The 121,896-nt window shown below is 42.0% G+C and overlaps 2 protein-coding genes across 3 annotated transcripts; both read right to left on the reverse strand.

Annotated features, from left to right (window-relative positions):
- Positions 1-21,045: 21,045 nt before the first annotated feature.
- SLCO4C1 (solute carrier organic anion transporter family member 4C1) lies at positions 21,046-58,460 on the reverse strand. Its single transcript, XM_069964672.1, has 13 exons — positions 58,062-58,460; positions 46,949-47,212; positions 45,528-45,722; positions 40,179-40,275; positions 37,981-38,102; positions 37,516-37,631; positions 35,466-35,610; positions 32,894-33,089; positions 31,848-32,001; positions 30,172-30,365; positions 22,756-22,820; positions 21,508-21,645; positions 21,046-21,347 (listed from the first exon to the last, which is right to left on the reverse strand). Exons 1-13 carry the CDS (start codon positions 58,303-58,305, stop codon positions 21,223-21,225), a joined length of 2,055 nt encoding a protein of 684 aa, XP_069820773.1. The 5' UTR covers positions 58,306-58,460; the 3' UTR covers positions 21,046-21,222.
- Positions 58,461-71,058: 12,598 nt separating this feature from the next.
- On the reverse strand, positions 71,059-121,484 carry LOC138786172 (solute carrier organic anion transporter family member 4C1-like). 2 transcript variants are annotated; one of them, XM_069962966.1, is made up of 13 exons: positions 120,980-121,410; positions 93,508-93,771; positions 91,262-91,456; positions 91,020-91,116; positions 88,754-88,875; positions 87,675-87,790; positions 86,479-86,623; positions 83,461-83,656; positions 81,421-81,577; positions 79,981-80,177; positions 76,889-76,953; positions 74,821-74,958; positions 71,059-72,805 (listed from the first exon to the last, which is right to left on the reverse strand). In XM_069962966.1, exons 1-13 carry the CDS (start codon positions 121,395-121,397, stop codon positions 72,681-72,683), a joined length of 2,235 nt encoding a protein of 744 aa, XP_069819067.1. In that variant the 5' UTR covers positions 121,398-121,410; the 3' UTR covers positions 71,059-72,680. The 2 variants fall into 2 exon arrangements, 1 of the variants encoding a protein (XP_069819067.1); XR_011362192.1 differs by lacking the exon at positions 79,981-80,177 and having other exon boundaries at positions 72,715-72,805; positions 120,980-121,484.
- Positions 121,485-121,896: the final 412 nt, after the last annotated feature.

Below are 121,896 nucleotides of genomic sequence, written 5' to 3' on the forward strand. Positions count from 1 at the left end.
ACACAGCAATAGAAATGGCCATAATAGGAGTAGTAGTCTGCATGTTCTGGGACACTGCATGTGCCCAACCGGCACTGGCGTCATGACAGAACAACACTGGGCCCAGCTGTATCTCGGCCAATCACCGCCGGAGTGACGTTACACTCTACCATCTAGCAAGTGACCAGCCTTACCTCCGCCATAGCACAGCGGGGACTCACCATAATTGCATGTGATGTTACACAGACATTGGGCCAGGGTTGTGTTATACTGCATAATACTATGATTGATTATTATAGATATGGAATACTAGCTGAAGATAAAAGACAATTGTTCTCAATATACTGCTAAAGAATATATGCAATTCATGAGTTAGGATTTAAACAGAAGAGAAGAGGACGATGACAGGATTGACAAGGAGATGCACATACCTGTGGATGCTTACTGGACAGATGGCAAAAAAGAAAAAGTTACCAGTTGCAACAATGGTATACAGATGACAATGATGACAATCGGACTGACATCTCGGAAACCAAACAGAATAACACCTCTTTCTGAAAAGAAGATAATAATATGGCTTCAGCTTCCACAATGCATACACATAGAGCAATAGGCATGTACCAGGAAACAAGATCGCCTCAGGCTGTGCAGACACATCGACACGTCATGGAGGAATTGTCAAAAAACCATGAAGACTCACTGAACAATGTTAAAATCTAATTTTAGTTTTGTGTTATTAATTCTTTGACTAGTTTCTGATGTGCCCTTTTGTTAATAATATCATTTTAATTGTTTTGTTATAGAGAAGAACAAAGAGGGATATTTATCAAATATGGTGTAAATTGAAACTGGCTCAGTTGCCCCTAGCAATCAGATTTCACTTTTTAATCCTCACAAACTTTTTAGAAAATGAAAGGTGGAATCTGATTGGTTGCTAGGGGCAACTGAGCCAGCTCTACTTTACACCATGTTTGATAAATGTCCCCCAATGTGTTGATAACTGTTAATGTTTAAAAAGCTTATAAATAGGAACAGGACAAGCATATAGGAGAGTCAGCTATCTGACACAACAGGCACTAGTAAAGATTCACTTACCGTGTTTCCCCGAAAATAGGATATACTCCTAAAATAAGACACCCCCAATATCCTACCAACTAGCCTTAAGTAAGACATCCCCCTGAAAATAAGGCACTCCCATCCGAAACTAAGGCACCCCCCGAAAGTAAGGCCACAAGCCTCCTGCTACTCACAAATCCCCTCGTGGACCTTTACATCCGGCGCTGTCCTGTTGCACATCATCTGCTGTATGTCCCGCCGGCCGTATGCTCCGCTGTACGTGCTCCTGGTCCTCTCCTACATGTTTGTGAGTGAGCCAGGGTCTGTGCACCTGGTGGGAGGACCAGGGGCTGATCGCTCACAAGGGGTGGGTGAACGCTGGCCGTACATTGTCGGGGGAGAGCTGGGGGCTGAGCAGTGTGGGGGAGAGACGGGGCTGATCGCTGGGGGGGCACTGGTGGCTGAGCAACATGGAGGGTGAGCCGGGGGAGTGTGTCCGGGGGAGCGCTGGGGGCTGAGCACCATGTGATGTGGGGATAAGAGCCAGAGAGGGGAGAGAAATAACACATCCCCCGAAAGTAAGACATAGTGCTTCTTTGGGAGCAAAAAATAATATAAGTGGTAGTATAACATGGTAGTAGAGGGAGATGCCATATTCAATGAATACATAATTAGAGGGGTATTCGGCTCAAACATAATTTTTCGCATCTGTAGAAGCATGTGAACACTGTCACACTGTTCGGTAACCTGGTTGGTGTCCTCGTAGTCTGCTAGCCCCCCTCCCTTCCTATTCGATGAGGTCTCATGCTGAGCCAGGCAGGGAAGGGACTCGATGCAATGCATTACCAATGGGAGCAGATATCTGTGCACTAGGGGCACTGGGCCCACCTCCAGTGCATTGACCTAGGAAATTTACAGTCATAGAAAGAGATCTCTGGAACTAGGCAGGCCCGCTCAAATGTATCAGGTTGTATTAAAGGCTAATTTATTATATCTATCTATACTTCTACTTTAGCCCTTTGCACGTGGTCACTACTGCACAGCATGTGAAGGATGTGACAGGATCTCCACCTGTCACCATCCCAGCCGGGGCTATGTTTTGTGCTGTGTATGTGTGTGTGGGGGGGATGGGGCCGAGGTTCGCTCATCTCTAGTGTGTGTGTGTGGGGGGCTATACAGTTTTTTATTTGGTCTTGGAGTCCCATGATTCCTAGCTTGTCTGAACACTGCACATGTGCTGGATCGTTAAGGCCCATGTGCAGTGTTTAGACAAGTGGTCATTAGGAGGTTTGGGTTTGGGGAGTGTGTGTGTGTGTGTGGGGGGGGGGGGGGGTCAGATTGTGGGTACAGAGTCTTTGTAAAGGAATCCAGGAATAGTAAGGCATGGCTACTTTCCTCCAGAAACAGCACCATCTTTGTCCTCAGTTTAAGTGTGAGTTATGCTGCTCAGTTTGACTGAAATGAATGGAGTTGAATTGCAATACCACACACAACCCAAGGGCAGGGGAGGTGCTGTTTTTGCAGGAAAGTAGCTGTGCTTTTTCTAATCATGGATAACCCCTTTACCATCCCTCCTTGTGATATGTATTTGATTTGTATAATTACAATGCAATAAATGTCAGGTGGCTTTTTAGTACAACTTTTGTGAGGATGGAAAATCTCATTTATTTTCATCTCATTTATTTCTGAAAACCTTTCTGGTGACATGTATGTCTTATCTTTGCAATGTCTTGGCATTAGTTCTCACTTTCTCACCTTATTACTGTTCTCATCTTTCTTTGAGTTCTATAGTTCGCAGTCAGTAAAAAGCGCAGCAGCTTTCCTTGCTCTATGGGTAAACTTCTGAGAAGTTAATAGCACAATGTAGTGTATTCAGCTGTTACTATGTAATAAATTCTTATTGCTAAAAGATCCTTGTAAAGGAACAAAGAAGGCCCCCTGGTTTGTCTTTCCTTGGTTTGGGGTTCCATAAGAGAATATCCACCGTTCTTGCATAAATTGCAGTTATTCATCTGAATTTGGAATTCAGAAATCCATGTTGAGGCTACAGAATCAACTACATTAAGATAAAGTAGCTGCAAACTTTTGTACAGTGGTGCTTGAGGGGAAAAAGACTGTGTACAATTTCCTTAGAATGAAACCTCTTTGAAAAGACCATTCAAATTGTATTGAAACCTGGTCTTCCATGGTCTTCTTTAAAAAAAAAAAAAAAAATGGACATTTTCCATCACAAGAAATCTGGTCTGGATGAGAGGGTGGTCTTCTAAAAAAAAAGTCGTCTTTTGAAGAGGTTTCCTGTACATACCGTGTTTCCCTGAAAATTAAACACCCTCCTAAAATAAGACACCCCAGCTACTATACCCTGGAGCCTAAAGTAAGGCATTCCCCCGAAAATAAGGCGCCCCCCCCCCCCAAAAGTAAGGCAGTATGTTCAGAGTATGTTCTGAATATGTTCATATGTCCTAATATAAAACAATTAGTAGTGTGACCCAATCTGCACCTAATTCATGGTTCTATTCAAATTCACCGCTACATATTTATTGTAATAATTTTAGTTGCCTCTTCATAAGTCACATAAGTTCCAATGCGATATGCATGTTTACATAGCTTTTCTAATGTTTTACTATTTTTTAACAGTAAAATACTAAATTTTTTGCAAATAGGTATAATTAATGTGTCCCTATTGTTACTCTTATAACCATTTTATTTTTTCACCTACGGGGCCGTATGGGAGGTCAATTTTTGCATCATGATCTCTAGTTTTTATTAGTATCATATTGGTATATACAGTGATGGCCAAAAGTATTGGCACCCCTACAATTCTGTCAGATAATTCTCAATTTCTTCCAGAAAATGATTGCAATCACAAATGCTTTGGTATAAATCTCTTAATTTAATTTGTCTTCAATGGAAAACCACAAAAAGGATGGCCAAAAAGCCAAATTGGATATAATTCCACACTAAACATAAAAAAGGGGGTGGACAAAAGTATTGTCACCCTTAGAAAAATCATGTGATGCTTCTATATTTTGTGTAATTACAGCACCTGTTACTTACCTCTGGCACATAACAGGTGGCGTCAATAACTAAATCACACTTACAGCTGGTTGAAATGGATTAAAGTTGACTCAACCTCTGTCCCATCAGAGCAATCTCAAAGCTACAAGTCCATCTCCGAAGACCTGAATGTTCCTGTGTCTACTGTGTGCAGTGTCATAAAGAAGTTTAAAGCCCTTGACACTGTGGCTAACCTTCCTAGATGTGGACGGAAAAGAAAAATTGACGAGAGATTTCAACAAAAGATTGTGCACATGGTGACTAAAGAACCTTGACTAACATCCAATAAGTTCTATCTGCCCTGCAGTCTGAGGGTGCAACAATGTTAACCCGTACTATCTGTCGGCATCTGAATAAAAAGGGACTCTATGGTAGGATACCCAGGAAGACCCCTGACCCTGAGACATAAAAAAGCCAGGCTGGAGTTTGCCAAAACTTACCTGAGAAAGCCAAAAACTTTTTGGAAGAATGTTCTCTGGTCAGATGAGACAAAAGTAGAGCTTTTTGGGAAAAGGCATCAACATAAGAGTTTACAGGAAAAAATAGAGGCCTTCAAAGAAAAAAACAGAGTCCCTACAGTCAAACATGGCGGAGGTTCCCTGATGTTTTGGGGTTGCTTTGCTGCCTCTGGCACTGGACTGCTTGACCGTGTGCATGGCATTATTAAGTCTGAAGACTACCAACAAATTTTTCAGTGGGAGAAAGTTGGGTCTCCCTCAGAGGTCATGGGTCTTCCAGCAGGACAATGACCCAAAACACACTTCAAAAAGCACTAGAAAATGGTTTGAGAGAAAGCACTGGAGACTTCTAAAGTGGCCAGCAATGAGTCCAGATCTGAATTTTTGAGAAGGCACCCTTTAAATCTCAGGGACCTGGAGCAATTTGCCAAAGAAGATTGGTCTAAAATTCCAGCAGAGCATTGTAAGAAACTCATTGATGGTTACTGGAAGCGGTTGTTCGCAATTATTTTGAAAGGTTGGGCTACCAAGTATTGGGCTGAGGGTGCTAATACTTTTGTCCAGACCATTTCTTAGAGTTTTATGCAAAATGATCAATGATTTGACTTTTTTTCATTCTCTTTTGTGTTTTTTCATTGCAAGCAAAACATATGAAGATATTATTACCAAATCATTTGTGATTGCAATCATTTTCTGGAAGAAATTGAGTATTATTGGACAGAATTTCAGGGGTGCCAATACTTTTGGCCAGCACTGTATGTGGCATATTGATCACTTTTTATAATTTTTTTAAATATAAAATGTAACAAAAAAAAAAAATCAACAATCCTGGCGTGTTTTACCATTTTTTGTTTTCACCATTCATTGTTTGAACAATATTCCTTTATTTTAATAGATTGGACAATTAGGCATGCAACGATATACAGTAACAGTATATGTTTATTTTATTATTTTTATATGTTTTGTTTATGAAGTGGGAAAGGGGGGTGATTTAGACTTTTACTGGAGGGGCTTTGGCTTTTTTTTTTTTTACAGTTTTTAAGTCCCCCTGGGGGACTATTACATGCAATTGTTAGATTGCATACACTGTTCAGTGCTGTGCCATAGCTTAGATTAGTGTGATCTATGATCGTCTCATAGAGCCTGACAGAGTCAGACTCTATGAGAACATTGGGGATCCAACAACATGGAGGTAAGTAGAATACCTCCTCCATTCAGGCAAAACATTTGGTACCCCTGCAATCGCACTGCGGGGGTCCTGAACGGTAAGTGACAAGAGCAGCTCCTGTCACTTACACTTAAATGTGTTTAAGGGGTTAATGATGGGTGGCCACACGATTGCGGAGGCCCATCATTGTTGGTGAGGACCCGACTGCTCATAGGAGCCAGTCTTCACTCGCTATGAAGTGAGCTCAGCTCCTGAGCTCTCTTCATAGTTCAATACCGCGCCAGGATGGACATTTATGCCCTTTTGCGGGATATACCAGCCTGCAGGGGTGTAAATGTACACCTGCAGTCATTAAGGGGTTAAAAGTTCACACTTTGTAAAAACTACATCCGTAGTTTAATAAACACGGCCATTATTATGGAAACAACAGCTGTTATTTTTACAACAACGGCCGTTGTTCGAAAATACGGCCGTTGTTTTTAAGTAGTGTGAACACAGCCTTATGAAGTGCTATTGGACATTCAAATAAAGTGTTCACTTTAAAGAAACTATAACTATGATTTAAATTAGGAAAGTTTTAAAAGCCGTATAATCATGAAACAAAATGGTAAAACCTGCTGAAGTGATTAGAAAAGCTGAACAAATCATTTGTCAGGCGTGAGATTATTATTGCCTTTTTTATTTCTCATGATAAAGATACAAAACATATATCCTTAATGAGAAGTCATTCCCAGTGTATTGTAAAATTTACACGATAGCTATAAAATATCATTTCTACTCGACGATGAAAGTGAATTCTAATTAAATAAAAACACATGGGCATCTTAATGGGAGTTTTGTCATCAGAACTTATGATAGACATGCTGCATTACAATTTTGTCTATGTTGTTACTAATAGTTGTTTGCTTTGCTGTTTACGTTAACATACACAGCTCTCTACCCAAACAGGTAATCTGGCTGGTACTGTTAAGGCCCTCTTACCAGGCTAATAATTGCCTGAATGCACAGTCCTGGGGCGTATGGGTTGTTGTATGCACTGGGAAACATGGTGTTATATGACTATTTCTTTTATCATTAGTATTTATTACTAGTATTTTACCTACACTTCATTACACACAAGTCAAAGTAATGGCCCAATGGTGTGGACCCGCTGTGCTACCCAACTGATTTGGCTTTGACCGTACTCAGGAGTAGAGTATCCTTTAGGTTTTCCTTCTCTATCTGGCTCCCCAGGATTCGGAAACTTGACTTAGCTGTTAGAGGGTAGCAGGTTGCTTACCAAGAACAAGCAAGACTACACGTATTATAGGGCCCTAACCTAATACCATGTCTTTTCCCAGAGCATCTCAGTGAAAGGTACAAACAGATGAGCCATGGTAGGGGGCAAAGGTTTGGGGCTAACGGTCTATGCACAGAAGGGTCAGTGTAGTATGCAAGGTTAAAGGGGTGTTCCCCACCGATTGCATAGAATCATCACATCTCAGTCCAACTCGACACGCTCCCTGCTCCTGGCCCCCACCCTCCGTGTCGGCATCACGTGTCCTCCATCTCTTCAATGAGCTGGCTTCTAACCCAGTCCACTGAAGTGAGGGACGACACTGACAGCTGCTGATCAGTGTCTCCCGACTCCCTCCCCCCAGGTCACCTTTGCACCCCCCCCCCCCACCTCTGAGCTTACCTCTGGCCCCCACAAGCAGTAGCGGTGATCGGTGCAGAGAGCCACCAGCAGGGCGTCAAAGGCCCCCCCCGGGACTCACCAGCAGCGGCTGCGGCGGCGACTCCCCCCGGGACTCACAAGCACTGGTGGCGGCACCCCCTTTGCGACTCACAAGCAGCAGCGGCACCCGCCGGGACCAGCCCCCCCGGACCCCCCGGGACTCAGCGGCAGCCGCGGCAACACCTGCTCCCCCCCAGGACCCACCAACGCGGCGGCACCCACCTCCCCTCCCCCCGCTCATCATCCCTCCCCGGGAATCAGTGGCAGTCCTCTGCCCCCCCGTACTCACCAGCAGTGGCATTACCATTACCAGTCAGTGCATTCAACCCCACTGTACCAGTCTCTGTCTGTGCCATCTGCTTCCAGATATGAAACTTTCTATTTGTTACTGCACTATTCGGTCTGCTTCTAAAAGTAGACAATATTCTCACCAGCACTGGCGGCTCTGCTATATTAATCATTCAGCTCTGCTATATCTTTCATTGGGCTCTGCTATACCGCTCATTCGGCTCTGCTATACCGTTCATTTGGCTCTGCTATATCGCTCATCCGACTCTGCTATATCGCTCATCCGGCTCTGTTATATCACTCATTCGGCTCTGCTACATTGCTCATTCGGCTCTGCTATATCGCTCATCCGGCTCTGCTATATTGCTCATTCGGCTCTGCTATATCGCTCACTCGGCTCTGCTATATCACAAACTCAACCTTGCTTTGTCGTTCACTCAGCTCTGCCATGCCGCTCACTCAACTCTGCCATGCCGCTCACTCAACTCTGCAATGCAAGTTTCTCAACTCTGCTATATCTTGTGCATATCAGCTTTGCTACATCATGTACCAATCACACAAATAAGCATTGCATGATGGGAGATGTAGTTTTCTGGCCGGCGCCATGTTGGATATAGTTCAGCTTTTTTTAAAATTTGTAACTATGGAACGGAAGCAGATAGAAAGACGTGAGATGGCTCAAAATTCTCAGGGAGACTTGGTGAGTAAGACCAGCTAGGTTTGGGAGCATTTGATTTTTTAGCTCTTGGGGGGGGAAGACCCCTTTAAGGACACATCAGGTGCAGGTAAAAGCAGAGCATAGCATAGCACATCAGGAACACTTTTGATGATAATAATAATAATAATAATAATAATTATTATAATAATAATTATTATTATCTATATCATAAAAATCAAAGTCTGTCTGTCTGTCTGTCCTTCTGTCTGTCTGTCTGTCTGTCTGTCCTCTATAGACTTCTAAACTCCTGAACCGTTTGACCCCAAATTTGGCACACAGATACATTGGGTGCCCGGGAAGGTTATTGCGAAGGTCCCGTCGCCGCCAGATGTACAGGAGGGGAGGGGGAGGGGAAAGATACGGCAGTTGGAGCCTTAGCAACCAATAGGATTACTGCTTTCATTTCCACAGGGAGCAATGGTTGCTAGGGAAGCTGCCTCACAACATCCACAGTAATAACTGGTAGACCCCCTACTCCATCTATACAGTACATGTATATACAGGACCCCCTACTCCATCTATACAGGACATGTATATACAGGGCCCCCTACTCCATCTATACAGTACATGTATATACAGGACCCCCTACTCCATCTATACAGTACATGTATATACAGGACCCCCTACTCCATCTATACAGTACATGTATATACAGGACCCCCTACTCCATCTATACAGTACATGTATATACAGGACCCCCTACTCCATCTATACAGTACATGTATATACAGGACCCCCTACTCCATCTATACATTACATGTATATACAGGGCACTACAGGTATACCAAACTGTGACTGGGTAACACTGCCACACCAGACCTGACCAATACCGCCATACTGTGACTGGGTAACACTGTCATACCAGACTGGACCAATACCGCCATACTGTGACTGGATAACACCACCACACCAGACCTGACCAATACCGCTATACTGTGCTGGATAACACTGTCATACCAGACCTGACCAATACCGCCATACTGTGACTGGATAACACTGCCATACCAGACCTGACCAATACCGCCATACTGTGCTGGATAACACTGTCATACCAGACCTGACCAATACCGCCATACTGTGACTGGATAACACTGCCATACCAGACCTGACCAATACTGGCAAACTGTGACTGGGTAACACCGCCACACCAGACCTGACCAATACCGCCATACTGTGACTGGATAACACCATCATATCAGACCTGACCAATACTGCCATACTGTGACTGGATAACACCGCTATACCAGACCTGACCAATACCACCATACCGTGACTGGATAACACCGCCACACCAGACCTGACCAATACCGCCATACTGTGACTGGATAACACCGCCATACCAGACCTGACCAATACCGACACACTGTGACTGAATAACACTGCCATACGGGTAAATACAACCCTGCAGGTATACAGGACACTACAGGTATACAGGACCCCAAAACTATAAACTACAGGTGCACGGGACCTCCACAAAACTATATACTACAGATATACAGGACCCCAAACTTTACACTACAGGTATAAAGGACCCCAAAACTATACACTACAGGTATACAGGACCTTCACCAACTATATACTTCAGGTATAAAGGACCTCCACCAACTATATACTTCAGGTATACAGGACCTCCACCAACTATATACTACAGGTATATAGGACCCCAAACTATACATTACAGGTATACAGGACCTCAAAACTATACACTACAGGTATACAGGACCTACACCAACTCTATAATACAGGTATACAGCACCTTCACCAACTCTATAGTACAAGTAGACAGGACCCCAAATATACTACAGGTATACACAAACTTCAGCTATATACTACAGGTATATAGGACTATACAAACTATACACTACAGGTATACAGGACCTCCACCAACTCTATACTATAGTTATACAGGACCCTCAAACTATTCACTACAGGTATACAGGACCCCCGAACTATATACTACAGGTATACAAGACCTCCACCAATTATACACTACAGGTATCCAGGACCCTCAAACTATAAACTACAGGTATACAAGACCTCCACCAACTATACATTACAGGTATACAGCACCAACTATATACTACAGGTATACAGGACCCCCGAACTATACAGTACAGGTATACAGGACCTTCACCAACTGTACACTGCAGGTATACAGGACCTCCTTCAACTATACACTACAGGTATACAGCACCCCCCCAACTACACACTACAGGTATACAGGACCCCCCCCCCCACTATACACTATAGGTATACAGCCCCCCCAACTATGCACTACAGATATGCGAGACCCCTAAAAACTATACAATGTGGGTATACAGAACCCCTCCAACTATGCACTACAGGTATACACCAATTCCACTGATTAACTCAGATAAAACAATACCTTTAGCTTGGCCTTCTGGGCACCTTAGAACAAATCTAATTTACACACTGACACTTTATACCCGGGCAGCGCCGGGTACATTTTCTAGTTATTATTATAATTTTGCTCAGACACAGGTGATTGGGTGGAGTAGCCTTTAATGCATACCTATCCTTATGCAGCTCTGCTGCAATCTGTGTACAGTTGCTGCTGCAGCAGAAGGATGGGTTACCCAGGAGGGTAAGTTACATGCATGAGCCCTATTCTGACTCAATAGAGCTTGTGTACCTGGTGTGGACAAATCCAAGATAACTTGATCTTCCGGCAGCAGCAGGGTCAGGAATGGGAGGGGGGAGCAAGGCTTGCTGCACTTCAGAAGCTCAGGAAACCCTTTTTGACTGTTTGTACTATAGAATAAAAGCATTGATCTACCCTCTGGAGGTACAGGTGGATAAATGAAAGGTACCATGCGTCTCCTTGTCCTAACAGCATCTAAACAGTGTCTGCAGTTAGGAACGTAAATTACAGCTGACAGATTTCTTTTAAATTGCAGCAAGAGTACATGTGCAAACACAACAGACCACAGAGACTCCAACCATAATGGAAGAAGCAAGGAGAGGATAGGAGGAGGAGAGAACATATTGGTGCGGAGGTAGAGCAGTGACTTAGACCCAGTGGTGGTGATTTCTGGGACTGGTGCCAACTGCTGGTATCATATACATGCCAGTGTGGATCATTCTCCAGGTTGCAATACTGTGTAGGTGCTACAGTATGTGGCCATAGCGTGGGATTTTCTGTGAGCAATTTAGAATAATGTTTGGTTGACATTGGTTCCACTAGGACTGCATACTGGACTGTATAGAGATTATAACACAGTATTCCTTCCTATGGCTTAAAGGGGTAGTGCGGCGGTAAAGAATTATTCACAGAATAACACACATTATAAAGTTATACAACATTGTAATGTATGTTATGTCTGTGAATCGCCCCCTTCCCGTGCCCCACCACCCCCGCCCGTGTACCCGGAAGTGTGTGGTGCATTATACATTACCTGATCCGTGCCGAGGGCCATCCGCCATTTTGTGGCAAACGTCATCTTCGGACGGACAGCCGAATCCCTGCCGCCGTCCCCCCTCCGCCGCGTCACAGCCAATCGTGGCTGAGCATCGGATGACGCTGCAGAGGGCGGTCGGCATTCGGAACAGTCGGAGCTGTTCACCGGTCGGCCAAAGAAGACGTCACTGACTGAAGATCGGAGACGGGTGTCGGCACGTGACAGGTAATGTATAGCGCAGGGAAGGTAATGTATAGGGAAGGGGGCCATTCACAGACATAACATACATTACAAAGTTGTATAACTTTGTAATGTGTGTTATTCTGTGAATAATTCTTTACCGCCGCACTACCCCTTTAACATAAACTTTCAAAATACAAATAAAATTACTATGGTATGCTCAAATAACATGGTCAGAGAGTTTCCTAAATGAGACTGCCTAATCAATAAATTAGGTAACATGGATTGATGCTTTGTACCAAGTGTATACTTAGGGGTAAAAGCATTGATAAGTGTACAAAAGCAAAGGCTGCCCACCCTGAAGGCGAGTCCTGACTGACATACCCCAGCATATGGATAATCCCATTATAAAAGTCTATTCTTTGAGGACTCTGAAAAACATATTTTGGAACTCTATGGGGCATACAGTTCTGAGTCACTATTATACATGTTATGTTTTATTTTATTCGATTTTTGATCTGACTAAACACTAACTACACTGTCTATAGAACAAAATTACCTTGAAGGCTTTGCTTGTTTTCAAGTATTTACCACGATATATACTTGTTTTCAAAAGGAAACACTTCCACCTAGTGGCTAGTTGCAATATTACTATAATATTGTTATAGGAAAATATGTTTTATTTTACAATGTCATTAAAACTTAATGATTACCAGGACTGTCAAGGCATTAATTATATATATATAGTATAGATTATAGATTATCCAGAACCTTCCTGATTCCACCCAGGTCCCCGCTCTTCACAGATTTTTCCTTGTTCCTTGTAACACCTCGTCACCATAAGAAGTGACTATAGGACGCCATGGTTTTTTAAACCACAAACAAAGGATCACAGGCTTAATAGTAATTTAGTAATTGATGATGTTCCATCCTAATTATAATTGTGATTACCAATAGTGCCAGGGATAGTTTTTACAATGGCACTCTCTTTGGGGATCGGGATCAATGATAAAGAATAGTTTTTTTTATCTTTTCCTGCATACTGTGAACACTGATCCCCTAAAATTATCATGATAACTGGTCATGCTCTATATATGAATACAACTGCAGCAGCCCAGAGGGTGGGAATAGGGTGGAATGTCTGGATAGTGAGGGTAGTAGTACTCAGTTGTCATTTTTTGGTCTTGGTACAGTTTACAGTGGTCATGATGGCTGGGGTCTTTCCGCCAGACATACCATACTACTTGGGCTGGCAGTGGGTTGTACTTTGTATAAAAATGATAATATTTTCCTGGGCACTCCTTGTGTAAAATGTCTCCTGGTTAGCTGGTGAGGTGCAAATAAAATGTAGTGAGGAACAAATCATAAGCCAGGGTAACGTCAAAAGAGAAGCACGCGGTTGTGTTTACTAGACAAGCAGATGGACACGTCCACTTTATGATGGAAGAACACTGTCTATACCAAGGTTCCGCCCTACTCCCTCCACACAATAACAAGGCATCTGACATTTTAATGAGGTTTTTCCACAACACACATCAAAGACAGGAAAGATTTGCAAAGATCTTGGCAACAGCAAGAAGATCATGGTAAAACCAAATTCTAATAGCAAAATGCACATACTCATAGCTACATTTCTTGGATGTCCAGATTCTTTGTTGCGTTGTTTTGCAGATGGCAGCTTATTCAGTTAGGAGTACAGAGAAGAGCCTGATTAGCTAACACAGATGTCTGTCATACAGTGATAGTGTCAGCTAGGCTGCCACGGGATGACCAAGAAGAGAACGGGACCGACATAGACAGTGAGTCCTGGACTGGTCCCACCTAGCTGTCCTTACCTGCTGGCCTTAAGATAGCTCTAGACAACTGAAGGCAACTGGGTGACGTTTCCTTACCTGTGTCTGAGGTGTAAACTATGAACTGAATACAAGACAGACAAAACACCAAGAGACAATGCAGTACAGAGTCAGTGAAAAAGAGTAGTGAAAGGTGAAAGAGTTGAGATCAGGGTAACCAGGTAAAGAGATACAGAGATATCCAAATACAGGGTATGGTTAGCACGCTCAGGGAGACTAATAGCTAGCAAAGACTACTGGACACACAAACACTTTATAGGAGGCCAGGGACCCAGTCCAATGTATAATTGGACCAGGCATGCAGAACACAGACTAACAAAGCGAATGATGGTTGGAAAGCAGAATGTCAATCTCCAAGAAAAAAAACAAAGGTTAACAGTTAAATGACCAGAGAGAACTCTACATGGAGGAGAATTAAGCTGTGTTCAGACAGTGTGCAGACTGGTGCAAATAAAACACAGAATTCAAATACTAAATCATGGCTAAGAGCGCAGTCTCAGCTGTATACCACAAGCCAAGGACTGCGCCGAGGTCCAAACAGGCACGGGCATGATGGATAGGCTAAACAGAAACTGCTCTGCAACCAATGAACAACTGTACAGCGAGGGGAAGCGTTGGTGGGAATGAAACTTTTGTAAAAAAAAACTTTTCATTTTGAAGATTAAACAAAAATAAACTCAGAAAACTTTTTTCTAAGGTAAACTTTATTTAAAATACAATTTTAAATTTTAATAGGTATCAGTAATTTAGAGTTGACTAATTCTTTTTTAGGGAGTATTTTTATACTGTGCACATGTTCTTATTTGAACTCCTGAAACAAAGTACAGCAACTATACTTCCCAGATTGCAAGTCACTACAACATGCTATAAAAACATACTGGGAGATTTCAGCTCTGAAGCCTATATCAGGATCTAAACAGCAAGCAAAACATACAGCCATCAGCCAAGTTTAAAGGGTTAATATAACCTTCTCGCAAATCTTCTAATGAAGATATTAAAAAGCACAACAGGTATAGCATTGTTTATAACATATTTTTATTGAAATTTTTCAAGTTTTAACAGGAATAGAAAAATACAGAAGATGTATAGTCAACTTTGACAAAAAGGATTATGGTCAAGCAACAAAGCATTTTCCTGAGAAATATATACTTATACCTATCAAAGCATTAATAAACCTCAATCTCCCATATATAGGAAGTCTAAATTGAAGGAAACGTGTAAACACAAAGAAGGGGAGGGATGGGGAAGGGAGGGGGGAGGGAAGGGTAGGGGTAAGTTGGAGAAGAAGAAGGAAGGGGGAAGAAAGAGAAAGGATAAGGGCCTACAAGGCACAAAATAACAAAGCAAGTTAAAACAAAACACAACAAAACAATTCCCTACTCCAGGTGAAACATATTCCAGAGTAAATATAATCAAGAATGAATGCATAGACGTACAAGAAACGTATACGTGCATAGTATGATGTTAACATATGGGGTTACGGCTTGTTTGTTACAAACATCAAGGGAGGGTGGATATCTGAGTCAATCCACTTGGACCAACGAGTTCCAAATAGTGGTAAATTATGCATTGTACTGGCCACCGAGTATTCTAATACACAGTTAGATGATATTCCCGCCACTATTTCAGAGATAGATGGTACCGCCACACTTTTCCAGTGTTGAGCAATTTTTGTTTTGGTAGTAATGAGAGTATGAATGATAATTGTAATATCAGATATGTTCAAGTCCTCCAAATATAGGTGGAGGAGGGCCACCTCGGGACTCCAGGGCGGAGGGAAGTGTAAAATTTTCTGTAATAGTTTATAAACTTCACACCACAGTGGTTGTATCAATGCACAATCCCACCACACATGTATCAAAGTGCCTGTTTCCCTACCGCATCTCCAACAAAGAGGAGAGCATGACGGATATATCTTGGCTAGACGGTGTGGCGTGAGGTACCACCTGTATAGAAGTTTCCTGGCTGCCTCTAAGTGGTTGACACAGTGTGAAACTTTAGACGTAATCGTGAAAGTGTGGCACCATTGCTGCTGAGAAGGTTTAGTGGCAAGATCCCTTTCCCACCCAGCAATAGCAGGCAAAAAGGAGTCTTCCTCCTTTAGTGCAGTGTAAGCTCTAGATAGACCCTTTACCTTGATAGCAGCATTGCTAAAGTAATTTTCATAAATTGTAGAAGGAGAAGGGTGAGTTTTGGGTAGCGACTGTAGAAAGTGCCTGATTTGTAAGTACTTATAAAAGTCCTTATTAGGGAGGGAGAATTCAGTCACAAGAGAGGCAAAGGGTTTAATGATAGAGTTGTTATAAAATTTATGCATAACATCTAGGCCGCGAGCTATCCACGCATCTAAATTTATATCAGGTATTACTGTGTGCAGACAGCGTAGTGGCATGTTCAGATGCTTGGTAGGTAAGAGCGTGGCTTTAATTATGGGATGATTCCAGACTTTTAGTGTCGCTGTTATAGTAGGCGAGTATGAAGAGGGTCTAATATCAGGTAACCTAGATGTCCAAAGGAGGTCGCTAAGCGTGGGGTATCCACTTATATGGGTTTCCATGGAGACCCATTTCCTGGAGAGATCGCCGTGCCACCATGATTTAAGTTGTTCCAGTATGGCCGCCAAGTAATACTTTTTGAGGTCAGGGCAACCTAGACCGCCCCTGTCTACAGGCAATACTAAGGTTTGAAAAGAAACTCTGGATCTTTGTTGTTTCCAGATAAAATCCATAATCAGTTTCTGTAGGCGAGCAATCTTGTTCATAGGTATAGAGATAGGCAAGTTGCGGAAATAGTATATAATCTTGGGAAGTATCATCATTTTTATTGTGGCTATACGGCCTAACCAGGAAACGGGTAGTTTGGAAAAATGTGTTATATCCTGTTGGACAGTGTTAATAAGAGCACTCCAATTAGATAAAAGCAGATTGGTCAGGGGAAATGTAAGATTTATACCCAAGTAAGGAATACAACCATTAGACCATTGATATGGAAAACTAGTTTGTAATCGTGCCTGGGTGGTGAGAGGTATGCCCATGTTAAGAATTAGGGATTTGGAAGTATTAACTTTGTAATAACTGACAGTGCTAAACTCCGTTAAAATGTCAGTCACTGCTCGTAGAGAATTCTCGGGGCTAGATAGGGAAAGAATAACGTCGTCGGCGAATAGTCCGATCTTATGCTCTTCTAGTCCAATTTTAATTCCAGACACAGAGCTGGAAGTACGAATGCTATGAGCCAATGGCTCCATTATCATGGCAAAAATTAGGGGGGAAAGAGGGCACCCCTGCCTTGTGCCGTTGGTAATTTGGAACTCACTAGAAAGGGCGCCGGAGGTATATACTTTGGCTGACGGTTGCGTATACAAAGCCATTATTGCTTTAAGTATATTACCAGATATACCAAATCGAAGCAATACCTCCCGGAGGTAGCCCCAGTGTACTCTGTCGAATGCCTTCTCCGCGTCCAGGGCTAGGAGCAGAGAAGGCATTCGAAGATGCTGTGTATGTGCTATTATATTGATAAATCGTCGGGTCCCGTCCAGAGTCTGCCGGCCTTGTACAAAGCCTACTTGGTCATTTGCTATAACGGACGGTAATAATCCTGCGAGTCTTTGAGCAATAATTTTAGCATAAAGCTTAAGATCACTGTTCAATAACGAAATGGGCCTAAAATTGCTAGGCTCATTTGGCGCTTTACCATGTTTGGGCAAGGTGACCACCAAGGCCCCCAACATCTCCCGAGGAAAGGTACCAGAACAAAAAGCCTGATTAAAAATTCTAAGGAGATACGGTGCAAGAATAGGCTGATATTTCTTATAAAATTCGTTAGTGTAACCGTCTGGGCCCGGGGACTTGTTCAATTTTAAAGTTTTGATGGCCAGTAACACTTCATTTAATTGCACAGGGGTAGATAATGTATCCGCTATTGAAGGGGGGAGTTGAGGAAGGTTTAGTTTTTGTAAGAATTGTTTAATATTATGCTCTTGTGGTTGAGGAGTATTAGCATCATGTTTTAAATTATACAGAGATGCATAATAATCCGCAAATACATTGGCAATCCCTTTGGGATCCATAATTTTCTCCTTTTTGGAATTGTATATAAATGGAATGCGGGATTTAGCTGCTCGATTTTTGAGTAGCTGCGCTAAAAGTGCGCCGGGTCTATTGCCATGCCAGTAATAAGACATGCGCATTCTTCTCATGGCTAATTCATGTTTGTGCGCTAATAGTTCTGATAATTGAGAGGTAAGTGTGGAAATTTCTTTAGTTCTCTCGCGGTCATAATTTTGTTTGTTTAGCCTGTGAAGTGTCGCTAAACGTTGTCTAACCTCTAATACTTTTTGTGTGGTCGTTCTCTTAAAATGGGATGCCTGTTTTATAAAATGGCCGCGTAGGGTAGCTTTGAAAGCACACCATAAAGTCATGTCTGAGACCTCGGCATTATCATTGCAAGAGAAGAACTCTTCCATGGCTTTCTGGGTGTCATTAGAGTATTGGGGGAGTTGCAATACGTAATTATTCAATCTCCATACGGAATTAGGAGGGCACGTGAAGTGTTCATGTATTTGCAAAGTTATAGGCGCATGGTCAGACCATGTAATTGTGTGTATCTGTGCACCTGCAATTTGATTTAGGAAGGAGGCCTCCACTAGGAAATAATCAATCCTAGTGTAAATATGGTGGGGATTAGAATAAAACGTAAAGTCCTTATCTCCCGGGTGGGTAACCCTCCATGGGTCCTGTAGATTATGATGATGAAGTGTTTTAGCTAGGGGAGTGGGTTCATTATGTTTGGATAAGGACGTAGTGTCCATAGAGGGCCATACCGGTAGGTTGAAGTCGCCCATTAATATCAGTGATCCTTGTTTCACTTTTTGAGCCTTGGCGATCACCCCACGAATAAACCTGTGCTGCTTCTTGTTAGGTGAGTACACTGCAACAATAGTATACATGACACTGTTAAACTGACCGATAATAATAACATATCTGCCCTTATCGTCCAAAATTGTTTGGTTTATAGAAGTAGCTACTGTGTTCCTAATCAGTACAGAGACACCACCTCTCTTTTTTACCGCTGGTGAGGAAATAATATGGGGAAACATTTTGTATTTTAACCTATATATGTCTTCTTCGTTAAGATGCGTTTCCTGCACACTACATATATCGGCTTTATTAATCGTCATTTCCTTCAGCAATAGTGACCTTTTAAAGGGTGAATTAAGACCCTTGACATTTAGGGACATTATGTTAAGAACCATTTTTAAGATGAGGAGGGGTTCTACTCAGCCAGCTAGTTTGTAAAAGAGAGGCAGTGCTCCAACATATCAATATGGGGAGCAGAGTTATCATAATTAAAGTTAGTAATACGTTCCTGTACATACATGATGCAACAAATACCTTGGAGAGGGAAGGTCTTAGCAAATCCCAAACAGGGAACATAATGAAAAGAACAGAAAACAAGCCATTAGGGGTGGCAACCCCTAACAACAAAAGAACAGTAAAAATAAAAAAACGTTGCGGTGCAATACCGCTTTCTGCTTTCAGCAGGAAGTTTCTTCCGGTAGGGGGTTTAGGGTAAATTTCCAGAAAAGAGATGCCTAATCGGCTATAACTAAGAAAGGAAGGAATTAGTATTCCAAATCGCTATTAGCATAAAAGGGAATTCTTAACATATGACTTGATCGAATCAGCCAGGAGAACCTCGGGAGTTTCGAGTAGTGGGAGCTTGGGTGTGGTTATCTTGTTGTTGTCGCCGTTTGCCGTAGTGGACTGTACGCCATCCTGGAGATACGGAACGAGGCATGGGTCTTTTAGAGGTGGAGGGTTCCTGTTCCTTGTCGATCAAGTGCCAATCCAAACATAAGTGATGGAGTTCCTCAGGAGAATTAGCAATCACTTTTGCTCCTTTGTAAGTGACAATAAGCTTTACAGGAAAGCCCCATTTATAAGATATGTTGTTGTCTCTAAGAAGCTTCGTGTCGGACGCATACTCTCTCCTGCGTGCCAGTGTGGCAGCTGATAGATCTGTAAAGATTTTAATATCCTTAAATCTGTCAGGTAAGGTAGGTTGAACTCTCGTTGCATCCATTAACTTTTCTTTCGTATGGAAAAAGTGAATTCGTACGATGACATCTCGGGGTATTGTGTTGGGTAAGGATTTGGGTTTGGGCAGGCGGTGGGCCCTGTCAATTGTGAGGTCCTGGTCAGACGCATCAGGGAGGAGAGTTGTGAAAAAGTCTGTTAGAAACTCTCTTAGTTGTTCTGTCTTAACAGATTCGGCAATACCCCTCAGGCGCAAGTTATTTCGCCGAGATCTATCTTCCATATCCATTATTTTAAGCTTGAGAGTTTCAACTTCTTTTTCTAAGTCATTTGTAGTATCTACCACACTGTTATGGGCAGATGATAACTCGGCCATTTTTTGCTCAATATGAGACGTGCGGTTTCCAATGGCTGAGAGTTCTTTACGGACTGCTGCTACTGCCTGTGTGACATGATCCTGCATGGACATTTTAAGATCATCCAGGAGCTGTTTCATAGCAGGCAACGTTATAGCTCCTGTGTTAGGGTCCTGAGTAGCAGGAGACGGGTATAGCAGGGACAGCTGTTTAACCGGGGTGATGGGAGTCATTTTCCACGATAGTGGAGTTGGAGGGAGGGATGGAGCGTCCAAGTCCAGTAAGTCATCTGTAATATGCGCCGGGGAACATGAGGCTGAACCTCCATCGCCGCCATCTTTGCTACGGCTTGCTTGTGACGCACTGCTCGGGGATATTGGCAAGGTAAGCATGGGGGCCGACATAATCTCCTCACTCACCTCCGGAGACAAGTTTGGTGCCTGCACTGATGATCTGCGTGTAGCAAGCCCCATCTGGTCCTCGTCGTTTTGATCCCTTGAGTGCGCGCTGGTGTGCTTAGGCGCACCGGCGCCATCTTGAGAGGCCTCGGATGCCGAGAAGAAGCTAGTGAGTCGAAGCGGACTCTTCTTTTTCTTCCCTTTCGCCATCTGGGTGAGGTCAGAAGATGTTCTGAACAAAGTTCAGGTTCTCTAGGAAGCGTTTGGAATGCTTTGAGCCGCTGTTAGAGCCGACGCCAGCAGGAGCTCCGGTCTCACACAACCGTCTTCATGCGCGGCTAGACACGCCCCCAGGTATAGCATTGTTTAGACCACAGCTATTCACTTTATAAAAATGTCCATTGGGAAAATATTATTTTCCACAATTTATGGATTCCGTTTAATAATCTGGGGAAGAACAGCGTGTGAACTATACATAAGGCATGTTATTACACAAAATCAATGATGCACATCACTCTGTCCGTTACTGTCCTCTTAAAGTGCCTCTGAGGAGATGATATTCCTATTGTCTTGTGAAGAGTCCGGTTTGCTTGGTGGAGGTTTATATATAAAATTTGCAATAAAAGTGAAGATTATTGTGATGACTTTGCTCGCTGCACCTAAAGGTAAAGGTTATTAAAGAAATGTTATATACATGATCTAGAACCCTGTCAACCATAAATCCTCTGTCAATGAAGTCCAATCTCTTTTGCTTTAAACAAGGTTTAAAATGTATTTCTATAAAAAAAAAACAAAAAAAAACAAACAAACAATACTTACAGATGCCAAATAGTTTGTAAGACATGCCTGCATTATCGTATGTCCAGCATGCTCCCTGTGTCCCACAGTCATTCACATTCCATAAAATACAACTACTGTCTATTGTAGCTCCAAATACTATTGGTCCTGGAATGGAGCCTAGATGCATAATAAAAAAAAGACAATAATAATGCAATGGTTCTTATGGTAATAGAAACAAAGGGGGAGATTTATCAAACATAGTTCAGTTGCCCCTAGCAACCAATCAGATTTCACATTTCATGTTCCAAAGAGTCTGTGAGGAATAAAAGGTGGAATCTAATTGGTTGCTAGGGGCAACTGAGCCAGTTTCACTTTACACTTTTCAATTTACACATGTTTGATAAATCTCCCCCAAAATGTTTAATATCAGAAGGTGTTTTAAATTATCCTGAAATGGACAATAGCACAATCTTCAATTTTAAACCACACCAACACTACATCCACCAACCCACTCCCTCAAACAGCAGGGGCCGTACTGCAATGCAGCAAGCAAGTTCCCGTGATATTCTGCACAGGAGACTAGAGCCAGGCTACCTTCGTCCCACCGACAAAAGACGTATTGCGGTCATTACGGGGTTGTCCAATGCGCAACTGAAATCTCAGAGGACGGCTTTCTATTACAGGACCTCCCACCAATTATATAATTGTACCCACATATGGGGCAGAGTGTATAGACTCCGGCTCTGGGCGTCAGGGCAATATCTGCAAACCTAAAGTTACACCCTTGGATAGAACAAGTTTGTGGTGTGATACAATTATGGTGGTTTATGCCACTATTAAAATCAAGAGGGTAGGGTGTCTGCTATAGTGACATATACATATAAAAACAGTAAAAATGTGCATTCATATATTAATTGTGTTCTTTTTAGTTAATTGAGCATCCACCATGGTAGGGGGATTGAAAGGCGGATATTCCCATTTCATTAGGTAAGCTGAGGTCTGACCACTGGGACCTCCACTCTAGCAGGACTCTTACCACCCCACCCTCCCAGTCACTACCCACATCAGGACCTTGGAAAGGGACTTGGTACTCTTTATCATCTTTCACATCCTGGAGTGGGATAAAGGGTAAAAACCTAGAGGATACTTAGATTACACTCCTCAATTTAACCCAAAATTTAACCAGTTGGGTAGCTTAAAGGGTCCGCACCTGTTCATTGCTACAATTGCTTACAGCCATCCTAGCGATAATGTCAGTATTTCAAATGTAAGGGCAATTAGAATTACCTAATAGGCGAATAAATGTCCACTGCACACCAAGAGCAAATGACCTCTGCTTGTCAGGTACACACCTGAAAGATTGCACAACTTAGATTTTTACAAAAAATTTCAAAGAGCAAAAATTCCACTTTTAAATCTTCATCATATACTGCATTTATTCAAAATAACAGGTCAAAGAAACCAATGTATTCCAGGGTTAGTTTTGGTGTAGGCCATGTTCACACAACGTAAGTAAAGTATTAATTACGGCCGTTGTTGCCGATTTGCAACACGGCAGTGGTTAATACGTTACTTACATTGTGCTGCAGCGGAGAGAATCTGAGACGGAGTGTATACACATAGTATACACTCCAGCCAGGACCGCTAGTGGCACTGCAAAAAACTGACATGTCAGTTCACACAATGGAGCGTGCGGCTCCAGCCACACGCTCTATTGTGTGCAGTGGCGAATTTGGATGCAGGCGCGCACAGGTGCGCCCACACCCCAATTCATCAGAAGTGAAGATCATCCTGATGGGATGATCTTCTCTGACACTGGCCGTTCTGTGACCCAGCCAGGTCACAGAATGGTCGATGTATTACGCCATGTGAACATGGCCATAAACTGTAGAATACAGTAGGTAATAAAAAGTAACTTTCATTCACATGTAGAAGAAGTTACTTGTATGATGACTGACAAACTAGCTATAACATATGAAATAGTTTAATTACACAAATCCCCATTAAAACTGTAAATAACATTTCTGCAAATTAGTTTTTAATTAGCTCTTATAGAGTTGTCAAAAACGTTGTCAGTATTTCTTATATTAAGTGAGCCGAGTCTCCCGAACCGAGATTCATTCAAAACTTTGCACTACCAAACCAAACTTTTTAAAAAGTTCGGAACAAGTTTGGAAAGATTTTTTTTCTTCTTTCCACACTCCCCAGGTGTCCTTCTGTGGCTCTTTGGTGTCTTCAGCCACCTGTAGAGCGACGGCCCACTCGCTGGCTGGCTAGGTCAGGACAGCACCATGACCAGTGATTGTCTAAGCGGGCTGTCACTCTAAAGAAAAGAGTGACAGCCCACTCAGCCAAATACTGGCCATGGTGCTGCACCCTCACAGTCAGCCTGTAATTGGCTGACAGGACCAGAGAAGGAGGACACCAGGGAGCGTTGAAAGGTAAGTACCAAACTTTTTAAAAGTTTGCTCATGTCTACTTTCCAGTGTTTAAACATCCCATGGAGCACCATAACATATAACAAAATGAGAATGGAGAGAGTTACTGCAGTGACACCAAGTATAGTCATATTTAGTCTTTACTGTTTAAATTTACTGTATTTTCCTGCGTTTAAGACTACTTTTGAACCCAGGAAAATCTTTTCAAAAATTAGGGGTTGTCTTACAGTATATGCCAGGTGTCACCTTATAAGGAGGCTGCTTAAAAATATCGGAACTGGGCTGGAGAATATGTGGTTGGCGCATAAGCTGGGGGGAGCTCAAAAACGTCCCCATCCCCACTGTAATCCGCGACTGTATGAAGGGCAGAGCAAGCTGTAATTCAGGCAATGGAAAGAAAAAGAGATAGGCTAGAATGGCGCTGTTCTCAGTAAAAAAAAAAAAACACCTCTTTCACCCTTCTGGCCTACCCTTGTATTACTGTAGCTCCTTTTCTGCCTCTCAGATCTCGCTGTTGTCTGATGTTTTTTAATAATTTTTATTTGGTGTGCGTTGGAAGAGGGGTAGTCTTATATGGTGAGTATTTCTCAAAATACATATTTTAACTGGAAAAGTTGGGGGTCGTCATATACCCCCAGTCATCTTATATGCCGGAAAATACGGTACATAAAAAAACACCACTTGAATGTGGTGCCACATCACACCGGTGATTATCACATTGTCTGGACACCAGACCAAGTTCTCACAAAGCACATCAAGATATCAGACATTATTTTTATTGACTAGATCGTCATTAAGACCCTACACTCTCCTGAACTAGTAGACCTACACTGAGGATTAATGTAGCGGTCAGGCAGGGCATAACAGGATTTATCAGTTCTTGAAATATACCTGCACAACCTGAAGTTATACTTTTGATCACATTGAAGTGGTGTTTTTATGTGTAGTGAAACAAGACTAAGCTTGGCTATATTTGGTGTCCTATTGCAATTACTCTCTCCAGGGTTAAATTGTCAATACTTATACTGCAGACGCAAGAACGGCCACACACCTAGGCATAGACTGTCATATAACAAAATGGAAAGAATATGGCACAACTACAAATCTGACAAAAGAAAGGTCACTGTGCAACGTTTGCAAGAAGGGCATTAATCAGAGATGCAACAAAGATACATTCATACACAATAAAATGTAAAAGGTGGTTCACCATCAAGTATAGCATTGATTGATAAATTCTAAGCATCATAATTTAATTAGCATGTTCCTTCACTGCAGTTGGAATCAAAATTGCAGGAGTGTACAACAGGATTATATGCAGTACTGCAGCATGTGGATCTATTTCCAATTAGAGTAATAAATTAGAGAACTAGCTAACCCAGAATATCATGTCTAGCGCTCTTCCAAGATTGTACCACCGCTTGATCACTTCCACACAGGGTGCAAAAACACACGACGGATCCGCGGTGGATTTCTCGCTGTGAATTCGCTGCGGATCCACCCTGTGTGTTTGCAGCCTTAAGCTATGTTCACACTATGTAAGCTTTACTGTCAGACATTTCAATGTAACAATACACGGTTTTCAGAATAGATAAATCTTTACACAGACTGTAGTGCTTGACCTTTTGTGCTTGAGGAGGAGCTTGAGAAGGAGTAAGAGAGGTAGTTGTAGCAGTGCTTGTAAGGTAGAGTCGGGTAAAGTAGAGAAGAGGAGTTGGCCAGAGGAGCCCCAACCCAGTGTAGCAATGTACTCTGACGGAACCTGAAGATATCTTTGTAGTGAAGACTTACTTGTACTTGCATATAGACTTTGGTCTGACCACCTTCTGCCCCCCGGTATCATCAAACCCGTCCCAGAAGGGTAGTACAAGCCCCAGCTGTGGTTATCTGGGTGTAACGAGGTGTCTGAGAGGTCCCACTTACCTCCACTGCGCGATAGCATACGTAGACCTTCTTTATGGTAACTTTTTTCTATCAAGGCTAGTTCCTCTTTTTTCAGGATACTGCCCTGCCCTGTTCTGACATGTTCCTGGCAATGGTTAGGGTGTTCCTTGGTGACTTCTCCCTCTAAGGTGCTTAGCACTGCATACTGAACGTAGTGGTAGTAGCAAAAGAACTGTTGTCTCTAACTACATCTGTACACTTTTGTGACTAGACTAGACCAGACTCTGTTGTTCCCAACAGGGGTCCTGTGTAACGCCTGGAGTAGTGGATCCACTGGACCGTCACCAGCGATGGCACTAACCTCACCAGGGAGCGGAGTCTAAGGGGCCGCTGGTATTCACCAGAGCCCGCCGCAAGGCGGGACGGACTTGCTGCGGCAGGCGACCCCCAGGTCGCTACCCCTGGCTTGGTTGCTAGTGACGGCAGGCGAGGCGTGGCAGGAGCAGTAGGCAGGAGATAGTGCTGGCAGAGGTCTGTAGGCGTAACCGCAGGTGACAGGCTGAACACAGGAGCAATGGAGTGACAGGGGAGCAGGAACCAGGAACAAGGACTAGGGACCAGGTAGCGGATAGGTATCAGGAACAAGGACTTGGGACCAGGTAGCGGATAGGAATCAGGAACAACAGGGGGCTGGGCCAAACGCTATGGGAAGCATGTAGAGGCTCCAACCCAAGGGACAGGGCATGCTGGGATTTATAGGGAGTGATTGGTGCAACTAACCAATTAAGGACGGACTGGCCCTTTAAATCCGAGACAGCCGGCGCGCGCACGCCCTAGGAGGCGGGGACGCGCGCGCCGGCCGGCACAGACGGAGACAGGAGCGGAGGAGAGGTGAGGCGCCCACAGGGGCCGAACTAGCAGCAGCGCCAAGTCCCTGCACAAGGACCCCGGCGGCTGCATGGGGCAGGGGGAGGTCGCGGCGGCCCGGAACACGGGACGCCGCCGCGGCCGTGACAGTACCCCCCCCCCCTTTGGCCTCCCCCTCTTTCTTGCCTGCAGATGGAGGCATCAGGCAAGTCTTGGTATTCCGCCGGTAGGCCGGACAAAGGCTTGGCGGGCTTCGGGTGACAACATAGAGTACTTGGGCTGAGGTGACCTCAGACACTGGTTGGAGCAGTCCTGACCCCAACTGAGAACCTTCCCGGTTCTCCAGTCCAGCTTAGGGGCATGTAATTGCAGCCAAGGGAGTCCCAGGAGGATGGTGGAAGAAGAATGGGGCAGGACGTAGAGGGAGATCTTTTCCAGATGTGAAGTGCCCACCTGGAGGACTAGAGGTGCGGTCTGGTAGTGAACATGATCGGTAAGAATCTCGCCCGTGACCGAGGAGATAGTCAGGGGTCTGGCTAGTGGGGTCACGGGTAGCCGCCATCTCTGGACCAATGTAGCTGCAATAAAATTGCCTGCTGACCCAGAATCGAGAAAGGCAGTAGTCTGGAGAGTTTGTCCTGAGGGTGTCTGGATGGAAACTGGCACAGACAAACTTGGAGAGGTGGCATTCACACTCAGGGAGACCTCTCCCACCGGACCTAGGTGCTGGAGTTTCCCGGACGCTTGAGGACGTTGGGGACATCTCAGCCGAAAGTGATCCGAACCACCGCAGTAGAGGCAGAGATTCAGCTCCAGACGACAAAGTCTTTCATCAGGCGTCAGGTGAGCCTGTTCCACCTGCATAGGAATCTCAGGAGTCGACTGGGACTCCGGAACGTCAGGATTCTGGAAGACCGGCGCCAGCTGGTGATGGTGACGGGACAGGCCTAGTCGCAGTTCATGCCAGACCTCCTCCTCTCTCTCCGAAAATGAATATCGACCCTGGTGGCCAGTAGGATGAGTTCGTTCAGGGAGGTAGGTAGATCTCGGGCGGAAAACACGTCTCTCACCCGACTGGACAGGCCCCTCTTGAAGGTGGCTATTAGAGCGGCCTCATTCCAGTCTAATTCTGCCGCCAGGGTGCGGAACTGGATGGCGTAGTCACCAACAGAGGAGCTCCCTTGAGAGAGGTTGAGGAGAGCAGTTTCAGCTGAAGAGGCACGGGCAGGTTCCTCAAAGACGGAGCGAAACTCGACTAGGAAAGTTCGGAGATTGGCAGCAACAGGATCATTTCGGTCCCACAGCGGCGTGGCCCAGGCCAGAGCTCTACCCTCCAATAGGCTGATGATGAAAGCCACTTTAGAGCGCTCAGTGGGAAACTGACTACTTAAAAGTTCAATATGCATGGTGCACTGAGTCAGGAATCCTCTGCACAATTTGGAGTCACCAGAGTATTTGCTTGGGAGAGCCAGTCGGAGTGTAGAAAAAGCAGCAGGAGGTGGTGTGCGCTGGGCTGTAGTATGCTGCTGTAAGGCGGCAGTGAGTTGCTGGATCTGCTGCGACTGTTTCTGGATTTGTTGCGCCTGTAGGGCGACCACTCGGGCGACTTCGCGGATATCAGGCACCTCGCCGGGATCCATGGTTGGAGCCTACTGTAACGCCTGGAGTAGTGGATCCACTGGACCGTCACCAGCGATGGCACTAACCTCACCAGGGAGCGGAGTCTAAGGGGCCGCTGGTATTCACCAGAGCCCGCCGCAAGGCGGGATGGACTTGCTGCGGCAGGCGACCCCCAGGTCGCTACCCCTGGCTTGGTTGCTAGTGACGGCAGGCGAGGCGTGGCAGGAGCAGTAGGCAGGAGATAGTGCTGGCAGAGGTCTGTAGGCGTAACCGCAGGTGACAGGCTGAACACAGGAGCAATGGAGTGACAGGGGAGCAGGAACCAAGAACAAGGACTAGGGACCAGGTAGCGGATAGGTATCAGGAACAAGGACTTGGGACCAGGTAGCGGATAGGAATCAGGAACAACAGGGGGCTGGGCCATGTAGCCATGTGGGAAGCATGTAGAGGCTCCAACCCAAGGGACAGGGCATGCTGGGATTTATAGGGAGTGATTGGTGCAACTAACCAATTAAGGACGGACTGGCCCTTTAAATCTGAGACAGCCGGCGCGCGCGCGCCCTAGGAGGCGGGGACGCGCGCGCCGGCCGGCACAGACGGAGACAGGAGCGGAGGAGAGGTGAGGCGCCCCCAGGGGCCGAACTAGCAGCAGCGCCGGGTCCCTGCACAAGGACCCCGACGGCTGCATGGGGCAGGGGGAGGTCGCGGCGGCGGCCCGGAACACGGGACGCCGCCGCGGCCGTGACATCCTGGCATAAGCCAGGCTCTGGCTTAACTACAGCAGGAACAGTTGTCTTGATGTCTTTCCTCTTTGAGAATCTGGACAAGACTACTCTGCACTTCCTCCACCAGTGAAAACTCCTCCTACAAGGGCCTCTGTATGCCCTCCTGTGAATGGTGGGGATGAGTGTGTGCAGGAGAAAGAAGAAAAGAGATAGGTTAGAAGTGAAGAGCACCTCCCATTGGTCAGTAAGAGTGGAAAAACTGCACTCGAAACGCGTCTGAATTTTTGTGCTGGGGGCATGTGTTCAAGTGTACCATAAGGTGATTTTTGTTTAATAAACGGGATGTGACTTTCACTTGCTACAACCAAGCCTGCTGGTTTTTCATTATTGGTTGCTATGTCACTTACCATTGGAGTGGATCCGTGCAAGCTGCAAGATTTTCACAGGAAAGGTGAGCTGGCAAAATCTTTTCTTTTTGTATGTTACACATAAAACAATAACCCAATACTCACTTAAGCTGTGCATATAAATAAGGACATAGAAAATACTGACACCTAGTGGTGAAACTTTAAAATACCTCATCACCACTTTAATCTGAGAGAAAAGTCTTTTTGACAGGAGTACAGGAGAGACAAAGAACACCAGTGGTGGGATACCACGTTATGACAAAGAGACACATGGTACACTTTATATATCCTTCTGTGTTTCCGTAATGTAGGGAAAAAAGTGCTTTTGTTTTGTTGTGCAAAGTGTCAGAAAGGTTCTGCAACCTTCTGTAATGCTGAAGACGCCTCTTTGCTCCACCTCACATGCGTGACCCTGCTCAGGGTCATCTGACTGTCAATAAAGCAGAAATAGGGATGGGAGAAGAACAAGCATTTCAGCTTCTGTGACACTTTGTTTTAGAGAATTAAAGAATTCTTCTACATTATGGAGGCACCGACTGGTATATAAATTATACTATGTGTCTTCTTGATCTTACAGCTATGTAACAGTGTCAGCAGTTTTAAATGGAAATTGCAGGTAACAGATTCCCTTTAAGCATTAGTGTGGCCACAGCTTCTACACAATAGACCTGCATGTCACTGTTTTCTATAGGGTTTCCTGAAAGTCTTAGTAAGAATGGCACAGAATTTTATTATTACACTCATGTGACATAAATTGTTACTAACCTGAGAATAGACATCGTTGTTGGCGTGGCTATCATAAACGTAGTTAGAACAACAAAAAAGAAAAACGCCATCAATAATATTATGTTATTACATGAGGATTCACATTTTCCAGGTACAGCATCTGAGATATTAAAGCTAAATAATTGTGTCATTTCCAGGACTGGTTTCCCAACACATTCACAATTAGTATAGATCTGTAAAACAAAAAGAATACCTATACATTAAAAAAAAAAAAAAAAAAAAAAAAAAAAACAAGAGTGACAGCCCACTCAGCCAATCACTGGCCACGGTGCTGTCTCGTCCCAGTCAGCCTTTGGTTAGCTGAGTGGGCTGTCACTCCTGAAGCAAGAGATAAGAGTGACAGCCCGCTCAGCCAATCACTGGCCATGGTGCTGTCCTATCCCAGTCAGCCTGTGATGGGCTCAGTGAGCTGTCACCGAAAAAGATGGGACAGGACTGGAAAAGAAGGACACTGGGGGAGCGCAGACAAGTAAGTATGCTGAGTGACCTTTTGGAACCACAGTAAAACAGTTCATGGTTCATGAAAAACCCAAACTTTACATTAAAACAAAACGATAAACTGCACTTAAAGGGACTGTGCAGCAACTGAGAAGGAGCCTGTGATGGCAAAGGCCTAACAGGTCCCCCGGGGCACTTCCTGTGTGGGTATGCCTCCTGACTGATATTAGTTAGGATGTCCTTGATGGTGACATAAAAAATATATAAAGAGATAGGGGTAGTTGAAAACAAATGAACTCAGTTCTCTCTACTTTACTTGTACTTTAAGATGAAAGCACAGTCTTTACAAAGGGTACAGGTAGGGTTTGCAGAGGCTGGAGCATGTTCTCAATAAACCCCATATGCTTCTTTCTTGAACTGCTCCCATCTCTCTGTAGCCTATCAGCAGTCAGTTTTTTCAAATACAGGAATGGACAATTTCTTTTCAATCGTTCTTCCCTATTACAATGTCCAGTTGTGGGGTGCTCTAACTTAAAATATGGTATTCTAGCTGGTGCCAAGCCTTCCAAATATACAATATGTGACATGTAAGTCACATACTGTAATTCCCAGCTGTGTGGTGCAGATCTTGTCTGCAACATGAAAGCAGCATGCAACTTGTGAGCTAGAAGTTTGATAGGCCAGACTAAAAGCCTATGACCTAGTCCAGGGCCATGAGGTCCTTGCACATTTTACCTTGACAGACTAATAAGCTTCCTCTTGAAGAAAGACTGGGCTAGGCCTAAGCTTCACATCCTTCCTGAAGCCCCTTACAGTTTGAGGCTAAGTTCACACAACAAAAATTTTCAATAAATAACGGCCGTAGCAACACCTGAAGTTTATCGGGCTGGTACTGCCATGCCGGCCGGCGTGAACTTCACAGACAGCGGCCGTTCTGTGACACGGTTGTGTCACAGAACGGCCGCTGTCATACACTGTGTGAACCTGGCCTAAGCATAACCCTTTCTCAGTAAATGCATATGCCTGAATGCAAACTAGAGGCATAGGGCGAAATTTATCAAGGCTTGCACATTAGATTGACTTTGTAAAGCCTCTAATTCATCAAATGATACTTAATAATATGATAAATTGTGCACAATTAAAGTGGGCATGAAGGAGGAAGTGCAGGCTTGAAAAAGTTGCAAATTATAAAATCCCCCCATTACTGGTACACCTACCATTTTGGAATCATCACTGGCTTGAGAAATACATCCCGCATAACATGCTGAAAAATACTGCACTCCATCAGCACCACAAACTGGGTCATAAAATGAGCGAGCACATGAACAATTGCTATTACATGGGGCTGCCAAATCACCAATTTCTCCAGTCCTAATGACACATAAAAAGAAACAAAAGAATATGTAAGTAAATATATCATTCTTTACATCAATGGAACAGGCTAAGACTAAGTAAAAAGTGAACGCAATATAAAACCCTATTCTTGGTCTAGGGATGTTATTTCAAAAGGGAATTAGCCAATGTATTTTGACTTATAATTAATGTTTAAAGCGAACTGACCAAACTGTTTGGCTTCGGCAATGTCCTCTGAACCCGAATGCTAAGAATCTGTCCTCCCAGACGGAATCTTAAAGGGGAACTCTGGATAAAGAAAACTTGTTTTCTATTAAGAGTACATTAAAAGTTATATAGATGTATCTATACAATGTATTACTGTATCTGTACATGCTTGATAACGGTCTTGTGAGATTTTTTGCCACATGCAATAAATACCACTTTTTTCACCTTAACTGGTGTGCTGCAGAATTTTGCTTTGTATCTATCTATCTATCTATCTATCTATCTATCTATCTATCTATCTATCTCCTATCTACAGTATCTATCCTACAATATTATAAAGACAAAACTACTTGGAACTACTTATTACACCTATAGGAGCTTTTAGTACATCCCATCCTATTAATATGGAGCTGCCCATACAGAATATTTTCATAATCTCTTTTAAAATTAAGTAAATGAATAAAACACACTCCCCAACAAGGTCCATTCTGAAGCGGAATGCGTTATTGTATGGACTTTGCACTTTCCATGTAACTTACTTGTGATATTTAGTGGCAGAATGCTTATACAAAAAGCAAAAAATATTTCGTTTTCAGTAAAAAAAAAAAATATATATATATATTTAAAGTTGCCACAAGCAGATTTAAAAATACAAGTAATCTTCCAGGCAATAAAGCACAATAAGCATAAGAAGGAAACTCACCCATTATAGGCCACAGAGACACCAGCAAATGGGTCATTCCCACATTTAGCGAATATAAACACTGTTGCCAAAATTAGTGATATAAATGATAATACAATGCAAAATCGCATCATGCTTCTGCAGCCAAACTTGAATTTTGAGACAACTATGCCACCTATAACTTGTCCAATGGCTGCTCCTGGTATCAGTATAGCACCTGGAATACAAAGGGAAGAAGACCAGTAGTTATAGGTAAGTTTCCACAACGTTTTTTTCTTATCTGTTTATATTTTTTAAAATGATGCCCATCATTTTGAGTCTAAATTGATGTCCGTTATTTTGATGATTGGCCGCCTGTCAGTGCAATAACAGCTGCTGGTACATTGTTCTAGTTTTGGCAGACTAATTGGCCTTTGGGAGTGTCTTTAATTGAAAAGTCCATTGAATGTAATAGTAAAAAGTATGGTAAAAAAAGAAAAACTGTGTGTGAACAAACAAAAAATAACATCCGCTGTTTGCAAAAGACGTTAGAAAATAATTGACATGATCATTATTTTGACGTCCACGCAGATAACGTCCGTCATTTTTCACACTGTGTGCATTAGACGTCTGTCATTCCATTGACTTCAATGCACTGCATTGCAGTCAGTTAAATCGTGGCAATAACGGACGTCTTTTTAAATATAAAAAGCTGACGCTTTTTCTCTTTTTTGATGTAGTGTGAATATAGGCATATAGCACAAAATACCATAATTCTTATCTCATTTTCCCAATTGATGACAAGTTTGGTATTACTGATTACACCTATATATAAGTGCTCATTCCCACAAATGTATAACAATATAAATTGTTTTAATTAGAGGCAAATATAGGGTCAAATCTAGTTATGGGAGATCAGCAAGAAAAGGAAAGGCTTCCCTGATCCCACAGAATAGAGTCCTATACCATTCTTACCCCTAACTATACAGCTCATGCACAGGTGATAGGACCACCTGCATGGGACTAGTCTTTAGGATGAACCTTATGAGCAAGGGGTTTGGGGCTTGTGTGAAATTTACTTACTGCATTCCCCAATTTCAGCAGAGGACGGGGACCCAGATTTACTAATGTGTTTTTGCCAAAATTTTGGCTGAAAAGCCATTTTAGAGACTTTTCACACACTTTTAGACACTTTTCCGTCTGGCATGAAAAACGGGTGTGGTTTATATTAAAAGAGGTGTGGCCTGCTTGGCACAGAAAATAATGCCAATCAACATGATCTGATTGTTTTATTTGATTTATTTTACACAAAGGTGGAATAAATCAGAAATAAACTGCTGGAAAAGAGACATTGGCCCACATTTACTATAACTGTCTAAGTGTAAACTAATGCTATGTTTTCACAAAACGATTATTGTGCGAATTTGCACGATAACAATCGAGTTCGAACGACAATCGTAAGTGTAAACGCAGCGAAAAAATCAAACGACGAGCGAGAAATCGTTCATTTTGATCTTTCAACAACTTCTCAAATCGTCGTTGATCGTTCGCAAAAAATTTGCAGATCGTTCCATGTGACCAGTCGTTCGCCAATTTAACCAATTTGTGAGATAGGCTTAAAGTGATCGCAAAACTAATTTCCGTACGATCGTTATGAACAAAAAAAACATTACTCCGACATTGTTAATCGTACGATCGGGCAAATTATCGTTCCGTGTAAATGTAGCATTAGACTAGACAATCTTTATATGTGCCAGCATTATCAGGCTGTTTGATAAATCTATTACTCATAAAAACTGCCTAGTTTTTTGGTGCAAAGTTAACATTGTCTATTACCTGGCTTGAAGTCCCCCAGAATGTTCAGACAGATTCAGGTGCATTTTTGGGTGCAAAATAGACCACGCCCCATTTTAATATTTGAGCTGTTAATTTTAGGGATGGACCTGATGAACTACAGACACCAATGGTGCCAGAAAGGTACCATTAATTTGTAATGAGCTTGGACAGGTTTCATCATGGTGCACATCATATTATCAAGACGAATAACATTGCATGCTGCAATATTCTTCCAGGCAGAGGCTCTGAATGGAGCCTCTAGCAGTAGTGTGAATACAGCCTTACGCCATATTCACATTACGTTTAATACCGGTCATTCTGTGACCCGGCCAGGTCACAGAACTGCGTTGTTACTGAAGATTATTTACTGCAGTACCGGCCGGATGATCTTCATTTCAGGTGAATTCAGAAGCAAGCGCATTCGTGGCCCGAACCGCGCACTCCATTGAGTGAACTGACATGCTCTGTGTGGCTGCTATTCAATAAATAGCGGCTGCAAAAAACTGAAGTCAGTTTTTCATGCGGCCGGATAGAATCCCGGTCAGAGCGTATACTGTGTGCATATGATCCATCAGGGATTCCATTTATTCCAACGTAAATTATGTTTAGCATAAATCACGGCCGTTGTTGCAACAACGGCCGTGATTTATGCTAAACATACGTTATTTGAACATGGCTTTATGATGGTGCTGATTTTTTTTTTCACAATTTCAGAACCAATAAACCACTATAATTAATAGATATGATCGATATGGGAAAAAAAAAAAACTTTCCTTACCCCCGAGGATTGCTGAGAAGCTTGATGTTAGTGAAAACTGGTTTTCAATAAATTTAGGAAGAAATGCTGCAAAGCCAGTGGTGATAAATGCATCTGCACAGCTGGCGAATGTTAGAGCCATGAGAACAGGATTTTTCAACATAAGCTACAAATTAATGGAGATGACATTTTAGTAAAATAAAGCATAGCATAGTAAAAAAAAAAAAAAAAAAAAGATAAATTGTTTGAATTCTGAATACCATACTATTCTGGTGTCAGCATTAGATGCAAAAGAGTAGAAAGATATTATATTACTCCTATCATTCCTATTGTGTTTCACTTGCATATGTTGTAGGTTCTCCCTGCATCATCTCTATCTAAGTTGATTTTTTATTTTTCATCTTTAACCAAACATAAAATGTGATATAGCTGCCAATAACAAAACAGATAATGCTTATGGGTCCAGGTGGAAGATCCTTTTACAGATTACCCTTTGGGGCTTAAAGGGATTGTCCAGGCTTAGAAAAACAGTACCACTTAAAGGGGTTGTCCAGGCTTCCAGAAACAGTACCACACTTGTCCTCAGTTTGGGTGCGGTTTTGCAGCTGAAGGTGGTGAGTTGAAGGTGGGTACACATATGGCAGGGTTTGCTTTTTTTTAAACTCCACTGCAATTTTTGAGCCAAAGCCAGGAGTGAATCCAGTAGGTGGGAGAAATATAAGTTATTTTACCTTTTACTTTGGTTTCGTCTCAAAAACTGCAATGGCAGTTTTCCAAAGAAAAAGTGTGATACCAGCAAAGTTGTAATACCACATACAACCTGATGACAAGAATGGTGCTGTTCTCAGAAGGAAGTAGTTCTGTTTCTTCTAATCATGGATAACCTCTTTATGAATAATACAGAAATATTTATATCCACCTTTTTGTATGTTGTAAATGCCAAGAATAGTTGCTACAGGTTTTTTTTGTACAACTAATATACCTGCCTCTCCGTATGCACATCTGTATGATCATATGGAAACACACACAATCTCATCATGTACCATCGGGCTACATCAACATTGTTCCTAGATAACAACACTGGAGTACATAGAGCTACCTGGCTACAACACAAGGAAACAAAATGATGACAATCAGGTTTATAATGTGAACCTGGATTGTAGTGCGTGCCCAGGGCCGATTCTGGGGTCTGTGCCGCCTGAGGCAAACCTCAGGCCGCCACCCCCCTCACTGGCACTCGAACCACATCCGCCCCCAACCCCCCAGCCCCCCCCCCATCCCCGCGCGCGCGGGCCCGCGGCAAGCCCACCACCAACATACACTATGGCCCCCGCCTCCCTGGAACAGCCAGGGGCCGCGGCCGCCGGACTTCTTCAAGGCGGATCTTCCCCTTTAAAAGTAGGGGGCTCCGCTACCACTACCTGTTCTAACCAGTCCATTGAGCTTCCGGGACAGGTCACCTGATGCACGCCGGCCCCGTAAGCTCACAGCTCCAGCCCCGCGCGCCGCACCTCTCTAGTCTCCTGCTCAGTGGCATACATGTAACAGCTGACCGCACAGGACCGCGGGAGAGGTGCGGCGCACGGGGCTGGAGCTGTGAGCTTACGGGGCCGGCGTGCATCAGGTGACCTGTCCCGGAAGCTCAATGGACTGGTTAGAACAGCTAGTGGTAGCGGAGCCCCCTGCTTTTAAAGGGGCAGATCCGCCTTGAAGAGCTCCGGCGGCCGCGTCCCCTGGGTGTTCCAGGGGGTTGGGGGCGGTAGTGTATGTTCTGGAGGGGCCCGGCAGGCGGCCCTACAACTGATAATCTGGACGGCCCAGTGGGCATTTGCCCGGTCCGCCAGATTATCAGCCGGGCATGCCGCCCCCTGCAGGACCGCAAAATCTGCCGCCTGAGGCGGAATACTCATTCCGCCTCATGGCAGAAGCGGGCCTGTGTGTGCCTTGGCATCTCATGGGCAAAAAGCTTAAGAATAGCTATAAAACATTATATATCAATGTTCTGCAATACTATAATATTATTATATCATAAACATGAGTAATATTATTGTTTTTTTTATAGTAACGTTACCCATAAGGCCAAAGGAAAGTCTTTAAAACTTTTGCCAAGATTTTTGGACTCAACAAAGTCTTCGCTTCCATTGTTATGGGCTTGTGAAATGCGCTCAGCTTGTATTGCAGCTGTACCTGTAAAGCAAGAAATATATTCCTTTTTAAGAAATGAGAAACTGTGCAGGATTAGTCTACAAAAACAGGTGGATTAGAAATGTAAAGTTATACAACTCTATGATATAATACCATATTTGCGAACCTTTAGGGCTTTGCCGAAACATCGGCAAAGTCTCATCTAACATTACTTTTCCCAAAGTCTCATCTAACACATCCATCTACAGGGTATGGAGGTTGCACAGCCCCATTTTTATGTTACACCAGCCTTAACAGTTTTTCACCATTGTTTTTTAACTTGCACAAAATTTTTTATCATTTTTTTTATTTGTATTAACATATAACATCCCCTGAAGACAGTTTGACCTACCAGGTAAGTGTTTGGGGAAGCAGGAGAAGGGTATAATCAGCAGCCAGGTCACCAGACCCACGATTAAAAAGGCAATCCACCATGCTCCAAGCCATCGAGGGTCAGTGGTAGACAGAGGCACACTTCATAGGTAAAAAGGAAATGGGGTCAATACAATACATATTTTTTATGCAGATTTTTTATGCAAGTAATTTGCGACAAAAGCTTTTATACTGTAGTGCTTGAGTTCAACATTGATATGGTGTAATGGGTCAATTTCTGAGATACTTGGGAAAATACCAAGTACTGTGTAAGAAACCTGGATAGAGCGACCAGGTTTCCATTGGCTACAAAGGATTTCATAAACAGATATCGCACCTTAAATTGAAAGGTACATTGCAAAAAATAAAATAAAGGAGATACACTGTGTTAAGGCTAGTCATGGCCAACTGTGCCTATGTTCAGACAACGTATTTTTTCGTAAAATCATGGCCGTTGTACAACGGCCGTGATTATTACGAAAAGATACGTTACCTTTCGGCTTGCTCTATTGTGTGCTATGGGGAGTTCTGATGCGGACGCGCAGGGATGTGCCCGCATCAGAACTCTGTGTCCCGAAAGATCATTCGGCCGATACTGCAGTACATGTGAATATAGCGTAAGAGTAGTAGACTCTTAATTACCATAATATGTTTTTTGTCGGTGGGGCAAGAGTAGACTGGACAGGTCTCCTCAGCAGAAAGACCTTCGATCTTTGAAGTTTAACCCCCTAGATGCTGTGGTCAAATTGTGATTGAGGTATCTAAGTGGTTTCTGGGCTTTTGTCATCCCATCAACACCGGGAAGATACAATGACTGGGATGCAAATGAATTTCTATTGCAGCAGAGGGTCTAATGAAGGCCCCCAGGTATGCCATATATTTGTCCCTACTCAGTTTTGCCTCCAGAAAAGCTGCTTAGGTCACCTATCCATGTTATGTTGTCATGATAATGCACCGCACTATAGTAATAGTACAGGGTATTATATCAGCGATCAGAAGATTGCATTTCAAAGTCCCTTTGTGAAACTTAAAAAATTAAAGTTTTGTAAAATATCCTTTTTTATAGTAAATATTACAAAATCCTGCACCCCCACTCCCCAAAAACTACAGAAAATGTTGTTTGAAAAAATATTTTTTTATTTAAAATAAAAAAAAAAACAAATAAAAACTGAGTGTTCAGACCGATTAGTTTGTGCCAATCGGGAGAACAAGCGGGAAGTGGACCGCACTGGAGCGTGTCCTCTACCGACTGTAAGAAAAAAAGAGTTGGGCTCCATACACTTACACCATTAGCCGTTTTTTCTGACAGTTTTTACAAACTACAGGTACACTTTAAGACAGTGTTTTCTTAGAGTTGATTACAAACAATTCTGTAACAACTTTAAAGAATGAAGTTATTTATACAGTTCTATTATCTCATGACTGTTATCTCTGATGACTGTCGTATAAAAGGAACTTACTGGCTGTTCCTCTTAAACTTAACAATTCTGAGATCAAAACAATTGAAGCAATATTGTGTGTCTATGAAACATAAGGAATCTTCTCTGCCTCAGGGGTACTCCAGAGAAGAAAAACATTTATAAATCAACTGGGTTCAGAAAGTTATACAGATTGGCAAATTAATTCTGTTTAAAAATAAATCAAGCCTTCCAGTACTTATAGCTGCTGTATGTCCTGCAGGAAGTGGTGTATTATTTCTAGTCTGACACAGTGCTCTCTGCTGCCACCTTTGTCTTTGTCAGGAACTGTCCAGAGCAGGAGCAAATCCCTATGAAGAACCTCTCCTGCTTTGGACATTTCCTGGCACAGACAAAGGTGGCAGCATAGAGCACTATATCAGACTGAAAATAATATACCACTTCATGCAGGGCATACAGCAGTTGATAAGTACTTTAGAATTAATTTAAAAATCTGTAGAACGTTCTGACACTGGTTGAGTGTCCCTTTGATACAATTGCAATCAAAATGATTTAACCACCAAGAGTATGATCTCTTCATTTTACCTTTTGAACTGCTATAATATTTGTAAAATGTGCAAGTTTTTACATTTGATAACTAGAATGCACCGTTCCTGTTTTGTATGATACCAGTGCCCTTGATAGTCTCACATCCACTAATCCTACAAATTCTAAACCACATCACATTTTCTAATATAACACTTCTGGGTGTAATACTTACGTATCTACTTTTTCAAAATCAATATAAATATTTAGCAGCTCTCCCCCCATTAGATATCCAATAGCAGGGCCCACTATATTCATCCCAAGTGCAATGCCTGCAACAAAGAATGTATTTAGAAGGTCTATGGAATAAAATAACATAACAGAGGGGTCACAACCAGAAAGACCAGGTTACTGCAGAATATATGTTTGAATTATGTGGCTATGTCAAAGAAAGAGCAATGAGGAAAAACATAACTATTATGCAAGAGTCCAGTTTAAAGTCCAAAGAAAATAAAACATTTGCAAAAATTTTACATGAACGCCACTATCTTGCCAAACCACTCCAAACTTTGCAGAAAGTTTGGTTTGGTAACAAAGCTAATTTTTTGCAAAATTTTAAACTAATCTTGGTTCAGCAGGTATAGTTTGCTCATCTCTAATTATTATGTAACCTTTTTCCCATCCTAGTGCAAACTTATATTTGTTACTTGTTTATACTGTAATGTTTCATATTTGTCTTATTTAGTATGCCAAAAAAACAAAAAACTAAAAAGTTCAGGGTCCCACTGGTAAAGCAAACTGTAGAGTAATCTCTCATAATATTAGCGGTTGTAATATTTGGTCCCAAGAGATTAAAAGCTTTTTGCCAATATGATATATTTAAACCTGATATTATTATTATTATTATTATTATTATTATTATTATTATTATTATTTTATTTTATTTTTAAGCCACACTTGACCCCACAAATCATTTCATGAAACAACTTAATCTTCAAAAGCTTATTTAGTGTGGAAACGCCTTTAAGGCGACCCTTAATAAATACTCCCCATGAGTGGTCATACTGTCATCCCAAGTAAAAGGCAAAGTATGCTAAGCCACATTCTTTCTAAAAACTGTATAAGGATGGTTTCACACACGGCAATTGTTGAAAAACTGCCACTGCAGTTTTTGTGCCAGGGCCAGATGTGGATTAGGAATGGGAAATATAAAGGAAGGACTTGTAGCTCTACCTCCTACTGGATCCACTTCTGTCCTTGGCTTGAAAACTGAAGTGATAGTTTAAGGGGAAAAAAACAGCTGTGTGTGAAACTAACCTAAATGGACAGACATCAATCAAACTGTAAGCTTTGGGAAGTGCCTTAAAGCCCCCTAAATTTTTTACCTTTTTAAAAACCTCTTCCTCTGCGACCAATAATTCAAGATGTATAAGGTTATGACCCCCCCCCCCTCCTCTTGATCTAATCTAAGTTACATTTCATCTATAAACAAAATATAAGACAGCGCTCCATAGCGTAACTCAGAAAGGGCTGAAGTGGTGAAAGTAAGCACATAGAACTCTCACCTGAGTAGGTTGTGCTGATGTAAGGCACAACTCTTACTGATTTGCTCACCATATTGCCGCCAACTTCAGGTTATAGAACCCACTGTGCTCCAGTGATAAGGAGCAATATACTCACAGAGTCGGTATGACTTGAATCTTTTTTATTTCTTTTTCTTTAAAGTAAATGCAGCAAAAAGTTGTAATGCTCACAGCTGATATAACTCTCAGACTCGGACGCCCAAATGCGTCCTCCTCGCGGACGTTTCGGAGGATACAAACTCCTCCTTCCTCATGCGCGAGGACGTAAGAGAGAGGGCGGGATTATAATGAATCAACATTTAACCCTATAGATATAACTAAAGAGTGGCACAATATGCAATATAACACAATGCTACAAATTCATTATAATACGCATGAAAGTTGGGTGGGACAAGAGGTAATGACTATACGTGTACTATACTTACAAAAATGCACTAAAGCTACAAACTTCGTTGAGTCCGTTAGGGCTCAATGTTTCTAATTTGGAAATCCAATATGTCTCACAACGGAGTAACCGGGAGATCCTACAATGCAGTTTAAAGTAGAAGTAGATTCCTTCATTAATGAAGGAGTGATAGGCGGCGTCATTCAGCAAAAAACAGCAGATGCTCTATACGTAGAGACCCCACGGGTCCCCATTCTGTATCTCCTACCTAAGATACACAAGGACTGTAGCAGCCCACCCGGGCGGCCTATTGTTTCAGGCTCCGGGTCGCTGCTACAGTCCTTGTCAATATACGTTGATTCCTTTTTACAGGAAATTGTGAAGAAATTGGACAGATGTCTCATCGATACATGCCACTTCCTCAATGCGATTGAACAGATTGAGAGTAAAAATGTTACTTATCTCTGCACACTTGATGTGCAGAGTTTATATACTAATATTCCGCAAGATGAGGGCATGACATGTATCAGAGAACAACTTAACAAAGATATCAAGTTGAGTAATAATATGATTAATTTCCTTATGGGATTGTTAGAACTTGTCCTGAGTAAGAATTATTTTAGATTTGATGATGACTTTTTTCTGCAGACCCATGGAGTTTCTATGGGATCGTCGGTAGCCCCAAGTTTAGCCAACATCTTTATGCATGCCTTTGAGGAGACGTTTGTCGTCCCGACCATGCCCACGTCGTCCACGTGGCTGAGGTACGTGGATGACGTGTGCCTGCTCTGGACGTCAGACGAACCTTCCTTATTGGCATTCGTAGAGACTTTAAACAAATGTCATGAGTCTATAAAATTTACACTGGAATACAGTTCTGTTAAAATCCATTTTTTGGATGTAGAGATCACAAAACAGAATACAGGGTTTGAAACTACGATGTTTTCTAAACCTACCGATCGTAATAATATGTTACATCGCGAAAGCCAACATGCCCCCCATGTCTTCAAAAGTCTGCCTAAATCACAGTTCATTAGAGCAAGACGTATAGCTAGTACAGAGAATGAGTACAAGAAAAACGCAGAGAAGATTAAAGCTAAATTTGAAGAGAGGGGTTATAATAAGAATGAAGTGGAAAGAACAGAAAAAGAAGTAAGAAAGTTACAGAGAAATGATTTAAGGAAAAAACATACTAGAACAGATAAAAAAGATAAATTGGTATTCTGTACCACTTATGACCGACATGCCGATATCATTAGAAAATGTGTTTTGAGACATTGGGATCTATTAAAAAGTGATCCGAAGTTTAATAACATCTTTAGAGAGAATCCGATTTTCTGCTATAGAAAAAACAAGTCACTGTGTAACAAATTAATTAGAGGGGATATAGCTAAAAAGAAAATTTCTAAACAAACATTCCTAGCAAGCAGACGTAAGGGCACATTTAGTTGCCTATCCTGCCAACATTGTAGCGCCATCATAAAGGGGGAATATATTAGCCATCCCAGAAAAGGTACTAAATACCCAGTGAAGGGCTTTTTTACCTGTAATGATAAAAACGTAGTGTATCTCTTGAAATGTCCCTGTGGACAAGGATACGTTGGACAGACGAGTCGCCCGATAAAAATTCGCCTCAACGAACATAAAACAGCTATACGTAAGTTTGACATCAAACATGATAGTAGAAAAAATGAAGAGCAGAGATCATTCGGGGAGACAACCGTGGCTAGACACTTCTCCGAAAACCGACATAATATCTGCGATTTACGATGGCAAATAGTGGAGCAGGTTGAGCTGTGTGCAGACAGAGAGGAGAACCGCAAGCGGTTACTCCGTTGTGAGACATATTGGATTTCCAAATTAGAAACATTGAGCCCTAACGGACTCAACGAAGTTTGTAGCTTTAGTGCATTTTTGTAAATATAGTACACGTATAGTCATTACCTCTTGTCCCACCCAACTTTCATGCGTATTATAATGAATTTGTAGCATTGTGTTATATTGCATATTGTGCCACTCTTTAGTTATATCTATAGGGTTAAATGTTGATTCATTATAATCCCGCCCTCTCTCTTACGTCCTCGCGCATGAGGAAGGAGGAGTTTGTATCCTCCGAAACGTCCGCGAGGAGGACGCATTTGGGCGTCCGAGTCTGAGAGTTATATCAGCTGTGAGCATTACAACTTTTTGCTGCATTTACTTTAAAGAAAAAGAAATAAAAAAGATTCAAGTCATACCGACTCTGTGAGTATATTGCTCCTTATCACTGGAGCACAGTGGGTTCTATAACCTGAAGTTGGCGGCAATATGGTGAGCAAATCACTTTTTTCCTTCACTACTATTGTGTGTACTGGAAGCTTTTGACCGGACAGGTGGAGTTCGGAAGTGTGGAGGGTGCCCATAAGTATTATAGTGCGTGCTATGTTTTGCCAAACAACTCTTACTGATAGCATGTGAATGAACCGCAGCCAGTCCCGACTAATCCCCACAGGGATTAAAGACAGTCAGTATCCTCCTCCACTCCAAGGCGGGAAAAACAGCTGGGTAAAACGGGCGCCTGTTTTATCCGCCTTGGAGTGGAGGAGGATACTGACATTTCATCTATGACTGTAACTTGGGATTTTCTCAGAAAAAGCTATTCAGAATCTAAACAGTCCTACAAAAAATTCTATTTTCTACTGACTCGTTTACAATCTGCTCAGTTAATCACTGCACCAGGGGCGTAGCTAGGATTCATGGGGCCCCAACCAGCCAGTCCCGGACCAACACAGGACCAACTGGAGCAGTCCCATGGCGTTCCATCACTGAAGTACCGGGGAGCTAAGAGAATGGAACACCACAGGCCTGCACTGGCCGCTTGGTCCTATGAGTATGTGCATCGTGGGGGGCTTTTGTGGCTGGAAATGCAATGTTGCCTCTGGTCACAAGAGATACTGGCAGGGAGCTCCCTGCCAGTATGTGCCATGAGCCGTAACAACCATAGAGGTATACCACACTTCACCAAAGGAGGGGCGAGGGCCCCCCTGCGACACTAGCCCCGTAGCAGTCACGTGAATTGCCTCTATGGTAGCTACGCCACTGCACTGCACTGTACTTCTGCAGCCAGAGCTGGGGCCCAAAAAAAGCAGCCAGGAGAGTGCCAGAGGAACTGGGGCAGGTAAGAATGGTGTCTATTGTTTTTACCAGCACAGCATGGAAAAGGTTAATGAAAGCTGCTCGCAACAGAATAGAAATCCACAGCGAGAATGAAGGGCCATAGACTCTAATGGTAATGAGTACTGCAGCGGATTTGCGTGAAATCCGCTGCAAACTCGTTCCATGTGAATCTACCGTAAAGCAAAAGTTCTGTATCAACTGGCTTAGATAAAGTTCTATGTAAAATTATTAAATTATTGGATATCACAACTGCAATGAAAACTACCCATCATCACCAATTAGACGTGCCAAATTTTGACCTCAACTTCAACTTCAACTTTGTTACTTCTGATAAACCAACATCTACTACATTGTAGCTACAGTTTAGCATGTTGTCAGTTTTCTATGTATACTGTATGCACGCACAGACAATGTATAGAGGTCTCACAATCAGCTGTGCTACATTTTGGATTGTACTTACCTATGTATAATGAGGATTTATGTGTTGGAAGACTGTCATCAAAAAAAGCTGTTCCTAGAGTAAATAGGGGAGTCCCTCCCACTCCCATTATCAGCTGACCCAAAATAAAGACATAGAGGTAGTTGGATAAAGAGGAACCTGTTTTGGTAATGCAATGCTCTGGACTGGTGCCATTTTCTGACTTTTCACAAACATCTGAAAAAAGTGCATAGTCAATGCAAAATGAGAGATACATGAGCATATAAAGGATTGTGCATTTTAGAAAACTTTTTTTTCATACACCCTATTATGCGATTATAAGTTAATAGAGGAAGGTTTTCTTCCCTTATATACCCTATCCTGGCCCTGCAACAAATACATCAACCCAGGAAACATTCTTATGGAGCATAGTTTCACAGAATACTTACACCAAAGAGTTGTATTTTTAAGTTTGAACACTTCTATTCTTTACTTAGAGCGCTAATTGTGTTCTCATGCTTAGTCACATGACCACTCTGCCTGTGTTTTCTTTACTTCCTGTGATGTCACGTTCCCTTTCTGTTTCCTGTTCCTGCCAGTGAGGGAACAGTGAGTAATCAGGTGGGTGGCGTTATGCACCTACACTGATTTAGCCCCACCCATGTAGATGGAGCTAGGTAGAGCTAAAAGCAGCATGACATGGAGGAGACCAGGAGCTGATAGCTATGTTGTGGGGGCACAGAGGTTAGCCATGTTGTGAGATTACAAATTATTCCCTATATTGGACAACCTCTTTAAGGATTATAAAAATTCATCTAATGGGGTCATTTCAACTGATACCTAAAGGAAATGGCATTTTCCCTACTAGAATAGAGCTAAGCTGTAATACCATCAATGGACAAGAGTTGTGTTGTCTCTGGGGGGAAAAAAATATTTTAACCTAATACAGCCCTTCAAGGACTACCCCAATGGCCTATCTTGCTTTCACTTTTTTTTATTAAAGTATTGTATCGCCCCCTCAAAAGTTATACAAATTACCAATATACATTTATTACAGGAAATGCTTATAAAGTGCTTTTTTCCTGCACTTACTACTGCATCAAGCCTTTACTTCCTGGATAACATGGTGATGTCGTTACCCGACTCCCAGAGCTGTGCAGGCTGTGGCTGCTGGAGAGGATGATGGCAGAGGGATGCTCAGTGTCCCTCCAGTGCCCTGTGTCCCTCAGTGTCCCTCTGCCATCACCCTCTCTAGCAGCCACAGGCCGCACCGCTTGGGAGTCGGGTCGTGACATCACCATGTTATCCTGGAAGTGACATCCCCATTTTATCCAGGAAGTGAAACCTTGATGCAGTAGTAAGTGCAGGAAAAAAAGAACTTTATGTGAATTTCCTGTAATAAGTGTATATTGGTGATTTAATATAATAATAACATTTTTTGCCGGACTTCTCCTTCAACTTACCATTATATCTGTTTCCATATTCATACGTTCCACTGGTAAAATGCGGTATAGAAAAAACAATCGCCCCTATGCCAATCATCAGGGCAGAAAAGGCAAGCCATCTTGGTTTGTGTCCTCTTTGTCCATAAAAGGAGATAACTAGTGACAAGAGACAGAAGGAAATGTCGTAGCTGGCGGAGATCAAGCCTGTTAGGGAGCTGTTTAAGTCATAACGCTTCTCAATAGTAGAAATGACCACATTCACCAAACCATTTACCGCCGTGCCTGAAAAAACAAACAAACAAGGTAACAATATGTATCTTAAATTATATCTTTCATACAGTAGTGCTCAAAAGTTTACACACTTTGGCAGAATTTTGCTTTTTTTGTCCTTTTTTCAGATAATATTAATGATAATACAAAAACTTTTTTTTCCACTCATGATTAGTAGTTGGGTGAATCCATTTATGACCCTGATCAAAAGTTTACATACTCTGGTGATTTTGGCCTGATAACATGCACAGAGGTTGACACAAATGGGTTTGAATAGCTACTAAAGGTAACATCCTCATGTGTGACCTGTTTGCTTGTACAGTGATCCCTCAACTTACAATGGCCTCAGGATACAATATTTTCAACATACAATGGTCCTTTCTGGACCATCGTAACTTGAGACCAGACTAAACATACAATGCTATGGACAGTCAGGATCTGCGGCACATGTGAATAACTAGATGATCAACCAATGAAACTGGCCATTTTACTGGTAAAACCCCAGTATTACTGAAATGCCTGCACTGGTTGGCTGTCTAGTAGTGATTCTCCAGAGTATAGTGTGATACTACATGTCCTGTACTGCAAAGAATTTTGGTCTCAACATACAATGCTTTCAAAATACAATGGTCATACTGGAGCCAATTAATATCGTATGTTGAGGGACCACTGTAATGTGTGTGTATGTAAGTGTGTGTGTGTGTGTGTAGAAAAGCTGAGCGAGTTTCTGGGATCCAGACAGACTCTTGTATCCTTCATCCAGCCACGGGGGATGAAGTCATGGGGAAGCAAAAGAATTGTCAGCCTATCTATGGTAAAAGGTTGTTGAACTGTATAAAACAAAAGGATATCCAAGGAGTTGATAATGCCAGTCAGCAGTGTTCAAATTGTGATTAATAAATGGAAAATCTGGGGCTCTGTACAAACCAATCCACAGTTAGGTAGACCAACAAAAATTTCAGTCACAACAGCCAGGAAAATTGTTCAGGATGCAAAATAGCTGAAATACCAGACTCTCTAAAAACTAACAGTATGGCTGTTTCAAGATGAACAATAAGAAGGCACTTAAAAAAAAATGGGCTGCATGGTCGAGTCGCCAGAAGAAAGTCATTACTGCGCAAATGCTACAATACACCAAACAGCACAGAGACAAGCCTCAAAACTTCTGAAACAAGGTCATTTAATGTGATGACAACAAAAGCAAACTTTTTGGCCACAACCAGAAACGTTACATTTGGAGAGGTGTCAACATAGCCAATGAGGAAAGCAACACCATTCCTATTGTAAAGCACAGAGATGGATCACTGTTTTGAGGATGGCAGGAGCCGCACTTTACATTGTCTGCACTGTCAATTTTGTGCGGTCGCCATTCAAAGAATAGCAGCCGCACAAAATTGACATGTTAGTTTTTTGTGCGGCCACATAGAATCTCGGCCGGAGTGTATACAGTGTGTATACACTCCGGCCGGGATGCCATAGAGTTCAATACCATTAATAAATAACGCCCTTTGTTGAAAACCTGCAACAACGGCAGTTGTTTAATGAAAACTTAGGTTGTGTGAACCTGGCCTTAGGGTACATTGATGAGGCTAGCACAGAGCAAGGCTGGGGACGGACAAGCTTAAAGAGAGGGCAATACAGTACATATGAATGTACCCCTGCTATGAATTAACTAGGCCCTCTCCCCCTTCTGGTGAGATAGGCCCTGTACCTCTAATAATATCATATAATATATGCAATATAATAGTGCAACCTCTAGCCTATGTTCACACATTTGTTCTGACTGTTTATCAGCCATCTTCTGGGAAGGTTGTCATTTTGAGGCCAAATAAAGGCTGTTATTTCATAATGGTAGGCGTTAGTGATGAGCGAATAGTGAGATATTAGAATATTCGATATTCGTACGAATATCCCACGAATATTCGAATATTCGATCGAATATTCGATCCCATTAAAGTCTATAGGAACAAGTATTCGATTAGTGAAAAACATCTATTTGACCATTTGGAGGGTAAAACCGGAAGCTGGGGGATTTGAACACATATTGAATATTTATCGAATATTCACGGGATATTCGTACGAACATCGAATATCCGAATATCTCACTATTCGATCGAATATCTATTTGATCGAACAGTATTCGCTCATCACTAGTAGGCGTCATTATACAATTGATGGCCATCGTTGTACTACTACTACAACTACTGTTATTGGGGCTCAAAATTACAGCTGTTCTAAAAGGCGGCCATCAAATGGTCAAAAAGCACAGTGTGTGAACAGAGCCATAATGTGATGGCAGTCTTTGAGACAGACCCTGCACTGTGATTGCAGTCTGTGAGACAGACCCTGCACTGTGATTGCAGTCTGTGAGACAGACCATGCACTGTGATTGCAGCATGTGAGACAGACCGTGCACTGTGATTGCAGCCTGTGAGACAGACCGTGCACTGTGATTGCAGCCTGTGAGACAGACCGTGCACTGTGATTGCAACCTGTGAGACAGACCCTGCACTGTGATTGCAGTCTGTGAGACAGACCGTGCACAGTGATTGCAGCCTGTGAGACAGACCCTGCACTGTGATTGCAACCTGTGAGACAGACCCTGCACTGTGATTGCAGCCTGTGAGACAGACCGTGCACTGTGATTGCAGCCTGTGAGACAAACTCTGCACTGTGATTGCAGCCTGTGAGACAGACCGTGCACTGTGATTGCAGCCTGTGAGACAGACCGTGCACTGTGATTGCAGCCTGTGAGACAGACCCTGCACTGTGATTGCAGCCTGTGAGACAGACCCTGTACTGTGATTGCAGCCTGTGAGACAGACCCTGTACTGTGATTGCAGCCTGTGGGACAGACTGTGCATTTTGATTAAAGCCCGTAAAGAGACTGTGCACTGTTATTGAAGCCTGTGAGGTGGAGTCTTTTCAAGTTATACATGTCTGTTTAGACCAGATCATTTTGAGGAAAACTACCTTATATAGTAAGATGCCTTTCTATAAGGCAATAAGACTGTATTCTGATCAGATCATTTGCTCCACTATTAGTTCAGAACATACTGTGTAAACATCTCTAAACTTCTCTAAGGCAAAACAAGCAATTGCTTCCTCATTTATGTATAGCCAACATGTTACTTATGGGAGTTGAAGAGCCCTTTACCATGGACATGGATTATCAGTAATAAGCTCATTTACCCAATAAACGGCCAATGCTAGTGGACCAATGATCACCCAATAAACAAAAAAATAGTTAACTTTTTTGTCCAGCCATAAAAATTCTTGGATGTATATATCCCAGCCTAAACTGGAGAAAACTCAGGTCAATTCTCTGTGGTAACAGGGAAAATTCTTTACAACCACAACTCTATAGATTAAAAAAGTTATAAGGGTCAGAACATGGCGATGCAAAGACTTAAAGGGGTACTCCAGCGTAGGGGCACTTTTGTGCTGGGACCACTCACCTCCCCGGTTCTAGCGGCGGGACCGCCTCCTTCACTGACTGGCTGAGCGGACCTGAGACGTCACGTGCCCCGCGTCAGACACCAGGAAGCGGCCGGGAACCTGGCACCGGAGCGCCGCGATGCGGGACCCGCCGCTGGTATCGGGGAGGTGAGTGGACGTCTTTTCCCTTGGCCACCTTGTCCCCGGTCCCAGCGCAAAAGTGCCCCCACGCTGGAGTACCCCTTTAAAAGTATATTCGTTTGGTATATGCTGAACAAAACTCACAATATAGTTTTCATGACTTAAAATATTCTGCCTAGAACACGGTTTATTCGCTAGTAGCCATTCATTCCTTAAACATTCTTATTGGTAATAGATGAAATGATTTATGTTTACATGCATCAATTGCTCAGTGATAATTTTTATGTTCACGTTAACAATTACTTTACTGCACAATCAACAAGTCAGTTATTAAGTCACTAACTGTATGGCCATTAAGTAATTCTCATCCAGTCTCAACCATTAGATTTGAAATTCGAACAGTTATTGGCTTATGTAAATACACCTTTAAGCTATGTTCACACCATGTAACTGCGCGGCTGTATTTGCGGCTGTAATTGTACGGCGGTATTTTTGGTGGTTCATGCGTACGCTGGAAAGTATACGATATACGGCTGCACAGTGCACACTATGTATGAATCTACGGCCCTATCGTAAACGGACCCATAAAAAATGAACAAGACCATTGTTTGCAGCTGGAAATGCGGCCGTGGATTGACAGGCGGTCCGTACGGAGTACTTCAAAAATAGCCGGCAATGATGCCGAATGCCGATGCCTCTAATGGTTATAAAAATAGGGGGGACCCTATGCGTTTTTTTTTTTTATTATTCATTTATTTAAAAAAAAAAACATATAGGGTCCCCCCTATTTTTATAACCAGCCGGGTTAAAAACCAAACGACAGCAGCCTGGTAACACCAGGGTGGGAAGAGCCATTGGTTTAGGCCCTCCCCAGCCTAAATCTTACTAGCCTGCTGCCGCCCGGTCCAGGAGCGCCAATTTTGACGCTCCGGGACCACTGGCACCCGGCTCTTCCCAGTACCCCTGGTGGCATTGGGTACTGGGTTAATAATAGGGGGTTAGTGTTAGCCATTTTATACCGGCTAACACTAGGCCCCAACTTAGTAATGGATTCCGTCTATTAGACGGCTTCCACTACTAAGTCTATAAAGTAAAGAAATAAAAACAAGACACAAGTTAAAAAATTTTTTTATTCAAATAAAAACACCCCCACACCCCTCATTGACCATTTTATTTAAAAAAAAACAACAAACAACCGCTGGTCATCGACGTAGTCCACGGAATCCGACGTAATCCACAGGATACCGATATCTGAAAAACAAAAAGGGAGAAACACACAAAAAACACACAAACAGGAGCACAACACCCATCATTGTGAGCGGTGTAGTGCTCCTTACAGTATGCAGCATCTTTACAGATTGCTGCTTACAGTCTGGCCCCCAAGGGGTTAAGGGTGGATGTATTGTATCCCCCTTAACCCCTTGGGGGCCAGACTGATGTCAGACTGCACCCATCCCAGCAAGGAAGGGGTTAAGTGACCCCCCTTCCTTGCTGGGAGGGGTGCAGTGCTGGGGAGGGGGTGGGGAGAGCTCTATACTCACCCCGATGTGTCCTCTTCGCTGGTCCGCAGCACAATGAAGTCACTGTACTGCGGACCGGCTCTTTATATGTGCGCTCAGCCGATCAGCCAATCAGCTGAGCGCACATATAATTCTAAATGTTTCTTCTAATAATGCTATTGTGATAACATAATTAGAAGAAATATTTGATGTTTTAATTAAAGTAAAGTGATGATTAGTACAGAATGCTCTATTGCCGGCAATATGAATTAACGGCTTACTGGAGCTTCCTGTGCTAATTAATATTTAATTAATAAAACACATTTTCGTTGTAATAAAGTCCCTTTCATTGTTCAATAATTTAATTTAAACGAATCCATCATTGTGCAATTAAATATACTGTCAAAAATATATATATATATATATAAATATACATTTATTTATATATATATATTTATTTTAACAGTATATTTAATTGCAAAATGATGGAATTGTTTAAATTTAATTATTGAACAATGAAAGGGACTTTATTACAACGAAAATGTGTTTTATTAATTCAATATATCAAACATGAGATGCATCGGCATCGGCATACTGCAGAGGATCGCAAACCCCGGTAATAGCAATTCATGTAAACTGTTTCCCTGCTTTCCCAGATGCATCCAGAGGTGTTTGCATCACTTACTTAAGATTTTATTTGTTATTTTTAGTTGAACCAGATTTCCAAGTAAATGACCGTATGTTTTCAGCCGCATGTCTATTTTTTCCCACGGCCGTAGTTTCATCCGCACATTTACAGCCGCATAAAAAATACAGCCGCACACATACATAGTGTGAACATAGCCTTAGTTGGAAGGAATAACACGCAAGTTTTATGTCCCCTGGATTATTCTTATCACTTATTGAAAACAGTGAAAGTAACAATGATGAGTTGTTTTTTTTTCTTTAAACAAACAATGCATGGATCCGGAGACTATGCCTATATATAGTCCATTTATTATTCTAATCCATTTAAAAGGCATCTCCAGATAAGAAAAAACTTGTTGTTTATTAAAAGTACATTAAAAGTTATATAGATGTGCCTATACAATTTATTACCATATTTGTGCCGTTCACACTGGTAGCTGATTGACATTACAGATGAGCGAATTTGCCGAAGTTTGGGTTCGTATGAACCTGAACTATCGGCTTCTGATTCCCGTTGTCTGCAGCCTTAGTAAACAGGGTGGATACAGCCTGAGGACCGCTTAGAAAACTGGGATACAGACATTGGCATAGGCTGTATCCCAGTTTTCCAGGCGGTCCTTAGGCTGTATCCACCCTGTTCACGGAGGCTGCAGACAGCGGGAATCAGAAGCCGATAGTTCAGGTTCATACAAACCCAAACTTCGGCAAATTCGCTCATCTCTAATTGACATCCAGAAAGTGAAGAAAAATGGCCTCTGTGCCAATTCACATTGTCTCCTGCTCCCACTGCTCTCCCACCTTAGGAGACAAAGATTCCATGCCTCTGTCTCACATTGTGTCTGTTTGCTGAGCACAGGCTGATGATGCAGAAAGGGGGCAGTGCGTGATGTCACAGGAGGCTTGGCTGGATTCCCCAATCCCCTGAGTGATTCACCATCTCTGACCAGCCAGAAGCAGCTGCTGAAATTTGGTGGATTACGCAGTAATGTGCAGTGAAATTGGGTCTGTGTTCACAACTGTTGGAGTTTCATTGCAGTACTGCAGCGTATTTACAAAAATAATGCAGTAACACAATTAAATTATGCTAAACGACACAGAGGATCAGAGCTGGCACTGCCAATCCCACCTGGAGAAAAAACAAGGCATAGACAGTATATCGCATGTTAGATAATATCAGATAAAGTCCTTATTGTGGGGCTCAATCTCTAAGATAAAAGATGCTTGATCATAATATGTGGGTGGAGATGAGAAGAAAAAATGTTTTAATAAATTCAAAAAGTTCTTACTATAGGCATTACAGGTAGAGAATACAGCGGGCTGTGTGGGTGAGACTACAATTAAATGATTAAGTACTGCAAATAATTCAGTAACACAATGAAACTGCAGTGTGTGAACACAGCCTAGATGTTCTGCAACAGATTTGGGTGGGGAATGGGCAGGGTGGAGGACTGTGATCAACAACTGAGGGAAAGCAATGCATTCTTGAATCTGTAGTACTGTGTACAGCTGCTCAACCAGGAAGTACAGCCACACAATACAGAACCCCCCCCCCCCCCCCCCAAACAAATGGACTTTTGGTAGTTTCAAAACTGGGATAGATATGTGAGTGATGCTACTTTCTTCTGAAGAAGGTTAGTTTTTTTTTTTACCTCTACCTGGAGTTCCCATTTAATCTAATGGGGAGATTTATCAAACTGGTGTAAATTAGAATTGTCTTAGTTTCCCCTAGTAACCAATCAGATTCCACCTTTCATTTTCCAAAGAGTCTGTGAGGAATGAAAAGTGGAATCTGATTGGTTGCTAGGTGCAACTAAGAAAATCCCCAACTAAGTGTTTAATTTATCATTAAATTCAGAGCATTTAGAGATTTAGTTTACTTGAGACATACACAAAAAAACATTAAAGGGGTTAACCACCTAAGAGCGAAACAATTAAATGCTAGCTGGTCTTACTCACCAAGTCCCCCTGAGTAGTTTGGGCCGTCTCCTGTCTTTCTAGTTTTTTAAAAGCTGATCTATAACCAAGATAGGAAACTACTTTTCCAATCATGCATTTCCCTGATTGGTCCATTTGCGTACTTACTCCCTTAGCTGTCTTTCCTGCCCACTGCTGCCATTACTATTTCACAGTAAACACAGGACTGTTTTTTTCACTGATTTTGCATCACCTCACCCCAATATGTATTCCATACTAGCTGATGATGTAGTAGAGCTGACGCGCGCATGGTGTAGCTCTGTGCTGCATAACAGGCATCTGTTTACCGGTGGTGGGGGGGTGTAGAGTGGGTGTAGACCATGGGTCTCCAAACTGCGGCCCTCCAGCTGTTGCAAAACCACAACTCCCATCATGCCTGGACAGCTAAAGCTTGGGATTTCGCTGTCCAGGCATGATGGGAAATGTAGTTTTGCAACAGCTGGAGGACTGCAGTTTGGAGACCCATGGTGTAGACCTCTTCATTCTGTGAATGAAAACATTCTATGTACTTTTTAATTGTTCTGTAGTTTTTCCATATGTACCTTTCACCCTTAGTTACATTATTGATTTGACAACTCCATATGCAGTTTTGTCAGTTTTTTTTGTTTTGTCAATTTTTTTTTTATTTGACAAATGGAAAAAGGGGAGGAGGGGATATTTTTTTAAAAACATTTTTAGGCTGCATTCACACAACATAAATTTTCTATTAATCACGGCCGTTGTTGATGATTTTCAACAACGGCCGTGATTAATAGAAAATTTACTTTGCACTGCAGTCAGAGGGAATCCCGGATGGAGTGTATACACATAGTATACACTCCGGCCGGGATCCCTGGTGGCCGCACGGAAAATAACATGTCAATTTTGTGTGTCCGCTATTCATTGAATAGCAGCAACACAGAACTGACAGTTCACACAATGGAGAGTGCGGCTCTGGCCACACTCTCCATTGTGTGCAATGGTGAATTGGGATGCAGATGCACAAGTTCATCCATCCAGTACTGCAGTCACAGAACGGCTGGTGTGTCACGTAGTGTGAACCCGGCCTTAAAGTGTACCTGTCATCTTATGTCTTTAAAAAGAAAAAAAAAGCATGCAGACTTGGGTAGTGTCTGTGATCCATCACCCTTTTTAAAATATAATCTTCGGCAGCAATTGCTCCATTCCTCTGCTCTTCTTATCTGCAGTTATCCTAACCTCTGTGTACAGGAAGTGATGTCATCTGCCCTCACATCCTGTCAAGCAAGGGTAGTAGAGGAGTGCAGTAAGGGAAGCTCCAGGAGAAAGTAACTGCAGCACACATGGTACAGTTTTCTATCACTCCCATATTATTTGATAGACATATAAATATTAGAGATGAGCCCAACTCAAGCATGCTCATATCCGTCCATACTCTCCTCACACTGATCTTTACAGAACGGACAGGAAAACTATGTCTGAATTTACATCTAAAAGTTGTGGGGGAATGAATTTAGACTAACAATAAATAACCAACACCGCACTCTCTAAGCAGTATATCAGTCCATGCACATCCAACGGATCCCACTCAATCCGCAATATATCAGCAATACTTTTAGTAAGATGTGTCTAATGTACGAGAAATACCTTAAATATTGCAGCTTGTCGGTGTTCACTCCAAATAATCAGGACGTGTACTCACACAGATGCAGACTTTGCTTTCACTTATTTTTCTTTAATCGGTATCTCGTACAGGACAAATTCAAATGCTCACAGGCTGGCGTGTTCTCCTCTCAGTCCAAACCATCCAACCTCGCGGCGGACGTTTCGGAGGACAGGCTCCTCCTTCCTCATGCGCGCATGAGGAAGGAGGAGCCTGTCCTCCGAAACGTCCGCCGCGAGGTTGGATGGTTTGGACTGAGAGGAGAACACGCCAGCCTGTGAGCATTTGAATTTGTCCTGTACGAGATACCGATTAAAGAAAAATAAGTGAAAGCAAAGTCTGCATCTGTGTGAGTACACGTCCTGATTATTTGGAGTGAACACCGACAAGCTGCAACATTTAAGGTATTTCTCGTACATTAGACACATCTTACTAAAAGTATTAGGAATGAATTTAGACCAGTCTCTCAATATATTTATTGTATCTCTGTCTGTCTGTGTGCCTCACACCCGCTACGGGAGGCCATGTCTGCTCTGACAAGCTCCACTTGCTTTTCAAAGAAGTAGTGAGGTGGAAAAATTCTGAAATCCACTTTGTGCAAATACATGGTTCTCCATTCTTGAGATGGCAGGGGGTTCCAATGGTCCTGGATAAGTTATTTTAACTCAGAACACCCATGTAACCATTGTATACAGGGCCGCTTCTGCCATGAGGCGGAATGAGTATTCCGCCTCAGGCGGCAGATTCTGCGGCCATGCAGGGGGCGGCAGATAGCCGCCCTGCAGCCGCTCACTTGTCCTGCGGCAGCCGTCCGGTCCCGCCACCAACGCTCACCGATGTCCCCCGCCGCGCTCCCGCGCTGTCAAGTCAGCAGCTTTCATGGTCCTCCAGCAAGTCGTGAGTGCCCGGGGTTAGCGGGGGCCGCGATGAGCTGGGACAGCGGTTATCGTTGGCGGCGGGATGGCGGCGATGACAGCTGCTGACTGTCGGCGCGGGAGCGCGGCAGGGGACAGCGGTGAGCTTTGGCGGCGGGAGTGCTGCGGCAGGACAGGTGAGCGGATGCAGAGCTGGAGGGCGCGCGAGGGGGGGGGTGTTCTTTGTATACGGGGGTGCCGGGTACGCACTGGGGGGGGGGGGTCGCGAGCTAGTGAGGGGGCGGCCGCCTGCGGTTTGCCTCAGGCGGCGGAGACCCCAGAATCGGCCCTGATTGTATAGAGAGCAAATACCTACTGACATTTCAAAAGATCCAAAGTCTGAAATAAGCAGGTCCCTGATACACTATTGCAGCAATTCTACGGAGATCATAAGGTGAGTGAATAATAACAGTACGTAACATAGTAAATTATAGCAGGTGACAGACTGTTATGCATAAAAATGATGGACATGCATATATACAGCGTACAGGAAATTGTAGATTGTGCTTCTCTGTGACTCTTTACTATTATGTTGGCAAAGAGATGCGGAATAGTTGTTGCAATAAATGTCATAGTATATTGCTTACCTTCCATAATAGCCAGGAGGCTGTACATCACTAGATAACCCTTGGGATTGTTACAGCATTGTAGAAAGCTTGGTGTAAAATTGCCCCATCCACATGGACCCTCTTTGAACTCTTCTTCATCTACATGGTGGGCATGTGAGTCCTCCTTCACTCCATCATTAACCTTACTGATTCCATTATCAATAGATTGTAAGCCCACCTCGGCCAAGGAGGTAAATGCAGGGTTATCTATGCCTTCCTCCATGACATACAATTGAGAGTCCAGTTTGGGATGAGTGGATGAGAGCAGCTTCTTGAAGGATCATTGGAAAGGCAGCAGAGCTCCTGAGAAGTTATCTGTGCATGGTGCACATGTCCGTCTGCAGCTTGATAAGCAAAGGGAGATCATCTTGGACAAATGTGCTGAGTCATAAGAAAAGTGAGAACACCTCTTCATTTTTTTTTTTTTTTTTTTCACAGATTGGGGTCAACTCACCTGCCAGGGAGAAAACATCCCTCCCACCCTTAATCTCACCTGTGTTATCTGAAGGCAAGGATCACATGGGCAGGCACCTACTGTACCTATCCTCCACATCTTCCTCCTCCACCTCCTCCTATTACACGGCATTCATAGTACTCACATACTGCATCTCCTGAAGTTCTTAGCAAGTATTTAGATGCATGAAACTAATATTCTACATTCCCAGGACTTTCACCTGTCAATTATTTACTCATATGTATGAGCTGTAAGCAAAGACCACAGCAGATTACTAGATCTGCCACTAAAGGTAATTATACGGTAGGTTATAAGGTATGAATGCCTCTTTCTTTTCACTTTAGATGTCCTAGTTGGCTAGCTTCCCATGAGCTAAACATTCACTTATACCATAGCGCAGTTTGAAAGTTGGTTGTTAATATTTGCATATTGTAAATTTATTAATTCAGTTTAGGTCTAAAAGTTAAAGTCTATCTCCAGCAGTGTTTTTTCAATACATTCCTAATTTTGGCTGCAAAATACTGACCAAAATACTGAGCAAAAATATTGAGTGGGAACATAGCCTTAGGGCCCTATTACACAGAACAATACAAATCCAGTAAGATAAAGAACAGGCACTCACCGATCAACCAGTAAATTTCTTCTTTATTTCCAACGACAAATCATAAATATTCAAAGAGAGGAAGCATGGCAAACAGGTCTCAGCGACGCACGTTTCGTGTTACTCAAACACTTCCATCATCAGCTAGAGGAAGTGTTTGAGTAACACGAAACATGCGTTGCTGCGACCTGTTTGCCATGCTCCCTCTCCCTGCGTTTTAATGATTTGTCGTTGGAAATAAAGAAGAAATTTACAAGTTGATGGGTGAGTGCCTGTTCTGTATCTTACTGGACTTGTTTTGGACACAACTATTGCATAACAGAGCACCGCATGGACGTGTATGAATTGTGTCTTGGAAATAGTGAAAATAGTGGGAGTAGGATCAGTAGTGCCGGGTTGCATCGTCCGAATCAGCCCTGTCTGATTGATTATCGTTTTGTCTAATAAACACAACTCATCGGCTGATAGTAGATTTAGGTTTGGATCTATAATTGTTGGGCGCCGACCGCGCATCGCTACATGTAAAAGCGATGCGCGTCCGGCGGCTGACGATTTACAAAGTGTATACCTATCCATGGTCCAGGGTGCCCAATGAGCAGTCATGTCTTTAAAGCTGAAAAATTTTGTTGTCTTCTGTATATATATACTATATATATATATTTCTTTCAGTGTGACATATGTAAACAGACAATTTATGATCTTTATGACATGTATTACCCTGTTATTCCTACTAATCACTATCATATTTACAAAGTACAAATTTATAGATTACTAGCTATAAAAAGTAAGAACATCATTCTAAAGATAAATGATGCACTATGGGGTTGTTTACATCTCATTTTGTGTCTTACACTATGGAAATACGTCAGGATACCATATAATAGTAATAATAATTTGCCTGTTGCATCGTCTTATCATTTAGTAGACTAAACCAAGCCTACTTGCTGTGTATTACAGCAGTATACTGGTGAAAAATAGACCAGATAAGTAGACTATGGGGGAGATTCATCAAACACAGTGTAAAGTAGAATTGTCTTATCAGATTCCACCTTTTATTTTCCAAAGAATCTGTAAGGAATGAAAGGTGGAATCTGATTGGTTGCTAGGGGCAACTCAGCCAAGTCTGCTTTACACCAGTTTACTAAATCTTCCCCTATGTTTAGTCTGTTGAATCCTGTAGCTACGCCACAGGCAAATGGCAGTTTATGTTGGAATTCCTTACATTACAATACCCTAACACAGTGCTTCCCAACCTTTTCCACCTCGGGGCACACCTTGGAAAAAAAAAATTATCTCGGGGCACTCCTACTAAATAATGTTCTACAAAACAAGAAAGCCGTCATACAGCGACTCACAGGTGACGTCTTCTTTGATCTGAGGCGTCACTTTCCCTTTTCCTCTCCATCCAGTCCAGTCCTCCATGATGATTCCTTCCAGATATGTTTCATCTTTTCAGAACCTGCGAGACAAACAATTTAGGCTCCGCACATTTCTAGCAGCTTCCTTTCCTTTCTCCCCCCTGTAGGCTCCCATAGTAACTGCACTGTTTGGTGTTATGTGCAGTAAAGCGAGTAGGAATCTGGGATGCCCCCTGTATGTAGGATCCCCCGCTGTGCCCCCATGATCTAATAATGCCCCCAGAGGTTCCCCCATGAACTAATAATTCCCCCAGAGGTGCCCCCTATGAACTAATAATGCCCCCAGAGGTGCCCCCCATGAACTAATAATGCCCCCAGAGGTGCCCCCCATGATCTAATAATGCCCCCAGAGGTTCCCCCATATACTAATAATGCCCCCAGAGGTGCCCCCTATGAACTAATAATGCCCCCAGAGGTGCCCCCATGAACTAATAATGCCCCCAGAGGTGCCCCCATGAACTAATAATGCCCCCAGAGGTGCCCCCATGAACTAATAATGTCCCCAGAGGTGCGCCCATGAACTAATAATGCCTCCTGAGGTGCCCCCATGAACTAATAATGCCCCCAGAGGTGCCCCCATATACTAATAATGCCCCCAGAGGTGCTCCCATGAACTAATAATGCCCCCTGCTGTGCCCCTTAAAAAAACAAACATCCTACTCACCTAATCCGCGCTGTGGCTGCAGGAAGCAGCTCTCCTACTCTTCGGGGTCCATCTTGCGAGCCGCGGGGACGGGACTTCCGGCAGGCGTGATGACGTCACATCATCACGCCTGCCGGAGAGGTCACGTCCCGGCCTCCCATAGGCTGCTGGCATGAAGTGCCGGTGGCCTATGGGAGTGAATATAGGAGCAGGATGCTGACACTTCCTGCTCCTATATTCTGCTCACTTTAATGTTCCGCCCGCTCACTGTGCAGGCGGAACATCAAAGCGATCAGTGCATCCCGAGAAGCTGCGCAGCCGCAGCTTCTCGGGATGCTTAAAGAGACAGCGCACATTTCCCACCAAGATCCCGCGGCACCCCGGCGGGTTCTCCCGGCACCCCAGTGTGCCGCGGCACCCCGGTTGGGAAACGCTGCCCTAACATATACCAATAGTATACATCTAATTTGTGATGTAAACAGGTCCAAAAAGTTATCTACACAGGAAGTTGCAACAATAAGCAGGAACGTTCCACGAGATGCCCACCTATTTGAAGTATTGTCTATGGTGCTGAATACAGAGTTGAGTTGAAGTTGAATGCAAAGCAAATTTCTGTGGTGATAACTTTTGAACCGTGGCAAATCTGATTGTGGTAATTGGTTTCTAAGACAATTCTGGTATGCTGGTATTCTTTGATATTGTATTACTGTACTTGACCCCCTTCCCAATGGAAAAACCTGCCCTTGCTTTAATATAGTAGCTTGCTGTAGTATTCAGCTATGTCATTTTCCATTTTTATGAGTAAAACTGGCAGAATTCTGCAGTGGAGAATCCTGCCAGGCTCCGTGTCAAACTGGCAGCCTATTGGAGGCTTGTGCGCCTCCAATAGACAGCCAGTATCACACAGAAGCTGGTGGGATTCCGCCGCGGAATTCTCCGGGGTTTCACCAGTTTTAGGCTATGTTCACACAACGTATATTTTCGTACAACCACGGCCGTTGCACAACTGCCATAATTATTACGGAAATATACGTTACTTTGCCGTCAATGGGATCCCAGCCGGAGTGTATAAAAATAGTATACGCTCCGGCCGAGATCCCTAGCGGCGTCGCAAACAACTGTCAGTTTTCTGCAGCCGCTATTCATTGAATAGCGGCCACAGAAAACCCTGTCAGTGCACACTACGGAGCGAGCGGCTCCAGCCTCACGCTCCACAGTGTGCAGTGGAGAGTTCTGATGCGGGCACGCATGGATGCGCCCGCATCAGAACTCTGCGACCCTAACTATCATCATCCGGCTGGTACTGCAGTACTGGCCGGGATGATCTTCTCTGAGACCGGCCGTTCCGTGACCCGGCCGGGTCACGGAACGGCCGGTATCATACTGTGTATAAACAGAGCCTTACTCCGTGTGAACTGGCCCTATTTCTGAAATAAAAGGGTGTCCTGAGACTTTTGACTTTGCTTTGTTTTTGCTATTAATGTCAGGTATGAAAACTGTTTTATTGAACTGCAATGCTATAGATTTGCCTTGTTCATGAGAGGTCATGTTTATTTCAGAAGATAGTAGTGCACAGCTTCATGGTCTGTAGTGCATAGCTCAAGGCTTCCTGAGATTATCAGTTACATAACCTCCTCTAAACCAAAGATTGTGTAGAAAGGTTTATATACAGGATAAGAACAGCTATTGTAGTTGCACATTTACAGTCATAGGCTAAGTTCACACAGCATTCTATTTTAGAAAAGAACGGATGCTGATTTAGTGAAATCAGTGTCGTTCTTTTCTGCAGTGACATTGCATTGAATTCAATACAACGCCGCCCGTTGTGTTCAGACATCGTTATTTTATGTCTGTTCTTTAGAACAGGTATTAAAATAAATATATAGTGGTGCCTTGGATTATGACACATGACAGCAATAGAGAAGGGGGGGTTGTTCATCATGGACCAATCAGGAAGTGAGAATCACAAAGCTGTGCAGGAGGACAGTGACAGAAACCTTTCTATACATCAGTGTGAAAGGCTGAGTGTAAGTGCAGGCACATTATAGCAGGAATGGAGAGGATGAGAAGCACAAGGGCTGACAGAGACTGCAGGGAGCATGAAGGAATGAGCAGGGCAGATGTGGGCACAGTATAGCTGCACTCACTCTCTGTCAGGGGACTTCCTGGGTCAGTGTACAGTGCTGTATAACACACTATACAAACCATGCCCTTCCCCCACTCCCCCTCCCACCCAGTACAGGGAGCTCTTAAAACAAAGCAATGCTCTTAAACCAAGTTATAATTTTGAAAAACTGTGAGCTCTTCTTGCAAAACGCTCTCAATCCAAGTTACTCTTAAACAAAGGTACTACTGTGTATATAGTCACATAGTACTACTGTGTAAAAAGGTCACGCCCATATGACTTCTAACTAAATTGTCAGACAAACTATAAACCTACATATCGAGGGAATGGAAGGATTTATCAAGAAACTATAAAAAGGTGTGTGATGAGAGTATCCTATGCTATCTATACTGCTAATAGCAATTAGCACTGCTTGCTTGATACACTACTATATATATTGCTATTACATACTTGTTATGGTGGATTGATTTCCTCTCTGCTGAATAGCCAATCCGGTTCAGATTTCTGTTTGCCTTGTGTATACAATAGCATTCCTTCCATGTACAAAGACTGGAATACTGAGATTGTGTAACCAACACCATTGACATTGTAGGCTTTGTTTAGACTTGGTCTGGGTTCACCTTACTATTGTACTATTTGTTGCCTGTATACAGTACTATCTGTGAAAATGGGATGCAATATATACATGCACTTACTAACACTGGCCCCAATGACTTTAAGGGCTCAGATTTAGTCAGCTAGCAATTCTTTTCAGGTCATTTTCTGAATGGATATGTTTATTTTCCACGGCTGGTATTCTCTGCTTTCGAGTCCTGGAAATGCGTTTATATGTTCAGAAAATTACTCAGATGGAAGCCTGTAAAAGTATGGCAATATAAGGCTTAAGTGGTATGTTTCCCCCATTGACAGGAGTTCCCTATTTGCACAGTATTCCTTTACATTTTCCTATGAAAAAATGTAGAATAAATGTAAGATGACCTAAGCAACCCTCTTTGGCGTACACTAGGTATATAGCGCCCCCAAACATATATTCAGTGCTCATGCTAGGAGCTTTCCAGACACATATGCTGAGTTATGAGTTAATAAAATATAATTATATGAACAGAGCCTAAGGGGAATGATGAAATATGGGATCCAAAGAATACCGGAGGTACCATAACTAACATGTAACTACTAGAGATGAGCGAACCAGGTTCGGGTTCGGGTCGATCTGAACCCGAACGTTCGGCATTTGATTAGCTGGGGCTGCTGAACTTGGATAAAGCTCTAAGGTTTTCTGGAAAACATGGATACAGCCAATGACTATATCCATGTTTTCCACATAGCCTTAGGGCTTTATCCAACTTCAGCAGCCACCGCTAATCAAATGCCAAAAGTTCGGGTTCGGATCGAGGTTCGCTCATCTCTAGTAACTACATGTCTATTTCAGAATATCATATGTGAAAAAAGTTGTAGAACGTCAGGGAGTGAGCGCCTCTCAGATGTTCCTGCGTTGTACTGTCTGATGAAAAATAAAGGTGATGCGCCGTTCTATAACTTTTTTCACATATGATGTTTATGGACTGCTATTATGAAAAAGAGCACCACCGAGAGTATACTATATCTGACATAGTGGAGTGACCTGTGACCTGTAGTGGAACGTCTCTTTGTGGATTTACTATTTCAGAACATGATGTTTTGTTGGAGCTATTAAAGGGAATATGGAATGACCTTACAAGCCCCTTTAACCCCTGTCTTAGGTGGCACCGTCATGTAGCCCAAACCTGTACTTTGTCTGGACTGTTTGACAGCATTCATACCAAGTGCTTTGTTGCAAAGTGCAGAGGTTCTGGGTATAGATTCGTACAAAGAAGGCACGTGCAGGTCTGCAAATAAAAATCCCTGGTAATGTGCTGCTAACCTGTGGCCACATAATGTAACTCAGAACTGAATATGTTCCTGCTATGCAGATTGTACAAAATCCAAATAAATCTTGTTTTGCTTCTTTGAAAAAAAAGTTCTGCTTCTCTATCTAAGATGAAAGATACATTGTGAAACAAAAAATATACTGTAATAATATACTGTCTCTACCTTTGTCACCTAAGTGAAACAGAGCCTCTTATCAAATTTGTTGTATCAGAATACAGATAACAATAACGATTAGAATCCATAATCCTCACAGGGTTAGTCTTATCACATCGATAAATGGACAAAGGTCATTAACAAGCGTTCTACAACACAGCCCTCCAGCTGTTATAAAACTACAATTCCCATCATGCCTGGGCAGCTATAATGGTAATTGTAGTTTTGCAACAGCTGGAGAGCCTGAGTTTGACACCCCTGTTCCACAATGATGCATAGTGACTGGTTACCTATGAATTTTTCATATCCCCTGCTCAAAAATGTTTCAGTGTTCTTTCATAGTTTACTCTCTCTCTCTCTCTCTCTCTCTCTCTATATATATATATATATATATATATATATATATATATAAGTGCCAAACCCTTGGCTGATGATATTCATGATATCTAGAACATCGACCCTTCTCTATTGTCATTTTATAGTACTGTATCGCTCCCCAAAAGTTATACAAATTAGCAATTTACACTTATTATGGGAAATGTACATAAAGTGCTTTTTCCCTGCACTTACTGCTGCATCAAGGCTTCACTTCCTGGATACCATTGTGATGTCACTTTCTGGATAACATGGTGATGTCACTTCCTGGATAACATGGTGATGTCACTTCCTGGATAAAATGGTGATGTCACGACCCGACTCCCAGAGCTGTGCGGGCTGTGGCTGCTGGAGAGGATGATGGCAGGGGAACACTGAGGGACGCAGGGCAATGGAGGGACACTCAGCATACTCCTGCCATCATCCTCTCCAGCAGCCACAGCCTGCACAGCTCTGGGAGTCGGGTTGTGACATTACGATTTTATCCAGGAAGTGAAGCCTTGATGCAGTAGTAAGTGCAGGGAAAAAGCACTTTGGGAAGATTTATCAAATATGGTGTAAAGTGAAACTGGCTCAGTTGCCCCTAGCAACCTATCAGATTCCACCTTTCATTCCTCACAGACACAGAAAATGAAAGGTGGAATCTGATTGGTTGCTAGGGGCAACTGAGCCAGTTTCACTTTACACCATGTTTGATAAATCTCCCCCTTTACGTGCATTCCCCATAGTAAGTGTGTATTGGTTATTTGTATAATTTTTGGGGGAAAATACAATACTTAAATAAAAAATTTTGCTGGACTTCTCCTTTAACGATAGTTAACATGTTTTGTGCAAAGCTCTCTCTAGTTCCTATTTCAGAGTATGCACATAGCTTATTTGGGTAATATGCATTATGGTAACTATATTCTTTTATGTGGTGTACAGTAATATGATGTGGGAATGCAGAATGCAGTCCGATAGTGTACAGTATGATGTCAGATGGTTAGTTGTCAGACATAAGTGGCTTTTAATTATGCATATGTATGCTTTATACTGTTTTTATAGTGTTTTGCTATTCTGCTATATAGTGTATATGCTGTTCTGATGTTTATATATAGTGTTATGTTCTGTTATATAGTGTATATGCTGTTCTGATGTTTGACTCAATTTTGGCTATGACAGAGGCTTTGTAGCTTATTTAAGATCATTTGGGGCTTCAGGATGAGCCTAGAGACCAAGTGGCTATCAAACTAGCATTTTTCCATGGGACTTGCACACTGCAGTGGGAATTTCAGCTGAGATAAAAGTATAAGTAGATAAGAATAGACTGAGAGTCACCAGTAGTCATACAGTTGTGCTCAAAAGTTTACATACCCCGGCATAATTTTTGCTTTCTTGTCCTTTTTTTAAGAGAATATGAATGATAACTCAAAAACTTTTCCACTCATGTTTATTGGTCGGGTGAAGCCATTTTTTGTCAAACAACTGTTTGTTTGATTTTTAAAGTGTCACTGTCGTGAATTTTTTTTTGCAGAAATCAATAGTCCAGGCGATTTTAAGAAACTTAGTAATTGGGTTTATTATCCGAAAAATGCATTTTTATCATGAAAAAGCAGTTTGAAGCTCTCCCCCCTGTCTTCATTGTTCTCCTATGGAGAGAGCTAAAGAAAAGACCAAAACAGGACAACAAAGAGTTAATCTACAAATCCCTCACGGGATATCTCCTGTGACAGTCACCAGTGACCTGTCTGAGCTCGGATTACAGCTGTCACCCAGCTCCGTGCCTGTAATCCTCTGTTATCTGCTTTCTGCTGCCAGCTAACTCCCTCCTTCCTCCTCCCCCCTCCCCTCTCCCTAGAACAGACAGGGTACGACTCCTGCAACAAGTCACAATTTTCAGATTTTTCAGAGTGGATGAAAAAGAGGAAGGAGGGGGGGGCTGGGAAAAGGCTTTTTACATGCAGATAATGGCAGATTTGGCTAATAAACCCAATTACAAAGTTTCTTAAAATCGCCTGGACTATTGATTTCTGCAAAAAAAAAAATACGACAGTGACTCTTTAAATCATAATGACAACCAAAATGCTAGAAGGTCTGTGAATGGAGGTCACTCAACTAGTAACTTGTTTAAAGTGATGTAGTTTGTAGCTGATGTCTGTTAGGGTAGCTCCACACTTACCGTACCACAGCAGATTTTCTGCTGCGGATTCGCAGCAGATTTGACTAAATGAATGAACACAGCATGAAATCCGCACTGTTAAATCTGCTAAGGATCTGCTGTGGATCCACAGCAGATTTGATGCTGTGTTCATTGATTTAGTCAAATCTGCTGCAGATCTACTGTGGATCTGCTGCGGATCCTCAGCAGAAAATCCACTACAATACGGTACGTGTGAAGCTACATCAGGTACATCCTCTTTAATCTGACCCAGGGATAGAACGCCGCCGTCACGGGGAAGCCAGTGTCGTGGTCCATTTTTTCAACCGCGGCCCGGTTCCCGTCTACGGCGCCGTTCTATCATGGGGTCTTGGGCCGAAGCTAAAGCACAGGAGGCGGCCCGGCCCGTCCCCAGTGGGAGGGAATCCCCTCCCCTCTATGACGCGGTTTCATTATAATCAATGGAGCCCCGTCATACAGGGGCAGGGGATTCCTCCCACTGGGGGCGGGCCGACCCGCCTCCTGTGTCTCAGCTCTGGCCCGGGACCCGTTGATAGAACAGCGCCGTACACGGGAACCGGGCCGTGGTTCAAAAAACGGACCGGGGCACCGGCTTTCCCGTGACGGCGCCCTTCTATCCCTGGGTCAGATTAAAGAGGATGTACCTGATCTTGCCCTTGATCAAAGGTCTTATACTGACCACACATACATCACAATTTTGCCATGAATGTATTATATCATATGTATATACTAAGATACTGTATGGTCATATTTGCATGTTCTAGGAGAGCGACAGGCCCCCTATCCTGGATTTGGGGACACCCATACCAGGGGCTCCGCCTAGTGGTTAGGTTTGGTGCAATAGAATACTGCCCTCCACCTGGACCCATACTGTTGGCAAAGTAAGGCCTAGAATATATATGTAAATATAGGCATATATTGGTTTTCAACTAATAAAATCGCACATATAGAGTGCTGTCAAACAGTGTTTTTTTCATGTTTTGTCTTTGCAAGCTTTAAACTGTTGACATAACTTCTGCAGTATCAACTGTAAGACATAGATCACTCTCCTCTTTACGTCTTGCACGTACTTTATCTCTCCAAGAGCAACTTAGAGCAGTGGTGAAGGTAGACGCATGTGGAAAGGCTAAAGTTTGCAAAAACAATTCATTAAAGAGGCAAAGACTGAAACCTTTGAAAGAAAGTCACGCATGCTGCTGCCCAACATCCAACAATCCCTTGTTCAGAATTTAAGGATCTTGGAAAAGAAAACCAGCCATGGCACACCATCTTCCCTGGGTTACTAGATGACTGCACTGAGGGTGCCAAACTTGCTTGCTAACCTCATAACACACCAGCAGGTACCACACAAGAAGTATAAGACCATTTTCCTGATGGATGCTGTAGCCCTTCTTAAATTCCTAAATACCAAGTCTTTGTCTCGAGCAGAAATTTGGAGGTCTGTCACAAGTTGGAAAGTCTAGATCTGCAGTGCCATGGAATGACGGATGTCCAATGCACACAGTGTATAAAATGATGGCCATTGTCTGCGCAGATATCAAAATAATGATCATGTTAATTATTTTTGGAGGACGTTAATTTTTAGTTGTCACACACAGTTTTTCTTTTTTCACCGTCCTTTCACTGTTTTTACTATTAAATTCAATTGACTTTTCAATTAAAGACACATCCAAAGGCCAATTAGTCCACCTAGACTGGAATAATATACCAACAGCAGCCAAACAGTGAAATGACGGACATAATTTTAAAGGAAGAGAAAAAAAATGTGTAAACATAGCCGTATAGTGATAGGTAAATGTATGTGATAGACGCTGCTAGGGGAAGTTTTCTTTGGAATTAAACTTTTGTCTAAAACTTTTAATTATGTAGATTAAAAATCCTCCATAGACATAAAATAAATCATGGAAGCATTATTCTAAAGTAAACTTTATTTAATATACAATTTTAATTAAAACTGATAAATTTCAGTCATTTACAGTCTATTCTGCATTCTAGTCACACAGATTGCAATAATAACAATGGGACATATACAAATATAATAAAAATAATTGTATCTTGTAAGGCACATACTGAACAAAATAAAATATAAAGGAGTCTGGCATTCAGGACTTCTATAAACTTGTGAGTTGGCACAAAACCATAGCTTATACCTACAGTATCTGTATCTTTTGTGAATAGATTATTGAACTTTATTTGCTTGTGAGAGAAATTTTTTCTCTGTTATACCCATGAAGGATTGGGTAGGGTAGACCTATAGTACATATTAAAGTTACCCATACACATTCAACAGTTGTCAAACCATCATTTGGCAACCTTTTGTAGTTGAGATCTGTATTTCTTGTTACTTGGAAACAAAGGATCAGATAGGCAGCAAATTAGACACAGCTCTCATACATAACATGGGTTCTTCCCCAGACTGTGAGGCATAGATATGAGTGCAACAGACTAACTGCCGGCTCAGGGATATCAATCCAGGAGAAACACATAGGGGGACATTTATTATTGGGTCTAAAACGTGCAATTTTTCTACAGCTTATTCGTCAGTTTTTTTACCCAGCCAAATCGGACAAATTTAACAAACATTTCATTAATCTGTGAATAGAATAATTGCAGAATATTCTCAGAATATTTACAAAAAATTGTGCAAACATATTACCCTGGTACCGACCAGACGTAAGCCGGCACCAGTCTGTGTGACTTTTTAAAAAAGGTAAATTTGGCACAAATTCTATATTATGCAAATTTTTGTGTGAATGCTCATAACGGGCCGATTTTTTTAAAAAAAGTTGTATCTGAAAAATATTCGCTCGTCGAATACTGGTTCATAAATAGACCTTAGACCAAAAAATGGGCGAAAAATCGAATTATTCACCTAAAAATAGGCTCAAAGCCCTTGATAAATGTCCCCCTGAATGAGGTCCTGCACGTGCAAAATATGCAAAACTTTATTGGAGAGCCATAAAAGCACATTTACTTAGAGCCAAAAGTCATTAAAACACCAAAGCGTTTTTGGCTTATTCCTAAGCAAGACATTTAAAAAAGTATTTTCCCCCTACATGCCTAATATAGTTCGGCCTTATTTACTTAAAGCAAGTAGAGTTTAAAACATGTTTCAAGCTTTTTTTTTTTTTTTGGGGGGGGGGGGGGGGGGTCTGGCCTTCTCTTTTGGAATGACAATTATAACTACAACACTTATTCTATCACTCGGCAGTAGATCATATAAACAAGGGTAGCTTAAGAGGTTTTTCCATCCCAGACATGTATGGCAGGTAAATGGGAGAGTTACAAAAGCAGCATAGCTGATATCCTATATTGTCCTGTTCTAAAGACAGTTGCAAGACCTGGAGCTGGGACCAAATCTATCAGATTTTTTGCATATCCATCTTAGTTTAGAGGTTAAAGAAACTCTGTTTTTAAGGGGAACTATCAGCAGGTTAGACCAATCTAATGGAGGGGGAGGGGCCAGATGACGGAGCAGTGCTCCTAAGGGTGCTCTGGAGTTGAGTTTACCCCCACTAACAGTGTGATACTGATGCCGAGTTGGAAGATAAGACACATACCTTCCTCCTCAGCACCCCTGGCGCTTAAAGGGGTACTTCGGGCTGGGGTCATCTTTCGTGTATGGCCGGGGAGGGGGTGGAAATAGAGGCCGCTGATCCCCGGTTCCAGCGCCAGGTCCCGTATTGCGCCGCCCCGTTCTTTCGTCCTGCAGCCGCTTCCTGATATAAGCTGTGGCTTGAGAAATTACGTCTAAAGGCAGCTCAGCCATTCAGCGGTCGAGGCGGGACTCCGCTACGACCGCTTAAAGGCTGAGCTGCCTTAAGACGTCACGTCTCAAGTCACAGCCCAGACCAGGAAGCGGACGCGGGCCGGAAGAACGGGGCGTCGCGATCCAAGACCCAGCGCTGGAATTAGGGAGGTAGGTAACCAGCGGCCTCTATATCCACCCCCTCCCCGGCCATACACCAAAAATTACCCCAGCCCGGAGTACCCCTTTAAAGTTCACCTTTCATTTAAGAGTCTATGCTGGTGACAAATTTTCATTCTATTCTATTATGTAATAAGCACCATGGTACAGTATAAAGAATAAATCTACAATACAAGCAAATGTTGAGTAACTCTGTATTACATTGCACTACTTATTTTGTACTGATCCCTAGTCATAACTTGTTTTATAGTCCAGAGCTATATCTGCCTTCTACTGTTCATCCCAGGAAACAGTCAACAAGCTTGTCATCAGAAACCATTAGCAGCTTTACTAAGCTCCTGTGATTGAGTACTGTGTTGGCTGTTAAAAATTATACTTCCCAGAATGCAAATCGCCACAGCATGCATCACAACAGATGCTGGGAGATTTCAGCTCTGAAGCCTAAATTAATCAGGATCAACCAAAGACTAATGACACAATAAACTTACATTTACTCAACTTTATGTAGATTAATTCCATATGCAAATAGTGTGCAAAGGTAGATAATTATTGAAAGTTCAGCAAAATACCTAGTTTAAAGCTATACTTAAAGGTTAATATAACCTTCCAATAAATCTTCTAAAGAAGATATAAAAGAGATTTAGCTTTGTTCAGACCACAGTTCTTCACCTTCTATAAATGTCCCATGGAAAAGTATTCTTTCCTCGGCTATGGATTCCTTTTGTTTATTTGGCTTCATTTTGATCATTTGGGGAAGAACAGTGTGTAAACTATACATAAGGTATATTATTACACAAAATCAAGTATGCACATCACTCTGTCCATTACTGTCCTCTTAAAGTGCCTCTGAGGAGATAATCTTTCCATTATCCTTTGAAGGGTCAGACTTGCTTGGTGGAGGTTTATATATAAAATGTGCAATAAAAAGAAAAATGATTGTGAGACATTTGCTTGCTGCACCTAAAAGGAAAGAAATCAGATAAATTAGTGTTTTTCAATTGTGTTATACATGCCACATAAAGGATAGACACATAGTACTGTCTGTAAGATGCTATAATCAATGGTATAGTAATTTATTCCAATGATGCATTAAATCTTTTGGAAAGTTTTAATCATAATTTTTACTCTGCATTATACTAAAATATAAAAAGAAGCAAAGAAAAAAACATACAAAGAAAAAACTACCAATGAATGATGATGAGGCCAGTAACAACTAGCCATGGCAACATTTCACCCATAGCAGTCACTATGCCCAGATGACCAGCCATCACCATTGACATTTTATTATACAAGCCAATAATTCAAGGAGCACTAGGGGAATGGTAAGAGTAAACTTAAGGCCCTATTACACAAAATGATTATTGGCCATATTCGGCCAAAATCGGCCATTACGGCCAATATCGGCCATTACGGCCAATAATCGTCTTGTGCAATAGAAGACAACGATCAGCCGACATGACTAATATACAGTAGCAGCGATCTGCTGCCGTCGCTCCGTGGAATAGGAGCGGCTGAAGTAGACCACTGTTATCTGTTATGGGCTGCCTGGACGATCCAGCGATCACCCGGGGAGCCCCTCCCCCCTGTACTTACCCACTCGATGCTGATGCGTGCAATAGCGGCGACAGCAAGCGGGGATCGAGGAGCAAACAAGCGCTGACAGCACTCATTTGCTCCTCCAGTCATCCCGTGTAATAGGGGCTTAAAGTGGTACTCCAGCGGGGGGGGGGGGGGGCACTTTTTTGCCGGGAACAGGGAGCAGGTGGCCAAGGGAAAAGATATCCACTCACCTCCACGGTTACAGCGGCGCGTCCTGCATTGCGGCGCTCCGGTGCCCGGTTCCCGGCCGCTTCCGCGTGTCTGACACGGGCCCGAGACGTGACATCTCAGGTCCACTCAGCCACTCAGTAATAGAGGCGGGATCTGAGCGGACTGGAAACGGATCCGGCCTCCTTCACTGAGTGGCTGAGCGAACCTGAGACATCTCGGGCCCGCATCAGACACCCGGAAGCGGAAGGGAACTGGGCACCGGAGCGCTGCGATGCGGGACCCGCCGCTGGAACCCAGCAAAAAAGTGCCCCCCCCCCCCGCTGGAGTACCCCTTTAAGGAATTGAAAATGTAAGTATATGAAGTTAGTTGCATTTGTCAATTATTGAACATAACTTTTTATTTGTGTAAGACCCTTTTAAAATGTTTGCAACTACAAGTGTTAGGGATGTCATATTTTGTATATTTAGTGCAGCCATTACAATATGGCGCTGACCTTCTAAACAAGTAGAGATGTGTACATACCTCAAAGCTTATGTAAGTAAACACTAGTGCTATGCAAGTAACTGTTCCAATACCTCAGCCAATGACATAAAGTACTGACACGAGCCTTAGTAGAAGAACACACGCCCCAGCGTATAAAAACTGTCTGCCATCTTTGAATAGAGGAGATTCACCTTCACCATCATTGTGTCAGGGTGTTTGATTCTCACGCACTATAGACTTTATAACTTCTAATTCGGAATAAACAGTCAATATAACAGCACTGTTGAGGTGCATCCATTACACAGGGATGATTTTTTTTGTGGTTGTTTTCTGGGTGTCAGCTATTGCTTCTAGCACTAGTAATCTAACAAATTAAATGAACACAGACCCTCTACTCTATCTATTGGTGCAATGCAGGCATTTAGGAACTTTTGGCTGCCCAGGCATAATGAGAATTGTAGTTTTGCAACAGTTGGAGGGCCAAAGGTTCTCTATCACTGCTTTAAAGAGTTACTGGCACCAGGACCCATCCAAGTGACCACTGTAAATTAAAAGCACTTGGGACTATGACATTTCCAGCTACTTGCCCTCAATGTTTGTCACAATATATCCAAAAACACTTTTTTCATTGTGAGACATAGGTATTTTTTCATATAGGTCCATCATTTCCTGCAATAAACTAGGTTTCTAACATGTTTCTTTGACATATTATAATACTTACTAATGCCGATCAATTTGTAAGCTGTGCCCGTATTATTGTATGTCCAGCATGCTCCCTGTTTCCCACAGTCATTCACGTTCCATAAAATACAACTGCTGTCTATGACAGCTCCAAATACTATTGGTCCAGGAATTGAACCTAGAAGCATAATAAACATTACCATCTTATCATTCACATGGTCAATTAAATAATTTTATATAAATGTGACATTAAAAATTTCCCATGTTTAAGCTGGGTTCACACTACGTATATTTCAGTCATTATTGTGGTCCTTATATTGCAACCAAAACCAGGAGTGGATTAAAAACACAGAAAGGATCTGTTCACACAATGTTGAAATTGAGTGGATGGCCGCCATATAACGGTAAATAACGGCCATTATTTCAATACAACAGCCGTTGTTTTAAAATAACAGCAAATATTTGCCATTAAATGGCGGCCATCCACTCAATTTCAACATTGTGTGAACAGATCCTTTCTGTGTTTTTAATCCACTCCTGGTTTTGGTTGCAATATGAGGACCACAATACTGACTGAAATATACATAGTGTGAACCCAGCTTAAAGTGATAAATATCATAAAACACTGCATACTTTTTGCAGTTTTTCATTTAGTTTTTTTGAGCTGAAACAAAAAAGGTACTAAAAGTAAAGTGAAATATAAAGGAAGGACCTATTCTTCTTGCTGGATCCACTTTTGGCAATGGGTCAAAAATCTGCATGAAAAACGGTTTACATTTTCTAACATTTTAAATCCACTGTGGTCCACAGTATGAACTAGCTCCAAGATAACACCTATCGTTAGGGCTAATGCACATGTCCGCAGAAACACGTCAGTGCACGGATGGTGTCCTTCGAATACGTTAGAAAATTATCGTTATAACCATTCCAATCAACGAACAAATTGTTTTTCGATTAGCGAATACACGAACAATTAGCAACATGTTCGTACGGACATATGAACATTTACGCTAAACACTAGTCAGGAGCTCCGATACTGTGCAAATCTTTCCATTATAATTTTGCCTTGTCAGTTCTATTCCTGATTTTGGCTGAAAAAAGACTGACAAAAATACTATGTGTGAACATTGCCAGAGGCTACAAATGATGGTAAATGTGAGAAGTACATGTAACGTTCTGATTTCATGTGAGTGACTTCATGTGCACACCAGTACTAACTTTAATATTTGTACGTTCATTGTGTCTGTTTAAATAAAATTGGTTATAGTTTATACGGGTTGTGATCCAATTTTTGTGGCTATATTTATTTTGTAGGAGTAGACAAACATTTTACAGCCGTACATGACTTCAAACATACCTATCAATTAGAAACATTTTTGAAATGTCAATAGTAGATGTCAAAAGCTGAGAACACCATCAGTTAGGAGAATGAGCAGGAAGAAGCTTTGTCCGGTTGCCCCATAGATGTGGAGCCGCTGCACAGAGATCGCTGTGAGCTGGGGAAAGAAATGTGCTGCCATGCGGTTCTCATGGCTCATTCTCCTAATCCATGGGGGTTTTATCAGTAAGACTTACCAATCAAAACTTTTGACATCTCTAAAGTTTTATCTAAATAACAGTACTCATTTTAGAGGTGGCCTACTTGATGAGTAGAGCAATATAGGAATAATCTGTGCCTTCAGTCTTCTATGTTAAAGGGGTATTCTGGCATAACAAAATGTTTATATGTTGGGAACAGTATAGGAATTGAAAAGAAAATGTGTCAAACCTTAGTCCCCTTTTGCAACTACTTGTCCCCTACTGCCAACCGCTTCTGAGACGAGACGTCAGAACAGGAGGAGCGGCAGAATCTACAGTACATGCTCAGCCAATCCCCTCTAAGCCAATGAATGGATGAGCAGGAAGTTCTTCATCTCAGAAGTAGGGAGAACTAGTGACAAGTGGGGGACTGGAAGTCATTGTAATGGGAGGTAAGTATCACTTATTTTTATACTGGGCCCAGCAACATATACAATTTTTTCCTTATGCTGGAATATCCCTTAGATCTATAGCTATCCGTTATGGAACGTCAGTATTCTCCAAATATTTGCAAACACAATTATATTTACCTAATAACCGAATAAATGACCACTGCACACCAAGAGCAAATGACCTCTGCTTGTCGGGTACACACCTGAAAGAAGGAATTTTTTTATTGCTCGAAAGATTTTACAACCTAATATATTTAATACAGTTCTTCTAAAAAAAATGGCAATATATGGCTGATTCTATAATAGACATGTGGCTGGCACTGTAATGTGCAGACTATAGTTGGCTCTGTAAGTAATGAAGAATGCCATAAATCCAAGTGAAATATTTATTCTATATCTGAATGTGTAAGTGGTTGCCATGAGAATCTAATCCCAGACTTCCCTGTTTCTCTAATATTTAACATTTATTTTTAAAACCAACATTTCCATTTCTGTGTTCCTGGTCACAAAAAGATTACAGGTTTAGGCCTGTTTAGGATTTACAGGTATAGACCGGGTTCACACAATGAATGACAGCGGCCGTTCTGTGACACAGCCATGTCACAGAGCGGCCGCTGTCTGTGAAGTTCATCCTGGTCGGTACTGCAGTACCAGCCGGATGAACATCACTTTTTTTAATTAGAATGAGGGCGCATTCAGGTGTGCCCGTGCTCCATTTAAGCATAACACACAATGGGAAGTGCGGCCGGAGCTGCACTTCACATTGTCTGCACAGTGTATTGTGTGCAGCCACTATTCATTGAATAACGCCCACACAAAATAGACATGTCAGTTTTCTGTGCGGCCATACAGAACCACGGCTGGTGACTGTGTAAAGAAAATAATAGGTTCATACCTTCCCTCTCCATGCTCCCGATGTTTTCTTTGCCTCTCCACTCTCCCCGCAGCCACCGGCACAACTTCAGAGTCAGTCTCTGAAGTGACAGGCTGCTCAGCCAATCACTGGATGGGACAGGACTGCCACAGACAGTGATTGGCTGAGCAGCCTGTTACTTCAAAGACTGGTGTAGAAGCTTCAGAGGTGGCTGCATAGAACGTGGAGAAGCATAGAAAACACCAGGAGTATGGAAAAGTCATGTGTGAACCTTTGTTTTATGCTTATACAGCAAAGGCTGCATGGACATCACTAATTACTAATGATGTCCATGCAGTCCTTGCTGCTAAATATTTGAGCAGTGTAACAGGCTTAGTAAACAAGCACTGTTCAGCACTCCCTTACTATAGTGATAGGGCCATATAATAGAGCCCTTAGCTTCTGTCCTGTCACACCCACATAGAGACCCCAAGTAGGACACTTGGTATATACAACTTAGCAAACCCCATTTAATGTAGTACAGTTGAACGCTTATAACAACCTTGTGTGACCATTGTATCACATGGATTTACGTCATTCTACATCAGTTAAGGAATGTGCACCTAATAAGACCTTTTGAAACATCAAAACCATGGACCAGATCTCTATCAGAGGGCACTCCTTATCTACTGACTGCTTCAGCTATTTACCACCCGAGTTGTTTACAATGATACGGTAGCTGACTTTTATGGGACTGGCTCAGCAAAGTGTACACTTTGTCACTATAATCGGGACAATGTGGCTGGCACTGTAATGGAGATCCTATATGTGGTCTAATTTGGCCCTTGAGACTCATGATGTCCCCAAACTCTTTCTACTTTTGTCACTGTACCCATATCTCAAGGTTGGAACCAGCCATTGATATTAGGTGTAAGGGGGATTTGTGGAGATTAGGGTCAGACATGAGAGAAAATCACGGCCCAACCCCTTTGTTCTCAGAGGGATAAGCCGCAAATACAAAAGTCTGGCTGTGCTGTGCCATGCTGAATATTCCTGTGAATGGGGAGGACATAGGGAAGAGGGAAAAGGTAGCTGTCGACTGAACTACTGTTTAGCCGACAGTTATTGAAGTATATGCCTAACTATATTGTATTACAGAGACTATGGCTACCTTTGTAATTGACACGCAGTGGCTACCTCTGTTAGGGGACACTTTGGCTAGCTCTGTAATAGAAGTACTATTGCTGTCAATAATGTCATGTATTACTATGACTTCTTTAAGGAAACCTTCAGGTTTGGGAAACTAAGGTATTCTGGGCTCAACTGTGCTGAAATAAATTGGTACTACATGTCATCAGATTGGGTAATAATGAAATAAATTACTTTTTATTACCGTTGATCAATGTAGTTGTGAATTAACTAAAACTTTATGAACTTTTGAAATATTCGAGTTACCTGCAGTTGGGAAACGTTCCAGCGAGTTATGAGCCACATAAATTACTACTGTAAAACTCTCAATAACATTTACTGTATGTAAATGAGACAAATCCGAGCCAAGACTTGTTTTACATAGCTGATACACAGATTGCCAAGAATGCTGACAATGTTACTAGCATCTCTTGTAAGACGAGTATGTTGCTGGAACTTTTCACTTAATGTATAGGAGAGGTGTCTATGGCTTTGTGGCCCAGCTTAGAGACAGTGCCAAGGCCACTAACTATCCTGTCAATAGCTATGAAAAGGGGGCCCAGGCCAAATTTACACCAAGGCCCATGAGCCTTAAAGGAAAAGCGTCACCTGCATTTCCTTTTACTGATTAGAGTCAGATACTAAAAGTTATACTTTTAATTTAAGCTGTTTCTGTTTTATGAAAGTAATTTTTCTTTTTACTTTTTGTACATTGTTATGGGTGCTGCCATCTTGCCTGGGCTGTAGATGAATGTGAAACATCAGTGAGCATGCTCTGTGACCTGAGAAGAGGTCATTCCACAGGGAGCCTGCTACTGTCTCCCTAATCTACTGGCCACATGATGCCATAATGCTGTACAGATCACTTTACAGCAGCCTCCTCTTATCACTATAGACAGAACAGGAAGTCTCAGCTTATTTTTAGCCCCAGTGGTGAGAATGAAAACTGCAAGATATCAGAATATTTTTATAATATAGATAGAAAAATGGAAAATTTGAAAAAATGGCACCAAAAACTCTTAACGTAAAAACATTATTTAAACAATAAGTCACTTTCCGAAGACACATTCGCTTTCAACTATACCCCTGTGAGCAATGTTTCAAAGCTGAAATCCCTAGTAAGTATTGCCTATAATTTTATCTACACACTTTTGATACAACTTTAATCATGACATAAACTGTTACTAACCTGAGGATGGCCATTGTGATTGGTGTGGCAATCATGAAGGTGGTTACAACAACAAAGAAGAAAAACACCATAAACATTATTAAATTATTGCAAGAGGATTCACATTTTCCCGGTAAAGCATCTGAAATGTTTAAGCTGATTGATCGTTGTGCTATTTCTCGGACCGATTTCCCAATACATTTACAATCAGTATAGATCTGTAAGATATTTTTAAAAAAAATTGCACATTTAACAAAAATGCAATTAAAATTAGTGTATCTCCTAGTTTTTTTTAGTGATAAGATACTGAATGTGTTCTTTTTGTTCTGTTTCTATTTTCTAGCTATGTTCACACAAAGTATTTTTTAACTTAATTGCGTCTGTTGTTGCATTTTGCAATTTGGCCGTTGTTCCAATTCAGTTGAAATAAGGTTCATGCAGTACCTGCCAGGAGGATCTGCACTGATACTGGCCACTCAGTGACATGGCCGGATCACAGAACAGCCAGTGATTTACAGCCGGCCTCTAATTGTACATTTTTTTTTATTGCATTTTTCCACATTATTATGACAGCCTGACATCCACAGGAGGGAGGGACTGAGCTCTCAAAATCAGCTGTTTTTCAAGGTAATGTTATCTATTTCATGGTGTCACCGATTGTATTCCTGTCCCTTATGGCAGCTGGCAGCAGTGAGGCTGGCAATGTTATGAGGGCGGAATTGTTAGCTTTATAGCTAGGCAATGTACCCAGCATTGTAATGAGGACACTGTTGTTAGAAAGGTTTTAGATACTATGGGGTAGATTTATCAAACATGGTGTAAAGTGAAACTGGCTCAGTTGCCCCTAGCAACCAATCAGATTCCACCTTTCATTCCTCACAGACTCTTTGGAAAATGAAAGGTGTAATCTGATTGGTTGCTAGGGGCGACTGAGCCAGTTTCACTTTACACCATGTTTGATAAATCTACCCCTATGTCTAGCCATAAGAGTACTGTGGCTTTCCCAGGTTATATTGTTATATACACTATACACAGGATGTTAATGTCTTTATTTCTAAGCCTACCTTGATACAATAAAATTATATATATATATATATATATATATATATATATATATATATATATATATATATATAGTGGTCAAAAAGTAGGTGAACAGTATGTGTAATAGGGTTATGAAGGGGGAGATTTATGAAACATGATGTAAAGTGAAACTGGCTCTGTTGCCCTTAGCTACCAATCAGATTCCACTTTTCATTCCTTCCAAACTGAAAGGTGGAATCAGATTGGTTGCTAGGGGCAACTGAACCAGTTTCACTTTACACCAGTTTGACAACTCTAACCCTCCATAACCCTATTACACGTGTGTGTGTGTGTGTGTGTGTGTGTGTGTGTGTGTGTGTGTGTGTGTGTGTGTAAAATAATAATAATAGAAAGATAACAATATGAGTTTGAACCCACCTTAGAATTATCACTAGATAAACCTTGAGAACTGCATCCTGCATAACATGCTGAAAAATACTGCACTCCATCGGCACCACAAACTGGGTCATAAAATGAGCGAGCACATGAACAGTTGCTATTACATGGGGCTGCCAATTCGCCAATTTCTCCAGTCCTTATACATAAGGAGAAATCAAAGAAGAATATTCAGTTTTCAATGGATATACAGTTCTTTACATAAATGTAATTGATTTCACTTGAGTATAATCCCAAGAATCAATATACCACCCGAATATTTGTTTAAATCGGTGATATACTAGCTTTTAAAGCATTATTGTCATTAAAAAATATATATATATTCAGGTTTTTATTGATGGGGCCTCAGTGCTTTGTTTTTCATCACCAATCTGTACATATAGTCAGAAGACGTACATGACATGCATCACTCCCAGACTTACCTCCTGATCCGACTCATTGCAGGGTCAGGCTCCATAGCCTTCTAATAAAGCCTGTCTCCTGCAATATGCTGGAGCAAGCAGCAATCTGGGAAATAAAGCTCCCTGCTGTGCGCTTCTCGCAGCTAAATCTATCCATAGGTGGGGCCTTGGTACTGGCACCATAACTGATGAAAACTTTTGTTTGTGTCACACGTCAAAGGTTTTTTTTAATACCAGTAATGCTTTAAGGGGCATTTGCAATATTTGGAATCAATGTTATACTACAATATTTTTTCCACAGAAGGGTTTAAATGATATGTAATATTTTTAAGTAGAAGAATTTAGCTGCCCGAAAAATAAAGTCTGAGCCAGCATGTAACTAGACAACATATAGTATGCTGAGTTGGTATATGGCTCCTTTGCTGCCATATCAGTTACCAAATTTTGTTCCCCCTTTTCTTTCCTTTAATTGATGCTGAATAAAAGACTAAGGGGCATATTCCACGGAGTGATAATTGGCGATCGACGATTTCACAAACACCATACTTTACCTAAGCATGTTGCAGGTCTTCTCCTGCGCTCCTTCTTCCTCCCGGTCCCGCGCAAAGCAGCGGCTTCGGTGCGGCCTGTCTTAGCTGACAGACCGATCGGTCAATCACTGGCCAGGACTGCCACGGCCAGTGATTGGCTCAGTGGTCTGTCAGCTCAGACAGGCCGCACCGGAGCTGCTGCTGCATGCGGGACCAGGAGGAAGGAGGAGCGCAGGAGAAGACCTGCAACATGTTTAGGTAAAGTATGGTGTTTAAACATCGGTAACAATGTCCCTGCAGCCCTCACTAAACGATTATCGGGCGGTATAATAGGCCCAGTAAACACAATGATCTAGCAGATCTACATTATTAATCATTGTCTTTTGATCCTAACTAAAAATCATCAGCCACTTTATGTTTAATAGTGATGCGTGGCTGATGGATGATAAATGTGCAAAGAAAATAATACAGTTTATACATACCTGTCCACGCTCCTGTTGCATCTGTTCGCTCCCCGGTGTCTTCCTGGCTTCTGCCCACTGCCCGCACCTGGCAGTGAAACTTCACAGCCGGTCTCTGAAGTGACAGGGTGCTCAGCCAATCACTGGCAGATGGGACAGTGCCGCAGCCAGTGATGGGCTGAGCGGTCTCTCACTTCAGAGATCAGCTCAGCAGTTCTTGCGGTGGCAGCAGGCAGTGGGCAGAAATCAGGAAGACTCCGGGGAGTGGGCATAAGGATTGGGAAGCGTAGACAGGTATGTTTAAACTTGCCACTAAAGGCAAGGGCTGCACAGACATCTCTAACGATATATATACAGCCCATATATAGAGCCCTTGCTGCATGATAATAGAGCCCTGTAACAGGCTAAGTGAGCATCAATCTAGCAGATCAATGCTCATATACAATGCTGCTCGTGTCATGTAATTCGGCCCTAAGCTGCATTGTTTACATGTTACCAATATGTAGAAAACCTTGAAAAAACTGTGATGAAAGAAAACATATGCACAGTTAACAGATTTACCATAAGCAGAAATAAGCATTAGAAGCCTCCCACAAATATACAGTATTAAGTATAGGAAAACAAACTCACCCATTATAAGTTATGGAGACACCAGCAAATGGGTCATTCCCACATTTAGCAAATATAAAGACGGTTGCTAAAGCCACTGACATAAATGCTAATACTATGCAGTACCGCATTATAGTTTTACAGCCAAACTTGAATTTTGAGACAATTATACCACCTATAACTTGTCCAATGGCTGCTGCTGGAATCAGTATACCACCTGCAATTTACAGAGAAGGAGAGCAGCAGTTTTAAAAGGCAATATATCACAATTCTTATATCATGTGTAATATGCATGTACATACATAGAACATATTAAAATTAAACATCTACAAAACCTGTAATAATAAGTGTTTCCCCTAATATTGTATAGATCTGTTATTCAGGGTCAGAAATTACCCCGACGACTTAGAGCCCTGTTCCCAGCCTAGGATACAAGATGCTGGTGCAGGTGCTAGAACTATTCATGGTCTGGAGGCCTCTGATCAACCTTTGAGTAAAATGCTACAGAACTTATTTAACACATCAGTTTTATTAAAAAAACAACATCTTAAAGGGGAACTATCAGAAGGTTAGATGAATCTAACCTGCTGATAGCCCCCTAATGCTCACAGGGTGCCGAGGAGGAAGGTATGTCTCTTACCTTCCTCCTCGGCACCATCCACGTGCAGTTAGTAGTTGAATGCACGGCCCGTTCCTTCTAATGTAAATTAAGTAAGTGTGCTGGATAAGAGTGCTGGGCGCGGGGCAGTGCTCCTAATGATGCCCTAGGCTGTGGATTCAACTACTAACTGCACAGGAATGGCGCTAAGGAGGGAGGTAAGAGACATTCCTTCCTCCTCAGCACCCCATGCACGTGCAGTAGGGGAGTATCAGCAGGTGAGATGTGTCTGACTTGCTGATAGTTCCCCTTTAAGGAATGTGCCAACATGATATTTTAGATCAATAATTAGAGATTTTCCAACCAATACTACTGTAGTAAAACTAGTGTAATAGAAGAAAGTCATGGCAATTTTCCTTTTTAGAGCATTTGTGGCAGTGGACTGAGAACCCATCCCTATTAACCAAAGCAAAGAGAATCTGGCAAAGGACATATGGAAGTACCATATGTAATATCCATTGCCAACAATTTAACAATGCTGCTATGTGGATCTTTGCTGCAATGACTATCTTTAGAGCTTTATCAAAGCATATACATCTTGGGGGAGATTCATCAAGCATGGTGTAAAGTAAACCTGGCTCAGTTGCCCTTAGCAACCAATCAGATTCCACCTTTCATTTTCCAAAGAGTCTGTGAGGAATGAAAGATGGAATCTCATTGGTTGTTAGGGGCAACAGAGCCAGTTTCACTTTACACCATGTTTGATAAATCTCCTCCCTTATTTCTAAATGACGCCAGCATTCGTTGGTCACTTTATGGTCACTTTTTCGTTGACCATCCACCAGAAATGTAGTCATTCCCATAAGACTCCGTTCACACGGAGCAAAACTGGCAGAATTCTGCGGCGGAATTCTCTGCTGCGGAATGCCGCCAGCCTCCGTGTCATAATGGTAGTGCATGGACTGTCTAGTCTATGGGCCTCCTCTCTCCGCGCTGAAGAATGAACATTTTGCTCCATGTGGACGGAGCCTTACATATCACAGGGTTAATGATCTTTCCACATTTACCAGCCTGGAACAACTGTAAACTGAGAAGCAGCGTCAGATTTGCATTTCCTCATCCCAGAACAGAGAAGAGAACAGCTTAAATAAAACAGCTTAAAATTTTAAGCTTAAATATATTTAGTCAATGTATAATTTTCTATAACTTGATATAAACAAAACAAGTAACTGATCCTTATACATTGTTATTGTGTTCTTCTCTGGTTCACTCTCTAGGCTAAAGTAACAAGCTTCTTGTACAGTGGTATTGTGTGGTTATTGCCCACGGGCGGTGATCATTGTTGTTGCCCCTATTATTCTTTACAGTGTTATTAAGAAACTAAAAAACACATTGCTGAACTTTTCTTCTGGCACAGCAACCTAATATTTTTTTACATGGCTTATTCCAAGTTCTTTAAAACATGAGATGGCCTTGGGTTCAGATGGTTGCCAACCATTGACATCAATCAGCCTATAAAGGGGAACTCCAGTGAAAATCTTTTGCTTTCAACAAAAGTTGAAAGTTATATAGATTTGTATTTTACTTCTAGTATGTCTGGGAGGGAGATTGCACAGCACAGGGAGGGAGGAGGGAGATCGCAAACACCGTGCCGCAGGGTTAACGCTCTTTGTCTGCTGCGCACACTGCTGCATAGCATCGGACAGCACAGCTGGGAGGGAGATCAGACATCACAAACACTGGGCAGCAGGACGGGAGGAAGCAGGGACATTGCAAACACCATGCAGTGGGCTAAGCACTCCTTATCTACCATTCACCCTGCTGCATGGCACTGGGCAGCATGGCCGGGCGGGAGATCGGACATCACATACACCGGGCAGTGGGACAGGAGGGAGGACACTGCAAAGCACCAGGCAGGGAGGAGGGAGAAAGCACTGATTCCACTATAGTTTATAGACGTCTACATATACTGCGCCCTCTCCTGGATCCTGCAGGTACATACACCCGTGACGTTACTTTTTTTTATGAGAAATTGAAGCCTGTCTGATCTATTTAATTGAGGAAAATAGCTCTATATGTGTATTTTCCATAATTAGTGAACATTAGGAATTTGGCTAACTTTCCTTATTTAATAAATAAACACATTAAAAAATACATTTTGCTGGAGATGTCCTTTACAAGGTTTGATTTTCAAGCTGGGGGTTCCAAATGAATGAACACTGGATGAAGCCTCTAATTGTGGTGGGAATATAGCCTTACCATGGTTTTATGGAAGAGATTCAAGCAAGCACAGAAGCAATGCCTGTCATCAACATTGCTTTTGTTTTTTGCAAAGAAGACGTCTATTGTGATAAACTTCCTCATTTTAGATTTAATCTTTTTGAACTGTACTTTATTGTACTGCTATAAATGATAGATATGAAAAGATAATCTTTACTTACCACCAAGGATTGCTGAGAAGCTTGACGTTAGTGAAAACTGATTTTCAATAAATTTGGGAAGAAATGTTGCAAAGCCAGTGGTGATTAATGCATCGGAACAGCTGGCGAATGTTAGAGCCATGAGAACCGGATTTTTCACCATAAGCTAAGAAAAAACGCAGATGACTTGTTAGTAAAATGAGGCATAGCATAGTAAAATATTGGTAAACAAAAAAAGGCCAAATCTTTTGAATTCTGAACTAAAATTAAAACACAAGACAAGAGTAGAAAGCGATTAAATCACCAGTAGCCAATAGGTTCCAACTGCATGTACACAGTATGTTCTAAAAGATCTATACCAAAGATCTATACCCTTTTAAAGGGAATCAATCACTAAAGAAATGCCTATAACGCTAAGGAAACATGATAATACATCACCCACCACACATCCCAAACATATGCATATAGCCTGCATCCCTGCCCGGTATAACCCGCAAATTTACTTTTAGGCTATGTTCACACACAGTATTTTGGCTGAGTATTTTGGTCAGTATTTTCCACCAAAACACATTATTTTGGCTGAGTATTTTGGTCAGTATTTTCCACCAAAACCAGGAGTGGATTGAAAACACACAAAGGCTATGTTCAGGCACTGCTGAAATTTAGTGGACGGCCGCCATTTAATGGCATTATAATTACCGTTATTTAAAAACAACGACCGTTATCCACTAAATTTTAACAGTGTGTAAACATAGCCTTTCTGTGTTTTCAATCCAATCCTGGTTTTGGTTTAAAAATATTGACCGAAATACTGAACCAAAAGCTGAGTGGGAACATAGCCTTAAGTAGGGTCCCCGGGCGTGTCAGCGTTGTCATCACGTCCCTCTGGGCGTGATTAAAAGCTATGTATCTCCAGTACTTCATTCTGAGAGGCAGGCCTTCCATCACATGAGCACTCCGATGTCTTCATTATGGCGCATGTGCAATATAGATGTTGTTACACTCCTTTTCATAGTTCAGTTCCTGCACCACAGCTCTGCCAAACAGCTGATCAGTGGGGGTGTCAGGTATCCGAACAACCCCTACGCCCCCTACCCACCAACCCAAAAATCGCCATATAATGTGCTATTCATATTATACAATAACGCAATGTATTTTAAGGTAAAATGAGAATAAGTAATGTTGTTGTATGTCATTGTTATAATTAATAACATTACCAGTAAGGCTAAAGGAAAATCTTTAAAACTTTTGCCAAGATTTTTGGACTCAACAACATCTTCGCTTCCGTTGTTATGGGCTTGCGAAATCCTTTCAGATTGTATTGCAGCTGTACCTGTAACACAAGAAATAAATACCATTTTATGAAAATAGGAACTATACAGGATTAGTCTATGAAAACAGGTGGATTAGAAATGTAATATTATACAACTCTACAATATATTAGCCTTTTTGTGTTACTTCAGAGCTGCAGCAAAAGCTCCTCATTTATCAATAAACAATGCTAAGACGATTGCGATTTCCATATAACACATCCACCCACTGCGCTTGGACCATGCTACTGAATCTATGGCATGCTGCTCTGGGGACAGGCTGATACCTCACTCATGTGCTGCAACCGTCTTTAGGGTACAAACACACAGGCCAAATCCGCAGCTGGTTTTCTCGCTGCGAATTTTCAGCACAATCCACTGCGGATCCCTTGCCTGTAGTTTCAATGGAAAGACATACTCGCAACGGGATTGACATCCTGCTGCAAATATGTGAGGAGACCGCCCTGTTAAACCCCCTGCAAACTGTACATACTCCACACTCCGGCTTGCTTCGGGGGTTCCCAGCTGGACGTCCCGCTCAGCCAATCAGTGCGCTGCAGCAGGACCAACCGGGAACTCCTGAAGCAAGCTGCCTTCCCATAGAAACTACAGGCAAGGGATCCGCAGTGGATGTCGCTGTGAATTCCCAGCGAGAAATTGGCTGCAGATCCGGCCTGTGTGTTTGTACCCTAAAGGGGTAATCCAGCGCTCCAAAATCATGACTTCTTCCAGAGACAGCACCAGTCTCCAGTTCAGGTGTGGTTTGTAATTAAGCTTCATTCATTTCTATGGAACTAAGTGGCAAAACCTACACCCAAACTGCAGACAAGAACCGTGTTGTCCTTTGAATAAAGTGGCCACGTTTTTGTAGCACTGGATGACCCCTTTAATAACCTCCCCTGCTGGGGTTATTTTGGCCAATGCACTATGCCAATCAATATATAACTAACTAAACTAAACAATTTTTTTTAAATAGTTGAACCTACCAGGTAAGTGTTTGGGGAAGCAGGAGAAGGGTATAATCAGCAGCCAGGTCACCAGACCCACGATTAAAAAGGCAATCCACCATGCTCCAAGCCATCGAGGGTCAGTGGTAGACAGAGGTACACTTTAATGGGGGAAAAAAAGTGCACATGATCAATCATAAGGGTTAATGCCTACCATAGTTTAGTGTGACAAGTACATAACTCACCAGGGCTCTTATAAGCATAAATTTAAAAAAAATTTGAGATTCTCAGAAAAAAGGACTGGGCGACACATTTTACCTATATCACTCACTTTCCTGCAATATCACTTAGAGTTTGGAATGTTAAGTACAAGGATAAGGTACAGTGAAAAAGAACAGCAGATAGGCTAGCCAAGGCCGAATATGAGCAATAATAGTCATGGTGTAGTACAAGGGAACACAAACAATAAGAAGTTAGAAAATGTTAGACGTTAACAATCTACATGTATAGAGGGCCACAGATAAGATGCAAGGTCAGTGAGTCACACACATGTGATGGTTAATCAGCAGGTAACTTATACAGTACATGAAAATGAAGAAGTATCTGAAAAGTTTTGAGCGCCCTCTAGTGCTGAGTCACCTGCAATGTTTAGTATCCTGATAGGCCCAACATAGAGTATGGTGGGGTCAGACAAGATTAAAAAAAAACATCCTTGGAGCACAGCAAAGTGAGCTCAGAGGTTTTTGTTTCCATTTTTCCCAAGATAAACCAAGTTTTCTTCACGGATGTGGTGTATTTTTTTTTTCTAATAGAAAATGCAATTATCCATCACATAAGTCTTGTCCTTTTAAGGAATTTATTTAGACCTGATAACAAACCTGACATCTTTAAAGAGGGAAGTTATAACGCAATGATGGTATCTAATGGCTGTGGGTAACCTGATGCCATATATAAGGAAGTAACTGGTTTTATCCACTAGGTGTTCTCTATTATGTGATGCTTTTTTAGTTTTTTGCTTGTTCTATATGGTCCATTGGCATCAGTAGCCCCCTAGTCTTTATACTTATTTGCTGATATTTGTGGTGCCCTCCCATCAATATTAATCATACTGATTACAAAGTTGACATTTTCAAAAAGGGAAGTTAATAATATAACGCAATGATGGTATCTCATGGTCGTGGGTGACCTGATGTCTTATATAAGGAACTTACTGGGTATTTCTTTGAATTTAAACAATGTAGCAATGAAACTGTAGCAATGTGGTGTGTGGCTGAGTCATAACTCATTCACTTTGTCTTTTCTTAGGCTGCGTTCACACTACGTATATTTCAGTCAGTATTGTGGTCCACATATTGCAACCAAAACCAGGAGTGGATCAAAAACGCAGAAAGGCTCTGTTCACACAATGTTGAAATTGAGTGGATGGCCGCCATATAACAGTAAATAATGTCCATTATTTCAATATAACAGCCATTGTTTTAAAATAACAGCAAATATTTGCCATTAAATGGCGGCCATCCACTCAATTTCAACATGTGTGAACAGATCCTTTCTGTGTTTTTAATCCACTTCTGGTTTTGGTTGCAATATGAGGACCACAATACTGACTGAAATATATGTAGTGTGAACCCAGCCTAAAAGGGTTTGTTTGGGGAGAAGAAGTTGTCACGCAATATGAGCAACATTGTGTGGGACATGAAAAACTGGTATGGTTTCACCTACTTGCATTGATTGGGACTCGTCCTCCTGTCTGGTAAGGCATACTTACAAGACTTGGAAAGACAAATAGGTACTGCTGGAGAGCAAGAGGCTTAAGCCATCTTCTCTTCCTTACACAACCCCTTTAAAGGGTGTTTGGGTCAATTAGATATTTATTAAAAAAAAAATAACAGACTGGCTTAAAATAAAGGAGTTACTCGCCTCTTTGATCCCCTTCTGCTACTATTCCAATGTTCACTGGGTTACCATTGATCATGACAGACGGTAAATATCTGCTCAGCCAATCACTGTCTGCAATGGTGTCCCAACAGGAAGGGGCGGTCCTGGTGAACACATCACTGCTCTTTTATGGTATTTTACTTTAGTAGTACCCTTTTGTTAAGCCAGTCTGCTCCTTAAAAAAAATCCAGCCTAACAACCCTATAAATAAGTCACAGTAATCTCCTTTACCAGAACAACTCCCCATTCCTGTTTTCCATTGAACCAGAGCCCCATATACTGTATTCTGTTCCAGATTTACTAATCATCCAAATTCAAACCACATGAGTATGTTCTGTGATATAACACCTCTGGGTGTAATACTTACTTATCTACTTTTTCAAAATCAATGTAAATATTCAGCAGCTGTCCCCCTATTACATATCCGATGGCAGGGCCCACTACAGACATCCCATATGCAATGCCTGTAACAAAGAATATACAGGTAAATGAGCATCTTTATAGATCAAGCAATGCCAACAAAAACTCTACGCCTTGTGAGCCTTAAACAAAGGGTTTGTTTGGTTTTTTTGCTTTTTTTTACAACAAGGTAACCACATTTGTACTGACCTATGTATAATGAGGATTTATGTGTCGGAAGACTGTCATCAAAAAAAGCTGTTCCTAAAGTATATAATGGAGTTCCTCCGACTCCCATTAGCAGCTGACCCAAAACAAAAACATAGAGGTAGTTGGATAAGGAGGAACCCGCTTTCTCAATACACTTTTCTAGATTGGTGCCATTTCCTGACGTTTCACAAAAATCTAAAAGAGAAAACAGAGTAGATTCAAGTCAATGGAAAATGTAAAATGCAGCACCGAAATTCTGATTTAATAGATGAGTATTCTTAGTTCAGCATCCTCTTCACTTTGTCTGTGTTACAAAGAGTTAATCATAGTTACATAGTTCAAAGGTTGGAAAAAGACAAGAATACATCCAGGCCTCCCTTGAACTTGTTTAATGAATCAGCCATGTCAACATCATGTGGCAGAGAGTTCTATAGTCTCACTGTTTTTACAGTAAAGAATCTGTGTCTGTGCTGAGGGTGAAATCTTCTTTCCTCTAGACAAAGAGGATGCCCCCTTGTCATGGTTACAGACCTATGTGTAAAAAGATCACTACAAAGATCCTTGTACTGTCCACTCAAATATTTGTACATTGTGATCAGATCGACCCTAAAACGTCTTTTTTCTAAACTAAATAACCTCAAGCTTGGTACTGTGACCCCTGTGGTACCCCACTAGTAACTGTGACCCAATCTGAGTATGTTCCATCAATGACCACCCTCTGTTTCCGATCACTCAGCCAGTCACTTATCCACTTGCATATGTTTTCTCCTAGTCCCAGCATCCTCATTTTATTGACTAACCTTTTATGTGGCATGGTATCAAATGACTTTGAAAAGTACAGATACATGACGTCCACAGCCTCCCTCAGGTCCAGTCTATAACTGACCTTCTCATAGAAACTGATCAGATTGGTCTGACAGGAAGGATCACTCATAAATCCATCATGGTGTTGTGTTATTAGGTTATTTTCATTAAGACACTCCAGTATAGCATCTCCAACCCTCAAATACTTTACCCATGATAGATGTTAGACTTACAGGCCTATAGTTCACTTTTTGACCCCTTCTTGAATATTGGTACCACATTAGCTATGCACCAGTCTTGTGCATCAGTTCCCGTCATTATAAACTCTTTAAATATTAGGAATAAGGGTCTTTCTAACACAGTACTTAATTCCTGCAAAACTCTAGGATGGATGCTGTTTGGGCCTGGTGATTTATGGATTTTAATGTTTCTAAGGTGGCGCTTAACTTGTTGTTTCATTAGGCAAGTGAGATTTATGAGAGGATTTACATTATCCCTAAAAATGTGCCATTTCTCTTGTGTATTTTTATTTCTAAGAGCATTGTCCCAGTCTTTTACACTAAGATTATTTAATGGAAATTGGTCTTCCTTAAGTTTAATGTTTTTGTAGCCCCCCTACTAAGTATTTTATTAAAGGATAGATGAAAACTTATTATGTTGTGGTCACTATTACATAGATGGTCAAGAGTAAATCCAGAAGTGAACGCCCTCTTGTTGGTTCCTGCACTAGTTGTGAAAGGTAATTGTCTTTTATTATTTCCAATATACCGCTTCCTTTGCTGGAGCAGAAGGTTTCTGCTTTCCAGTTTATATTGGGGTAGTTAAGGGTCGTATTACACTGCACAATATTGAGGAGGAAGCGAGTGACCACCTGTCAGACCAGCACCCACTTCCTCATCATTCCCTGCTAGCTATCTGTGCTATTACAGGCACAAACAGCGAGTGGAAGGAGCGGGGGGGGGGGGGGGATTGGGGGTTCAGCTGCGTTAGCTGTGGGAGCTGCGGGAGGGCCTGCTTGGACAATCCTCAGATCAGACGTGTCAAACTCAGGCCCTCCAGCTGTTACAAAACTACAGGCGTGCGCCTGCATCAGAACACCCCATAGGACACAATGAAGCAAGCGACCGGAGCCGCTCGCTTCTTTGTGTGAACTGACAGTTTCCTACAGTTGCAATTCACTGAATTGCGGCCGCAGAAAACTGACATGTCAGTTCTTTGCGGCGCCACGCGGGATCCCGGCCGGAGCGTATACGATGTGTATACACTCCGGCCGGGATCCCATAGAACAATAGGCGATATTCCCCTCCGCACAAAGTACGGCTGTTGTTGTCAATGGCAACAACGGCCGTACTTTTACGTAGTGTGAACATAGCCTAATAGTGGTATATGTAATTGTATTTTCCTTAACCCCCGTTAAAGGCTCATCAAATATTTGAACTTACCATTATATCTGTTTCCATATTCATATGTTCCACTGGTAAAATGAGGTATAGAAAATACAATTGATCCTATTCCAATCATGAGGGCAGAAAAGGCAAGCCATCTTGGTTTGTGCCCCCTTTGTCCATAAAATGAGACAAATAGTGACAAGAGACAGAAGGCAATGTCATAGCTGGCGGAGATCAAGCCTGTTAGGGAGCTGTTTAAGTCATAACGCTTCTCAATAGTTGAAATGACCACATTCACCAAACCATTTACCGCCGTGCCTGAAAAAAAGAAAAGCAAAAATTAAAATTTATTCTAAAAGGAAGAAATATCTATAAATGTTACATTATACAAACAATTTTTTATTATTTTTTAAGATCTCAGATATCATTAGGATCTATATGATAACACATCCGATATACTGTAGCAATAGAGGAAGACAAAAAAAATAGCAAGGTTAGTGTGACGCACAATGTTATTAATCAAGTTGGATTTAATGTATGGGTCTGCAATGTCAGCAGACTATAAACTGTTTTATGAGAGTATGTGACACAGCACAGAATCCCATAAAGAACAGCCTATAGCCTACTGGAGAATGTGCCGTCCTCTTGTTTTGTTTCACATTTCTTGAGAGTTGTTTCCTTATTTGATATGTGAGTAATTTATTATGATTTAAGTATATTCCTCTTAACAGTTGGGACTCCAAAATTGGCACAGATTTAGGACCCACCCATGGTCCACCCGGGAACACCCTGAAATCAATGAGGAAATACTCCTCGTAATGTACATTTGCATAATATGTATTTGGTTGAACTATCCCACCCCTGTTTTTAGATTTAAAAAAGAATATATATATATATATATATATATATATATATATATATATATATACTGGGTGAATAAACTAAAACCACGTTTTGTTCACTTTAAGTTCGGAGTGCCGCCTCTTGCCTTCCTTTTGAGTTATCTCCGGGACCGTGGGGCAGAGCACCCTACCTGAGCCTTAAACCACACAGTGCCGTTTAGCAACTCTGTGTGTGTGTATATATATATATATATATATATATATATATATATATATATATATAGTATTCTTGTTATACAGTGTAGAATTGAAATGGTGTAAAGTGGTGTAAAGAGTCTGTGAGGAATGAAAGGGGGAATCTGATTGGTTGCTAGGGGCAACTGAGCCAGTTTCACTTTACACCATGTTTGATAAATCTCCCCCCATAGCTATATGTGTAAATTATTACAATGTTCACACTGGGAATCTCGCCTGCCTCAGTGTTGCTATAGGAGCGGAGAGCAACGGACGCAAAGGCGCGCAAGCGCTCCCATAGAGATACTGTGTGACACTGAGGCTGGCAGGATTCCGCAGCAGAGAGCTCCACCGCGGAATTCCACCTATATCATGTGTGAACATACCCTAAGGTGAAAGGATAAGATTATTGTTGAACAGAGGTTCTAGTGCCCTGTTGGGCCACCTCTTTTCTAGATACAAGATGGGAGAAGGTTAGGCATGGAGGCATACAGGTTCCATATGGCATCATGCAGCACATTTGGTTACAGATGTTGTAGCTGACCCTGTACATCCTCCACACTTATAGGCTTTTCCCATTGGTATCCCAGCGGGAAAACCCTTGCAGTGTATGAGCGAGCTTTATGTTACTGAAGACAGCCAGTTGGAAGCCCGGCCATGAGGGGCTACAGAATACAATGGCTCCCCCAAGATCATTACAATGTGTTGCTCTACAGCAAAGGCAGGATTGAAGCGCTCACTACAAAGTCTCATGAGAGTAGAGTGTTTTTTCATCAGTTATGTCCCTATTCATTTTGGCATCTTCTTCTGTAAATACTAAAAGACGCCAATGTCTGTCTGTGAACATTCAGCCTCTTGTCATTCCCTAGGATATTGACACCTCCTGGGAAATGAGCCATGGTAACACTGTTCCAAAGAAAATTACATAGATGTTGTAATCTCAAACACACACAGTTACTGTAGGACACTCGGTAAAGTGAAACTACATAGAATTCATTTACAAAAGAGAACTGGAGCCTCTGCATAGGGCATTAATATCAGATCGGCAGGGTTCCCAATGATACCTGATGCTCCCTGTCGATCAGCTGCTAGAGGTACTTGTGTGCCTCAAGCTCTTCAGTGTTTACTGCTGCTTGCCCTGCATTGCCATACTTCTAGTTGTGGTGGTGCAGGGTAGTACAGTGCGTCCTATTGAAATGAACAACGTTGAGCTCTGCAACATCTAAAAGCTCCTTAGAGAATGAATGGAGCGCTGGTCACACACAAGCTCCACTCCCATAATAAGTACATTGTGCCATATCCTGTGGATTTACACGTGTGGATGTATGGGATCCGCAGCGGATTTGATGGTGCAGATTTGATGCTGTGTTCAGTTATTTAGATCAAACCTGCTGCGGATCTGCAGTATAAAATCTGCTGCGATACAGTGTGGGTGAAGCTACGCTAAACTTAGTTATGTCTCATTTCAAGGGATTATATACAGTCCATTTCCAGACACCACTAATTATTGTAATCATTGGAAATGCTCATTTTAAATGCAGGTGTAAAACAATAATATCCAGGCTCGGACTGGCCCCCAGGGGAACAGGGGAATCCCCCGGTGGGCCCTACCCCTTGGTGGGCCCCTGAGCAGGAGGTGGGCCTCCCTGTCTAGCAGCTCCAGGATGACATATCCAGCACATACCTTGCACCCAGTCACTGATTGCCTCTATGGAGTAACCTGGGGTTTCATAATATTATATAATGGCAGGGAGTGACTAGAGTGACAGGCAGCAGCATGTAGAATGCAGATTTAGCGCAGCCCCTCTCCTCTCCCTTGGGACCCTCCACCACCTCCTCCTCTCAGGCTGCCCCCATCTGCTCTATAAGCTGCTGCTGGCAGTTGGGACACGGGAGGAGAGGAGAGGAGGGAGAGGAGCTGCAGCCTGCACAGTGGAGCTGCAAATCTGACAGCATGTGAGCTGTTCCTGGTGCTTTCCTGTAACAGTGGTAAATCTGTGTGTGTGGACATGAAGTATGTATGTGAGTCTGTGTGTATGGTGCATGTGTGTGTGTATTATATATGCATATATGTAATGTGCATTTGTTTAGATGTCCGTATAGTGTGCGTACTATTTATGCATATAGGTAATGTGCATTTCTTTATCTGTGTATGAGGTGTGTATGTATTGTGCATATTTGTATGTAATATGTATGTACACGTTTTGTGCACACCCCTAAAACTCCCCCTCCCAAACCTAAACCAGCAGGTGTCAATTAAGCAGGGAGGGAGGAGAGGGGAGACTTTCTAGCTTTTAGCTATTAGGTTGGAGAAACCTCTTTGCCTCTTTGTACCAGAGAATAAAAACATTTTCTATGCTATAGAAGCACAGACAAATATTTTTAAGGTACAATGTGTCTTCTTGACCTAACAGCATCAAACAGTGTCAGCAGATTCCTTTAAAGGAAAAGTCTCCTGAAACTAACAAATGACAGGCAGGCAGGGGGGTGCGGGAAGATGATAAAGAAACTATACTCACCAGACCCCGTGCCCCTGCACCACTCTCTCGCACAGCCGCTGGAAGTCATTTTCAATCTATTCTGACTGGGTTCTGTGTATGTCATGGCCCTAGCTCCTTTAATTGCAATGTCACATACTCAGCTGATGGACAGCCTGGTTAGCTAGTCAATCACTGCAGCGGTGTCCATCCCCAGTCAGTGATTGGCTGAGCGGCCTTGAGATGTCATGTCTCAAGCCACAGCTCAGACCAGGAAGCGGCCGCGGGACAGAAGAACAGGGCGGCGCAATCTGGGACCCAGCGCCGAAACCGGGGAGGGAAGTGAACGGCAGCCTCTATATTCACCCCCTCCCCGGAAATACAGGGAAAATACACATACCCCGGAGTACCTCCTTAAGTGCCACTTTATGCTTTTTGCATAGAGTGACTGACAAGTTACTAGCAGTGAGCAAGCATCGCTGGTCACAAACACAGCTCTGTGCAGTTACTATAGTAATGTAAAAGGTTTGGTGCTTGTTATATATATCTGTAAGTAGAGTGGGCCCCAAGAATTAAATTCCTAGGTGGGTCAAAGGTACCCCAGTCTGACACTGGCTGGGCCGGTGCTCCCCCTAAAAAAATTATTTTAAATCAACTGGTGCCAGAAAATTATATAGATTTGTAATTTTTTTCTATTTAAAACCCGTCCCGTACTTATCAGCTGCTGTATGTCCTGCAGGCAGTGGTATATTCTTTCCAGTCCGATACAGTGCTCTATGTTGCCACCTCTGTCCATGTCAGGAACTTACTCTGGAAAGTTCCTGACATGGACAGAGGTGGCAGCAGAGATCACTGTGATTTCCTATGAAAGCCTGGGAAATGTAGTTTTACATGCCACCCATACTGCTTGTCTTTACTCTCCAGTTAGGGATCCCCTCCTTCCCTATTCATCTCAACAGCTTTATTAACCCTTTGAGGACCAGGCCCAAAATGTCCCAGTGGACCGCGCAAATTTTGATCTTAGTTTTCGTTTTTCCCTCCTCCCTTTCTAAGAGCTCTCGCACTTTCAGTTTTCTATCTACAGGGCCATGTAAGTGCTTGTTTTATTACAGGAATAGTTGTACTGTGTAATGGCGTCTTTCATTTTACCATAAAATATATGATGGAATTCCAAATATACTGTATTATTTATGAAGATATAAATAGGTGAAATTGTAAAAAGAATGCAATATGGTAACTTTTGGGGGGTTCCTGTGTCTACGTAATGCACTATATGGTAAAAGCGACATGATACTATTACTCTATAGGTCAGCCCGAACACAACCATATGCAGGTTACACAGATTCTCTAATGTTATATATATTTTTTTTTATGAAATCCTTTTTTTTTGGCAATTAGTTATTAATAAAATGCGCCTATTGTGGCTCTTATAACGGTTTTATTTTTTCACCTACGGGGCTGTATGAGGTGTCATTTTTTCCCCCCATGATCTCTAGTTTTTATTAGTACCATATTTTTGAAGATCGGACGTTTTTATTACTTTTTATTAATTTTATTTTAATATATAATGTAATATCAAATCAGTAATCCGCGCACTTTTTTCCCTCTTTTCGTGTACGCTGTTTGCCGTTCCCAATGACGCTTGTTATATTTTAATAGATAGGACAATTACGCACGCTACGGTATATTATATATATATGTTTATTTATTTATTTTTATATGTTTTATTTATGGGAAAGGGGGGGGTGATTTAAACTTTGGGGCTTTGGGGTAGTATATTGGTGTTTTTATCTTTTTATTTACACACATTCGAAGTCCTTTTGGGGGACTTTTATATACATTTGTTTGATTATTCACACTGATCACTGCTATGCCATAGGCATAGCATTGATCAGTGTGATAGGCGATCTGCTCATTGAGCCTGCCTGTGCAGGCTCAGTGAGCAGATCGCCGATCGGACCGCACGGATGAAGGTGAGAGACCTCCGGCGGTCCGATACAGCGATCGGGATCCCCGCAGTCACACTGTGGGGGTCCCAATCGGTAAGTGACAGGGGACTCCCCCTGTCTCTTACACTTAAACGCCGTGGCTGCGACGCGATTGCAGCATTTAAGGATTAATGACATGCTGCAGTGCGATCGCTGCAGCCTGTCATTAGCTCACTGCAGCCGGCTTCCACCTCCTATGAAGCGCGCTCCACTACGTAGCGCGCTTCATTGCAGGAGAAACAACCAGGACGTACAGTTACATCCAGGGTCGTCTGGAGACAGACTTCCATGGCGTAACTATATGTCCAGGGTCGTTTAGGGTTTAATTATACTCTATTTAGTGTTTTTAGTGCGGCCTAACCATAAGCTGTTTGCTTGGTCACAAGTGTGTTTAGTGACATCTGCAGTAAAGCTCATCGCCAGTAATTAATGGGTTAATGCTTCACATGTGTTTACCTGAAGCTATCATGTAACCGTGCACTGTGATGACAAGCGCTTATGTCATAAAGAAGGTTCCATAAAGCAATGCACCGCGCCCTGATCAGTGCCATCTTGGATGCGCCAGAGGACCTTGAGCTTGATTACTTTACTGCCCCCTACCCTTGATGAAATTTGGAGGTTCTAGCAGGGGAAAAGGGGTGGTCTGCTTTAGACTACCCCTTCATCGAGTTGCCACCTTCTTGAGAAGTGGACCTGGATCTGTGAGGAAGAAGAGCTATAGCCGCCTAGCCATCAATAAGGTGACATTGCAGCCAGATTTCTCTCACATCCAGATTATATTTATAGTATGGTATTACCCTCTAAGCCCAGGGGAGGGGCAGCTCTCCAGCCATGGCTCCCTCGAGGTTTCTACCACAGGGGTTTTTTCCTCACCTGAGTGCTGGATGGTGACTCTTTGTGAGTCTGGGGTCTGCCATTTTCGGTGCCATGGAATTTTAAATAAAATTTGGACCCATTGACACCTGTTTTTATTGTGTTGTGTCTTTATTTTGCGTTCTTTGGTGTAATTTATTATGCTTGGGAGTTGGGGATCCATCACATATTGCAGAGTCATAAAGCTACACACCTGCCTGCTACACAGATCTATCACCTGCACAATGAGGGCGAGATGAATGGAGCAGTGGATAGTAGAACTCTTGAAGAAAAAACATGCATCGCAAGGTTTATACCTACATCTGCAAGGTTTGTCAAAAGTTTTTTTCAAATGACAGGGTCACACCAATCATAGCAACATGGACACCACCATAAATATACATTCTATATACACAACCCGGTGGCTCTTGTGTGCGTAGGCATTATCAGGGACAAGGCAAAGTATTGCACCCCCACACACATACATCCAGGTGTGGCCTAGGTACCTGCCCCTCCTCCCTAAAATCCACAGGATAGGGGATATCAAGCTGATTGCTAGGGGTACCAGTGGTCACGAAATTGTGGGGAACATGTTCCCCTCAAATAAACAGTGGGGACGGTGCTCCAATAATTCTCTATGGGTCTTGTCATCCCTTATCCTGTAAATACCTTTGGGAGGGGAGTATGTTGTCATGTACTATATGGTCGGACTCAGACTAGGCATTTTTCAGAAATATGGTATTTTTGTGGGTCAAAAACGCTGTGACCAGATGTTAGCTTATAGTCAGTGGAGAATGGGGAAAAGCATTACCCATGGGACATTTTTCTGTTATGTTTTTTTTTTTTTTGTGAAATCGTAGCAGGATATGTGTTTGGTGTTTTATAAATCAAGCAGGGACATCGACCCGGACCAGGCAGATAAAAGAGGACTTCTTTAGAAGATGAAAGCGGAACCAGCCAAAAATGTAAAATAAAAACGCATGTATGCCGCTGAATGTGATTAGGACACAAACATGCGCGGCATGAAAATGTATATAATGTCCTACAATAGGCCATTCCAGTGCTCCAAACATTTCCCCTCGTGGAACGTGCCTGACTTCCCACCACGTGACAATAGTGGGCTCTTATCTCGGTTGAGGAGTAGGGGGATTAAGGTCCGGGGAGATTTACTTCACCCATATGAACATCGTTGGCTCACACTATCAGAAATAGGGGACTCTTTTCAGATACCATCCACTGACTTCCTCTCTTATTATCAAATCAAATCCTACTTTACCTCCAGATTACGTGACATGGCATCGGAATCATCTCCGAATGATTTTGATGCCCTGCTATTAAACCCCCCAGGTAATTCTATTTCCATTCTATATAAGAAATTACTCCCACAGCTGTTGCCATCTTCTTGCTTACCCCCAGGTAAATATTGGAGCACAGTGCTGAACATACCCGATGTGACAAAACATATTCAGACAGGTCTGGCTGCCTTCCGTAAGCGTATTATTAATGAGAAATGGAGGGAAACGCAACTTAAACTTATACACAATGCAATTTATGCATTTACGTTTCCTCCATCCACACTGCTTCCGGAGCGCAAACCAGCCTGCCCAAAATGTGGTACCCCCAAAACTAATTTGTTCCATGGTATTTGGAACTGTCCCCGTCTGGAGGCGTACTGGAGGGAGGTGTGAAACCTAATTCACAGGGTCACTTCTTTTGCTGCCATGTTAACCCCAATGGAAGCGTTGTTCCATATAAGCTTGAACCTTGAGGACTCAGGAGAGCCCTACTCCTATCTCCCTGCCCTAGTACACTATATTATAATGGTGGCCAAGCTGAGCCTACTAAAGGAATGGATAAAACCTACCGTACCAAATCTCACCACGGTGATAGAGAGACTACAATATTTTTTTTATGTGAAACGCAGACTTGCCTTGAGAGAAAAAGACAAACTGACTGAACCGCTCTTCTGCAGATGTAGTGTACTTTTCCCAATCAGAGATCCAATTCACAATGCGACCCTTTACACAATCTACGTGGTACCTTACAGAAGATATGAAGGGATCTCTAGGTACTCTTAAATTCCAACGACCTAGAAGTGAACCCTGATCACTCCCTTAGTCTAACCCCATCTCTTCCCTCCCTGGGCTCCTACTGGCTACTTACATACTATACCGGTGGGGCAAGCCACTGCACATACATGGTGTAGCGTGGCAACACTACCCTCATGCTAACTATCTTGCTTTGGTTATCTGTGGCCTCTGCTAATGGGCCTCCTGGATACTCGCACATGGGACTGCCATTGTTAAGTTTGGGATTATTTTTTCTTATTTGTTTGTATATAGTTAATTTTTATTTTTACTTTCTCTTTAATGTGATCCTATAGTATTTGTTTGCTATAGGCTACTTGGCTGAGAGGTCCCAGCTGGGATGTGTTCTTATTACGTATCTAATTCTGACATGCTCGTGCGCCATGACACTAGGGTAATCATACACTATTCTGTATACCTTACTTTTGTTTCTGTTTTGCCCCTGGATGATGTCTCATTGGTATTTACTCAGCCTGTCTTCTAAGATGTATCTCTGTAAACTTTGAATAAAATATTATAAAAAAAAAAAGAAAATGTATTTAATAAAAAACAATTGCAAGCGCTATGGCCTTTTAAACATGAGGAATAAAAAAACTAAAGCACACAGCGCTACAAGGGCATGGGGTCAAGTAAGTATACTTTCGTTATTATGTTCCCAAGCACCCCTGCCTGCCTGAGATTTGTTACTTTCATGGGACTTCTTCTGTTCACAGAGTGACTGACAAGTTACTAGCAGTGGACTAGCATTGATAGTCATATACACAATGCCGTGCAAACTCGCTATAGTAAAGTGAAGGTTTGGCGCTGGTTATATCTGGTATATGAAGGGTGGGCCCCTGGAATTAAATTCCCTGGTGGGCCCAAGGTGCCCCAATCCGACACTGATAATATCCTGAAGTTTTTCATGTGGATTTTCTTTCTTTTTTTTACCAAACCCAAGAGTGGATTCAAAGCAGAGGAAAGGAATCAGTAGTTATTTTATAATTTTATAATATTTAATTATTTTAAATATTCAATATGGAGGAAGCTGGGGCTTTCCCTAACCCGGAACCTACCAGGAAGCCTGTAAAACATTTAGAATCTCCAGGAATATTAAGGAACCACATCAATGGTGCATGGCAGGTAATGACTGCGCCACTTATCCAGCAATGTAATGATCTGGACCAGGGAATTCCCCAGTGACAGTCCTGCTATAACACTGCACCAACCACAGCAGGAGACACTATGGGAACCAACTGTGGTTTTTAGTATAGGTGTTTATCTGTTAATGGCATTACGCTTTGGACTATTAATAAATTAGCATGGATTTTTTTTTTGTTGGCTGTGAGTATTTTTATGTTTGCAATATTTTAGATCAGGCAACTTTTTACTTTTGTAGAAACAGACTGTCTCCTCACTCCCCCTACCATGCTTGACCCTGCTTGTGGTTACAGCTGACTGTCAGTCAAGCAATTATAGTGATGAGAGGAGAGTAAGAAGGTATTCCAGCCTGCTGCACTAGGAGCTTTAAAACACCTCTCTGACACTGTGTGCAGGAGAATAAAAGCAGTATACTATATATGTAAGCACTATCTAAAGTGCATTTTACTTTCATTAAAATGTATGCTGTTTTTACATTCAAAAATATTTCGGCCTCTAGGGTCTCCATTCCCTTGACTTTGCTGTCCACTGCCCGTTGTTAAGCTGAGTCCATCTCTAGTAACAGAAAACAAAGACAGACCCCAGGAAGCGGGGGCGGGACTAGGATAACAGGTTCACTGCAGTGTACACAGAGAGAGCCTGCCTCTGCTATCAGCCATAGGATTGCTGCTCTGCTCTTTACTCCCTATGAGGCTTGTTAATAACTATAAAATCATATAATCACTATAAAATTATCAGACCAACAACAACATACGATACTTTATAAAGTGCGCCTCCACAAATCATTACGTATGATAATCTTTATTGCACATAAACAAGGACAAGGTTAAAAGCATAAAAGAAAAAGCTATAAAGAGCCACAACAATTCATACATGGGGATCTTCCTGATATTCAAGATCCCAATATATGACCACATTGCACCATAAGCAAATAAAAACAGTGAAATCATATACCAATATTATGACCAAAAAATAAAAATAAAAAATACCAAAATATATATTACCAATCAATTACTATAGAACAATCACTCATGAGTACAAAAGGATATAGAACACACAATTAAATAAGTAATGTCAATCTTGACATTGCTAATAAGATACCAATAAAGTCAGTATAAAATCTAAAACCTATAAAATCTCTAAGAGCGCTGCAAGTGGCTGCAAGATACAGAACACATACAGTGAGTGGGTATAGCTAGAATACGTATCAGGGGATTCAGGCACATGCGCATTGTGTCCATGAAGCCGCGGACAGTACACCTCGCTTCATTAGGCATGAGTAGTGAAGGGAGCCATGGCGTCACTGGCATGGTGTGCATGCACCAGGGGTCACTGCAGATGACTAGGAGGTCATCTCTAGTAATATAAATGATAAAAGCTGTCAGGTTACTGGAACAGGTGGCTTTCATATACAAGACACTAGACCCTTTGGTTTAGCATCCCAAAATTTAGTCACAGGATCCCTTTAAACTGTACCTGAAATTTTAAAACAAGGAGGAAGGATGATCAGCTGACCACACCTGCACGTATATCACCTGCTATGACTAAGGTCTGAATAGACCTAAAAATGTGCGATTGTCAGGATTTTATTGTTTGTTGTTTTTTTTTGCTATGCTACAATAAAGGAATTGGATTTGGACGACTGAGTGCTGGAACTATCCTTGCTGCCTGAAATTTTAAAACCTTTTGACATATAGTGAAAAGTCAATGGATTCAATGAAAGTGCCATAGACTTATAGGGGGAGATTTATCAAACATGGTGTAAAGTGAAACTGGCTCAGTCGCCCCTAGCAACCAATCAGTAGAGATGAGTGAACTTTTCAAAAGTTCGTTCCGACCGGACTTCCGGATTTTTTTAAAAAAGTTCGGTTCGACAGGATTTCGGATTTCTTCGGATTTCATAGTTTAACCCCTTAGCGACCCATGACGTATCTGATACGTCATGGCACCGCGGGGGGTGTTCAGAGCGGGGTCCCGCCGGGACCCCGCTCTGAACGGCGCTGATCCCGGCTGACACGTGCAGCCGGGCAGTGCCTCTGTTAGCCGGCGCGGGTCCCGTTGCCGCGCCGGCTAATTAAGCACTTCAATGCAGCTGTCAAACCTGACAGCTGCATTGAAGTGCTTTATGCACACTATCCCTGGTGTCTAGTGGCACGGATCTCCCCCCCCGCGATGCGATCGCGTGGGGGAGATCCGTTCTTCTGCCCGTGTCGGGCCTCAGCGTCGGAATGACGCTGATCCCGGCTCGGCAATAGATTGCTATGGCCTGCAGCAGGCCATAGTAATCTATGACCGATCTGATGGATCTTTGCTGTGTATATACACAGCATTGATCTCTATGAGAGATCAGTGCTATGTATATACAAGCCCCCCAGGGGGGCTTCTAGTCCATGTAAAAAAAAAAAGTAAAAAAGTGTTTTTATTAATAAAAATCCCCTCCCCTAATAAAAGTCCAAATCACCCCCCTTTTCCCATTTTATAAATATAAATTAATAAATAAATAAACATATTTAGTATCGCCGCGCGCGTAATCGCCCGAACTATTAATTAATCACATTCCTGATCTCGCACGGTAAACGGCGTCAGCGCAAAAAAATTCCAAAGTGCAAAATTGCGCATTTTTGGTCGCATCAAATCCAGAAAAAATGTAATAAAAAACGATCAAAAAGTCGTATATGCGCAATCAAGGTACCGATAGAAAGAACACATCATGGCGCAAAAACTGACACCTGACACAGCCCCATAGACCAAAGGATAAAAGCGCTATAAGCCTGGGAATGGAGCGATTTTAAGGAACGTATATTTGTTAACAATGGTTTGAATTTTTTACAGGCCATCCGATACAATATAAGTTATACATGTTATATATCATAGTAATCGTAACGACTTGAGGAACATGCATAACAAGTCAGTTTTACCATAGGACGGACGGCGTAAATGCAAAACTCCCCGAAATCAAAACAAATTCGTTTTTTTTTTCAATTTGACAGCGCAAATGATTTTTTTCGGTTTCGCAGCATATGTTATGGAAAATAATGCCGGTCATTGCAAAGTACAATTGGTTTTGCAAAAAATAAGCGCTCATATATGTCTCTAGGTGAAAAAATGCAAGCGCTATGGACTTTTAAACTTAAAATGGAATAAGCAAAAGCGCAAAAACGAAAATAGGCTTTGACCTTAAGGGGTTAAAGCATCTATATGATACGGGGGTAGTGTATTTGGTTGGAATTATAGCTTTAAATGTCAGTAACATCGTTATCTTTTCAATATCTCAAAGTCATATTTTTTTTTTAGACTTCAATATTCACCATTACTGGGTCTATGCAGGAAACTCACCATTACAGGGTCTATGCAGGAAATTCACCATTACAGGGTCTATGCAGGAAATTCACCATTACTGGGTCTATGCAGGAAAAAGGTCACAAATGCAGTGAAGGAGCAGCAGTAGTCATTGGAGGCCAATGGAGGTCCAGCAATAGTCATTAGAGGCCAGTACAGGAGCAGCAGTAGTCAACATGGAGGCCGCTCCTCTTAAAGCTATACCGACATCACACAGGGGGTGGGCTAGTGCAAAATCCCTGCTGGTTGGAAGTGTCCCAGGCATCATGGGAAAGCGCTTTTCCTGCCCGGAACACTTCCTGCTTTCTAAAATGGCGGCTGCCATTTTAGAAGGCAAAAAAAAATAATTTGGAGCGGACTTCCAAAAATCCGAATCCGACCAGACTCGGACTTTTGAGAAAATCCGACCCGGATCCCATACCGGCCGAACCGGTTTGCTCATCTCTACCAATCAGGTTCCACCTTTTATTCCTCACAGACTCTTTGGAAAATGAAAGGTGGAATCTGAGCCAGTTTCACTTTACACCATGTTTGATAAATCTCCCCGATAGAATCTGCTTGCTTGGCCTTCCAAGGAGTGTTGCACAGAAGCAACAGAGGACACTGCTCAGATATGCATTTCTGCCTTTCCTTTAAAGGGATACTCCAGAGAAAAGCACTTGTTTTCAAATCAACTGGTGTCAGAAAGTTATACAGATTTGGGAATTGCTTCCAGTACTTATCAGCTGCTGTATGTTCTGCAGGAAATGGTGTATTCTTTCCAGTCTGAAACAGTGCTCTCTGCTGCCTCTTCTGTCCATTACAGGAAACAGAAGTGATTTTCTATGGGCATTTGCTACTTCTCTTAACAGTTCCTGACAGGGACTAAGGTGGCAGCAAAAAGTGTCAGACAGGAAAAATAATCATTACTTCCTGTAGGGCATACAGCAGTTGATAAGTACTGAAGATTTTGAAATAGACTTAATTTACAAATCTGTATAACGTAGGCATTTAACTGGTGTATGACACCAGTTAAAAACATTTCTTTTCTCTGAACTACCCCATTTAGATATCAGTAGGTGTCTGAGCACCTGCACTGATCAAACCTTCTGACATGTAAAAACCATAGGTAACTTGAATGATAACATAATGCTAACCTTTCATAATCATAACCTCTGCCAAAGATTGTCTCCTTTAATTTATTTGGTGTCACTCCCTGTGTACAAATACTGTCTCTGGTGAGACTAGTATCAGTTTTGATCCTTAAATAGCATTACATGTGATGTACAATTATTTCTATGCATGTTGCATCTTGTTTTAAGCAGGTTTTAAACTTCATCCAAAATCCATAGTTTTGTTATTTTCAGTTTGTCCTTAGTTTACATGTTCGCCCTTTCAAAGTGCAGCCTCAAGTGACAAGTCATGTGAGGGGGAGGTTTTTTTAAAGTCAGGTGTCCAGACTAACAGGAAAATCTCACTTTTCTGTCTGCTTTTGCCCAAGGTAACTCACTTTGCACGCTCACCTCAAAGTAGTCAATCAGCACTTCCCTATACACAGCACTTCCACTAGTAAGTCAGCATATTCTATATGTTTCAAGGCCTTGGTTTATGTTCACACTTAGGAATAGGCAAGAAATTAATGAGGAAAGTTTTCTGCTAGAAATTTCCTCTTCTTCAGCTCTGAAGTGAAATAAGTGCGGAATTCGAGCGGAATTTGAGCGGAAAGCAGAAATTCAAAGCCCCAATACCTTTATGGGATTTTTCTAGCGGAATCCACCCAAAGAATTGAAATGTCAATACTTTGGACAGAAATTGGATCCGCGGAGGAACATTCCGCACATAGGTTTCACTGTGCAAACAACAGAGCGGAAATCTCATTGAAAACAATGGGACATTGCTCTCTTCATATTTTGGGGCGGAATTTCAAGCGGAATATACTTAAAATGAAGTGCGGATTCCCCTTGAAATTCCTTGCCTATTCCTCAGTGTTAATATACCCTTATTTAAAGGGGTTGTCCAGCGAAAATCTTTTTCTTTCAAATCAACTGATATCAGAAAGTTATATAGATTTGTAATTTACTTATATTAAAAAGTCTTCCCATACTTTTCAGCTGCTATATGTCATGCAGGAAGTGTTGTTTTATTTTCAGTTTGACACAGTGCTCGCTGCTGACATCTCTGGCCGAGACAGGAACTCTGTCTTGGTTTTCTATGAATCCCCTTAGAAAACCTCTTCTGCTCTGGACAGTTCCTGTCTCAGCCAGAGATGTCAGCAGAGAGCACTGTGTCAGACTGAAAATAAAACATTTCCTGCATGACATCTAGTAGCTAATAAGTATGGGAAGACTGGAGATTTTTCAATAGAAGTAAATTACAAATCTATAGAACTTTCTGATACCAGTTGATTTGAAAGAAAAAGATTTTCGCTGGATGATCCCTTTAAAAAGTACTCCTTCAGCAATCAGCTTGACATGATCTAACATATTGCAGTAAATTTCAGCCTTGTCTATATGGCTATGAAAGCACATCCTTTTTTTCTTCTTCTTCTCCTTTTTTTTTTTTTAAAGAGCTATCATTGCTAATATTTTCAGCTTTTTTAGCTACAACAAAATCCATTGGAATTTCCACATTGAGTATGCAAGAGTATGATTGACAGGCACTTTCCACTGCCCCAACCTATCACATGCGCATTCTAGAAAATTCCTACCAATGGTACATTTAGTTACCTCACCTATTTTCCACCAATGAGAGAAAATACCCAATCTCTCTTATAAAACTTTGTTAGTTCCTGCGAGAGTACCTTAGTGTGTAGCTTAGTAGCTGTAGTAGTGAGGTATGAATTATACAAGTTTTTCCTTCCCAAGTTACTTCCTGCAGGACTATGGCCTAATAGAATCATAAGTCAGGGCAACTAACATTAAAGGGGTCCACAACCTGTTTACATCTTAGGTGACCACGTTCTACAAAGTCTGTTCTCAAGAATTTCTTCAGCTGATTAGAAATATCCACAGTGGTTGGAAAAGTGGCAACTAAAGCCAATTCACCCCACTGATATTTGCTTTATCGCTTGGGTAATCTCAGGGGTTAGCTCAGCCCGGTTATTCAAACCCGGGGTCCATATTCCTGGATCTGGAACTCTGTTCTGGCAAGAGATGGTTCTCCAAAACATCAGTACGGGTTTCTTCTATCAAGCATGAAGTCTTGAGGTCACCCTGACAGAGTTCTGCACTACCTAAACAGGTCCCCCCTGGTAGCCGCCTATCTCCTGTACCAGTGTTCTACCTAAAACTACAAGTATACAAGTATAACCTATTTAAAACCATCTTCAGTATTACAAGGGATTGGCAATCATACTTAGACAAAGCGCAAACCACTTTGCTCCTCAAACTGTCAGTTATCCTGGACTCAAGTGGTTACTCAAGTGCACCTATACACCACAGGAAGCTACAGGGACAACCTGCTATCTTTAAAGGGGTTATCCAGCGCTACAAAAACATGGCCACTTTTCCCCCTACTGTTGTCTCCAGTTCAGGTGCGGTTTGCAATTAAGCTCCATTTACTTCAATGGAACTGAGTTTCAAAACCCCACCCAAACTGGAGACAACAGTGGGGAAAAGTGGCCATGTTTTTGTAGCGCTGGATAACCCCTTTAATGGGTACGTGTTTGAGACCCAAGGAGGGCTATACCACTCAGGCCCCATGACAAGTGCAGTACTGCAACTAGCCTTAGCTAATACCACCTGGCACCCCTGGGTTACCACGTTAGCTTTAGATATAGGAGGAGGCTGCATACCCCTACTATGGGTCTCTTTAGCCATGTCATAGCTGAAGGCACATTCACCTTACATTTGTTCATTTCTTGTACTGTGCTTTTAACAGTTTTAACAAAAAATGTAAAACCTCTTCCACATCCAAGACACACTGCAAAAAATGCACGAGGGCAGCCGCTAAAGCAAAACCTGAAGAATTTTCTTATGATGAGATACATAGAAAATACTAGATGTCACCTCCACTTCTCATTAGCTATTAACCTCAATGGGAAAGCACCTTCCTGGGGTTTTAAAAATACCATATTGCAGCTGTTTGGTAAGAAGCTTCCTCTTTGCGACCCTCACCTAAATGTCAGTAAATGATTGCTCATTCCCCATGTGTGAAATCACTGACTAGATAATAAAGTAAGGAAACAATTCAGGTTTTCACACTGTATTTATAGAATAATAATATTTCTTTAGCCACAGCTTGGTCAGATCCAAATGGGATACACAGAAAAGATGTAAAGGAGTACTCTGCCTCTAAAATCTCATCCACTTTTCTGCTATTGTACTATATTTGGAAACCCCTTCACATCAGCCATATGGTTATATATGTTCCAACTGCTGAAACCAGTGCAGTAGAAATGTATATAAGGACCAGGCCAATTTTTATTTTTGCATTTTCATTTTTTCCTCCTCGTCTTTTAAGATAGCGCTCGTAGTTTACAACCTACTTGGCTGTTTTGTGCCACAATCTCTAGTTTTTAGGAAAACCATATTCATGCAGAAGGGACGTATATCAATTTCTGATATATAATGTAACAAAAATCAGCAATTCTGGCGCATTTTTGCATTTTCCGTTTACACCGTTCACCAAACAAGAACAATATTGTTTTATTTTATTAGATCGGACAATATATAACAACAATATATAACATGTTTATTTATTAATATTTATGTGTTTTATATATAAAATAGGAGAAAGGGGGTTATTTAAACTTTTATTTGGGGGGGGGGGGCTATGTCTAATTTTTTTTAATTCTTTTTATTTTATTTTTTACACTTTTCCCCCAAGGGAAATATTACATGTGATCACTAGATTCCATACACTGGTCAATGCTATGCTATTGCATAGCATTGATCAGTGTTATCTGTTATTTGTTGTCAGACTCTAGAAGACGGCAGGGCTGACTACACGAAAGTAAGTAAGAGATCTCCGCCAGACAGGGGAAATGATCGGGACTGCAGGGGTCCAGATCACTGACAGTTAAATGCTGCGGCACTGAAGAGGTTAATGGCGGGCAGCCATGTGATCACGGCGGCTTGTCATTAACAGTGAGCTCCTGAACTTGCTTAATAAATTAATTTTAATAAATTAATTTTGCTTAATAAAATAAATTGCTTAATATGCCTTCTTGCATATCGGCATTTCATGGGTCCTTTAGTGACAGGCTTTTATGGCGTACCACTATGTCATGGTTCCTTAAGAGGTTAAAGGAGTTATCTAGCGCTACAAAAACATGACCAATTTTCCCCCACTCTTGTCTCCAGTTCAGGTGTGGTTTGCAATTAAGCTCCATTTACTTCAATAGAACTGAGTTTCAAATCAGCATCTGCACCAAATAAGGGTCTATTTACACAGAAAGATTATCTGACAGATTATCTACTAAAGATTTGAAGCCAAAGCCAGAAAAAGACTATAAACAGAGATCAGGTCATACAGGAAAGCCTGAGATTTCTCCTCTTTTCAGATCAATTCCTGACTTTGGCTTCAAATCTTTGGCAGATAATCTGTCAGATAATCTTTCTGTGTAAATGGATCCTTAGCCTATGAACCAAATAAGATATGGGACATGTTCTCCTTTTCTACTTAATAAATGGGACCTAAACCATGCCTCCTTATTATTTTTTATCACAACCGCCAAATTATTTTGGAGAAGGGAAAAAAAGTTAAACATTTTGTTACTGAAATGTTACAAATCAACAGTTGTTTTGTGGCTTTTTAGAGAATTTCCTCTAACCCTGTAATTGTGAGCATAACAAGAGCTGGCATAACAGGTCAGACAAAGGGGGAATAAAAAAAAAGTGTGTAAAACTGAAAATGCTAGAAAGCTCTGGTTGTTGTCGTCCATAAGGCAGGCAGGAGGCGGAAGGAATGGATAAAATCAGCACAAAGGGCAGAAGGCAAAGGAAGAGATAGGAGATAGATAGATAGATAGATAGATAGATAGATAGATAGATAGATAGATAGATACTAAGGAGATTTGTAGTTTTTTATTTGTTACCCCAATGGCGGTATAATACAATTAATAATTTAAAAGAACATTTTTTTACAGTCCTAAACAATGCCAGCAGTCAGGTTTCAATTTCCTGAATATCAGAGGAAACTATTGTAGTTATAGTTTCCTGCTCCTCTAGAAGGAAGATGTCATCTACCATGTAGTCTCCATTATAAAAATGGGTGGAGGACTGGAATGGCAGAATGTCAGAGTGACAGCTCTGGTATTCTTAATCCAGATAAACATGGCTTAGAAAGATAGGGGCACTGACATGTGGAAGAAAGAAGGGGGAAAAATATTTATTATATGAGGAAGTGAAACTAATGTACTAATAGCTAGACATAGCTGTTGTATAACATGTCAATAGTAGTGGAATCCGGGGGAATCAAACAGGACATGACTGTGGTTTAGTCAGTAGGGTCTGTGAGTTCATACCAATCGCCAACCAGTATAGAGAAAACCCTTAGCATTGTTGTGATGACTCAGGACAGCAGGACATAGGGCAGAATAAGCAGATGCGGACATGATGTGACTAAGGCCCACACGTCAACTGATCGCATCTTTTGAGCAGCTTAAAAATTTGGTTGAGGTTGAGGCACTCACCACTGCATTCACTTTGCAAAGAATAACCCCTCTTTATTCACATAAGTGCAGGTACATGGACACAGATGAATGAGCAGGCCAAGAGGAAGCGTGCAGGTGTGCATGCGAAACTGACTGTTGCCCAATCATTCGTCTGTGTCTATGTACCTGAACTTATGTAAATAAAGACTGGTTATTCTTCACAAAGAGAACGCAATGGTGAGTTCCTCAACTTCAAGTTACTTTGTGGCTATCGTACTTTATAGACGGTCAGTTTTGTGAGTGTTTGGTTTTGCCGGACTCTCTCTGCTGTTGCTGTCAAACGATACAGCTACAAAGGAGCGCCGATCTTACCGATAGGCGCTTGCTTACACACTTGTACAACCCCCATATATAAAAGGACCACGTAAAAAGAACCTGAAAGGACCTTACTTTCAGATCAGAGGTATCCCATCACTGCAATGTATATTATCATTGTTGCCATCATTATGCCCCAACACTTGTTGTACTTTGCACAAAATCAAAAATTTGCAACTTTTAACTGTAGGTGCCACTTCTTTTAAAAGTGAGCAGTGCTTAGTAGAAGGGGCCTCCTGTGGTCAAGTAGATTTACCATAAGTTATGTCTTTAAGAGATATTCTCACCATCTCAACAATGCTGAGCTGAATTTGGCAGTGGGTGAACCCCTTTAAGTCTATTGCTGCTATACACAGAAAAATTGACTACTCTGGTGCCAGCTTATCCCTCCCAGAGCTATAGGTTCGGTCTATTGAAATCCAACATGCCTGACCCTTCTCTCCACCAACATTATCTGTTGGGGGGAGAGTCAAGGGGCCACTTTGTCACCCTAAAGGCCCTATTACGTGGGCTGATCTGGAGGATCCCTGTACCACTCGCTGCTGGTGCTATTATATGTGCCGACAGTAAGCAGGTAAGAGCGGGGCGCAACAGAGAGCTGTGGTAGGGGCCCATGGGAGATAGCGGCAGTGTGCTGTCGTCACTCCTATTATGCGGGGCGACAGTCAGCAGACCATCATTATCGTTCTAATTTTTTTCAACATGTCAAAAAAATAGAGCCAATAATCGCTTGGTGTAATAGGGCCTTAAGGCAGCTGTCATATACAGCATTAAAAAAAAAACTAAAAACTAAAATGAAGAGTAGATTCAAAGGGAACATAAAATATAAAGGAACAATACATCTGGTTCCTGTTGGATCCACATCTGACACCACATCAAAAACTTTTCCAAAAACTGCCGTGTGTGACAGCAACTTTGGAAGACAAAAACAGATCAGATCTTTCAATACACCTCACAAGAGGAACAAGAGATTTAAAAAATTAAACATGGATATGTCATTAGAGGGGTTGTCAAGAATTATAAGATCTTAGATTCTTTATTGAATATCTGTCCATAGGTTGGCTTTTACACCGCAGCTCAGCTCTACCAAAGTGATGGAGTTGCAGCCTCTGATCTGGAGTGCTCCTGTTTTCGGAAGAAAGCAGCAATGGTTTTCTAATCTTAGGCATCCTCTATGAGAAACATTGGGTTATATAATCGTATGCAGAAAGGTAACCAACTGGCATTTATCTAAAATAAATTTGGCTTCTTAGGAGGTTATGTAGACGCAATATATTTTATACTGAGCTCCTGGTAAACAGTTTCAAACGGGATGCAGAAAACAGTGAACCTAGTAATAGCCGGTAGTAGAGCTCCTAAACTACAGTTTATTAGGACTGAGTGGGAAAGTCAAAATCCAAATAACTAGAGTATCAAATGGTATCAAAGCCTTACTTGATGGGGTTACACATAATAAGTCAAGGATTACAGTAAATGAGCAGAAAATAAGAGGGCGAAGAGGAACTGAAGGCAACCGATCCTACTTTTGTGCTAAGAACTCGATTGTTGAGCTGAACGATAAAGGCTTTGTTGCTTTTCTAAGAATGTACCAGTCCCCCATCTAATCTTACCAGCCGTACAGTACACACATAGAGCTCATTTTCCGCTAGGACTGTTTTGCAGGTAGTTTCTACTGCTACTTGTTACTATGGATTGAACTGTTGATAATGCACAAATGATCTTCAAGTTTGTGTTCACTGAAAGTAACAATGCCTTAAATTAAACAGCCCATGTAGCGTGACAATCCCAGATACACCCCGCTGAGCAAGGTAGCCACAGTTTAGATACAATGCAAAGTAAAAAATAAAAAAAATAAAAAAAAAAAGAGAAAAAGAATCTCTTCTTTTCTGGATGGTTTGTAAGCACATATGAAATATGTAAAAATCTAATACTTGACTTATATGCCAATTTATATTCAGCTTTAGAGAGTGGAAAGAGCTGGCTCAAGCTCGTCATTAATACAGACACCAGAATTTCATTACACTGGAGGGGGCTTAGGATCAGTTCTACTTAATTAAGCAACACTTTTAGATGCTGTCTAACAGAAGCAGTGCATGTAAACATTTCCTTTTTAAAGGGGTACTAAAAAAAAATTCTTTCAAATCAACTGATACAAGAAAGTGCCAGTGAGATTTGTAATTTACTTCTTTAAAAAAAAAATCTTGTCTTCCAGTACTATCAGCTGCCGTATGTCCAGCAGGAAATGGTGTATTTTTTTCCAGTCTGACACAGTGCTCTACGCTGCCATCTCTGTCCATGTCAGGAACTGTCCAGAGCAGTAGCAAATCGCCATAGAAAACCTCTCCTGCTCTCCAGACTGGAAAGAATACACCACTTCCTGTAAGACTTACAGCAGCTGATAAGAACTGGAAGACTTGAGATTTTTTTTAATAGAAGTAAATTGCAAATCTCTGGCACCAGTTGTTTTAAAAGAATTTTTTTTGTACACTACCCCTTTATATAAATTCCAACACAACGGCCAGATAACGTACAAACAATTTCCATACACCTTCATGCAAGAAGTCCAACTTCTAAAACACCACACAATCTTGAGAACAGGGTCCCAAGTCTCCCTTTGGAATGGAGCAAAGGTCAAGCAAGTCCACCAGTGCTCCATCTATTGTCTATGGAAGTTGCTGGAGAAAGCTAAAGGCCCTTTTACACAGGCCTAGAAACAGGAGATGATTTTTACTGTAAAACCGCTTTTACCTCTGTGAATATGTTTTACACCCAGCCTTTTTGTGGCAGTTTTTTATATATATATTTTTTTTGAGCCCAAACCAGAACTGGGTTCAAGGAGAACCAGAAATATAAAGTAAGAACTTACATCACTTCTTCCTATTGGATGCATGTCTGGCTTTGGATCAACATACTGCATCAAAAACTGCTTAGGCTAGGTTCACACTGCGTTTTCAGCATCCATTTAACGGATCAGGTTTTTTTAACAGTCAAAAAAGTAGTGTCAACAGTACTTTATTGTGCATCAGTGTGAACCTAGCCTTAGAAAAACATGGGGGGAGATCTATCAAACATGCAGTAAAGTGAAACTGGCTCAGTTGCCCCTAGAAACCAATCAGATTCCACTTTTCATTCCTCACAGACTCTTTGAAAAATGAAAGGTGGAATCTGATTGGTTACTAGGGGCCAGTTTCACTTTACACCATGTTTGATAAATCTCCCTCACTGTATATGAATCCATATAACTCCTGTCCTGATAGTGGGTTTAGATAGACAGAGAAGTATTAGTCTTCCCTATATATTCTTCTATCTCTTTTGTATCCAGTATTGTGCCTGGTGTAATAAAAATGCATCAAGAATTGCCACAAAAGCTTAATTTGTGGTTCCACTAAGGGCAGTGTTGGACTGGGGTACCTGGGGCCCACCAGAGGAAATATCCTGGATGCCCACCAATGAAGAATCAGTAAGAAAGTACATGTCAGTCAGTGTTAGTGCAGGTTCTAAAGCTGGGGGCCCAGCGGAGGATTCTCCAGTCCTCTGGTGGGCCAGTCCGACACTAAGTAAAGGGTCAAGGAGTGCTGTAACAGGATGCTTACTGCACTATTAAATGGTCAGGAACTACATCAGCAGCAAATCCATGTATAAATATTTATGAGGAGGCATACACAGTGAGTGGCCCTGAAGTCAAAAAAGCTCATTTACATATGAGGTTATTGCAGCATTTCTTGGGAATGGCACATCGGATTTCAGTAATAAAAGCATCCATATACTAAAGGTCCACATGTGTAATGTTGCTAATAGATTCCCTTTAAGACTCATTTACATTTGCATAGATAGGATCCATATTCTTTTTGCAATATGTCCTAGATATGGAGGTATTGTGTTCGGTGTAGCTATTCCCACATCCATATTTGTATATGGGTCACATAAATTTCCTTGCACATTCTGCATTTTATAATGCCTGGATGCTTATCACTATAACTGAGGTCAAATGGATGTATAATGTCCACTTATTTCTGCAATATTGGAGAAATAGGTAAAAAATGCAAAAAAAAATTTGCATATGGAATTAAGGCTGCGTGATCTCACAGGACAGATTTCAACTGTGTTCTTGACTTCTAAATGTGCAGCTCATACAAAGAGTAACCTACATTTAGATTAGATGGACAGAATTTTGTGTCAGTATATAGGTCTAAATGAAAAAGTGTTTATGTGTCTTTAAAGTCAAGGTCCACAATCTACATAAAACACGTCCGTCAGGTTTCAACATTGAGAAACCACCATCTGAATACTCAGTTTCTATGTTGAAAGCTCTATATGGAAATTAATGGGTTGGCTGGTATCACCACTAAGGCCTCAGGTAGTAGTTTTTTTTTTATAGGGAAAGAACTAGCCTACACTCCCATAGATATAAGGAGGCCAGTTCCCACTATATCCCACTATATCCCACACTATTATGAGTCTTACAGTGTACTGCCATGATTTTGCAGTGTTCTTTTTGAGCACTTAATTTTTTCAATGTGAACAGGATAGATCAGGGGTAGGGAACCTTGCCCCCCCCCCCACTGTCGCAAACCTACAACTCCCATCATGCCTGGACAGCCAAAGCTATAGCTGGGCTAGATTCACCTGTGAAAAATATACGGTCAATAATCACATAACAAAACTGCAATATAATGCACGCTGCTTTACCACCCAGCTTAGCTATGTGATTAGCTGTGAAGCACACTACTTCTGTGGCTATCTTCACACATTGTAATGAATCCGGGAAACTACAGCCGTAGTGGTCATTAAAAACAACGGCCATAGTTTTCTCAATTCATTCATTTCCATTCATTAAAAAAAACAAAAACGTTGTTGTGCACACTTTGTAGCGTTCTACAGAGCCGCAAACAACGGCCGTAGATAATTGACAGTTCACATAGTATGTGGCCGTCCTGATGGCTGTAGTGTGAATGGAAATCAATGGTTAATTGATTTTCAGTCACACCCATACTGCCAGCAGACTTCTATGGGTTTAAACTAATGTCCCTATGGTCAATAATGCAGTATCTGATGGAGGAACATGTTAAACAGTGCCCGTTGTTTGACACTCAAAACAACAGCTGTGTCAAACAGCCGTTGTGTGAACATGACATGTACATGCAGTCTGATCTACCATCATCATGGTATAGAGCAGGAAATGCTAAGCAGATTGGTGTATGCCTTTGTGAGAGAAAATTCACTATAATATAAGGGCCCGTTCACACTACGGAATCGGCGCTGAAATTCCGAATCCTGCCTGCTACCTGTTTGAATATCAATTCTTTGAGTGGAGAGGCACAGAGAGCAGAGGACCGCACAAGCCCTCCCATTAAAACAAATAGCAGGCAGGATTCGGCACCGGGTCCAGGCGCAGGGGTTTCTGCATGGAATTTTGGCAGCGATTCCATAGTCTGAACAGGGCCTAACTTGTCATTTACTGCTTGTTATCTCTGATCTTTCCATGCTTAGGAGTCCAGTGGGCGGCCCTATCACTGAATGTCAGAAATAGAAGGAGATGGTATTTACAGGAGAAGAATCTTTTCCCACAATTATATACATAGGTCCACCCAGCCGAGCATTTACATAATGACAGGCTCCTGGATGGATGCTGGATCAGCCACCGTTCTACTGACAGATTGCATTTAATATAATGCACCAGTTGTTTACCACTTATAAGTCAGGGATGCTTTTAAAAATAGCCCTAAAATGATTTGTGTTGGAAAAATAGTGATATCTTCATAAACATATCACCAAACAGGTACGATCATGTAGATAAATCCCCCGGGGCGCAGTTATAAGACTTGCACACTGGCTGAGGAGGCAATGTAGTGTGCAGGTCAGGCTATATAGAAATTCCTTGTCTGAGAACACAATGTATGTCAACATTCTTCAGGTGCTCCTCAAGCTGGACAACCCCAGGCATAGTTCTTCAGTTGAGAACTGCATTGTTCTCATAAGTACTAGTATATTTGGTATATATACAGTATGTATATATTTGTAAAAAAAAAAATCTACAAAATACACTTTCTTATAACAGTTCCTGTTCTTCTAGAAGTAAATAATTAAATAATACTTAGAATTGACATAATGTTGATATGTAGATGTAGTTATATACAGTAAATGTAAGAACTCATTTTGAAGAAGGAGTGTGATGCCGCACCTATGTTCTTTTTGATGTTGTTAAAGTTCCTTGCTCTGGTCCTCCATAGGTCCCGCCATGGCTTCCATTTATCTTTTTGCCCTTCCCCCACTTCACTTCTCCTCCCCCCGAACCACAACCATGAGTGGGAGCAGGAACATTGGCAGAATACATTGGCTCAGAAGAAGGGAGAAGATATGGGCATCAGGGGACTAGAAGGAGCTGCAGCAGGATCTGAGGGGGACTGGGGTAGGTAAGTATGACTTTTTTTTTACAGAAACCAAAGCATTAAATAACAGAATTTTAAAATCCTGGAATATCCCTATAACACATTTGGTGCATCTTTGCCAGCCCATGCTATAGCTAAATTTTTACTATACTTTTATGCTACTTGCCATAAATTATAGTAAATGTATCACTCCTCTCTGTTAAGTCCTGCCCACGTCTAAAAAAGTGGTGACTCTTGAGCATAATTACAGAAAATTCTTAGCTTTTTTTAAAGCAATTGCATCTTGATAAAAAAATATATGATTTTTGTATGCGGGTTTTCTAGTGTATAGTGCTTTATAAATAGAGATGAGCGAACTGGGTTGGGTTCCAGTCGATCCCGAACGTTCGGCATTTGATTAGCTGGGGCTGCTGAACTTGGATAAAGCTCTAAGGTTGTCTGGAAAACATGGATACAGCCAATGACTATATCCATGATTTCCACATAGCCTTAGGGCTTTATCCAACTTCAGCAGCCACCGCTAATCAAATGCCGAACGATCGGGTTCGGATCGACTCAAGCATGCTCCAGGTTCGCTCATCTCTATTTATACACGAATCCCACTGACAGCTAAGAGCCTAATTTTACACTTTTTCATATGACAACATTAAGGAAAGATAATCCTCCTTCCTGTCCTATTGAAGAATTTGTCTCCATCACCTATTAGTTTGGAGATCTAGAGAAGAATACCCGTGGATTCTCCATTTTTCTACAAGCAGTGTCATTCATTTTAGTAAGAAAGTTTCTTTACATAGAAATCTAAAGATCTAAGAACTTAAAAAACACTAAAGAATATCAAAGGCACGTCAGTGATTGGTGATGGGTTCCAAATCATACATCCCAAACTTTTATTTTGGTCCATAAGGTATAAGGATCCATGAGTTCCTTAGTGGCTAACCAATCAGAACATTTGTCTACTACATTGATTCGGCAGAGATCATGTTATGTATGAATGCAAATAGTGACAGTTTTGTATTGTGCACTATTATTTACTATCAATAACAGCATAGGTAAAGTAAATTGTAATGACAGAATGTTATACATTCACAAATATAGGTCAAGACGTCATGCATACGGTATATACAGCGTACAGGAAATAGTAGATTGTGCCTGTCTGTGACTCTTTACTATCATGTTTGCACAGAGCTCAGGACTAGTTGTAAGAGGAATGACATTACTATAGTGCTTACCTTGCATAACAGCCAGGAGGCTGTACATCACTAGGTAACCCTTAGGATTGTTACAGCACTGCATGAAGCTTGGTGTAAAATTGCCCCATCCCCATGGACCCTCTTTGAACTCTTCTTCATCTACATGATGGGCATGTGAGTCCTCCTTCACACCATCTTTAACCTTACTGATTTCTTTATCGATGGATTGTAAGCCCACCTCGCCAACAGAGGTAAATGCAGGGTTATCTATGCCTTCCTCCATGACATACAATTGAGAGTCCAGTCTGGGATGAGTGGATGAGAGCAGCTTCTTAAAGGATCCTTGGGAAGGCAGCAGAGCTCCTGAGAAGTTATCTGTGCATGGTGCACATGTCCTTCTGCAGCTTGGCAAGTGAAGCAAAACAAGATCATCTTGGTCAGACATGTGTTGAGTCATAAGGAAGGTGGAGACACCTCCTAATTTTTTTCCTTGGCTGTAGTTTGGGGTGAACTCACCTGCCAGGGAGAAAACACCCCTCCCACCCCTTAATCTCACCTGTATCCCTGTCTTCCCACCTGAGGGCAGGGATCACATGATCAGACAACGCCTACTGTACCTGTCCTCCACCTCCTCCCTTCTCTCCTCTTATTACAGAGCACATCCCCTGTATTCATAGACTGTATACTCACATGCTGCATCTTAGTGCAACACCCAGCTTCTGGCACACAAAGCAGAAGTTCTTCTGTCCTTCTCATTTAACACCCAATCAAATGATTATAATATTCCGCATTCCTAAGACTTCCACCTATTAATTATTTACTGATGTGTATGAGCTGTAAGCAAAGATTACCGCAGATTACTAGATCCGTCATGATAGTTAATTAGAAGTAGGAAGGTATAGATGTCGCTGTCTTTTCACATCAAGCAGCTTTCACTTGTGGATCCCTATAAGCTA

The sequence above is a fragment of the Dendropsophus ebraccatus genome, chromosome 3 (genome assembly GCF_027789765.1).
Source record: "Dendropsophus ebraccatus isolate aDenEbr1 chromosome 3, aDenEbr1.pat, whole genome shotgun sequence".
NCBI lineage: Eukaryota > Metazoa > Chordata > Amphibia > Anura > Hylidae > Dendropsophus > Dendropsophus ebraccatus.

Excerpts from the sequence above, each read along its gene's own strand:
- SLCO4C1 (XM_069964672.1), bottom strand. The coding sequence starts at position 58,305 with ATGGAGGAAGGCATAGATAACCCTGCATTTACCTCCTTGGCCGAGGTG. Across the intron at positions 37,632-37,980 it reads CTTCCCCAAACACTTACCTG|GTACAGCTGCAATACAAGCT; the intron begins GTAGGTCAAACT and ends CTTGCTTTACAG. Across the intron at positions 35,611-37,515 it reads ACTTTCCTTTGGCCTTATGG|CTTATGTTGAAAAATCCTGT; the intron begins GTAACGTTACTA and ends ATTAATTTGTAG.
- LOC138786172 (XM_069962966.1), bottom strand. The coding sequence starts at position 121,397 with ATGACTCAACACATGTCTGACCAAGATGATCTTGTTTTGCTTCACTTG. Across the intron at positions 91,117-91,261 it reads TAAATCCTCATTATACATAG|GCATTGCATATGGGATGTCT; the intron begins GTCAGTACAAAT and ends TCTTTGTTACAG. Across the intron at positions 83,657-86,478 it reads CTTCTCAGCAATCCTTGGTG|GTGGTATACTGATTCCAGCA; the intron begins GTAAGTAAAGAT and ends TGTAAATTGCAG.